Source organism: Arvicanthis niloticus, chromosome 1, assembly GCF_011762505.2.
Source record: "Arvicanthis niloticus isolate mArvNil1 chromosome 1, mArvNil1.pat.X, whole genome shotgun sequence".
In the NCBI taxonomy this organism is placed as follows: domain Eukaryota; kingdom Metazoa; phylum Chordata; class Mammalia; order Rodentia; family Muridae; genus Arvicanthis; species Arvicanthis niloticus.
The window spans coordinates 33640529-33784707 of NC_047658.1; the positions used below are offsets into that span (position 1 = coordinate 33640529).

General features: G+C 34.7%; 1 protein-coding gene across 2 annotated transcripts; it reads right to left on the reverse strand.

Annotated features, from left to right (window-relative positions):
* Window positions 1-17410: 17410 nt before the first annotated feature.
* On the reverse strand, window positions 17411-100566 carry LOC143442514 (uncharacterized). Of its 2 annotated transcripts, none has more exons than XM_076935206.1 (4): window positions 100200-100566; window positions 22473-22973; window positions 22158-22198; window positions 17411-17879 (listed from the first exon to the last, which is right to left on the reverse strand). In XM_076935206.1, exons 1-2 carry the CDS (start codon window positions 100230-100232, stop codon window positions 22518-22520), a joined length of 489 nt encoding a protein of 162 aa, XP_076791321.1. In that variant the 5' UTR covers window positions 100233-100566; the 3' UTR covers window positions 17411-17879; window positions 22158-22198; window positions 22473-22517. The 2 variants fall into 2 exon arrangements, with proteins under 2 accessions (XP_076791321.1, XP_076791322.1); XM_076935207.1 differs by lacking the exon at window positions 100200-100566 and adding an exon at window positions 46453-46606.
* Between the last annotated feature and the right edge of the window lie 43613 nt (window positions 100567-144179).

Sequence of the window (144179 nt, forward strand, 5' to 3'; positions counted from 1 at the left end):
ACTTAGTATTGGGATTTTTGCTTGCTACCTCTCTTCTAGGAAAACCCTGGTACCAGATGTTTATACTTTCCTCTGCCTTAGCTAGGCTAAGCAATTTACCCCATTGAGTATAATTACAACCCACTAAATATTAATCATTAACTCCTTCCTGCATACTGGAGACTGTATCCTGCAGTGACATTTTACTTCCTCTCATTCAGGAGAACAGTGTCTTGAGTAACTTCTCATTACTCTTAAAGATTCCTCCTAGAAAACCTACATCTGAAACCAATTTGAATGTCCTTAAGTTTATTTTTCACCTTTATTAACCTTTCCAATTAAATTCTAATTTTATTACAGACCATTAAAAATAATATAAGAAATTTTGAGAAAAGAAGAGAATGATTATCCCCTATTTTCCTTTTCTCCAAGCCCTGTTTCTTTCTGCCTGGTCTTCTTATAGTGTTTAATCATCTTGTCAATAAACTATAATACATAAGGGTAGTGCAGGTCCAGGAACTGCAACACATACACTTGATCCTGGTAATGGATGCTCTGAACCAAGTTGCTTATCTAATCACTCTTGAGGTATGCATGATCATTTGTATGTGAATTTGTGCTATATTTTGGCCATTAAGACTATTTGTTGAGTTTCTATTTTAGCCAGGTCATGTTGCACTAAATTATGAGGTGGTGAGGCTTAATAACATCATGAAGTATGAGGTAAGGCAGATACTTGATTAGGCATGGGAACAGAGTTGAGGACTCAGGTTTTCAATGGGAAGAGCTCATGGTCAACAATAAGAGCAGTGGTGCTACATTACCTAGGTAAGGGAGTAGAGAAAAGTAAGTGTTACACCAAGAATCTCAATCTGAGGTATTCCCCAAGTAGACTGGACACTTATTAAAGAGAAAAATTTAAAAACACAGAGAAAAAATATTCCTTGTTTTTGTGATGGGAGAACAATGGGACTATAGGTGTTTGCTGGCACACCAGAGTGGCTTTTGTAGTAATAGTAGACAAAGTAGGGATTTCCAGGTTGACACTTAACCAACAGATGTTTGGTTAGATAAGTAGATAAGAAAAGACATGGACAGGTACACTGGGAGACACTTTTTGGAAAATGGATAAGTAAACGGAGAGTAAAGTGTCTAAAGTATCTAGAGATGCCCAGAGAGGCATGGCACACTAGAGGATCAAGAGGTACACTGAGTAGTTGAGGAGAGTTAGATGGTTAGAGAAGGTTGAGTAAGAGCAGCTGGACTCCAGAATTGGACTCTGGAATTTGGAGCCATATTTTGTAGGTGGCAGAAACACTTTGGTCAAGCAATCTGTACCCAATAGGGCAAAATGGGTTAGTTAAACTAGGAGAAACTTATCCTCTTGAAGAGGGGATCATTTATGCCTCTTCTTGCTTCTAGGCACCAGAAAAATGCAATATGCAAAGCAAAGAATTCAAAAATAGCAGCTCTGTTAGTAAAAGGGGGAAAGTTTATTCCAAAGTGCTATGCCCATTTCCCAGGAAATCAGAAAGAATCAAAGGGCATGAGCAGTGTAAGAAAGACAGTTACTGAACAAAGTACATTTAAAGTGACTGAGAACTTTGAATGTATAACTGATTCTTGTGAATAGTGACTGAAGAAGTACAGAAGCTGTAGAACTTGACATGCTATTAGGCTTCACAGGCATATGCTAATGAAAGATCCTGAACTATTCCCTTATGCCAGTGATAAGTAGAATGCTTATTCTTTTCCTCCTACTCTTCATCTCTCCTTCCTCTTTCTCTTCTTCTTCTTTCTCTTAATTTTTATTTTATTATGAACTCAGCTCTCATGCCCTTGGGCCAGGGCTGGCTCAACCACACCCATGATTCAAGAGCCAGCTATACTCTGATGCCCTGCCTAGTCAAGTCTCAATGCACACTGTCCCAAATGCTGTAGTCTGTGAGAGGTATGGCCAGCTCTTCCATGCTCATGACTAGGTCAGGTCAGCCTTCCCACATTAATGTACCTCACCGAACCCCCACTAACATTCCAGCTCCAATGTGGTAGCATCGCAAGGTAGAGAGCCCAATCTCCCAAGTTCTACAGCAGGTGAGATGTGGGGCCTGATTTCAGAAGCACTAGTGCAGGAAAGCCAGTGAGTGGCAAGACCAGGTCAACAGAGCACCTGGACATGCACATGTCCCCTGTTGATGTCGAGATCACAACTATACCATGTTTTCCAGTGGTAGTATGAGCTACAGACATTGACAATGACCACTTGCACAGCATAGCCACAGACCCAGACATGACCTTCAGAGGCAGCTTGGGTGGGCACTTCACCATGGTCTCAGGTAGAGGGGCTGGCTTCTCAAAACAGGCTCTTCTACTCCATTCTGGTATATCGAGTTCCACATTGCTTAAAAGTGCTCAAACTGTCCTACTTCTCTTTCTTTCCCCTATGTATAGCACATGTTTTAACAGTGTAGTGGTTTGACATCTATGTGTAAATTCTTTGGTCATGTTAAAGTACTTCTAATTGCTCATATGAAACAGTGCATCAGGGGATGATTCCATTTGCACTGCTTAAGGTTTTAAACCATTTGTCACAGCATGACTGTTGTGGTTGTATTGCTCACTTTCTTTAATTCTGAAACATTCAGAATATTCATTTCTCTCCCATTTCCTGAAATTAAAGAGTTAGTCTTTATGAAATGCTTTGTTTCTTAGTTGAAGATCTTTTATTTCTATTTATAGGTTCAGTTGTCTTATACTGTATTTTTCTCTGAAACCTGATTATAACTGTAACTTATATTTACATAGTGACTTCCTGAATCCCATTGCTCTATGTCAAAAAAGAACATAAGGCGCATCTCTTGTTTTGTCAAAATGCACTTAGAATTTAAACAAATAAAACAAACAACAGTAACTAAAAAGAACCAGCAACTCAATTTCTCTCTTTTTTTTTAATCCAACTTACCAAGTATGTTAGAGGTAAATGCCAAAGATGTAAGCCTAGCATCCTTTTCTCACTCAATTCCAAATTTATTCCAGCAGTCTCTTTCACGTCGGTCTCCTGGCCTACAAACAGAACTATCATTACACACAGAAGGAGTTGTCTTGCCTTTCTAGCTATTCAGTGATATAATTCCCCTGATGTATTACATCTAGTGCATAAGCCAAACATTTGCCCATAAATCAGGAATGCCAATGCATACCACATGCTGTCCTTTGATTTAACTAGATGTATGCCCTGTCCCAGTTGCCTCAAATAAGAGAAATATCTCAATGTCCATTAAAATCATCATGCCCCCCAGACACTGTTCACACCTCAATGGAATGGGGAAAAAGTAGTATGTAAAATTTCCTTTGTAAAATTCACTCCCATATTCAATAATGTTTCAGTTGCCTATAGAATTTCCTATCTCAAATAATTTATCACTAATCTTCTCAAAGTTTTTCTCAGTTTTGTTATAACCTACCATCAACCAAAAGATCTACTATTTTTCCATTGGCAAGAGATGTAAACATTGTCTAAAACTCCCCCAGTATTTTCCAAGAGCAAACCAATAGAAAATGGCTACCAATATTTACTCCTAGAAAAAAAATTAGCCCCCTGGACACATTTGCAAATCACAGGTTATGGGCACCTCTATGAGGTATAGCATTTAGAGAGGAGTTGGCTGTAAGAGGTGGGGAGGTAAGGCTAAATGAATAAGTAAGTGTATTTTGAATCAGTTTTCCCTTCTATGTGTGTATGGAAATAGTTATTAAGCTAGGATGATATTTCAAAGGCTGACACAACTTAATTCTTCCAAAAGATATCAGTTTTACTGCATAGAAGATATTCCTGTTTTAGAGAACAATTTGGAGAAATCTCAGAAGAAAAAATGAATATTGCCAGCAATAGCTGACAGTCAATTTTGTTCATCACTCAAAGATTTGAATTTGGTGTTCATTGTTTATCTGTTAGATGAAGAGGGTGTAGTTATTTCTTGGAAATGGGTGCTACCTCTTAGAGATTCAGACCTTTATCTCAGCATAAATTATAAAAACAGTTAACAGAAACTAGTTATATGCAGCTCACTATTTGTTTCACAAATGGTCAGCAACTTATAAAAACACATGGTTGTCATGCATTTGGGCATCCGCTATTTGCTCATGCCTGTCAACTCTAAAAACTAAAATATGTATCAGTGTCCACCTTCCTTATTATTTTTTATTCCTCAACCACACATCTAAGTTTACAAGATTAGATTAAGTACCATCTGCACAAAAAATGACAGAGACTGTGCAACTTCAATTCAGAAAGATATAAGTCATACAGGAAAGGGTTATCTAAATGAGGGTGAAAGCTATAATAGTTCTAAGGATCATCATGGTACAGTGATTCATGATATAACATGTAGACACTTGAAACAAAACTGTTTACCAGTACAATAACAGTAATTTCTTACCTTTATAAAAATCCTAACTATATAAAGCAGAAGAGTTGTACACTAATTGATAGTGTTAAAGGTAGAAATGTAATGTGAGGAATAGGATAAAGTAAAACTTGATATACTTCATACTCTCAAACATAGGGGTCCAGAATTTAGAAAGGAATAACACAAACTCAGAACAGACTGAATTGAATACAGAGCTTCGATTGAATTGAATACAGAGCTTTCGTGTTTTACCTCTTCTGGATCTTCTGACCATGCTTGACTAAGTATTTGTTTTTACCCTTGAGGCACATACTCTTTGGCTTATATAGGAAGCACTGAAAATTATTATTTTATTGAATCCCAGTAACCTTATATAATTTCTAATCTTGTATTTCCTATATAGGAACTATAATTTGAAAAAAAAATCTTTTAATGGCTAAAGACTTTGAGATATTGCCTCATTTCTGCAGGTGGAAGTACCACAAGAACACAAAGCTAGACAACCAAAATGTCTATACAGAAGATCTAACTCAGATCCAGACAGCATCTATTGTAGTCTCTTCAGTCTCTGTGAGATACTATTAGCACTATTAAGTAATTTCTGTGGGCTGTGTTCTCACAGTATCCTTGTCCACACAGGTTCCTATATGTTTTCTATCCCCTTTTCTGTGGGTTTACCTTGACTCTGCCTGTTTTAGCAATGCTTTTTCTTCTTCCTACTAGGTTACCTAGTCCAGAATTAATATGAGGGTTTGTGCCCTCATATCATTGTAATTAGTTCTCCCAGGTTTGATTTAGGTTTGCTTTTTTTCTGAAGAGAAATGGAAGAAGAGTGAATTTGGCTGAGAGAGAATTTTGGGGCAAGGGACAGCAAGGTGTAGAAAGATGGGAATTTGCTTATGGGAATAAGTATTTCTATTTACTAATTTTTATCAAATTCACAAAATGTAAGCAAGCAAATACTCAATGGGTCAATAATTTACTGCATAAATCTAGATTTTATTGGGAGTGGAATGCTTAACTTGTTGATGTCAGAATAACTAAAACAAGGAAGAAGGGCAAGCAGCTAGCATAAAGAAAGAATTTTCCATGCCATTTAGATTTTAAAACAATGAAGTCTGATGTTGTTAAAGAATAAATGTATGTATATTACCCAGTGAAACGCTACCATTTCTAACCTTCCACCAATGTAGGCTGAACATATTTTTTTTTCTTTTTATCATTTCATTGTTATTGGCAGGACTTGTGTAGGACCTAACTTGGGACTACTGTAAATTTGTCCATGTTTTAGCCATCTTGGTGCCATAGTCACAAAAATTAAGAAAATTGTTGTCTCCTTAAGTTGAAGTTAAATTATATTACCCAAGTACTCAGTATTTTAAGGCTCCTCAGAGGACACAGGCTTTGTATATTTAGTCACACTTTCTTAATGAGTCACATGATTACTTATTGTTTAATATTTTCTTACTAATATCTTTACTAAGGCCAGGAGATTTGAGAAGTATATAATCAGAACAAATGGAGAGTGGAGGGGAAAAGGGGCTGATGTTTAGATGGATATCTGCAATTTCTCAGACAGTCCAGCCAAACAATCCCTGTTCCTGTTCCAATTAGTTCCTTTAGAGTTGTTGCATTTTATCCCATATGTGGCCCTTAGAAACTTAAAGGCACGGGTTTCTAAATGTGCATCATCCCTGTGGTGCTAAATGTTTGATGCAGCTGATTACTGCCTTCCTTCCTGAGGCCTCTATGGAAGCACAAGAAATAGCTACTTGTAGCCCTGTGATTTTGTACAAAGAAATCTCCCAAAGGCAGACATCCCAAAACAATTTTTTTTCTATACTGAAACAAAATTGTTCCTCTTAACTCACACAAGTCACCTCTTTTTGATTGTTAGACCCTGCCAACCTTAAACTGATTTCAACTAGATAGTATTTATTATTAACCCATAAGAAAACTTTAAGACTACTGCAAGCTGAGGGTATTGAAAAATTTCTGGGCATATACCCAGAAAATCCTCCAACATATAACAAAGATATATGCTCCACTATGTTTATAACAGCCTTATTTATAATATCCAGAAGCTGGAAAGAACCCAGATGCCCTTCAACAGAGGAATGGCTACAAAAAATGTGGTACATTTACACAATGGAATATTACTCAGCTATTAAAAATAATGAATTTGAGAAAAAAGAAGTGGAGTTAGAACCAACATCTTTAATAAAATGTCAGCCCTCTTAAAAAATTATCTTGATACTAAAATTTGTTTTGAGAATTGTATATTGCAGAATACACCGCCTTGGTGTATCTACTCATCAAGCAAGCTGAGAAGACCTGCTCAAACCTCTGAGGTCCTGGAATTCCATCTGGATGCAGTGAAGACACAGCATCAGAGGCTTATCAATTTACTCTTCCCCCCACCTCTCTTCTAATATCTCAATGCCCGTAATCAGCTTCAAGAAGTTACTAAAGAGTCAATGACCCTATTCTCTGGACTTGAGGACTAAGGTGGTTAATATTGGGCTGTCTTTCTAGGGAAAAGTAGCAGTTTGTGGGAATAGAGAGAATTAGCTAGGATTTATTGCATAGCCATAACCTGTTGGTAGAAATCTGTATAATTATTATCAAGATGAAGTTATAATTTCTTAAATGACACAAATTTATTTTGATTTCAGATTAAAGGTTTTCATTGGTATGAGCTTCTTATTGATATAAAAGTGAGATGAATATTGATAGTCTCATAGGCATTGTGCCTGTATAACACATTTAGGAATACCAGGCTTAGACCCAGTCCTTCTTTAACTTTTTAAACTGATTTGAGATGGTTAGCCTGTGAGTTAAGGGACTATAGCAAATTAATGGCTTGGAGTTTATTGTTAGGGTGTTTTCGATGTTTTATTTAGAAATAGCTGAGAGGAGTTAACAGACAACAGTCCAGATTGCCTTACATGGATAGTTGGTTTTCTGGGTTTTTTTGTTTTTTGTTGTTTTTGTTTTTGTTGTTTTTGTTTTTGTTGTTTTTGTTTTTTCGAGACAGGGTTTCTCTGTGTAGCCCTGGCTGTCCTGGAACTCACTCTGTAGACCAGGCTGGCCTTGAACTCAGAAATCCACCTGCCTCTGCCTCCCAAGTGCTGGGATTAAAGGCACGCGAGATAGTTGGTTTTCAAAACGTCAGAAGTCCACAGAATTGATGTTACAAACATTTCTGCAGTAATGTTAAATTTGATTAGAGACTTGTCTGCTCCTGACAGCTTCCTTTATTGGATTCTAAGAAGAAATTGAGTATCTTTGGAGTTACTCCAGTTGTGGTGAGACAGCCACTAGGCAAGATTTGCCTCTTTCCATCTACAGACAAATTACTGTCCAGAAAAGGACACACTTGCAGAATAGTTGACTGATTATATCTGCCTAGATAGAATAATCAGCCCTTAATAATTCTGCAGCACTAAGGTCTGTCAGATGATCCTGGGCCAGAAGGCTGAAGATTAGATGCTCCAACATTTGTAGTATAGGGAGTGTCCAGTTGTTCAGAGGTCTCTGGTTGAAAACTTATAGTCTCATAGCCAATCCTGGCTATTTACCTTAAGAGAAGAGATTTGAGTGGATGGTTTTCAGCTGACATTCATTCTAAAGCCAAGGAAAAAGCCAGGTTCAGAACTAAGTGTTTTATTTAGGAGAGATGAGAGAGGTTCTGGTTAGTCAACAAAATGATGGACTGGGTATTAGGACTATCTTGTACCTCACTGGTACAACTTGGCATAATTATGCTCTAATTGTATTTTGAGAGAAAAGTTTTATTTTAACAGGAAGGGTGATATGTAGGAGGAGCTAAGGTGGGAGGAGTAACAAGAGAAAGAGAAGGAGTAAGGAGAGGAGGAGAAAAAGGAGAGAAGAAGCAAGGTGATGAGAGAGAGAAAGAGAGAGGGATTTGAGGTAGATATTCACGTGTCTCCACCAGTAAAAGATAGTTGATATATCTAGGTTGGGTATTGGGTTACACTTCTGATTGAGCATTACCAAACTTATAAAGCCTTTGATTAACATTTTTAAAAAGTATATAAAAGCAAAAAGGGAAAGGGGGCATGGGATTGTGGTTTTCTGGAGGAGGGGTGGGATGTGGAAAGGGGATGTTATCTGAAATGTAAATAAAATATCCAATAAAAAAGAATTAAAAAAAAACAAAAAAACAAAAAAAAATTGAACATTTCTTTTCACCAAACAGCTTTGACTCATATGGCTTCATCTAGCTATTCACAGGTAATTATACTAAAATCTGAGTGTGGGATAATAAAAAATAAAGCAAAAGAGTGACTGTCCATATCAGCTATTCTCAGATGTATCTAAGGGACTCTATCTTATATCACCCATACCAAGAAAGTTAGTTCCTTGAGCTTCTTTTCTAGGTGTATGCTTTTTCCCTGTACTATTCAGGAGAAATTATTGCACAGCTATAAAAAATCCAAGCATACATCTCCATGGTTAAAGAATTTTTGTATTCTCTTTATTTTTTGCTAGAGGTAAAAACTGACTGTGAATTCAAAATATACTAGTAATTGTTAACTCTCTCCTCTAAAGCTCTGAAGCATCTTTGACAATTCATTACAATTATGCCTTTCTCCATGATTATCAATCATGTATTTTAACTTGAGTAGAATTCTTCTAAAATCCTAAATATGAGTCTCCAAGAAAAATAATACTGTGAATTCTGATCATCTTGACAATACCTGAGCTTTATGGAAAGACAAAAGACTGGGCCTTAGCCACAGCCAAACTAACAAGGTTTTTTATTATCATTTAAAGACAGACTGACCTAACTCTAGGATTCTGCTGAGTAAGATTTGGTTAAATGACTGAAAAAATCCCTGGGGGTCCTCTTTTTTTTGTTGTTGTTCCTATTAAGAAATGTGTATCAGGGCTTTGTTATTATTGTACCTAAAAATGTCTTTCAGGAATAAGGAATCCTTCATGTCATTGAGATTTACCTGTTACCTATGCCTCTTCCAATATTCTGACTTCTGTTCCTCATGAAATAGCTACATCAATCTGTTGAAAAGAAGAATGAAAGTAGGAATGGGTATATAATTTGAATATAAGATCAGGAAAATGTAGAGGGTAGTTGGGAAATATTTTCTTTCTTAACTTGGAAAGTCTATTGCTCATTGAACTCACAGAAAATCCTGTATAAGACATGTAGAGCCATTTACAGAAATGCTAATGAGATCACATGATACAGTTACAGCTCTAATAATATTTTGTGACAAAGTCCCATCTTTCAGCAGTGAGTTGTCTGGCTTATGCTGTTTTGAATAAAATTATCGATAAAATTATTTTTGTTGTTCACTATTTGCTTTTGCCTTTGTTAATATTAAAATCCTTGGTGTTCTACCATGGACTGTGGGATAGGTATAGAACTGGACAAAATAATCTGGGTCAAAAAAATGGTTAGTTAATAAAATCACCAACATAATGTTGACCCCAGAATCTGGGTCAGAGGCCCAAGCAGTGGATATGTACAAAACCCCACAAATATAATGGGGAAATATTTCCTGTTTTTCTCTAGTGATATCAGTCTGAGTAAATTTTTAAAAAGAAACAATATCTAAAGAGTTCAAGATGCCAAGAAGCAGAGAACCAAGGTTAATCATGAAAATTCCTCTTGCATTTTACAGAAGAATATTGAAACAATAAAGTCATTAATATTGTAGGGTCTAGGATTTGAAACTCTTCTCACATTGTGGTAAAATGAAAAGAAAGAGCATGTTAGAGAGACATTTTTAAGAAATAGAAAGGGAAATAGGAATAATAAGTCTTGAAATAGGAAATAATTCAGCTTAAGTTTTGTGTGCTTGTTATAATCACATGCAAAAGATTAATTTTTCCAAACTTCTCACTTTCTAGTATCTGTAACTCCAAGGCTCTGTTAGGGAGGAAAGCAAGATCTGTGATTCCTGCTCAGCTAAACTTTGTCTAAGATAGCACAAGAGATGGGATTACTGAACCTTACAATATAATATTTTTTAAAAAAATTTCTTTCATTCTCCTTGCATATTTATGTCTTACAACGTTCTTTGAAATGTAAATAAGAAATATGTAGTTGCTGCTGTAGGAAATATAAATTAATGCTGTGTCCCTTTGGAAACATTGCTTCATCTTCTGTGTGCAGACACAAACAAAATATCCTCAGTGGGTCAGGGAAAATCAAGCTGCTCTCCCACTGCAATTGATCTCCATGTCACCTGATATATTTATCTTTCTCAGGCCTTATCCACTCTTGGAACTGGTCTCCAGCATAAAACCTATATAAAATCAAGTGAAATAAAAATTTGAGCACTGAGGGACTAGGTAAATGGAGTTTCTGTTATATGCTTTCAGAATATTTGCACTAGATGAATGTTGGACAGAGATAAATACTTCTTGGGGTCTGCAACACTGTTTCTAGGATGAGAATGTATTGGTCAATGACTGCATACTTATGTACTTATGATCAGAACTGGTTGAACTCAAATGGTTGAAAAGAAACAAATAGCTGATTGAAAGATAGATATATAACATACAGATAGATTGATGATATAATAGAAAGATAGATAGATAGATAGATAGATAGATAGATAGATAGATAGATAGATAACAAAATGGATGGAGCCACAGTGTTGTGTTTCCACAGGCATCTCCATTGTTCTGGAGAAATCCAATTTTCTCTACTGATGTAGGAAATAGAAGAAGAAGAAAAGGCATGGATAATAACTAACTGCTTGAGCTTTTTAGTACCTTTGAGAAATAAGTCTTTATAATATTTTAGAGAACAAATTGAATGATTTAATGATGGGAGAAATGCAAAAAAAGAACATTGCAGAAACCCTTGACAATTTCTTGGGTTTTACCTCCTCAAAATACATCAAACTCATCCATTCAGGCACCACTCACCTGGAGCATATCCTCAGTATTATGCTTCTACTGAAATTAGTTCCAAGATTTGAGTTGCTAAGGTAGCTTAGTTCCTCCTTTATTTATGAAGAACAGTATAGCAACTCCCACTAAGACAACATGAAAACTCCTTATGTAAACTTTCCTTGTGTAAAGTAATAGCTTTATGCAAGGAAAACATGTGCTTTCCTTGTGTAAAGCTATTACAAACTTAACATTGTAAGGCTGTGTAAAATAATAAATCATATCTTCTTCAATTCTCCTTTTTCTTCCTTCTTTATTTATTTCTCTTCCTTCTCTATATTTTCAACAACATGCATTTACTAATGCCATTTTTATATCAATGTGATGTTCTGTGAGATATTCAAATGTATTACTTTGATATTTATTTTTAATGTAGTATTGCATTGCTGCTTGTGTTTATAGAGTTCTTTGTACTGTATATCAATTGAAGATTAATTTTTATGTTAAATTCTTTCATTTTCAGATATTCCATAAGAAAAAAAAAACTTGGACAGAATAAAATTTCAGATGACCATAGAGAACATTAGATAATATGTGATATACAGAATTGAAAAAGAGTTTTGTAATTGCCATGAGCAATTCAGACAAAGATATAAAACTACATAAATGAATATGATATAGAAATAATTTATGTGAACAAAATGCTAATAAAGGGACAGTGATCTTTCGTTGGAAGATTGATTTGCACAAATGTCAAGGAAATCTGGTGAGTAAATTTATTTCAATGGAAGTATGAAATACAAATTTTATACCATGGAGAGTCATTTGATTTTCCAATACTCCCATTACTGGCCTGACCTCATAGCAAAGGGTAGACAGACAAAGAGTAGGGAAAAACTATAAAAACTAATATTTGCCAAAGTGCAATGACAATTCATCCAGGACTATATAACAGATTTAAAAAAAAACTGAATCTCTGAGACCCTTGTTGGCACTAGAATAATTGCAAATAAGACTGCAAAGTGTTATTTTTCTTTGTTCTGATAGGACTTTATGCAGCAAGTATGATGATTTGTGAATATCCTACAACTCAAAGAGATGATAGTATCAGTGGGCCAGGTAGAAACTCTACCTGCCTTTGCAAATATTACAGCTCTTGGGGAGAACGTATCCTGGCATATGAGAGCCAAAGCATAAAAGAAAATCACAGCACATACCCAGTTTCTCACAAGTGACTTATTGAAAGTAAAAGACACAGGAGAAGGTGCTTCTTCTGGCAAGAAAAACAGAGAACTGAGCAGAAAACAGGGATTATGTAACCTTTCTTGGGGACAGATCTTTCTGAAGATTTTCAGAATGTGAATTATTGGTTTTTCAAATTCAGAGCTTAGGCTTTTTCCTCTGTAATGCATTTCTAAGGTCTGGCTCTTAGGGTAGGTTCAGTGTTCTGTGTGTGGAACATGGTGGTTTGAGGTCATTCGGGATAGAGGTTAGACACTTGTGTGCCCCAAGCAGTTTATGATTTTTTTCTTGTTTATTATTAATAAACAATAATGGGTAGGAAGGGGTGACTGCTATCATTTAACTATTTCCTGCTAAATTCTTCTCCTCTGAAACCTTTTGTGCCATGGCCTCACATTTATTCTAAGGGAAAGACCAACAGGGTGACTCCCTGTGTTGTCTAGAGGAAGCAAGAACTGAATAGAATAGAATAGAATAGAATAGAATAGAATAGAATAGAATAGAATAGAATAGAATAGAATAGAATAGAATAGAATAGAATTGAATAGAATTGAATACACAGTTTATACTAAGTTATTTATAGTCAGAGTTTTATAGAAAATTTTAACTTTACAAGCTCAGAGCTTTTTTTTTTTTCTCAGTTGAGCAGGGGACTGGATCTTACTGTTAATGCAATTAAAGTGTTCTATGTATTCAGCCTGGTGGTTAGAGTTAATCAGAGACAGGGCCTGGACAGTTGTGTGCCTCCTAGGGCTTAGAGCTATAGCTGTTCTTCACAGTGGAATGTAACAAGCAGCAAATTCTTTTTCTCTTTCAGAAATATATTCTGAAAGTGAATCATATTCATTGAAGATGATACAGGACTACAAGACTCACAAAACTCTTGCCATATTTTAAAGCAGAAGCAGTGGCTTCAGATACACACACACACACACACACACACACACACATTTCTTTCACAGAAGACAGGATTTAGTAACTCAGAAACGCAATCCTGTGAATCAAAGAAACTATTTCTACTTCCTATTGTCTCTATATCTGTAGATTTCAGTAACTGTCTTCCTTCTCTTGAGCATCTCATAGATAGGCTTTGGTTATAACTTGAACCAGTTGAATCCTGTTCTATAGCCAGGAGTTTGACTAGTAAAAACTCCCACTACAGATAATTTTATTGGTTCTTCTTGTATTTGACTGGAGGAATTTTTGCATCCCAAAATGAATTGATCACAAACCAGTGAGGAAAGAGCTCTCAATTAGGAAGAGAAAGCAAAATCTTAGAGATCACGATCTGAACAGGTGATTTCATCTATTCTCCCTCCCCCTGAGGAAATAGAAAGTAGAAGACAGGACAAATTGCTATTTATCTTGAGATCACTTTTCAGTTAGCAGCAGAGCAAAAACAGTCATTAGTGCCTGATTGCTGATTATGTGTCTGGAATCTGAAATTGAATAGATCCTGGGTATCTATAGGGAAAGCCTTTAATTCTATCTGTAATTTTCCTATTGTGACTCTGGGTACCCACGTGAAACTTGCTTTTGATTTATTGTCATGTGATTATATCAGTTTTCACAAGTTTCAGGATTATAAGACTAAATTATGCCCATATATAACACATTTGTCTCTGTTATAAAGGTCTCCAAAAAGTTGCTTGTATTGTAAAAAGAAATGGTGGGTCCAATCACTTTGACATTAATATATCCAATTAACACAGAATATTCCTGAGTTTTATAATGGTAAATAAATAATTTAAGACAATTATTTATTTTAGAAAACAAATATATATATATGTGTATATTTATACATATATATTTATAAATATATATGTATATATAAAAATATATACATATATATGTATATATAAAATATATACATATATATGTACATATATTTATATATACACATATATATGTATACATGCACATTTTCAACAATTTTTTATGTGTGTATGTGGTTTCATGTTGCATACACTGTGTGCATCCTTGGGCCAATTTATATTATTATTTATTAGTAACAATTTATTTTGATAAAATAGTTTATGCCATATTATTTAAATAGTTTGTTATTGAAAAAACATACTCAGTTCCCGATCCCTAAATATCTTCCCCATGACACTGGTATCATTATTTCATCTACCTTCATATACTTTCTCACTCTTTAATAACAACTATTTATTAAGGCATGAGTACAGGGATATGAGACCACCTATATCCACTAGTTTTGGAGTACTATTTCCTCACTGGGATGTGTTCACCAGACTTCACCCCGGTGATAGGTATAGGTAGTCAAGAGACTATAGCAGCACACACAGGGTCAGCACAGGTTCAAAACAGACAGAATTACTAGTACTAAGAGGGGAAAGTAGATACAAAGTACCATCCTTAACAAAGACACTATTTGTAAATGATTCCTGCTGTGTAGAAAGGCAAAACTCATTTTCTTTTTCCAATGGAGTCCTACTGGTTATATCAACAACATCTAGGGCAGGACCTAAGGATGGGAACACCAGACACACACCTACTTTTCTTTCATTGCTCTCTTGTGGGTATTTTATTCATTTTATTTTTGTACTTTTTTACTTTGTTGGGTGTTTAATATGGTGATTTTTGGATGTCTTGTTTTTAGCATTGGGGGAGGATGAGACAGACACAGAGATAGTTACCTTTTACACAGCCAAGGGTGGATAAATTTTATTGGTAGGGAGACAAGAAGATCTGGGAGTACTTGGAAATGTGGAAAGACAATAATTAAAATATCTTGTATTGAAAACAACAAATAATAATACAGAATGAAGATATACACTAGCAAGTACAATACAAACCATCCAACAGCTAGAAAACGTTTATATTATTATATTGTAAATATGACCTAAATATATAGGAATAGCTTAACATTTATGAAGAGCTCATGTAAACTACTACATTAATACAAGTAATGACAAAGGACTACATGGTCATTTTAATGTTCAGTAAGAGAAAATAAAAATCTTTGAAAATCCCTAGACACTTTCATGATTTGAAAAAAAATAATTCAAATTATAGTTACAGAATGAAATTCCAAAACACAAGTGGAAATCTAATATATACAGATAATAAGTACATCAGTATATCTGCCATTTTTAAAATCAGCTGTTACACATTGATGCCACCTCTTCTGGACATTGTCCCAGAAACTGTGTTCAGGATAATCATTAGTTAAAGTAAATACTATGCTTTTTTCTCAAATATTGGATAATTTACAAGTTTCATAAAACATGCTCTGACAAAATTAGGAGTAGACAAAACCAATGGACTAGAAATGGGGCAGGAATCAAGTGGGGAATGGGAGAAGAGAGGAATCAGTGGAAGAAAAAACGGAGACACAGCTAGGGTGAGAGAGTGAATTGTAGAAAGAAATTCAGGAGGAATAGATAAAAATAGGAGGCACTAGAGGGGTACAGGACAGGTAGTATGTTGTGTGTGTGTGTGTGTGTGTGTGTGTGTGTGTGTGTGTGTGTGCTGGCACACGTGTGTGTGTGAATGTGTGATATAAATGAAATCACCAAGCAATGGTTTTCAACAAGCCATCACTTGTCACCAAACAAAGCTTCTAAAACTGGAAGTGATTTACATTCAACTGAGTTATGAGCCAAAGGCCTATCATAAATAGAACCGAAATTTTCATACAACCCAAGATGTGGCCAAAACTATAGGGTCTTCTTACAAACTGACATCAAGACCCTGTTACTGATGACAGTACTTAGCAATTTCATTAAAATAAAAATGTCAAGTCAGTGGCCACATAGTATTTAAGCTGCTAAATTCCATGGTCTTTGGAAATGTACTAGGTAGTATCTTACATACACTATGACTTCCAATTAAGCAATTTTATGTGATGTTTAAGTGTACAAATATGTAAGTCTCTTATTATTTTGTTTTCCTTTGGCTCATGTCTTTCTGTGGATTTTTCCTGCCCAATGTAATTATCATAGTTGTAGTATTAATTTTTAAACTAATCTCTCATTGGTGACAACTTGCTTCAATGGTTCATGTTTCTGAATGAAAAATGCACAGCCATTATATTTAACATGACTTAAGCAGCACAGTACATGAACAACTGCCTAACCTCTGTGCTGATAGAATCTACCTCCTACAGATAACTCTGGGTTACTACTTACTATTTCTTTTTTCTGTTTTGGTTGCTCTTGACTTAATTGAGCAGCCTTCTGGGGCACATTTCCCTGGCCCCTTTACATGGTGCCTCTGCTTTTCACCCCTGCAAACTCCTCAGGCACTGCATCTGTCTGTTCTTCCTCATGTTTCCAAACCCGGGAATCTTAAATCCTGCAGCTGTCTTTTCCTCCCAAACTATTAGCTGCTGGCATTTTTATTTGCCATTCAGAATTAAATGAGGGCATGTTCCTAGTAGCTACTTGCAGATCCTCTCCTGCATACAGGTGTTAGGAAACAATTAACATTAAAGTACAGTTACACTGAGGCAAGTAGCAACTCCATGCCCGTATTGTTTAGTATAGTAATACTGTAGATCATTTTTTGTTTTATTTTATTATATTTAGTAAGTGAATGAATGGATGAGTAAATAAAAAAATAAACATAAAATAGTTAAAAAGTGGAAATAAAAGAAGTGAAGTTTAACAACTGAGTTCTCACGTGTAACAATTTAGAAAGTAAAATTTAGTTTTCCAGAAAGAGCGAATCTAGGTACATCAACTAGGACAAGTTTCAGGTTCAGCAGTAGTTGATCAACAAATAATTTGACTCCACAGATTTCTGAGATTTTGATTGTTCTTTTACATTGTTAGCATTTGCTGTTTTTTTTTTTTTTTTTTTTTTTGTTTTTTGCTTTTTGTTGTTTCCTTTATTGTTGGTTATTTTTGTTTTTCTTAGTTTGTTTTGAATCTGGTTTTATTTTCCTGTATTTGAGGGTTTTTTTAATTGAAATTTTATATCTTTTTTTGCCAAAAAGCTTAAAGTTTGGTGAAATATGGGAGAGGATCTGAAGAACTTGGGGGAGTGGTATAACAAAATTTGAATGAAAATATTGTTTTAAATAAGGAAAAATAAAATATTGCAAAATATATTTCAGTGTTTAAATATCTTGCTGTAAACTAAAAAAAAAGGCAAGTAATAAAAATATGGTTAGCTTTAAAGGTGATTTAAACAAACCAGTAGTAAGTGAGATAATATAAACCTTAGATTCAATTTTATACACAAGCAAGCAAAAATGAAAGTCAGTAATGAAGATTTTACAATACCACTAGCTAAGTGTAGTGATCTGGATCTGTAGTAATCTTCTCATGATGTTGAGAGGAAGCATGGTTTCAGTAATGAACTTGAAGTTTCAGATGACAGCACAGTGAGACTCTGTATCAGACATATATAATATGCATTAATAACAACACTAAGATAAATATAATATACTCATACTTTAAACTACAAACTAAAGTATATGTAGATAAATATTTCACAATCAAACTTAAAGTAATGCAGAAAGGTTTTGTAAAAGAAGTGTACAGATTATAGAAATGTTCAACATCTTTAGTAATCAGGGAAATGTAAATCAAAATGACTCTGAAATTCAACATTATACCCATCAAAATGCCTAAGATCAAAATCTCATGTTATAGCATATGCTGGAAAGGATGAAGAGTAAAGAGAATATTTCTTCATGTTGGTCTAAGTGCAAACTTATACAACCACTTTGGAAATCAATTTGATTGTCTCTCAGGAAACTGGAAATAGTTTTCTGCTAGATTCAGCTATACTACTCCTGGGCATATACCAAAAACTTTCTACAGAGTACCATAGGGACACTTCTCACTTATGTTTATACCAACTTTGTTCATTGTAACCAGAAACTGGAAATAACTTAGATGTTCCCCAAATGAAGAATAAATTAAGAAAATATGGTACATATAAACAATGGAATAATATTCAGCTATTCAAAACAAAAACATTGCAAATTTTGCTGCATAATGGATAAAACTTGAAAATAACAACCTGAGTTGGGTAACCTAGAGACAGAAGGCCATATTATGTACACATTTATGAGTGGACATTAGCCATAAAATGCAGTACAAATATGGTACAGAGATCCAAAGAAACTGGGTAAAATAAAAGTTCAAATGCAATATGCACAAATCTTACTTATAACTAGATAGTTAGCAGAGGTAGATAGAGAAAAAGAACAGGGTAGATGAGTAGGCGAAGAGTGGCTTAGGAATGATGATCAGGTTTTGGAAGATGTGAAGCGGGATAGGGCTGGAAATGAGAATGGAAATATGTGGAGGAACATCTTGGGTTGCTAGCAGGAGGTCCGGGATGGTAGAGGATACAGGAAGTGTAGAAGAATGACATGAGCTGAGATTTCTAGCGAAGGGTGTTATAGAGAATAAATTGTCCCCCTCCTGTAGCAAGGCAGGACTTTTGAGGAGAGAGAGTAACATCAATTCACCCACAAAAACTTTTATGCAAAATTTGTTTTGCCTACAAAATCTGCCCGGACAAAGACAGGAGCAGAGAATGAGGGAATAATCATGACTGCCCCAACTTGAGATCAATTTCATATGAAAGAGCCATTTTTACATTGTTAATGATACTCTGCTATGCTTGCAGACAAGAAACTAGCATAATTGTTTCCTGAGAGATTTCATAGAGCAGTTGATGGAGACTGACACTGAAACTCACCGTCAAACATCAGGCACAACATGCAGGGAATGTTGTAGAAGAGTTGGAGATAGAAGTGAGCAAGATGGGTCAAGTACACCAAAATGAGACCCATAGAGTTAACTAACATGGGACTGTGGGGACTAACAGAGCATGAGATACTAATCAGGGAGCGAGCAGGCTTAACAAAATGTGTGTATGGCAGGAGTGAGGGATTTTAAAGGTGGAAGTATGAACAGTGAAGTGATGGGGCTGACATCAGAGATGTAAGGTGAATAGTAAAATTTAAATTAAAAAAAGGAATAATATGCAGTTCTTCCAAGAAAGATACCATGTGAACATGAAAGAACAGGGGACTGCAATAATCCAAATGAAAATAAACTAGTGAATGAAGTTTTTCCCTATACTTTAAGAATAAATACAATAAAATTGCACACAAAATCTTAGCAATTGACATTATATATGTAATCATATCTGATCTATTATTAAAGTATTCACTTTCAAATATTTTCTACTTAATTTTCTTTGTTTTTTGTAAAATTGCCTTAAGCTAAGAGCTTCAGTTTTTTTTTTTTTCAATCTGTGTTCTGATATCTCTGTCTATAACTAGGGTTGTATTATTTATGTGGAACGTTAGAAGAGTATGTAATGATTTGATGATATGGCTCTTGTGCAGGTAATCCATGTAAACCCCTCTGCTATTAAAATAGGAAATCATTTTAACTTCATATACTAACTTCATTCATACACTAGAGACAGGTTTATAATTCTGTGGTATAAAAACAAGTTTTCGTTACTGTCAACACTAAATTGAATTAGGACTTTATAAAAGTATTTAAAGTAGCTTGCCATTTATTAAACTATACTTGGCATAATATTAGTCATTCCTTTTAAATGCTTTCATTATGAAATCTCTGCATGCATAAGAAACTGTTAAGAGAACAAATTCCAATAATTTAAAGTTGATCACGAATACATTTTTAAAACAATTAAAAATACCCACATACACCTTAAATGTTCCAATTCACTAGAATCTTTAGATTATAACTGAGTCCCAAATTCAAAAACCTATTTAGAGAGAGGTTATGACTATACTCCTCCAAAGCACAGATAATTTTTATTTGGCTCTATGGAAAACATTTTAGACTTGATAAGGAAATCAATGATAATATGCTTTAAAAGAACATTCTGAAATCACAACTGAATTGAGAGCTTGATACACACTTTGTTTATTTGAAATAATTGTAACTATGATGTTCTCTATTATTATATGTTTAAATATATACTTCAATAGGATAAAATTTACTTCTCAAAAACCTACAACTAAGACAAGAGTAGGGGTCTGTGACTTTTAAATCCCAGTATATAGTGGGTTAAAAATCATGTGGAACTTTGTGAGTTTGAAGACAGCTCAAGGTACATATGGAGCGTTATGTCCTAGGCAACATGGTAGTGGTTTTCAAAAAAGAAAGTCAAATTACATATCATATGTGTGGAAGCATATGTGCATGTATTTGTTAATGTGTGATCACAGCAATGTAGAGGAAAGAGGTCAGGGTTACATATCATTCCGCTCAATTTCCTCCATATATTTTAAGACAGAGTCTATCAATAAAATTTGATCACTATTACCTTAGATCAGTAAACTTAATAGACTAACTAGCCCAAGCTGGGATTACAGATAGACGATGTCCTGTCATTTTTTTTGCTTATTTATACATATGAATATTCAAAGGAACCAAACACAATTCTTTCTTTCAAATGCATGCATATTATAGATTAAGTCAACTCCCCATTTTTCATCACAAAAATAAGTTAAATTAAAACACACTAAATAGTTAGACAACAACAGCTGCACTTATACAATGATAAACTGTGTATATATCATATATTAATATATACATATGTATTAATTTATTAATATATCAATATATACATATATATGCATATATATGTATATATAAAGGAAGTACCACCCTAATTACATAAAATGCAATCCTATTATAAATGTAAGAAAAAGTGTCATACCTACATGAGTAAGATTTGAGTACACATTTCTCCAAAGAAGATCAAATATATGTAAATATATATATATATACACATATATTTGTGCATATATATGTGAATTATATATACATATATGTATATGTGTATACCTATACCTACACCTATACCTCCATCTATGTATGTATGTATGTATGTATGTATGTATGTATGTATCTATCTATCTATCTATCTATCCATCCATTTCTTTCTCTTTCTCTATCTATATCTATATATTGTATATATTGAAGCGAATAACAAATGAAAATTGGTTTTCCCACATTAACAGTAAAACAATTAAAAATTATTTTTATAAACTGAAGCTAAACGTAGAAAAAATTTTCAAATTACAAAATATCTTTTAAGCTAATTTTTAATTTCCTCATGTAAAACAATAATTGGTGATATATATAGCCACAGAAGTAATGATTGAACAACATATTCCAATAAAGACAATTAAACAACTTTGAAATATGAATTATACACTACAAAGGTTAGTATGGGCCAAATAAAATGCTCAATTTTGTTTGACAATGTTTACTTATGAAAAGTAGGATATAAAGAGAAAATCCTGAACACAGGAGTAGTTAGCTTTCATACATCTCACAGGAGAGGTGGTACACTTAGCATATCTGTTTTTCCAAAGTTTTTCTATGCTGCTTCAGTTTTTCTCATTCTCTCTCTTTCATACATTATAAATTCATTGAGTAATTAAACTCAATGCAATAAAAACTACAAAAATGATGGTCAAAGAAAACTAATAATAATTCTAATAATACAACAGAATTATGAGCTCAGTGTTACTAAATGTAGATATCTGAAACAATCAAATAACAGATTTTAAAAAGCAAATTAGAAAAAAATATTACCCTAGGTATATTACATGCAAACATACTATAAATGTTAAAAAAAAAACAAAACAAAATATCTTACCTACATGAGTAATTCTTTGAGTACACATTTCTCCAAAGAAGCTATCCAAGGATACAAATAGAAAATAAAAAAAAAAAAAACACATCAACATGATAAGCCTTATGAAGCACATATCTAAACAGACTTAACATAGACTGCATGACTTTAAGAGCCATACTGTTAAGTGGAAAAGAACAGGTTTGAAATAGTTTTCAAATGAGCAATAGGTCAAAAGGACAGTATTAACAATGTAATTTACTGTTTGCAGGACTTTGAAGGCTTTTTGATATCTTTCACTAATTTTATTAGAATTTCATGTTTGGGAATTATATTTACCAACATTTCTACCCCATCAAACTCTTTCCATAAATGTAGACGAAATCACTCATTATTTCGTCTTCTCCTTCTCCTGGTGTTCCTGGTTCTCCTGGTTCTCTTGGTCCTCTTGCTCTTCGTGCTTCTCCTGCTCCTCCTGTTTTTTCTCCTCCTCCTCCGCTGCTGCTGCTGCTGCTGCTGCTGCTGCTGCTGCTGCTGCTGCTGCTGCTGCTGTTGTTGCTGCTGTGCCTGCTGGCACTGCAACTGCTGCTGCTGTGCCTGCTGGCACTGCTGCATTTGTGCCTGCTGGCACTGCTGCAACTGTGCCTGCTGGCACTGCTGCTGCTGCTGCTGCTGCTGCTGCGGCTGTGGCTGCTGCTGCTGCTGCCTCTGCTGCTGTGGCTGCTGCTGCCTCTGCTGCTGCTGCTGCCTCTGCTGCTCCTGCTGCCTCTGCTGCTCCTGCTGCCTCTGCTGCTCCTGCTGCCTCTGCTGCTGCCGCCGCCGCTGCCTCCTCCGCTGCTTCTGTAATTTAAATGTGAAATATAGTTAATAGAAAATTCAGATTTTAAACCTCAAATATTACACTATGCCACCAATACTTTTTTCTCTGTTCAGGTTTACAGATGGAGATCTGTGAAGAAGTTTTCTAGAAAATCAGATTGTCATGTCTCTATTCAGATCCATATGTTAGTTTATAGATTTGAGCCCATGGTATGTTAACTCCAAAATAATATTTTTTCTTTTAGGAAATGTAACAGTAATTTTAAGAAATATGAAACTAAAAATGTATTCCACAGGTATGTAAGACACGACTTTAAATTTCACTACAAAAGAAAACAATTTGTCACAATATACAAATGAAAAAATTGTAAGAGGTTACCTGTCAGGAGGTACAGAAAGTTTTCCATAAATCCAAAAGTGATTCATAATAATATTAGTCATAACTTATTCTCATTCTCTCTTTCTCTCTGTCTCTGACTCTGTCTCTGTCTCTGTTTCTCTATTTCTCTGTCACACACACACACACACACACACACACACACACACACACACACACACAATATAGCCATGCTCTTGACAATTATTACAACTTGTTGAAGGTAAACTGAACACCAATGATTGAAGGACCAAATTTTTATCAGTGTAAATACAGCACATTATTTAAAACACTGTAAGTCATTATGTTATCCTTCAAGACAAAGAAGTATCTCAGAAGAGGCTTATATATCTTCAAGCAAAATCTTTAAAGTCTTGTGGATATCTGGATACTTGTTCTTACAGGACCAACAATAAAGATAAAAATCAAGACTAAAAATGTTTTAATGAGCAGTTTCTAGGATATACATGTCTAGGAGAATGATTTTTAAACTTCCTAATTCTTTGGGACATTAATATAGTTTCTCATGTTCAGGTGACCTATAACCATGAAAATATATTGTCACTACTTCATGAATATCTTGAATCATAATGTAAGTATCTGATATGAAACTCACCAAAGAGGCTGTAAACACAGTCCTAGGAATGTTGATCCCAGAAATTGGGGACTCTCGAGGGCTGCAATTTGAGATACTTTAAGAGGTTTTTATTAAAATAACTAAGGAGCTTTCATGTGGTCCATTCAGAATCAGAATTTAGGCTGTCCAGTTTCTCATTCAGTATAAGCCAAAAGTTTATAATTCATTGTTGGAATAGTTAGGCTTATTCATATTATCCTATCTATATAATATTCCAAGATGCAGAGGGACTCAGGTACTATATTGATTTTGTCTTCAGATATCTCATGGTGTAAAATATTCCATAAGAATTTTATGGGTGCTTCATTAATGCAGAGGTCCTAAGCTATATGTACTACATTAATGAGGATAATTCTAAATGCCTAATGGCTGATTACAAATTAAATATTGGATAAATTTATAATCACTGAAGAATGGTCATTTTAGTTCTACAGATTCATGTAGCAAGAATTTGATTGAATGCATTTTGATAACTGCTGGAGTACCTAGAATCTGAGTTTTATGTCTCTGTAGATGGCTTGTATGAGGAAAAAATCATGGTGTGCTGTGATACTGGTGAAATGGCATGACACACTGTTAAGTAGTTTACATCTGAGGTTTTGCACACGTCAAACAACAAACGGAGCATGATATTTCTCTTACATTCAGTACTGAACCTTAGATGTAAAAAGATAAACTGAAATAATTACAGGGTATAGAATAGTTGATGGCTCACTGGCCAGAGGAAATTTTGTAGAACACAGCTAAAATGCTATAAATGGAAAACATGATATGGAAGTTTATGTTTCTGGTAAAGAAGAAGACAATACTGAGGTTAAAAGGAAGGCAAAAAAAAAAAAAAAAAAAAAAAAAAGGAATACAGTGCATAACTGTAAAAACCATAGGTAAACCTTAATTTATTTTTATTTAAATTATACATCTCATACATGCATATATATGTGCATATACATGTAAATAATCTAAAATATCTTGTGTTAATTGTTAATATAAGGTATTCCACCAATAGAATAATCTAAAAAACTGTTTTTGCTAATAGGTAAAGCCTTCTTTGTAAGTAGATGATAGTAATAGGACTGCAAGAATTTTGGAAAATAAAATAGTGTACAATTTTGTTGTCTTCATGATCTTAAAGGCAGAATCCAATTTCTGAATACGGTATACACTGGGGATTTCCTATTTGAAGGATTTGAACTGAAAATGATTGGACATCTGCTATATGAGCATTCCCTCATTTAAAAACCAAAGATGCTATGAATGGTTCAAATGGAGAAAAAAAACTATATTCCTACCCCACTGAAAACTCAGTGAGCCACAATCTTAATAAAGTTAATATATTTCAATGATTGGCACAATATCCAGGGTGTGAGAGACCACTATATAAATCGACATTAGGTCTACAAAATATTCATGTCTGCACAGTAAAAATAAAAACCTTTCCATGCATGTGGGGGTCATGAATTAAATAATAATAAAAATACATTTCTAGTATAATATTCATAAAGCAGAATATTTCCCAACAAGTCTTGTGAATTATTATCCATGGGTAAGGATAGACATAACACCTAATCAAAGAGCTCTTTTATTTTAGTTATGTCATAAAATACAGAGAAAAATTAACTGATTAGTGTCAACAGAGTCCTACACCACACTCTAAGTGTGGAAGAATAATTCAAGAGCCAAGTAAACAAAGCCTGTTCTATGAGATATTTTCTATAATATATGGCATATATTTAGGGAAACAATTTTTTACATGTTGCTCATCTAAAAACATGTGGAAATGACAATACCATGACAAAGTAGAGTAAAATCTCCAAGTATCCCAGCCATAGATTAACAAGGGAAATGGAATACATATTCTTCAAAAATGTGCTGTTCACAGGTTATCCAACTGATGTAGGATACCATTATAAAGAATTCTAAGATGATGTTTTAGTGTAAATTAATAAGTAGGTCTCTAACTTTCTTTATTTGTGTCTGTCTCCCTTTCACACATACACACACACAAACATACACACAAATATACTTTTATATAGATGTCATAAGTATGACTGGGTAATGAGAATGGACAATTTTGGAGGGGGATGAAATTTGGATGGAAATGATAGTAGTACTGTATTTACTTTTGAAATAAAGTAAATAAATAATAATAAAATTACCTCTGCTACTCTCTGTGTTCTTAAGCTTTCATGTAAAAATATATCTAAAGCAAAGGCAGCCTGTATATATAAATTAATTTGATTTTACTCTTGAGCAACTATAAGTAGTAGATGAGAAATATGTGATGCATAAACTTTCTCCTTACTTTATTTTTAATTTTTATGTTTACTCTTATTATTTAAGAGTTATTTACTCTTCTCCCCTACAACTCATCTCTAGCCCATCTATCTTCCTTCCATTCCTCCAAGACTCTTCAACATCCCCACTACCCCAAAACTCTGCTTCTCCATTTTAATTTAGAAAAGTACAATCATCTAAAAGATATTATTTGACTCCAGCAAATCAAGAAACAACATGACTAGGCATAAGCCCCTATATTCAGGCTAGATGAGGCAACATAGTAGGAACAAAAGTGTTTCAAGAGTAGGCAAATGAGTGTGATATACCCAAACTACCACTTTCAGGAGTAGCAAAAAATTGTAGCAAAACAACTACAACATGCATGCAGAGAACCTAGCAAAGATACACATTGGCTCCAGGACTGATACTCTGTTCCTTGAACTTATATCAGCCATACTTATTTGATGTTTTAGAACATATGCGACTCCCTCCCCCATTTCCATAGGTTCCCCAAGCTCATTATAATATTTGATTATTTTCGTCTGCTCCCATTAGCTTGTGGAAGAAGCATATATGATAAAAATTGGGTTAGGCACTGATCTGTGGAGACAGTCACACCACAGTCCACAGACTCAGAGAGAATACAAAACCGGGATATATATATATATATATCAGGAGAAGGGGAGCTATATTCAACATTTAAAGTGAATAAATACATAAGTACATAAATACATAAATACATAAATAAATAATAAAATATATTTACCATATATTTCAGCTATGTTTCTCCTTGTACTATTCCTAAATGACTCAATATTCTACTCTACAGATACTTTCTAGGCCATACTACCTAGATACTTTACCTCTATCTTCATAATTACTAGGAAATGGAAACAATTGAACTGTGATTTAACATATGACTATAACATATAACATATAACATATAACATTTAACATTTAACATTTAACATTTAACATTTAACATATAACAGAAATTGGTAGATATATAATATATAATGTATAATGTACAAAAACTTAAATTTTCAATTAAACAAATAGAAATAGAATAATAAAATGTATAGAAAGATGTAACAGACATCCAAAAATGCAAGTGTCAAAAATTTTCTCACATTAATCTTTTAGGAACAACAGGTCATACTGAGTACATATTCTAGAGATAAATGGAGGGCCTGGGAAGGAATAAGGAAACATTGTGTATATGAATGGCAGGGAGAGAAATACCTTGGACAATACTGGTTTACAAGCAATCTGATGAGGAGAATGAGAAGAGCAGGGCTTTAATTAGAGAAGGTGAAAGGGTAAATACAGAAAAAATGAGTAAAGTTATAGAAGGATGTCTGCAAACATCAACAGTAATCATATTAAGCATATTCCTAAAAATACTTATAAGAAATAGAAGTCATAGTATAGATCAGCATATAGATTTCAATCTTTTTTTAAATCTTGGCTTAAAATGCTCCATTAAACACTCATACTATCCAAAACAAAAACAAACAAACAAAAACCAAAAACAAAACCAGAAAAAAAATCCTAAATGAAATCTGGAACCCAGTCAATGATTACTTCTACAAAATATTTTCTGCACTAAAACTCAGGTACATTGTAAAAGAGGCATAAGCAATAGCAAGTAAATATGTAAGGGAAGAATGGAGGGAGGCAGGGTAAGACAAAAATAGAAGTATATTAATATTTAAAGAAGAAATAGTAAACATTACATATTTAAATTATATTGTGATGGAACTAGTATTTACACTTCCATCTAATGTCTCAACATGTAGAAACAACATGCCATGCAAGTTCTCTCTAAGAATGATTTTTATTGTGTTAACTCAAAGAGCACTTGTACCTGTTTCATTACTGTGGTATGTGAGTTCTGATCAAAAGGCTACACTAACAGTCTTTCACAAGCAAAGATGATGGATCTGTTGAGACTCTTCTGATAGAGTCACTCCTCCTCCCATACTCCCTTATGTCATATATATTCCAGTATCTTCCAAGACCACATTCAGGAAGTCTAGGACTGCATACATCAAGTTGTCTCAAAGTTTGTATTTTGTTGTTTTACTGATTTGTTGCCATGTGCCATGACTTCCAGCTGTGTTTCTTCTTTCCATCTGTTCAAAAGCCAGAAATGACTGTCTGGAGGAGATTTGTTTCTTGGGCAAAGCTTTTCTATGTTTTAAGCAGTACCTATGTTCATTTATTTAAATCTAATAATCTCTGTAATATAACAATAATTATCAATAATATATACACACTGGCTTGCTAATTTCTTCTCTCTTAGAATTTATTTTGGACTTAAGTGATATTTTCTGATTTTTTTTAGGTCACTCTCTTTCATACAGATACATGATACATTTTTTTTTTTAGCTTCCATGTTTAAGGAAAAATGCTGTGAACATTCTGTTGTAATAATTAAATAAATCCTATCCATGGGATTCTATCTGGCCTTTTGATTAATGAGTTATCAGATTAAAAACATACACACAGCCTTTATATTTTTAATTTGCCTTAAGCAGCAAAAAAGCTGGAAAGATACCTAGCCTACATGCTATTAGAATCGACTTTGCTGTCGATAACTCCAAGTTATTATTATTTACTTTGTTTCATCTGAGTTGCTCTTAACTCCAATCAGCCAGTCCTCAGTGCCAAGATTTTATGACTCACCTAATCCAAGGTGGCTTCTCTTTCCTCCTCCTAACCTATAGCTGCCTTCTTTATCCTTCATCTAACTTTCTATTTTTTCTTCTCTGACTCCAAACACAAAAACTAAACCCCACCCCTGACTCTCCTGCCCAGCTATTGGCTCTTAAAATCTTTATCAATCTGAAATAACTTGGATGCAGAGTCACTCAGCATCTACCTGTAGACTCTCTCCTCTCTGGGACAACTGGTCTTGGGGACCAAAAATTGCCATTAGAATACAAGCAGCATTATGAGCACTCTCTACAACTTTCCCACTTTTTTCTAATCTTGGTCTACTTCTATAATTGTCCACCTAGATGTGATAGTAAACATTACTTTTTTCTTGACTTTTATCTTTTCTAGTGGCAAATCTTTTTTTTTCTTTATAAGCAGTAGAAGTCATGTTGTCTCAGGTACCAATGATGTGGAAGTGTGAGTTCTGATGGTAAACATGCATCAGTGAATTCTGCAACTGCACACAATATGGTAAAAGACTGCCTAACTGTAATTTAATGTATAGACATCCTCTGCCCTGGTCATCACATTAGTGACATGTTTTATTTTACATATTATTTATGCTCCTGCCAATATTAATCTTAACTAAAATTTGAGTAGTAATCATGTAAACATGTTCTAATCAAATTGAACTACCTCATTTCTCATGGCTTCAGTTGCCTGTCTTATGATCCATCTCAAGGATATCATCAGTTCTCTTTGAAAACTTATTCTTGGTTTTGTAATTATCACAAAAATACGCTAAGTGTTGTTAAATAAAATTATTTTTTTCTGGGGAAAGACATAAATCATGTCTTATACTACACTTAATGTCAAACCAATTAAAATTTCAACAAAATTTGATCTGAGGAATGAGTGAAGTTCTTGGGCTTATTTACAACGCAAATGTAATGGGCTATTTGCTGGATAATTACAGCTCCAACACAAAGAATGCACCAGAGCACATTTTCTTAGAGATAACAGCTTTCAAGGAGTTGTATTTATGGAAACTTTATTTACTGTAATTTTCTGACAAGTATATGCTACACCTCTTGGAGTTGATGTTATTTTAGGGAATAATTTCATATAGCAGGAGGGAATGTAAAGTTGGGCATTCAGATTACCAATTATTAACACTGAATGATCTTTTATGTAAACATAAAACTAGTAAAAATTCTAGTCTTTCAAGATCTTTCATAACATGACACAGATAAACTCTCCAAGAAGTTAGTGTTATGGCTTAGGCAAAAGGCTGAACAGTTGTAACTACAACCTGATAAAACCACCTTTTGCTTTCAGGAGATGCTCTGAAAAGTATTTTTTATTCAATTTTCAAAATTTTAAATATTTTCTTATCTTTCATTGGCTGTATAACAGCTACCATTTAAAGAACAGGAAGAAAGCAAGTAAACAAAAATAAATAAATAAATGAGGACTATGTGTTCATTTGACCCAATATTCTAAAAATATGCAGTAATAACATAAGTTCCTTCATTTATCAAGATTTTATCTATATTGGAATGATGAACTTGTTTATTACAAAGAAACTGGAAATTGAAAACAAAAGGTTAAATAGTGTATTAAAGGACAAATCAAGTCACACAACACAGAGTAAATGAGCATTCTATGCCACAGTGTTAGCACAAAAATGCTGGGCAAAAGATTAAGGCTACTTTAGAAAAAGTAAGTTTATATTTCCATGGACTGACTGTTCTTTTCCTGCCAAAGAACCTAGAATTTAGTATATCTAGTCAAGTTTTCCACCACTGAGCTACCTCCATAATATCTACAGTTACTTTTCTTACCATTTCCTTCACTTCTACAAAATTATTGTGAGGAATTCTAAAACATAGTTCTTTGGCAAGACAAGTAGAATTCTTTTTACATACAGTAATGGAGGAGAAAAGCTGCTACAGAAAATTAGTTCTTGTAAGTTTCAGGACATCTACATGGACATTGCTTTTATCAACTAGGTTGTCTAGCTAAACATTTTCTCCCTCAGAGGATAAGCTTTACTTCCCCTATTGAATCTATAGCAAGGTAAAGTCACAACTTTCCACAATGCACTAGGAGTGCTGCAGTGTCAATGCTTTTAGGTACTATGATCATGTTTTGTTTTCTGAGCTCTTGAAGAACACAAGGTAGCTACTAGTTACCCTGTGATTTCTCAGCAAAGATTAAAATTTCCTCAGGCATGTATATACTCATTAAAGTCTTTTCCTCCTAATGCACTCAAGCCAACTCTTCCTGAATTTTAGGCATTACCCACCTTGAAAATCAGAGCACATTTTTTACCAATAATTTTCAGTACATCAGAAACACTCAAGACTGTCTTTGCTTGAAAAAAAACAATATATGATAATTTTTTTTGGTCAGACATCCTAAATATGAAGACATGTACTTAGCTATTCATAGTACATGTACCAGTAGTTGAATGTGGGATAAGAGGGGATTAAGAAGAAGAGTGACTGACCACATTGACAATTCTCTGATGTATCAAAGAATAATCTGCTGTTACCAGGAAATGTATTGCTCTGTGGCCTATATTACCAGACATATGGCTTCTTTCTATTTTATACAGGAGAAATATCTAATAGACATAAAAGATAAAACCTCACAATATCATGGGAACACAATCCTGCTATTCTCTTTAGTATTGCAGGAGGTGAAAACAGACTGTGAATTCCAGCTCTACTTGTCATGATAATCTTGGTCACCTCACTCAAGAACTGCTCTCAAGTATATGGGACAGTCATTTTTACATCAATGTATTTCTCTACAATTGCTATTCAGGTACATTACCTTGAATAGGAGATTCTAAATTCATGGAAGAAAATACCGAAGAAATGTTGTTAGGGAGAGTAGTCATTTAGATGAAATCTGAAATAATTTCTTCGGAAGGATCAAAGACTAAGCATTGAATAAAAAGTAATTTAAAATGTTTTCTATTAATAGATGGAACTAGAAAATATCATCCTGATTGATGTAAACTAGTTACAAAAGAAAACACATGGTATTTACTCACTGATAAGTGGATTTTAGGGAAAATATAAAACCTGAGAATACTGAATGATACAACTCACAGACCATATGAAGTTCAAAAAGAAGGAAGACCTAAGTGGGAATTCTTTAGAAGGGGGAACAAAATAATCATGGCAGGTAGAGGGAGTGGGGGACTTGGGAGAGGGAAAGGAAGGCAAGGGGGAAAGGGAGGGCAGGATCAGGTGTGGGAAGAGTTAAGGAAAATGTTCAGAGGGTAAAGAAACTGAAAAAAAGTATGTAGCAGTGGGCTATGGGGAAATGGTGGCAGCCACCAGAAAATGCCAGGAAAGCAAAAGGCTCCTAGGACACAACAAAGATTATATTAGCCGAAATCCCCAACAAAGTGGAAAGTGAACCTATTAAGATCATATTGAGAGGTTAGGCATGGCCTGTGGTTGAGGGATGGAGCTAACACCCCATCTCAAAATTTTTATCCCATAATTGCCCTTGTTTAAAAAAAAAAAAAAACATGCAGGGACAAAGAGTGGAGCAGAGACTGAAGGTTAGGCCTTCCAGAGACTTTTCCACCTGGTAATCCCATACACAGTCAACAAATCCACTCTATTGATGATTCCAAGAAGTTCTTGCTGAGAGGAGCATGATATAGCTGTCTTCTGAGAGTCTCTTGCCTGAGTCTGGCAATACCAATTCAGAAGATAGCATTCAACTATCAGACTGAGCATGGGGACCCCAATGTTGAAGTTAGTTGAAGGACTAAAGAGACTGAACTTGATTGCAACCCCATAGAAAGAACAATATTATCAACCAGCCTGAAGCCCCAGAGCTCCCAAACCACCAACCAAAGAGTACACATAAAGGGACCTATGGCTTCAGGAGCATATGTATCAGAGGATTGCCTTGTATATACTCAGTGAGAGGAGAGGCCCTTGGTCCTGTGAAAGCTGGATGCCCCATTGTAGTGTATTGCTGTGGTATTAAGGTGGAAGTTGGTGGGTAGGTGGGGGAGGACCCTCATAAAAGCAGATTGGGGAGGCAATAGAGATGTTGTGTGGCAGAAACTGAGAAGGAGTTAATATTTGAAAGGTAATCAAATAAAATAACCAATAAAATCTTTAAAAATAATGGAAGAAAATCTTCAAAAAATTTGATTTAGGGAGATTAGTCATCTGGATCAATCTTGAAATAATTTTGTGTAAAGGACAAAAAACTAAGCATTGAGTAAAATTAATTTTAAAAGTTTTCGATAATTGATTAGAGATGTAATGGCAGTAAACTAGGATTCTGTGACTTTTGACTTAGATGTGAAAAAGGTCCCTAGGTTGTCTAATGTTTCCTTTGTTCCTGTTTACACACATGTTTATGATCCTTTTCTTTATTTTTCTTCAAAATATAGTCCAAGAATAAAATTCTCCAAAGTCAATAAGTTCTCTTCTGACTCAACTCTATCTCTATGTCTCTACAACTCTCCTTAATTCTGCAATTGCTGAAGTATCCAAACCAATCATCAGGATAACAAGAATAAAAGTAGGAACAGGAACTCAGTGAAGATATAAGATCAGGAATATGTAGATGGGATGTAGCCATTTTTTGACATTGCTATTGCACATTGAATTTAAAACACACTTTGTAAGAACTTCATAAAATCCAGTGAGTTAAGAATCCCAGCAAGGACATGGAGTCCCTCTTACATCTTTATAAATATTTACCATGGCTACATGTAGCAGAGAAAGTCAAATTCCTTCAGCCCACTGTATAATGCCAATGTTCAAGGGAAAAATATACATATATGTATTTATGTGGACCATTTATTGGACTTAGTGGGTTTCAAATAAACAAAAACAAAAAAATAATAAGTAAATGTAAGTTTGAAATTTGAGAAAATAATTTTAATGGTGTCTCCACGTTTTCTTAGGGCCAGACAGCCAGTATATTTTTAGGGAAGCCAGGTATACATGACAAAATATATAATGCAAATATGAAATTTTAAAAATTTAATGAAGATTATAGAAGTAAATCTTATGATGCACATTCTTTTATTTTTCTTCCATGTGGAGAACCATCTCAAAAACAAAGTGAATATTTGAGAAAATTTTGGACAGTCTTTTAAAATTACATGTAAAATCACATAAATGTAACTACTTTCCTCTAGTGGGTATTAGCCACAAAGTACAGAATAACTACAAAATACACCACAGACACAAAGAATTAAATTAAAAGAAAGGTCAAAGGGAGGATGCTTGAATCCCAATTAGAATGAAGAATAAAATAGTCATGGGAAGCAGATGAAATGAGAGGACTGTGTGGGAGAGGGGAGATGGAGGGCAAGAAGGTAACAGGATCAGGTATGGGAAAGACAGGAAATAGATCCAGAGGAGCAGAAAAATAAATTGAAATATGAAGATGACAGGGGCAGGAAATGAGGAATTTCTAAGTTCAATAGGCCTAATAGGCAGAAGCTCCCAGGGGTCAATACCATATAACCCCCATGGAAAATGTAAGGGGAAGTATTGAAGGCCAAGTAAGGGATGAAAACCCCCAGGAAGACCAACATTGTTAACTAACCTGAACCACTTGGAACTCACAATAGCATACACAGGCTGGGCTGAGGTTCTTGCCACATGCACAGTAGAGAGCTACTTTAGGCCACACTATCAGAGGCAGAGGAGAGCAGAAATAATGGAGAGAACACTATAAGAAGGCATTACCTAGAGTGGCAAAGCATATGAGATGTAAAGTTGTAAGTAAACTTTAAAAAATTCCACTAGTATAATCATTTTTATAGGATGGTTTTGAAGCAGAGACCAAATTAAATATACTCTTGTTGTTATAAAATCTTGGCTGCTATATTAAATTTATCATGTTGGTTTGCATTTCAATGCATAACACATTGACTCACAGTTTTTCGGTCAAGGAAATTAGATGTCAATCATAAACAGGATGATGTGAAAATTTAAGCATTAGCGGGATAAAGTCATCTTCCAAATAAATGTGGTTGCTATTTAGTTTCTATCCCAGGCCATTTAGAAAGAGTTCATTGGTAACTAAATGAAACCATTTGAGAATTAATACAAATAATTTACTGTAAAAATACATAAAATAAGTTTAAAACTTTTTTGATTCTTTTAAATATAGTAATATACACTCAATCCCAGTTATTTTATCTGTCCCCTTGGACCCATCCTCTGCCCTTGCATTCTTGATCCAAAAATAAAATCAAACACACCCATCCTGGAAGCTGGAGTATGTCACAGTATATCCTTCAGTTTTTCCAGTTCTATTTGCTTGTAAATGTTCACTGCAAAGGGCCATTCATCTGAATCAAGGCTACAATATCAATACAGGAACATCAGTGGGAGTTTTTTCAAATATCCTTTTGTTGACCAGTGCCATGGAAATCCTGGAACTCTGGCTCTGTAGGCCTAGCCTAGTCACATGCTCCAGCACTTCATTCAGACTATGTTGTATATATATATTCATATATGTATATATGTATATATATGTATATATATATGTATATATGTATGTATATGTATGTACGTATATATGTATATATGTATATATGTATATATGTATATATGTATATATGTATATATGCATATATGCATATATGCATATATGTATATATGTATATGTGTATATGTATATGTATATGTATATATGTATATGTATATATGTATATGTGTATATATGTATGTATATGTATGTATATGTGTATATATGTATATATGTATATATATTCAGTACATGCCAACTTAAATTCCTGAATCTGGGTTTGATGGCAATCTGAGTTGGTCAATTTGTCGGCTCTTCTGAAATATTTCATCCAATCCTACTGCTGGCAAGGAGCACAGAGAACAATCAGCTCTCCTGTTCTCATGCCCTCATGTCTAGCTCATTTGTAACCATACCATGTGATAGCTCTACTGTACTGCCCAGGTAAGTTGAAAGGACTCCTAGGTGTCTGTGTTCATTTCATGAACAGTCCTTGGAGTGCTATACCCTGCCTGAAGTGTCACATAGAGCATGGGTCATCTCAGTTTTGGTCTTCCCACATTGGTCTGTGTAGTGACTGATTGGTGATGCTAAGTCCCTATATGAGCTGCTTGGCACCAGAGTTCTGGTCATCTTGGCTTGCTTTCTGCTTGGCCCATGATGCATCAATCAGGTGGAGATGCAGCTATTGTGTATCTTTAAATAGTATTTTTAGATAATTTTATAAAATACTTTGATAATATATCTTATCAAAATGGCAAAAAGAAATGCATGTCTCCATAACAATATAAATAAAATGTAAGAAACACATAAAGAGGGTGCAGAGAAAATATAATCTCAAATTTGTCTGTCTAGAGCAAGACTATACTTTAACATTGTGAAGAATTTAAGAGTGTCTTTGATGGTTAGTTCATTGTTAGTATAAACAAAGTAATTAACTAAAATTTATTAACAAACTCAAACCCAGAATATTAGTATGGAGAGCCATGTTGTGAGGCAGCTGTTATGGACTTGTAATATTCAGACCCATGCTCATACCTTTTCACAAACCCCAGCTTGTCTACTCCACTGAGGAAACCAAAGGCTGAAGGCCTCCTTGGAATTACTCTGTGTACAGGGTAACTCACCCAACACTCTGAAAGACTACCTGGTGTTATGCTACACACAGTGCAACAGACAACATAGTCTGAATGTTTCCACAGAGAATAGCTACACACATGATGATAGATGGTTGACCCAATAGTCTGAATGACCTCCAAGAGATCTTCAGCAGCCAGGGCAAGAGATTCAGGGTGTCTGCCTCCTGAAAATCACACAGCCTGATTCTTCCAATAAAAGCCACTGCAGTCAAGGCAATAGGTCAGGAGTGTACATGACCCTCTGAAGACCAAAGAGATTGAAAGTCTCACAAGAAGTCTGCTACAGCCAGGGCCACAGGCCTCCCAGAAAACTGGATTCATCTCAGAGATACAGAAGGCAGGCTCTAGACAGAGACAACCAGACCAGCTTACACCAGGGATAACCAAATGGGGAGAGGCAAGCACAAGAACATAATCAACAAAAGCCAATGTCATCAGAACAAAGATCTGCCAGTACAGAAAGCCCTGAATTAACCAACACACCTGAAAATCAGGAAGCTGACCTAAAATCCAATCTCATGAAGATAATAGAGTTCTGAAGGAGCATATAAATAACTCAGTAAAAAATACAGCAAAACAGGTATGCAGGTAGAAGATTTTAAAGATATCACAAATACATCCATTAAAGAAGAATAGAAAAACCCAGTCAAAAAGGTGAAGGACCAGAACAAATCTGTCTGAGATAAAAAAGTTGAAGTAGAAACAATAAGGAAACACATAAGAAAACACAAATACAAGCCTGGAAATAGAAAACACAGGAACAGACTCAGGAATTATAGATGTAAGCATAACCAACAAAATACAAGTCATAGAAAAGATATCATATGTAGAATATATTTTAGAATATGTTGACAAAACAGTCAATGAAAATTCAAAACATAAAAACCCCTATCCCCAAACATCTAGGAAATCCACTATACCATAAAAAGACCAAATCTAAGAATAATAGAAATAGAAGAGAGCTAATATTCCAAGATCAAAAGACCCCAAAACATCTTCAACAAAATCTTAGTATAAAACCTCCACAGTTAAAAGAAAGTGATGGCCATAAATATACAAAAAGCCTAGAGAACACCAAATAGTTTGGACCTGAAAATAATCTTGTCACATAATAGTCAAAACACTAAATGCACATAATAAAAAAGAATATTAAAGCCTACAAAGAAAATGGTCGGTAACATATAAGGCAGACCTAACAGAATTATAACAGACATCTTAACAGAGACAATAAAAGCCAGAAGAGCCTGGATGGAGATTATGCACACCTTAAGAGAACACAAATGCCAGTTCAGGCTACTGTACCCTAAAATACTCTCAACATAGATAAAGAAACCTTAAGATTCTAGGAGTAAAATAACCTCAAGCAATATTTACATACCAATTCAGTCCTACTTAGGATTCTAGAAGAAAAACTCCAATATAAGGAGGGAACCTACACCAATAAAAAACAAAATATTAGTCATTTCACAACAAAGCCAAAAGGAGAGAATCACGTGCCCATAACAACAGGCATTATATAAACAACAATCATCTGTCTTTATTATTTTTCTTTTTATTTTCAGTTCCTTTGGTCTTCTCTGTAACTCCTCTATTGGGAAACCTATGATCAGTTAAATTGTTAGCTGTGAGCATCAGTCTCTGTATATGCCAGGCTCTGGCAGACCTCTAAGGAGACAGCTATATCAGGCTCCAGTCAGCAGCATGCAATTCCTGGCAACCACATTAGGGTCTGCCTTTGGTGACTTCACATGGGATGGATACCCAGGTGGAGCAGTCTCTTGATGGCCCCTCCATTTAGTTTCTTTCCTACACGTTGTCTCCATATTTGCTCCTATAATATTTCTCAAAATCAACATACACAATTCTCCAATAAAAAGACATAGCTAGAAGACTGGATATGTAAACAGGATCTAACATTTTGCTTCATCAAAGAAACTCACATCAATAACAAACACAGACACTACCTCGGAGTAAATGACTGGAAAAAAGATATCAAACCAAATATTCCTAAGAAAAAAGCTGGAGCTGAATCTTAACATTCAATAAAATAGACTTTCAACTAAAATGTATCAAGTGAAATGGGGAAGGACATTTTACATTTGATAAAAAAATATACCAAGAAAAATTTCAGTTTTGAACATCTATGTCCCAAATGCAAGAGCACCCACATCCATAAAATAAATTTTACTAAAGCTTAAAACACACTTTGAAACCCACACAATAATGGTGGGAGACTGTAACTCCCCGCTCTCCATAATAAATAGGTCTTTGAAACAGAAAATAATCAGAGAAACACTAAAAATAATAGCGGTTAAGACTCAAATATGTTTAAAAGATATCAACAAAACATTTCCCCCTTAAACAAAAGAATATTCTTTTCAGCATACCCGAGATCTACAGTACAAAAATAAGCAAACTTACATAAGTGAAGTAGAAAGCGGAAAATAGTCGAACTCCAGGCCAAATTCAAACCAATAGAAACAAAGACAAGTATACAAAGAATCAAGAACACAAAAAGCTGATTCTTTGAGAAAATTAACAAGATAACAGGATAGTTAAACTTCTAGCTAAACTAACTAAAGTGCCCAGATACAGTAACCAAATGAGAAATGAAAAGAAACAACAGAAAATTAGGAAATTAAAAAAAAAAAATCATATATGACGCTACTAAAAAAGCCTATACTCAAGAAAACTGAAAAATCTAGATGAAATGGATGAATTTCTAGATAGGTGACCAGCATCAAAGTTAATCAAGATCAGATGAACTGTATCCTGTGGCCTTTAGGTAACTCATGAATATAGAGATGTCTTGAGGCTCTGAGGCCTGTAGTAGTGCCCTCTACCCTTGCTACATGACTGAAGGCCACAAACCTTTCTTTGGGAGGGACTGAAGCTAAGTGAAAGGAACAATTAACCAGTCAATAACAGATGCTTCTTCACTGGAGACTATAACTTCTTTTTTCACAACTATTAGTGTAAGCTACCAGTAAAAACAGATACTTCCCTCCATAAGAATAAGCATTTAAGGCAAGAAGAAATTTGGTTCTATATAAAATTCAAATAGTTTTATTAAACTTGGTGACAAATACATATTGAATGTCACTTATTACTGTGAAACATGCAAGATTCACAAGTCAGTAAGTTTTTAATTTATTTGACCTTTAATCATTAATTTAATTTATTTTAATTTAATTTAATTTAAATTAATTTAATTTAATCATTCATGGTACCTATAGGCCATAGGTGAGCTATCTTACAATGAGGGTATATTTCTAACAGGGCCTATATTTATATATCTAAGCTCCTCATTGAAAACATTCAGTATCATGAGAAAGAGTGCCTTCCTTTTTCAGTCCAGAAATGGAACCAATAAATTTAATAATAGATTTTTTTATTAATTTAGAAACCTTCCTCCAAGGAATCTGAAAGAACATTACTATGAAGGCACCCCATTACTATCATGGATATTCATAATTTAAAACATTAGGTCCTAAGCAATAATTTGCTTTTATATATGTGTACATTCTACAGTGACAAGGAAGAGGGTATTGTAATCATTCTCAGTCAAGTTGTTAGCCATCACTTGTGCAATACACAATACAACTTCCAAAATTCTACTACAACTTGCTTTTAACCATTTTCGACTAATATTGCCTGCATTGTTATTCAGATGCATATTCATTTCTATTGATTGAGCCCAAAATCTGATAACTCCTCAAAGTTTAGTATTATGCTAGATACATAAAAAAAGAATACAGATTATGGACAGAAAAATAAGACAAATTATTGAGCCACAACCCTATAGCTAACTATAGAGTTACCAAGATAATAGAGGTGATAAACTTGGTAAAGACATTTATAATAACCCATTATGTTCTAAACAAATGTTAATAAGTTTAAAACTAATGATATACCAACATTAAATATAATCCTATTCTGATACTGCATGATAGATTCAATGTATTTTCAGCAATTGATTATTCCACACATCAATATTGATAAAATTAAATGTAATTGAGGATCTGAAATTGTGTGCATGAACAAAAACTTGAATTTTATAAAATTACTTCAGAACGAACAAGAGTTGTAGGATGATATCCAATAAATACAATTGACAAAAATGTTCAGTAATAATAAACAGTGATTAAGAGAAAGCAATACAATGAAACTAACATATAGACTTTGAAACATGAACACTAGGTGGTGGATGGAAACATTAGTACATTAAGATTCAAAGTAAAAACCACAAAAAGTAAACGAAAAGAAATTTTGTTATGTTAAGCTTTTTCATTGGAGTATATGTCAAATCTTTGGTTTTACTGTTCTTAAAGAATGATGTATACAGATGCGTAAATATGGACATGGAACTATGTTTGCTCCCAACTGAAAAGCGTAAACATGATGTTAGAGTTTGTATTGAAATGTAATGTAAAATATCTGAAACCTATGAGGGTAGCAATATGATAACAAGGGGAATTGAAGTGTTAGGATTGTTGTACTCTCAGAGGGCATTGGAAAAATAGGTAAGGTGATGTCAGAGGATATTCCAGAAAGTCTCATGGTGTCAAGTGAGAACTGGTGTTATAAAAATATTTACAGATCTGTTCCCCCAAAGCACATTAAGGAGCAATAGGTCTGTCTCTGTAGATACTGAAGGCTGACCTAATACACCATCATTGCAGATGAAGCAGAACTCCAAAGCTGAGTCCTGAATGATGGGTCAAAAAACCTGAAGCGTTGACCAGAAGCAATAATAAATACGTTCCACAGCAAATTGGAGCAGTTACATTCAGAGCAGAGATGTGAAGAATCATAGCAAATTACCTGACCATACTGATGTTTTCTTTTCATGTCCATCTACAGGTTTTCAGAGTACTCCTACATCTCAAAAAAGCAGCTTGTCAATAATCTCTGCCAAGGGCCTCATATTAGTTGACAGCTATACAACTGCAAAGAGCTGTACTGGAAAAATTTTTATGTGAATATATTTCTTTAGCTGTGGTTGACTCTGACTGGCTGAGTATACATAGGAAAATAGAGAAAAGGTTTGAGGCCAATCATGAGAGAGATTATAAAATTATAAAGAAGGCAAAAGCCTGTTGTTACCATGGAGATTTTTCAATGAAAGCTCCTCCATCTTTTCTCTCCTCTCCATTCCTGTTGTGTCAAGAATAAAAATGATGATGAAATAGAAGAAAGACCTCACAATTATGTAGTTATTCTCTGGTTTCTGGGTCTAATTAAAGCCTACGAAAACTGTCAAGTAATGCCTGTGTATTTGAGTATGCATGTGTCTCATGGTACCTATAATACCGCTTCCATTTGTGTCTAGAAACTGCTACTTGTAATCAAGTACCCCACATGCAATTCATTGCTTAACAGTTTTAATCTTTCTCTTGCAATATCCTGAGGAGCCATGCATATTTGGAAATTTATCACACTAATTCATATATTTATGTTTATTACAACTTACAAAAATGCACTTGAATTAGCTAAAGGCAGACTTGTTCTTAGTTTCATCAAGCAATTTACCATATAATACACTGTGTGTTAAATTATAATAATGGTAAAGAAATATGAAGAGGAGTTTATTTTAGAAAATAAATATCCAAAATCTAAACATGCTACATTTTTTGTGTGTGCCTACATGTGTTTTTTAATGCAGAGATGTATATTGTCTATATGAGTATGTTGTTTATTTGAGAACTTACAGAATTTTTATTAAGATGCCGTCATTTTGTAAACATTTAACTTAATATAGCATATGTCAAATAATGTGTTAATAATACAACTAGTTCATACATTAGAATTACACAAAATATCTATAACTAATAATCCATTCGCATTTAATTTGACCTCTTTCTAATACACAGTCACTCAGCTGATTTAACACTATTGATGTGCTCAGATGCAGAGACATCTACAGGAGTATAGATATGGTTTGATGCTAATCTTCCCTGAATAGTATTACTTTCCATTTGCAACCAGTTTATCAATTGCCAATAACTACTGAAAAGTTTTTACGCCCCAAATCTGATGCCTTTCTGTAAAGTTATCCTCATTTTTAACTTTAAATTTTGTATACATGTCTGAAATTTTAAGAGTTGTATCTGTCTTTATGCTCTTCCCCTGTGAACAGCATATGTGTGGTAGAAGACAAAAAGGAAGAAAAACTCGTTTATACCCTTGATATCACAAGTGAATCAACCTTCTGGCAAAATACACCCCTGCACTGAATATACTTTAAAATTATCTTTAACTTTCTTTGCTTTGAGAAACAGTAATTTGTACTGACAGGTTCAAATATATACTATGGTTTTCATTTTGCATTGCACATGGTTTGTTAAAGTTAATGTCTGAAATTTTATTATGCTTTGAAGTAACTTACACTCCCAAATAATAATAATATAATACAGTCAATCAATTATTACTAAAAGAATAACACGTGATAATAGTAAGACTTATTTAACTCCTGTCTACAATTTTCCTCATCCTTTTGTGGTTCTGATGGCTCAGGTCCTTTACAACACAAATCCCTTTGTGATATGTAAATCTGAAGTTTATTCAGTGGCATAGGCTGGATCAGGTATCTGTGCACCTTATATTCAGTATAAATATTACATAACTTTTTTTGTCTTTGGTCCATGCCTTGAGAAATTAATAAACATGAAACAGAAAAGAGGGAGCTGAGAATGAAAGAAGAGATATAGGAATAAATCAAATATTGTCTAGTCTTCTATTTCTATATCTAATATATATATATATGATTATACAAATAAAAGGGGTTGTATTTATGTAGTTTAAAAATAGACTTGTACATGTTTTCAGATTTATGCATGTAATATTAATTAAATGACAATAAGCAATGCATATGAAAAGGAACACATAATAGTATATTAGAGGGTAGGGGAGAGAAAGGGGATATAAAACTGTATAATGATCTCACACAAAAAAATAGAAAACTCGTTTCCAAGTCATAGTGGTGAAATCAATGTCTACTCCTTGCCCATCTATTGGGATGCATGGAGTCAGACATTGGAATGAAAACATCGAAAGCAATAAGACATTAGGGCAAGGACTGAAGGAGCTGAATGGGTTCCCCCCCCCATGCAATTCCATAGGAGGAACATTTTTAAAAACCAGACACCCTATTGCTTCCAGGGAGTTAACCACCAAACGAAGAATCCACATCGAAGGACACATGGTTTCAACTAAATATGTATCATAAGATAGTCTTATTGGGCATCACTGGGAGGGGTGCACCTCCATCCTGTAGGGGCTCAAGGACCCAGGGTATGGGAATGCTATGGAGCTGAAGAAGGAGTGGGCAGATGGATGGGGGAACAAACTCATAAAAGGAGTGAGAGGGGATGGGATAAGGAGTTTGTGGAGGGTAAACTGGGAAGAGGGATAACATTTGAAAGGTAAATTAATAAAACAAAAAAGTGAAAAAAGAGCAATCCTTCAAGATTTACCCTAGGTAACTGGTGAATTTATTGGGAAAACTTAATTTATTGTGTGTGCTCAGAAAAAGGCTGCCCAGGAAATCATTACCCAGCAAGGATGATGACTTTCTTATAAATTAAATGACAGTGCCAAACTCCAATACTGGCCCTTGACCTGCATTTTCTAGATTCTTAAAATGCTACATTCTGTAAGTGCAGATTTCCCTACAATAAATTTTCTGAGCATGTGGATACTAGAATGAGGGTCTTCTACTTTTTTTCATTTAATGAGGGCATGTAAACAAACTTCAAGCCATGCTAAGCTATCTATTTACCTGGTCACACAGATGACTGATAAAATGGCTGCTGTTTGACTAGAAATAGAAGACTAGACAATACTTGATCTATTCCTATATCTCTTCTTTCCTTTTCAGCTTCCTCTTTTCTCAAGATTCACTAAGCATCACAGAGTGTTAAATAAATGACACATGATTTTCACACTACAGTAATTTACTAAATGCTGAAGCACTTATTGAAAATCTGTTGGATTTTATTTTTAGTAGAAAAGCAAAGGTGAGGAAAATGGTAAAAATTAAGAAAGGGACCCTTAAATTAATAGACATGTTATATAGTAATATCATATGAGCATAAACACAAATATAGGGGATTTCACCTGCTATTACATTTAACCAAACAGTACCAGATAATTCTTCATTGGAGCATATGACTTCTTTATTCACAAGTATTTGTATATTCACAACAGCAGACCGGGCAGAGGTCTGATCCAGGCCTCAGATCCAGGAGAGGGGGTGTATATGTGAACCATAGAAAAAAGCATCACTTCTAACATGCAAAGTATAGAAATTTGAGCCAATAAGTACTTAATTCCTATCAAACACTCCTACATTTATTGAACTTGATGAGAAATACACATTGATTTTTCATATCTGACTGTGAAATAAATATGCTAGATTCCAAATGACAAGGATTTAAGCTCAGTGGCGTCTTAGTGGTATCTATGGAGGACACATGAGCTATCTCCCAATGAAGATATATTTTGACTAGTTTAATATTAATATTAATATTTCCAAACCCCTTATTCAAAACCATCAGAATCCTAAGAAACAGAAATTTCTTTTCTTTCAGACCAGAAATGGTATCAAGAATTTGATAATAGATTTTATTTATTTAGAAATATTCCTCCAAGGAATCTGAGAAGAATAGTACTATGAAGTCACCAGATTACTAACAAGGCCTTTTACAATTTACAACACTACGGCCTAAGCAATAATGTGCATATATAATTTTTGAATGAGCCTCACAACCTGATAAATCCTCAAAATTTAGCATTATGTTTGGTACATAAAAGCAAAAGGAATACAGATTTTGGACAGAACAAAAAGACAAATTATAGAGCCAAAACCCCATAGTTAACTATAGAGTTGCCAGAACAGTAGAAGTGATAAATTGGTAAAGACTTTTGATAAGAACATGTCATGTTCTAAACAAATGTAAATAAGTTCAAAACTAATGAGATACCAATATTAAATATAATCAAGGTAATATAACATGATAGATTTAACTGATTAGCTGTGATTAATTGTCCACATATCAATATTTAGATAAAATTAAATGTAACAGAGGCTCTTAGATTATGCACAAGAAAGAAACTTGAATTTTATATTACCACAGAACACACAAGATTCACAGGATGATATCTAATAAACAAACCATAAAATGTTCAGTGATAGTAAGTAGTGATTATGACAAAGCAATACAAGTAAACTAACATACACAGTATAATTCATGTACAGTAGGTGGTGGCTGAAAACCTTAGTATGTTGAGATTAAAAGTCAAAAACACAGAAAGAGAAAATAATTTTTTATGTTAAGCTTTTCATTACAGTATATGCAGTATCTTTGATTTTACTGTCCTTAAAGAAAGATGTATGCATATATGTACGTATGAACATAGAACAATGCTTGTCTCCAACAGTAACAACATAAACCTGACATTAGAATTTGGGTTGAAATGTAATGTAAAACATCTGATACGTTTGATAGTAGCAAGATGATAACAAAGAGAATTGCAGTGTTTGGGTTTTAGTATTCTCCGGGGCTATTGGCAAACTAGGTAAGGTGATGCCAGTGAATGTTCCAGAAAGTCTCATTGTGCCAAAACAGACCTGCTGTCCTGATATAAAAATCCTTTACAGATCCGATGCCCCAAAGCAAATTAAGGAGCAACAGGTCTCCTATCTCTGTCAGATCCCGAAAACTGACATAATACACCATCTTTGCAGATGAAGCAGAATTCCAAGGCTGAGTCCTGAATGATAGATCTTAAAAATGAAGCAATAGCAAATATATTGCATAGCAAACAAGAACAGTTTTATGTAGAGCAGAAATGTGAATAATCACAGCAAGTTACCTGACCACGCTGACGTTTTCTTTTCATTTTCATCTACAGGTTTCCAGAGCACTCCTTCTCCAAATAAACAGCTTGTCATCAATCCCCAGCCAGATCCTGGTACTAGCTTAGAGCTAGACAACAACCAGTAACGTTACTGGAAAAATTTTTATGTGAATAGATTTCTTTAGCTGTGGATGTCTCTGACTGGCTGATTATACGTAGGAAAATAGAAGAAAGGATTTGCACCAATCAGGAGAGAGAATTCAAAATTATAAGAAGGCAAAAGCCTGTTGTTACCATGGAGATTTTTTCACCAAAGCTCCTCCATCTTCCCCCACCCCCCTTCCCTGCCTGTTGCGTCAGGAATAAAAATGAAGATGAAATAGGAGAAAGACCACAATATTATGTATTTATTCTTTGGTTTCTGACTCTAATTAAAACTAGATAACACTGTCAATTAATGCCTGTGCCTTCGATCCTGTATGTCCCTAATGGATCCGCTAATAAAGCTTCAACTTGTGTCTAGGGACTGCTGCTTGTAATCAAAGCCTGTCAAGTGCACTCCAGAGCTGAACTGTTTTAATCTTCCTGTGACAATATCCTCAGGAGCTATGCTTATTTGGAAATTTATCACACTGCTTCCTATATTTATTCACAGTACTATTTATGCACTTGAATTATCAAAAGGCAGACTCGTGTCCAGGTTCATCAAGTATTTACATATAATACACCGTGTGTTAAATTATAGTATTGCTAAACAAATATGAAAAGGATTTTGTATTAGAATAAAAATATCCAAAATCTAAATATACAATAATCTTTTCTAGTGTGTGCATATATGTGTGTTTCTATGCAGAGATACACGTTGTGTATATTAATATGTTTTATATTTGAAAACGTATAGAATTGTTATTAAAATGATATTATTTTGCAAATGTTTCATTAATATTTATATATCATATAGTGTGTTAAAAATTCAACCATTACATATAATTCATTAGGATTACCTACAATATCTATAACTAATAATCCATTGCCACTTAATTTGATCTCTTTTTAAAACACACAGCCGATTTAGCACTGTTGATATGAGCTCAGAAACAGAGATCTACCGGACCATAAGCAACCTCTGATGCTAATCTTCCCTGAAAAAAACTAATTTCCCTCTGCAAACACTTCATTCGTTGACAAAAGCTACTGAATGTTTCTTCCACCCCAAGTTTGATGCCTGCCATCTAAAGTTATCCTCATTTTTAACTTATATTTTCCATATTTGTCTGAAATTTTATGAATTCTGCTGTGTTTATGCTGTTCCTCTGTGAGCAGCATATGTATAACTGAAATCAAGAAGCACCAAAGACTCCTTTACACCCTTGATATCACAAGTGAACCAGTCTTTTGACAAAGTATAGTCCTGAACTTTATATACTTTCCAATAATCCCAACTTTCTTTTATTTGTGAGATAGTAATTTGTATTTACAGGTTCAAATGCATACCATAATTTTAATTTCGCATTGCACATTATTATTATTATTATTGCACTAATTGCTGAAAATTTATTATGGTTTGAAGTAATATGCTCCCCAAAATAATGATAGAATACAGTTATTCAATTATTAGTAAAAGTATAATACATGCTAATAGTAAGGATTATTATATTTCCTGTACATACTCCCTCATCATGTTGTGATTCTGATAATTCAGGTCCTTTCCAACACAACCTTCTTAGTGGTATATCCCTCATTTTCTTCCATTCCTTCAACTTTTGTTGTGAATGCTTTCTTTGTTTTTGTTTGTTTGTGTTGTTTTCTTTTTTTTTGTATTAGTGACATAGTGCTCCCATCTCAATTTTTACTACATGACTGCTGTGTAATATTTCATATATCACAGAATGTGAGATATTTTATGCCCAATAAAGTAAACCTACATTATTTCACATGTGAGCTCATGTTATGAACTGTTGTGGAAAATTCTACCTCCTAACTCTGTTAAACAGTATAATATCTAACTGTTTTTATACCCATGAACAAATTTTAAATGTAACCTTACTGCACAGGTTAAAATTCAGAGAATTTACAGTGGTCTGTCTAATTCTGACTGATGAATTCACAAAACATACCATTATCCCCAGACTTAAACAATATTGTATAATGCCTGCCAAAATATATTATCCAGCAGAATAGGACAATGGCAGTTTGCAAACTGTCTTTGGTATAACATACACAATCTGCACACATAAAATATTCAAAACTTATGTGCCTAGAAAGATGAACATAACATCACTACAATCCACATATTAATGTGTATCTAGTATCCCTTAGATACTCCATATTCAGTACAGTATTTCAGACACCTAAAGAAATATCAGATCAGTGCTATAAGAAATAACAATCCAGTTTGTTTTCTAACTCTTAATGGTCATGACTAAAAGCACACATTCACAACTAAGAACATATACTGATCACATTTAATTATGTCTCAAACTGAAATTATGTATACATTTTCATCTGTATATAACAACAATTAATGAAAGTGGAATGATCTTTAAAGAGATCCAATGAACTATGTGGGAGGGATAGAAGAAAGAAAATTATAAGAAAAATAATTATATTAAAATCCCCAAAACTATAAGAAATAATTCTAAAACAATTTTACAGTAGAAGAGAAATAAAGCATATCTGACTCTCTACTTAACATTTGCAAAATACACTATGAAAAATTTCTTGTTCTCTCTGGATAACAAATGAGTTTATTGTGCTAACTTATAAAACATAGGCAATGGGCTATTAACTGTACTGTGTATTTTGTGACCCACCAAATACTCCACCAAAAAGTCATTATATAGCATGAAGTGTGACACACCCATAGGTACTCTGATGAGCTCACATTTCTGGTCTTCCTTGGCTAACATGCTCGACCCTTTTCATAAGGTGACATGAAGATAGATTTGAGATGCACAGAAATGGTAGAAATATATTACTGCTCAAGTTCTGTCATTTATTGAGAGCTAAGAATAATCAGAAATCCACCATTATCATCAGCATATGAAACTAGAGGGAGAAAGTTCCTAAAGTCCTCACACATAAATAAAAAAGAACAGACACATTTTTTTTCTATTAAGGAAAGGGGAATAAATTTTTTTTTAGGAATTTATCCCAAGAGATATTACTAATCAGGGACTATTACTATATAGTATACACACACACACACACACACACACACACACACACACACACAGAGAGAGAGAGAGACAGAGAGACAGAGAGACAGAGAGACAGAGAGACAGAGACAGAGACAGAGACAGAGACAGAGACAGAGACAGACAGACCCATAAATCCATACAGAAACCACTGTGTATGTAGAGGTGATGAGTTGATCAGTATGTGCAATGGGCATGAGATGAACTGCAATGGTATAGTAACACTGATATAAACAAACTAGAGTATTCATATATGAAATAAAGGAAATACATAATAAAATTACTTGTGTTACTCTATGTGTATTAAACTCCCACATAATATATATGCACACAAAAGGTAATCTTTACGTTAAACATAGAGTGATGTAAATGTGATTTTACATTTTAGTGAATTTAATAAGCACATAGAGGATATAATGAATTTTGTAAGTTATAAATATTTTTTTGCATTTTTGTAGATTAGAAAAATAAGAGTCATAATACCTTTAATCTTTGCATGGTACATTGTTAAGCTTCATAATATTATATAGTAGTAGGACATTCTTACTAAAAAAATAAAACAACATTTACAGAGGACATTTTAAAATATCTGTGTAAAACTAAAGTGGGAGGAAATGTAGATGTAGCTTTATTCTGAGGTCAATCAGAATTAAACAGTTTGGTATATACATTAAAGGTACTCATTTCTTTATAAAGTTGATCCTGCAGGTTTATCTGCACAGTAAATTTGCAGTTTATTCAGTGGCGACTGCTGGATCATAGGTATCATGCCACTTTATGTTCAGTATAAATATCAACCAAAGTTTTTTTCCTTTTGGGCCATGCCTTTGAACAGAGATAAACATGACACAGAAATCCACCTTTACTCTTTCTGATTTTTTTATATTTCTATACAAGTTTCTAAGTCATGTGAGAAGCATATCAGATGCACATATGTCTAAGAAATAATGATGAAAGACGTAGCAATTTTTACAGAGAAGTTAAATAAACTCTCCTGGAAATACTTGTGGACACCCATTGCTTGGAAAACTGCAAAAGTTATTAGATTCCATATGCTAGCAAATGAAAGCAGACATATATATTCTCCTTTATTTTCTCTTTTTAAGAATATTCTGTCTACTTACAGATAGTACTGTATATTCTCATGTTCTAACACAAAAGAAACAAGTCAGAGATTATTAGGACATTGCGTGAACACATTCTCTTTTATATCTGAGTTTTAAATTTGTCTTCTTCCTACAATATCTGTTCATGAATATATTATGACCTATCTACAAAGAGGTGGGGAAAGAAAGAGGAACAATTCAGGGTACAATGGCCTATTTTCTTGCTCTATATCTTAGTCTACATGTAATCTGATAACTGTCCATTCAACAGGGTATAGCCATTATGACCGTATTTGTCCTGTGATGTGGTCAGAAGGAAGAGTTGAATTTCAATATTTACATGTGATACAAAAAACTACATTATTTAAATTAACAACAGTATTCTTTTTTGGGCCCTTTAAACTCTTTGTACTTTTGTGTGGGGTCCTTGTATCCAGGCACACATAGCTCAATGCCAACAATTTTATTTTATAATAGCTTTCCTTGAAACATTAGTTGAGCCATTTAAACCACAGGAACACAGAACTAAAACTCATTTAATAGCTATTTTAGTTCATGCTAATTGAAGATGTTGTTATACTTTAACCACACCTAATTCCAAATTCCATGGCTAATAGATTTCTAGTGATCAATAATTCATTCTACTTCACAGAGTCAAACCTCAGTTAAAAATGTGGCACCTAGGTTCCACCACATTGGTGGATTGTTCATATACTCATGGTATGACCTGGTATAATCTGTCAAAAGATTCATCTTGTGTTACTATTAAGAAATTCATACGTTGTGATCTGCATTTCTCTTGGTTATAAACAACTACTCATTCAAATTTTTGCTGTGATAGTCTGCTGTGAGAATAATTTCACCTAGAAATTTAATTCCACAGAAGTTTGAATTTTCATATCATCTCAGGAATAATTAAGAAACATGAACAAAAACTGACAGCAAATGCTTTGGCATAAGTGAGAAAAAGAAATACTCACTGTTGTGGTAGAAATGTTGATCAATATAGTTAGAAATAATAGCCAGAGATATAAAAAAGCTAAAGATAAATACCATATGCTACAGTTACAATCACTCCTTGTTATATGTTCAAATGTAGTGAACTTGGTTACATACTTGAGTATGTTTACTAGTCATATATTCACAATACACAGGAAATGGAAACAACCTAACTATGTCTCAGTGGGAGAAATTATGATGAAAAAAATTAAGTATAAAATATGAACAGTAGTAGAAAGTAATGTTTTTAAAATACACAGACAAAACTAGGAAAGTTTACAGTGAGTTTGATAATCTAAACCATCTGTGACAGAGGCCAAATAGTTTGTCTCATTGGAGGCTCCTAGGTCCAACCATTTATTTCAGCACACCTAAACAAGAGTAACTGAAAGAACAAAAAATTTAAAAGGGGCAGTTATCTGAGTGAAGAATAGAAACAGTAATAGGGCAGAGCATACTAGTTTTCATGTGATATGATGAATTAAATGGAGAGGGAAATGAGAATTTATTTTAAAATATAAGAGTAAATATATAAGAACAAAACAAGCAAAATACCACGAGAATATCAACTTTCTACTTAAAAAATATTATAAATAAATATGATTGTTTAGATATCCACATATTCTTCAAATGGAAATTCCATATTTGTTCTGCAAAATGTTTCTTAGAATGCACACAGATAATCTAATAAATATATGCAGAAAACCATAACAAGTCAAAACACAGAGTAAGAGTGGAACATTATCAAAAGATCATTAGGAAAAACAACTTTTGCACTTAAATCTCAGGGAGCATTTTGGAAGTGAGACATAAAAGATAATAAAATCTATGATATGAGGACTTTTTGTATAATTATGTCTTCTAGATATGCTAGTAATTATACTATCCAAGTTGATTTTCAAAATATTTCAAGAACTTAAATAATGCTTAAAGAAAGAGATACAGTTTTCTGGAAAGAAAACAACCAATTGGTTATCCATCAGAAAATGATCAGCACTAAAATCTTACATACATAATATTATTCAAAGTGAAAGGTTATATTAATGGTTTTTAAAAACAAACTTGTACACTTATACAGACATATGCATGTAATAATAATTAAATGTAAACAAACAATGTATATGAAAATGACCAAAGAATAGTGTTTTATAATTTAGGAGAGAGAAAGATGAAAACTGTATCAAGATCTCATAAACCAAGGAAAAATTAGAAAATTAATTTTTACCACATATAGGTGAAATCGCCATCAACCCCTCACCATCTATACGGTTGCATGCATCTAGACATTGGATTGAGTGCATGGACAAGAATAGATCACTTAGGGCAAGGCCTGTAAGAGCAAAAGAGATTTGTAATTCCATAGGAAAAACAACAATATCAAACAAGCAGACCGCCAAAAACACCCTGGTACTGAATTACCAAGAAATGGTACACTTTGGAGAATCATGGTTTCAGATGGATAAGTAGCAGAAGATTGTTTTTTTTTTTTTCAGGAATCACTGGGATGTGAGTGCTTCAGTCCTGTAGAGGCTCGAGGATGTTGGGTAGGGGAATGCTCCGGAGCTGAGGAAGGAATTGTCTAATGGATGAGAAGCAGTCTCATAGAGGCAGTGGGAGGGAAGAGAGGATAAAGGATTTTTGAAAGGAAAATTGGGGACGATGATAAAATTTGAAAGGTAAATAAATAGCGTAATAAATAAAAGAAGGAAAAGAAGAAAACTTCCAAGGTAATTGGCAAGTTTATTGGGAAAACTTAGAGTAATTTTAGTTTGCTACTTTCAACGCTGTATGTGCTCAGAAAAAGGCTTCCCAGAAAATCATTATAGAGCAAGGGTGATGAATTTCTTATAGATTACATGACAGAGACAAGCTCCAATACTCATCCTTTCTCTGTGTGTTCTAGCCTCTTTGTCAGGGGCATCTCTGACTATACACTAAAGGCCTAGAATCAGCCATAGACCCGAAGACAGTGGCAGGCCTAACATGCATACCTGCTAGCACAAAATCTTCGGTCTCTGTGGAAAAACACTAGAACAGATGGCTAGAAGCTATTGTAAACAAACAGCTTTGATAGACAGTTGCCAGACTACTCATAGACCTTGTAAATAAGCAACCTTGGGTAAATAGTACCAACTTAGATTAGGACAAATGAATCATAGGTAGAGTCATAGTGGCCTGTCCTCTGAACCTTCACTCAGCTGACACACTGTTCTGGAAGATATCTGAACTCCCCCTGAACACCTACACTCCTGTGTCATCCCCTTTCCAACATCCTGATTTTGTGTATATAACCTGAGTGTGAAAAAGTAGAAATTACTGTTTGATCAGCCTATAGACAAGCCATCTTCTTTGTGTTCGCCTGCCCCCCATCTTCTCTTTCAAGTGACCTCCCCAGATTCCCTGCTGGCCAGGACACCTTTTAAAGTGCTATTCTCAGTAATTACAAATTTTCCTACAATAAATTGTCAGAGCAGGTGAATACTAGAGTGATGATCTCTTACCATTTCTTATCATTTAATGAGGGGATTAAAATTAACTTCAGGCCTAGCTAGGATGTCTATTTACCAGGAGACACAGATGACTGACATAGATGGCTGTAGTTTGTCTTGGAATACAGGACTAGACAATATTTGATCTATTCCTATATCTCCTTTATCCTTTTCAGCTCACTCTTTTCTCAAGATTATCTAAGTATTAGATAGTGTTAAATTATTGACACATGATTTTCATGCTACAGTGATTTACTCAATGCTGAATCACATTTTTCATTGTCTCTGGAGAATCTGTATTGAAAATCAGTTGGATAGGTTTTTTTTAAGTAGAAAAGCAAAGGTGAGGCAAATGATGAACATTAAGTAATGGACAACTGAATTAAAAGACATGGAATATAGTAATAGCTTATTAGAATAAACACGAATGTGGAGAATTTTATCTCATACTTCATTTAACTAACCAATAGCAGGCATTAATACACTGCAAAGTTTGCCTTCTTTATTCACAGGTGTTTGATAAGTGAACTGTAAAACTAAACATCAGTTCTTACATCTTACAAAATAAACATTTAATCCAATAAGTACTTTATTTTTATGTAAAATCTTTAGACCTTGATTGAACATTACATCAGATGCATATTGACTTGCAACTTCTAACACTGAAACATGCTAGATTCCAAATGACTATGATTTGAGCTTAGTGTTATCTTAGTGGTACCTATAGAGGATATATGAGCTATCTCCCAATGACGATATACTTTTGACTAGTCCAATAATACATTTAAGCACCCTCATACAAAACAATCAAAATCCAAAGAAACAAAGCTTTCCTTTTGATTCATTCCAGGAATGGAAGAAATTTATTTGATAACAGATTTTATTGATATAGAATCACTCTAATTAATCTGAGAAGAAAACTACTATGAAGGCACCCTATTACTATGACAGCCGTTCACCATTTAAAACATTAGTGCCTATATGAGCATGTATGTATCTAATGTTACCTATAATAAAGCTTCCATTTGTGCCTAGGGACTGCTGCTTGGAATCAAGGGCTGGCAAATGCACTCCAGGGATGAACACTCATAATCTTCCTATGCGAACATCCTGAGGAGCTATGCATATTTGGAAAATTTTTACACTAGATCATATATTATACACATTACAACTTAAAATAACTACACTTGAATTATATAAAAGTATACTTGTTTCCAGTTTCATCAAGTTATTTACCACATTAAACCCTGCATGTCAAATTATAGTAATAGTAAACAAATATGAAGAAGAGTTTATTTTTGAAAACGTTCAGTGGCTGGGAGAACACTCTCATAGAAGAAGGGGAGGAAGGTGGTATAGGGGGTTTCAGAAGGCAACCAGGAATGGAGATAACATTTTAAATAAAAATTAAAAAATGACCAATAAAAAATAAAACAACACCGGTATCCAAAATGTAGATGTACTATAATCATCTTTTCTTTGTGCAAACATGAATATTATTTTTTATTCAGAGATGCACATTGTACACATGAGTATGTTGTCTATTTGAGACTTATAGAATTTTTATGAAGATGTCATTATTTTTTAAACATTTATCTTAGTATTCATATGTCATATAATGTGTTAAACTACAATCATTATATACAATATATCATGTTTATCCCCAGTATTTATAACTAATAATCTTTCTAATACACACTCATCTGATTTAGCACTGTTGGTATGTGCTTAGATGCACAGAAATCTAGAGGAGAATGAATACTCTCTGATGCTAATCTTCCCTGAAAAATATTACTTTCCCTCTGCAAACAGCTCATCAATTGACAAAAAAACTACTGAAAATATCTTCCATCCCAAATCTGATGCCTCCCTGTAAAGTTATCCTATTTTTTTAACTTTAGATTTTACATACTTGTCTGAAATTTTAGATCATGCTTGTAGTTATGCTGTTCCACTGTTAGCAGCACATGTTACCTGAAGACAAGATGCATCAAAGACTCTCTTATACCCTCAATGTCACAATTGAACCAAAATTGTGATAAATTACACTCCTGCACTGAATATACATTCCAATTATCCCTAACTTTCTTTCCATTGAGAAGCAGTAATTTGTATTAATAGGTTCAAATGTATAACGTGGTTTTCATTTTCATTGCACATGGTTTGTTAATGGCTGAAAATTTATTATATTTTGAAGTAACATAGAGAGGATTAGCTAGGGTTTATTGCATAGCCATAACCTATTAGTAGAAATCTGTATAATTAATATCAAGATGAAGATATAAATTCTTAAATGGCACCAATTTACTTTGTTTACAAATTTTAAGGTTTTCATTGGCATGAGCTTCTTAGTGATATAAGAGTGAGATGAATATTGTTACTCTCATAGGCATTGTACCAGTATAACACACTTAGGAATACAAAGCTTAGACCCAGTCCTTCTTCAACTTTTTTAACTGATTTGAGATGGTCAGCCTGTGAGTTAAGGGACTATAGCAAATTCATGACTTGGAGTTTATTATAAGGGTGTTCTCTATGTTTTATTTAGAAATAGCTGAGTGGAGTTAACAGGCAACAGTCCAGATTACCTTACATGGATAGCTGGTTTTCAAAACATCAGAAATCCTTAGAATTGACATGACAAACATTTCAGTATTAATGTTCATTTTCATTAGAGACCTGTCTGCTCCGGACAGCTTCCTATGTTAAATTCTAAGAAGAAATTGAGCATCCTTGGAGTTACTCCAGTTGTGGTGAGACAGCCACTAGGCAAGAATTGCCACTTTCCTTCTACAGACAAATTACTGTCCAGAAAAGGACACACTTGCAGAATAGTCGACGGATTATATCTGCCTAGACAGAGTAATCAGCCCTTAATAATTCTGCAGCACTAAGGTCTGTCAGATGATCCTGGGCCAGAAGGGAGAAGAACAGATGCTCCAACGTTTTGAAGTAGAGCGAGTGTCCAGGTGGTCAGAGGTCTCTATAAATTGGCTAAGTTTTAGAAGCTATGCTTTGTGCTTCCCACAATTATAGTCAACTCAGTCATTCTGGATTTCTGATGGGGTTGAAAACTTATAGCTATTTACTTTGAGAGAAAAGATCTGAGTGTATGGTCATCAGCTGACATTCATCCTAAAGCCAAGGAAAAAGCCAGGTTCAGAACTAAGTGTTTTAGTTAGGATAGATGACAGAGGTGCTGGTTAGTCAACAAAAGGATGGACTGGGTATTAGGACTATCTTGTACCTCACTGGTACAAATAGGCATAATTATGCTCTAATTGTATTTTGAGAGAAAAGTTTCCTTTTAACAGGAAGGGTGATGTGTAGGAGGAGCTAAGGTGGGAGGAGTACTGAGAGGAAGAAAAGGAGTAAGAAGAGGAGAAGAAGAAGGAGAGGAGAAGCTAGGTGATGAAAGAGAGATAGAGGGGGGAGACAGGGAAGCAGATGTTCATGTATCTCCACCAGTCAAAGATAGTTGATATATCTAGGTTGGGTAGTGGGTTACACCTCTGATTGAACAATACCAAACTTATAAAGCCTATGATTAACATTTCTTAAAAAAATGTATAAATGCAAAAAGGAAAAGGGGGCATGGGATAGGGGTTTTCTAAGGGGGGGGGAATGGGGAAACGGGATGGTATCTGAAGTGTAAATGAAAGATCTAATAAAAAAAAAAATTCTGACCCAGAAATGTTCCTGTTTAGAAGAACTTCAAGGACAAAAATAGAGAAGAGACTAAGGGAAAGGTGGTCTAGTGTTTGGCCCAACTTGGGATCCATCTCAAGTGGAGACTCCAAGGCCTGACACTGTTACTAATATTATGATGTGCTTACAGACAAAGGCCTAGCATCTGAGACACCCAACAAGCAGCTGACTGAGATAGACTCAGATACTAACACTCAACCATTTGACTGAAGTTGGGGACTTCTGTTGTTGAGTTGTGTAAAGGCTGGAAGAAGCTGAGGAAAAGAGAAACCCCATAGGAAGACCAACAGTCTCAACTAATCCAGAGTCCTGATATCTCTCAGACACTGAGCCACCAACCAGGTAGCATACAAGAACTTATGTGAGGCCCCCAACACATATACAGAAGAAGACTTCCAGGTCTGGCCACAGTAAAGATGTGCCTAACCCTGGAGAGACTTGGGGCCCCAAGAAGTGGGGAGGCCTGGTGGCAGGGACATCTTCTTGAGGACAGTGTGGAAGAGGAATGTGATATGAAACTATGTGAGGGCAGTATAGAAAAACAGAAACAACAACTGGACTCCAGAAAAGAAGTAATAAAAAATGGGGTATAGAGACTGGCCAGGCAGTGGTGTAGCAAATCTTTAATACCAGCACTTGCTGGCAGAAGCAGACAGATCTCTGAATTTGAGGCCTGACTGGTCTATAGAGCAATTTCAAAACAGCAATGTCTACACAGGGCAACTTTTTCTTGAAAAACAAACAAAATGTATGGAGTATAAATGTAAGCAGAGAGTTCTTTAAAAATAAAATACAAAGAGCTGAAGAATACTTTTTTTTTTAATGTTCAACATTCTTTGTTATCAGAATATGTAACTTAAAACTATTTTGATATTTTATTTTCTCACAGTAAGAGTCATTAAGATTAATAAAACAAGTGATGGATGATGCTGTCAAGGGTTTAGGGAAATGGGAATACTTATTGATTGCTGGTGGAAGTGTAAACAACTACATCCACTATGGAAACTAGTGTGTCAATTCCTTAAGAAGCTGAGAATTTATCTACCTCAAGATCAAGCTATACTAGTCTTAAGCCTTGTATTCTTGATATTGCTATAGAAATATGGTTATCCATATTCATTGATTTGTATTCATAATATTCAGAAATTGGAAATAGCATAGATGTCTATCAACTAAGGAAGAGTATATGAAAAAGTAGTACATTTACACAATGGAACAATATCCAGCTGTGAAGAAAATGAAATTAGAAAATGGCCAAACATATTAATGGTGATAGAAATATTATCTTGACTGAGGTTTCATAGAAATATAGAAAGACAAACTGTATGTTTTCTCTCATAATCAACTCTAAAACTTTGGATTTCTATGGACATATTTGAAAATTGCTTGGAAATCAGGAGAACAAATTATTGATGGAATAATTGTGAATTATAATTGGCCAGCACTAATTTAGTAACTTGTTCTTGGAATTCCAGGGAGATGTGTGCACATGAGTCAAATAAAATTTGTCATAACATAAAAAAAAAAGAAGTAACATATGCTCTCCAGTAGCAATGATAGAATACTGATATTTAATTATTACTAAAAGATTAACACATGATAATAATAAGAATTATTTTACTCCCTTCTATAATGCCCCTCATCCAATTGTGGTTCTGATGTTTCAGGCCATTTGCAAAACAACCCTCTTAGTGATATGTCTCTCATTTTCTTCCATTCCTTTAACATTTGCTTTGCAATTTTTGCCTTTTTGTTTATTTACTTGTTTGTATGTCTCTTCTGTTGTTCTATTAGTGACAAGGTGCTCATATTTCTATTTTTATTCCATGTCTGTGTGTAATGTATATTGTATCGCAGAGTGTGAAAGAATTTATGACCAAGAAAGAAAACCTCCATTACTTCAGATTTCAGCTAATGTTATGAACTGTTAAGGAAAAGCTCTACCTGCTAACTCTGTTAAACTGTATAATATAACAGTTTATATGTATAACATTTTTTATACCCACAAACAAATTGTAACTGTCATCTAGAGTAGAATTGGTAATTTTGCAGCAGTAAGGGTGAATTACTGCACAGTTTTAAATGCAGAGAATTTACAGTGGTCTGTCTAACCTTGACTAATGAATTCACAAAATATATCATTATTCCAAGACTTAAACAATGTTGCAGAATGTGTACCAAAAGATTATAATATTCATTAGAATAGGACATTGGCAATTTGCAAACTGTCTTTTGTGCAACAAAATATCAAAACCATATTTACCTAGAAAGTTGAATATAATGTCACCATAATCCATGTATTAATATATCTGGAATACCTAAGAAACTCCAAATTTAGTACAGTAATTCAGATACCTAAAGAAATATTAGATTATGATATAAATTTTTATAAGGAAGAACACTCCAGTTTGTTATGTAACACTTAATGCCCATGACAAAAAACACACATTCATTCAACTAACACTATATACTGATTACATTTAGTTTATATCCCAAAGATGAAATCACATTTAAATGTACATTTGTATATAACAACAATTAATGAAAATGGCATGAATTTTAAAGAGGTCTAATAATTTATTTTGAAGGAATAGAAGAAAGAAAATTGTATAAAAATAATTATATTAAAATCCCCAAAACTACAGGAAATAATTTAAAAATGTTTTCCAGTGGTAGAGATATAAAGAATATTTGACTGTCTACTTAACATTTTCAAAAAAAGTACCTATGTAGAATTTCACAAATATTCTCTATGGGTAACAAATGAGTATATTGTGCTAACTTATAAAACAGTCAGTGTGCTATTTACTGTACTATGTATCTTGTGACTTAAAGGTTGCACCAAATGTCGTTTTACACACACAAAGTATGACACACACATAGTGTATATGTATGTGTATGCATGTGTATGCATATGCATATGTATATGATGTAGATGTGTATATAATATATACATACATATACATATAGGTAGATACGTGTAGACATATGTTATATGTGTGTGTCTGTGTGTGTGTGTATATATACATATATATATATATATATAACTCTAAGATTATTCATATGAGAATATTATATATAGTATAGACACAACACATAGAGATATTCACACACACACGCACACACACACACACACACACACACACACATAAACGTGTCAAAAAAAACCCACTGTGTTCGTAGAGGTAATTATTGTGAAACTAGATGTAATGGGCATGATATGTACTGGAAAGGAATACTAGACTTGATATAAGTAAACTAGAGTGTTCATTTATGCAATAAAAAAAGGCATAGTAAAATTTCTTGTTTCAATCTATGTGTATTTTTAAACTCTCACATAAAACATATGCACACAAAAAGGCCATCCTCCCATACATATTCAGATGGAGTCATGATTCCCTCCCTATGTGCTCCCAGACTGGTGGTTTAGACCCTGGGGAGCTCTGCTTGTTTGGTATTGTTGCTCTCTTCATGTGGCCACAAACCCTTTCAGCTCCTTCAGTCTTCTCTCTAAGTCTTAGGTGGGAGATAAAACCTGAAATGTAAATATAATATCCAATAAAATAATAGAAAAAATTTTAAAAAAATTTAAAAAAGAAAAATGTGTGTAAATCTGAAGTCTAAGCAAATTTTACTATTTCTAGTTGCAGCGTCCTTCTGAGATCATTCAGGATAAGAAAATTTGATATATGATAAAAAGCACTGGTTTCTCTATAAAACTGATACTGGTAGATGACTCAGCACAGTAAATTTGCATTTTATGGCAACTGATGGATCATATGTATCTGCCCACCTTATATTCAGTGAAAATATTACCCAATTTTTTCTGCTTTGTGCCATGTTTTGGAACAGAGATAAACATGACACAGAAATCATTCTTCATTCTTTTCTGATAACTTTATGTTTATATAAATGTTTCCAAGTCATGTGAGAAGCATGACAGTTGCACACTGTTCAAAGAAATAATAATGAAAGTAGTACTCTTTACCTAGAAGTAAAATTAAACCCTCCAGGAAATATTTGGGGACACCCAGTGCTTGGAAAACTGCAAAAATTATTAGATTTTCTCTGCCTGGAAATAAAAATAGTCGTACACTCTCACCTTTATTTTCCCTTTAAATTAATATAAATATTTTAAGATTATTTTGTCTGCCTATAGGTAGTACTGTATTTACTCGTTTTCTTACAAAAAAAGATACAACTCAGAGAATATTAGGAGATAGTTATGTACATATGTGCTTGTATTTCAGAGTTTTACATTTTTCTTATTTTTATAATAACTTTATGAAAATATTTTGACATATCTACAAAGTGGTGGAGAAACTAAGAGGAACCACACAGGTTATGGTGGCCCATTTCCTTCTCATATATCTTAAATACAATAATTCTGGTAGTTATCCAGTCAAGAGAAGTGTTTGTGATCTCATCTGTCCTGACATGTGATCAGAGAAAAGAATGTAATATCTGCATGACACAAAACACTACCACATTCACATTCACTACAGTAATTTTTCTTTGGTCATTTAAACTGTTTGTATTTTCACATGGTGTCTTTGCTCCCGGGCCCCTGTAGCTCAAACTAAACAATGGTATTTAATAATACCCTTCCTTGAAACATTAGTTTACCCATTTAAAACTTAGGAACTCAAAAATAAAACCCATTTAAAAAATTTTTAGTTCATGCTAATTAAAGATGTATTACACTTTAATTACACCTAATTCCAAGTACCATGGTTAATAAATTTATCACTGATTAGTAACTCATTCCACTTCAAATAGTCAAGCTCAGATAAAAATTGTGGCACTTAGGTTCCACCTCATTGGAGGATTTTTCATATATCTATGGGATGATCTGGTATAATCTGACAAAAGACTCATCTTGTGTTACTATTAAAAATCCACACTTCATGTTCTGGCTTCATCTTGGTTCAAAACAAATACACATTCAAAATTTCCCCATGTTAGTCATTTGTGAAAATAGTTTTACCTAGAGATTTAAATCCATGGAAGTTTAAAATTTCATATAATCCAAGCAAGAATTAAGAAATATGAACAAAGAACTGACAACAAATGATTTGGCATAAGTGAGAAAAAGAAATACTCACTGTTGTTGTGATAGTAAAGTAGTTCAATATAGTCAGAAATCAGTAGACAGATATATTAAAAAGCTAAAGATAAATACCATATACTTCAGTTACATTACTCCTTGTTATATATCCAAATGTAGTCAACAGCCTTATGCATGGTTATTTCCATGAATATGTTTACTAGTTATGTATACACAATACACAGGAAATGACAACAACCTAACTATGACTCTGTTAGAGAAAGTATGGTGAAAATAAGAGTAAAAGTAAGTATTCAATGTGAACAGTGGTAGAAAATAATGTTTTATAATAGACAAAAGTAGAAAAATTCATAGTGAGTGTTGTAATCTAAACCATCTGTGACAGAGGAAAAAATAGGTTGTCTCATTAAAGGCTCCTGGGTCCAACCCTTTATTTCAGCACACCTAAACAAGGGTAACTGAAAGAACAATAGAATTTAAAAGGAAAGTTATCTTGGTGAAGAATAAAAAGAGTAATAGGGCAGAGCATACTAGTTTTCATGTGATCTGATGGATTACATAAGGAGGGAAAGGGAAATTTATTTAGAACTAATGTTTAGTAAATATAGAAGAAAAACAGTCAAAATATCAGAATATCAACATTCTACCTAAAAATACCTATAATAAATAAACATGATTGTAACCACATATTCTTCAATTGAAATTTCCATATTTGTTCTGAAAAATGTTTCTTAAAAGGTACATAGAATATCTAACAAATAAATATAGAAAACCACAACAAATCAAACACAGAGGCACAGTGGAACACAGTCAAGAGATCATTTGATTTAACATCATTTGCATCTAAATCTCAGTAGTCATTGTGGAAAAGGGACAAGAAAGATGATAAAATATATGATATAAGGATATTCTCTGTAAGATTATGTCTTATACAAATGCACGTAATTATATTAAACAAGCTGATTTTCAAAATATTTCAAGCACTTAAATAATGCTGACAGTAGGAGATACAGTTTTCGGGAATGACGAATAATAACCAGTTGGTTAACCAACAAAAAAATGATCAGTCCTAACTCATACATACATAACGTTATACAAATTAAAATGTCTGAATTTATGTTTTTAAAAATGATCTTATATATATATATATATATATATATATATATATATATATATATCATAACATATAATAATGAGCAATTTGACAACACATCTGAAATCTCTAAAACAAAAAAGATCATATATACCCAGGAGGAATAGAGAGAATGAAATAATTTAAATCAGCCCTAAAATCAACCAAGTAGAAACAAAAAGAAATATAAAACAAATAAAACCAGGATCTGGTTCTTTGAGAAAATCAACAATATAGAAAAACCCTTAGCCAGACTAACCCGAGAGCACAGAGAGATTATCCAAATTAATAAAATCAGAACTGAAAAGAGAGATATAAAAACAGAAATTGAAGAAATACAAAAAATCATCAGATACTACTTCAAAAGACTATACTCAACAAAACTAGAAAATCTCTATGAAATGAACAATTTTCCAGACAGATATCAGGTACCAAAGTTAAATCAGCATCAGATAAACCATATAAACAGTCCCATAATCCTTAAAGAAATAGAAACAGTCATTAAAAGTCTCCTAATCAAAAAATGGCCATGACCATATAGTTTTGGTGCATAATTATATCAGACCTTAAACCAATTCTCCTCAAACTGATCCACAAAATAGAAACAGAAAGAACACTACCCAATTTGTTCCATGAAGCCACAATTTCTTTTTTTTATTTATTAGATATTTTATTTACACTTCAGATGCCATCCCCTTTCCCCATTCCCCCCTTAGAAAACCCCTATCCCATGCCCCCTTTTCCTTTTTGCATTTATACATTTTTTAAAAAATGTTAATCATAGGCTTTATAAGTTTGGTATTGTTCAATCAGAGGTGTAACCCACTACCCAACCTAGATATAACAACTATCTTTGACTGGTGGAGATACATGAACATCTGCCTCCCTGTCTCCCCCCCTCTTTCTCTCTTTCATCACCTAGCTTCTCCTCTCCTTCTTCTTCTCCTCTTCTTACTCCTTTTCTTTCTCTCAGTACTCCTCCCACCTTAGCTCCTCCTACACATCACACTTCCTGTTAAAATGAAACTTTTCTCTCAAAATACAATTAGAGCATAATTATGCCAATTTGTACCAGTGAGGTAAAAGATAGTCCTAATACCCAGTCCATCCTTTTGTTGACTAACCAGCACCTCTGTCATCTATCCTAACTAAAACATTTAGTTCTGAACCTGGCTTTAGGATGAATGTCAGCTGCCGACCATCCACTCAAATCTTTTCTCTCAAGGTAAATAGCTATAAGTTTTCAACCCCATCAGAAATCCAGAATGACTGAGTTAACTATAATTGTGGCAAGCACAAAGCATAGTTAATAAAACTTAGCCAATTTATAGAGACCTCTGAACACCTGGACACAGGCTCTACTTCAAAACGTTGGAGCACCTTGTCTTCTGCCTTCTGGCCCAGGATCATCTGACAGACCTTAGTGCACCCCGGATCCTGCCGGAGACATTCTGGAGGCCCCACGAATCCCACAGCCAGCGTTAGGTAGGAAAACCCACATACTGCCCTGAGCACATAGCTGGGTGCTGTGAGTGCTCAGATTCCAGCAGATACCCCCCCTCCCTGCCCCTGCAGGCTAGCACTCCCTTTCTGTCCCTCATCCCTCTTCTGGATCTGAGGGCTGGACCAGACCTCTCCCTGGCCAGCCTGCTGGTGTCTGCACCCCAGATCCTGCCAGAGACATTCTGGAGGCTCCAGGGATCCCACAGCCAGCATTAGCTAGCACCCCCTTCTGCCCATCTCCCAGATCTGAGGCCTGGACCAGACCTGTGCCAGGTCTGCTGTTGTGTGGACCCCGGATTCCGCCTAAGACATAATGGAAGGTCCACTCAACCCAGAGCCACAGAGGAACAACTGAACTCAGAGCGTCAGACAACATATCCTGAGATATCCAAGAGGAGACACTGCACCCAGAACAGCAGACACCTAGCTGGACTGCCACCTTGGAGGCACCATATCCTGAGGCATCCTAGAGATACCACTGTAATCAGTGCAGCTGGGAAAAATCACAAAGAAATCTGGACCCCTAGAAGACCAGACACAATCGAGATAATTGGAAAGGCAGGCTTCAATCAGAGACAGAAGTACAGGTAGAACTAGTGTTAACCAGATGGCAAAAGGCAGGCGCAAGAATGTAAGCAACAGAAACCAAAGTTACATGGCATCATCAGAACCCAGTTCTCCCATCATAGCAAGCCCTGTACACCCCATCACACCAGAAAAGCAGGATTCAGAATTAAAATCACTTCTCATGATGATGATAGAGGACTTTAAGAAAGACATAAATAACACTCTCAAAGAACAGATAGAAACCCTTAAAGAGGAAACACAAAAATCCCTTAAGGAATTGCAAGAAAATGCAACCAAACAGGAGAAGGAATTAAACAAAACCATGCAGGATCTAAAAATGGAAGTAGAAACAATAAAGAAATTACAAAGGGAGAATACCCTGGAGATAGAAAACTTTAAAAAAAAAAAAAAAACAATCAGGAGTCATAGACACAAGTATTACCAACAGAATACAAGAGATGGAAGAGAGAATCTCATGTTCAGAAGATACCATGGAAAACATTGACACAACTGTCAAAGAAAATGCAAAATACCAAAAGCTACTAACCCAAAATATACAAGAAATCCAAGAAACAATGAGAAGGCCAAACCTAAGGATAATAGGAATAGGTGAGGAGGAAGACTCCCAACTTAAAGGACCAGTAAATATCCTCAACAAAATTATAGAGGAAAACTTCCCTAACCTAAAGAAAGAGATGTCCACAAATATACAAGAAACCTACAGAACTCCAAATAGTTTAGACCAGAAAAGAACTACTTCCCACCACATAATATTCAAAACATCAAATGTACAAAACAAAACAAATAAAAACTTAAAACAGTAAGGGAAAAAGGCAAAGTAACATATAAAGGCAGACCTATAAGAATTACACCAGACTTCTCACCAGAGACCATAAAAGCCAGAACATCCTGGACCAATATCATACAGACCCTAAAAGAACACAAATGCCAGCCCAGACTACTATACCCAACAAAACTGTCAATCATTATTGATGGAGAAACCAAAATATTCCATGACAAATCCAAATTTACACAGTATCTCAACACAAACCCAGCACTTCAAAGGATAATTGGTGGAAAACTCCATCACAAGGAGGGAAACTACAACCTAGAAAAAGCAGGAAAGTAATCTTCCAAAAACCATAAAAGAAGGTAGCTACACAATTTCTCTCAGACTTAAACCACACAAATACTCAACAAAGAAAGCAAAGTTCAGACCAATCTCCCTCAAGAATATCAATGCAAAAACAATCAATAAAATTCTCACAAACTGAATCCAAAAATAATCGAAAAATTATCCATCATGATCAAGTAGGCTTTATTCCAGGAATGCAGGGATGGTTCAATATAGTGAAATTCATCAATGTAATCCACTATATAAACAAACTCAAAGAAAAAAAATACATGATCATCTCAGTACGTGCTAAGAAAGAATTTGACAAAATTCAACACCCCTTCATGGTAAAAGTCCTGAAAAGATCTGGAATTCAAGGCCCATGGCTAAACATAGTAAATGCAATATACAGAAAACCAGTAGCCAAAATCAAACTAAATGGAGAGAAACTTGAATCAATCCAACTAAAATCAGGGACAAAACAAGGCTGCTTACTCTTTCCTACCTATTCTCTATATTACTCAACCTCCTAGCCAGAGCAATTAGACATCAAAAACAAAAAAACAAAAAACAACAACAACAACAAAAAACAAAAAAAAAAACAAAAAACAGTCAAAAAGGAAGAACTCAAAATATCACTATTTGCACATGATATGATAGTATACTTAAGTGACTCCAAAGCTTCTACCAGAGACCTCTTAAGCCTGACAAACAACTTCAGCAAAGTGGCTGGATATAAAATTAACATAAAATAAAACATTAGCCTTCCTCTACTTAAAGGATAACCAGGCTAAGAAACAAATTAGGGAAATGATACCCTATATATTAGTCACCAATAATATAAAATATCTTGGTGTAACCATAACCAAGCAAGTGAAAGATATGTATGAGCAGATCTTCAATTCACTGAAAAAAATTCAAAGATATCAGAAAATGCAAAGATCTACCATGCTCATGAATTGGCAGGATTAATACTGTAAAAATGGAAATGTTGCCAAAAGCAATCTACAAATTCAACACAATCCCCATCAAAATTCCAATTCAATTCTTCATAGAGTTAAAAAAGTAAATTTGCATATTAATTTGGAATAACATAAAACCAAGGATAGAGAAAACTATCCTCAACAATAAAAGAAATTATGTTGGAATCCCCATAACTGGTCTCAAGCTGTATTACATACAGAGCAATAGTGATAAAACGTGCATGGTATTGGTACAAAGACAGGAAAGAAGATCAATGAAATAGAATTGAAGATGCAGAAATGAACCCACTATACTATGGTCACTTGATCTTTGACAAAGAAGCTAATCCCATCCAATTGAAACAGGACAGCATTTTCAAAAACTGGTGCTGGTTCAACTGGAGGTCAGGATGTAGAAGCAGTCAAATCAATCCATTATCAGCTCCTGTACAAACCTCAAATGCACATATATAATTGATCTCCACATAAAACCAGCTACACTGAAACTAATAGAATTGAAAGTGGGGAAGAACAAAGCAAAGGTGAAGCAAATGATAAATTAAGAAATGGACACCTAATTAATAAACATGGAATATCATAATAGATTATGAGAACACAACTGCATGGGATTTTACCTAGTTTTGCCTTTCATTTAACCAAAGAATACAAGGTGATTCCTCACTGGATAGTATGACTTCTTTTATCAGAAGTATTTGTATATGTGAACCATAAAAATAAACATCAATTCTTACATCCAAAAGTATGGAAATTTAATCCAATAAATATTTTAATCCTATGTTAAACACTCATACCTTGGGTGAACTTGATGGGAAATACACATTGACTTCTTACTTCTGACTGTAAAACATGCTAGATTCCAAATAACTAGGATTTGAGCTTAGAGGTATCTTAGTGGTATCGATAGAGAATATGTGATCTACCTCCAAATGAGGGTATAATTATGACTAGTTCAATATTAATATTCTCAAGTCCCATATCCAAAACAATCAGAATTCTAAGGAAGAGATTCTTCCTTTCCATTCAGTTTCAAAATTGGATCAATAAATTTGATAACAGATTTTATTCATTTAAAAAATTTTCTCCTAGGAATATGAGAAAAATACTATGAAGTCGCCCCAGTACTATTCACAATTTAAAACATTAGGGCCCAAGCAATTATCAGCTTTTATATATGTGTACATTCTACAATAACAGGCAAAGTTTATTGTAATCTTTCCCAGTCAACTTGTTAGGCATTCCTTATGCAATACACAATGAAGTTTCCAAAAATTCTATTACAATTTCTGCCTTTAACTATGTTCAACAAATATTCCATGCTTTGTTATTCAGATGCACATTCTTTTCTCTTGAATGAGCCTTAAAACCTGATAAATCCTCAACATTTAGCATAATTTTATATGCACAGAAACAAAAAGAATACAGATGTTGGACAGAAAAACAAGACAAATTACTGACCTACAACTTTATAGTTAACTAGAGAGTTACCAGAACAATAGAGATGATAAACTTGGTAAACACTCTGATAAGAACATGTTATGATCTAAATAAATATTAATAAATTCAAAACTAATGAGGTACCAACATTAAATATAATCTAAGTATGATATAGCATGATAGATTCAACCTACTAGAAGCAATTAATTCTTTCACATATAAATATTTAGAAAAAATAAATGCAGTGTAAGCTCCAAGATTATGCACAAAACAGAAACTTGAACTTTATAAAATTGCCAGAAAAGACACAAAATTTGCAGGATGATATCTAATAAACATAATTGAAAAATGTTCAGCAATACTAAATAGTCATTAATAGAAAGCAATGCAACTAAAGTAACATATATGCCATGACCCATGGACACTGGGTGGGAGCTGAAAACTTTAATACATTGAGATTGAAATTCAAAAACACACAAAAAAAGAGAAAAGAAATTTTGTTATGTTATGCTTTTTCATTGGAGTGTGTGAAAAATCTTTGGTTATACTCTTTTTAAATAATTATGTATAAAATATGTACATATGAACCTATTACTGTATTCCTAACAATAACAACATAAAGCTCATTTAAGAATTTGTATTGAAATATAATGTAAAATATCTGAGACTTTTGATAACAGCAAGATGATGATAAAGGATCATTGCAGTGTTAGGGTTATAGTACTTTCAGAGGCCATTGGCAAAGTAGGTAAGGTGATGCCACAGAATGTTCTAGAAAGTCTTATGGTGTGAAGTGAAAATTATTTCCCTGATATAAAAATCCTTTACAGATCTGATGCCCCAAAGCAAATTAAGGAGCAACAGGTCTCCTATCTCTGTCAGAAACAGAAGGTTGACCTAATACATTATCCCTGCAGATGAAGCAATGACCAGAAGAAATAATAAATACCTTCTATAGCAAACAGAAGTGGTATCATTCATACCATGTGAAGAATCATAGCAAGTTACATGACCATGCTGACATTTTTTTTTCACTTTCATCTGCAGATTTACAGAGCACTACTTCTCCAAAAAGCAGCTTGTTGTCAATCTCCAGCAAGAGGCAGGTACTGGCTGAGAGCTAGACAACAACAAGGAACATGACTGATTGTGTGTGTGTGTGTGTGTGTGTGTGTGTGTGTGTGTGTGTATTTCTTTAGCTCTGGCTGACTCTGACTGGTTGAGTATACATAGGAAAATAGAAGACAAGATTTGCACCAATCAGGAGACAGATCTCAAAACTATAGAGAAAGCAAAAGCCTGCTGTTACCATGGAGATTTTCCACCAAAAATCCTCCATCTTTTCTCCCCCCTCATTGCCTGTTGTGTCAGGAATAAAAGTGCAGATGAAATAGGAGAAAGACCACAGTATTATGTAATTATTCTTTGTTTTCTGGCTATAATTAAAACCAGAGTGAACTTTCCAATAATGTTTGTGCCTTTGAGCTTGTATGTGGCTAATGGTACCTATAATAAAGCCTCCATTTATGCCTAGCAACTGCTCCTGGTAATGAAGGGCTATTAAGCACACTCCAGACCTGAAGCATTTTAAGTTTCCTGTGGCAATATCCTCTAGGGGTATGCTTATTTGGAAATTTATCAAAGTGGTTCTTGTATTTAGGCACAGTACACTTAAAAATTCACTTGAATTATCTAAAGGGAGACTTGTATTCAGTTTCATGATGCTACTTACTGCATAATACAATGCATGTTACATGTTAGCAATAGTAAACTAATAGAAAGAGAAGTTTATTTTAGAAAAGTAATGTCCAAAAATATAGACATACAACAATCATTTCTATGTGTCTGCATACATGTGTGGTTTTATTCAGAGACTCAGTTTGTGTATATAAATATATTGTCTATTCAAGAACTTACAGAATTGTTAATAAGATGTCATTATTTTGTAAATATTTAAATTAATATTTTATGTCATATAATGTGTTAAAAATATAACTATTACATACAGTACATTAGAATTACCTATAATATCTATAACTTTCAATCAATTGCCACTTAATTTGAACTCTTTTTATACACACATAGCCAATTTTGCACTGTTTATATGTAGTCAGATGCAGAGAGATCTACAGGAGTATTAGTAGCTTCTGATGTTAAACTTCTCTGATAAATATTACTTTCCCTCTGAAACCAGTTCATCAATTGGCAACAACTACTGAAGGTTTTTTCCATCCCAAATCTGATGCCTTCCTGTAAAGTTATCCTCATATTTATCTTTAGATTTTGCACATGTATTTGAAAATTTAAGATTCCTGCCTGTTTTTATGCTGAACATCTGTGAGAAGCACATATATAACTGAAAACAAGAAGCTCCAAAGACTCTCATATACCCTCAATGTCACAAGTGAACCAACCTTCTGACAAAGTTCCCTCCTGTACATTATATACTTTCCAATTATTCCTAACTTTCTTTCCTTTGAGAAGCAGTAACTTTTATTTACATGTTTAAATGTATACCACGGTTTTCATTTTGCATTGCACATGTATTTTTAATGTTAATGACTGAAAATTTATTATAGTTTGAAATACCATATGCTAACAAATAACAGATAGAGTACAGTTATTCAATTATTACTAAAATATAACATATGATAATAGTAAGAATTATTTTACTTTATTCTACAATGTCCATCATTCTATTGTACTTCGGATTATCTAGGTCCTTTCTAACACAACCCTCTTAGTGGTATTTCCCTCATTTTCTTCCAATCCTTCAACTTGTATTTTGCATGCTTGTGTCTGTATTTGTTTGTTTTGTTTATTTTTTGTGTCTTCTTTTTGTATTAGTGGCATGGTGTTCACATCTTAATTTTTTTCTACATGTCTGCTGTGTAATTTCTATTATATAACTGGATGTGAGAGTATTTATAACCAATAAAGTAAACCTACATTACTTCACATGTCAGGTAATGTTATGAACTGTTAAGGAAAGCTTCTATGTGCTAACTCTCTGAAACAGTATAATACATAATAGTTTTTATATGCACCGAAATTTTCTACTGTTGCTTTCAGCAGAAATGTTAAATTTACAGCACCAAAAGGTGAGTTACTAAACTGGTTAAACTGCATAAAATTTACAGTGGTCTGTCTAACCATGACTGATGAATACACAAAATACAACATTATTTTCAGAGTTAGACAATATTGCAGAATGTGTGCCAAGAGATTATAAAATAAACCAGAATAGGACAATGGCACTTTGCAAATTGTCTTTTGTGTAACATATATAATCTGTATATGTAAAATATCAAAACCATAGTTATCTAGAAAGCTTAACATAATGTTACCACAATTCATGTATTAATGTGCATCTGGACAGCACAGGAAGCTCCAAATTCAGTACAGTAATTTCAGACACCTTTCAAAGAATTGTGAAATCAGTTTACTTCTATAAGTATGAGCACTCCAGTTTGTTATCTAACACATAAAAGTAATTACAAAAAGCACACATTCACACAACTAACACTATCTACTGATCACACTTAATTTATGTCTCAAAACTATGAAATATATGTTCAAAACTGAATATATATGTGTATATATATACATATATTTGCATATAGCAACAATTAATGAAAATGGCGTGAACTTTAAAGAGATACAATAAACTGTGTGGGAAGTATAGCAGAAAGAAAATTAAAATTAAAATAATTATATTAAAATCCCTAAAACTACAAGAAATAATTCAAAAATATTTCCAGTAATATAGATATAAAGAACATCTGATACCCTACTTAACATTTGCAAATTCAAACCTATATAGAATTTCACGAATATTCTTTCGGGGAAACAAATGAATTTATTTGGATAATTTATAATACACAAGCAATGGGTTATTTACTATACTGTGTATCTTGTGACTAAAGTTTGCACCACAAAGGCATTATACAACACAAAGTATGGCATAGCAATAGGTACACTTGAGAGCTCACTTTTAGCATCTTTCTTGGCTAACATACTCAACTCTTTTCCTAAGGTCACATAAAGATAGATTTGAGTTGCTTAGAAATTGTAGGGACATATTGATGCTCAAGTTCTGTCATTTATTGGGTGACTGTGAATAATTAAAAATCCAACATTAACATCAATATGTGAAACTAAGGGGGAAAAGTTCCTAAAGTCCTCACTCATAGATAAAATTGTTTAGACAAATATTCTCTACTAAGGAGAGGGGAATAAATATTTTAGGAACTTATCCCAAGAAAGATTATTCTAGGATATATTACTATTTAGAATTGGTACACACACACATACACACACACACACACACACACACACACACAGAGAGAGAGAGAGAGAGAGAGAGAGAGAGAGAGAGAGAGAGAGAGAGAGAGAGATTGATTGATTCCAGGTTCACCCTAAGTAACTGAAGAGTATATTGAGCAAACTTACAGAACATTGTTAATTTGTTATTTTCATGGCTGTGTGTGTTCAAAAAAATGCTGCCCAGGAAACCATTACCTCACAGGGATGATGACTTTATTATAGATAAAACAACAGCACCAAGATCCAATACTTGTCCTTGGGCTATATTTTATAGCCTCTTAAAATCCTATACTCATTAATTATAGATTTCTCTACAATAAATAATATGAGTATGTGGACACTAGAGTGAGGATCTCATGGCATTTCTTGTCATTTAATGAGGGGATGAAAACAAACTTCAAGCTTAGCTAAAGTATCTATTTACCCGGTGACACAGTTGAATGACAAAGATGGCTTTTGTTTGCCTTGGAATAGAGGACTAGACACTGCTTGATCTGTTCCTATATTTTTCTTGCCTTTTCAGCTCCCTCTTTTTTCATGATTCTCTGAGCATTAGATCGTGTTAAATAAATGACTCGTGATTTTCACACACTGCAGTGGTTTACTGAACACTGAAAAATATTTTTGATACCATTGTCTCTGGATATATGAGCTATCTTACAATGAGAATATACTAATTCATTATTTCATCCAAGCCCCTCTTCTAAAACAATCAGAAACCTAAGAAACAGAACAATTCTTTTGACTCAGTCCAGGAATGGAACCAATAAATTTGATAACAGAATTTATTAATTTAAAATCCTTCCTCCAAGGAAGCTGAGAAAAAAATGACTATTAAGGCAACCCAATTACTATGCTGGACATTTTCAATTTGAAGCATTAGGGCTTAAGTAATTATCTGTTTTTAAATATGTACAATTTCTACAAAAACAGGCAAAAGGAATTACGTTTCCCATTCAAGTTGTTAGGAATGATTACATAATAAATTTTCAAAAATTCTAATACTATTTCTGCATTTAAGCATATTCAACGAATACTCTCTGCTTGTTTATTCAGATGCACATTCCTCTTTAATGAGCCCTAAAATCTGATAAATCCTCAAGGTTTAGTATCATGTTAGATACATAAAAGCAAAAAGAATACAGATGTTATACAGAAAAAAAAACAAATTACTAAGCCATACCCCTATAGTTAATATAGTTAATATAGTTAATATGCTTAACCATAGAGTTACCAGGACAATACAGATGGTAAATTTGGTAAAGACATTGATAAGGACATATTATGTCCTAAACAAATGTTAATAAATTCAGTAATAATGAGATAACAACATTAAATATAGTTCACATTTGATATTGTATGATAGGTTCAACCAATTAGCAGAACCTGATTCTTTCACATATTAATTTTTAGATGAAATTAAATGCAACAGATTGCCCCTAGGTTATGTACAAGAAAAGAAACTCAAATTTTATAAAATTACCTCAGAACTCACAAGATTTACAGGATGATATCTACTAAACACAATTGAAAGAAATGGTCAGTGATACTAAATAGTGATTAAGACATAACAATACAATTAAACTAACATACATCCTATGACTCATGGACACTGGGTGATGGTTGAAAACATTAGTGTGTTAAGATTCAAAGTCAGAAACACAGACTAAAAGAAAAAATGTGTTGTATTAAGATTTGGAGTATATGCCGAATATTGCGTTTTACTGATCTTAAAGAATGATGTATGCAGATATGTAAGTTTGAACAGAGAATTCTCTCAGTGGGAGAAATTATGATGAAAAAAATTAAGTATAAAATATGAACAGTAGTAGAAAGTAATGTTTTTAAAATACACAGACAAAACTAGGAAAGTTTACAGTGAGTTTGATAATCTAAACCATCTGTGACAGAGGCCAAATAGTTTGTCTCATTGGAGGCTCCTAGGTCCAACCATTTATTTCAGCACACCTAAACAAGAGTAACTGAAAGAACAAAAAATTTAAAAGGGGCAGTTATCTGAGTGAAGAATAGAAACAGTAATAGGGCAGAGCATACTAGTTTTCATGTGATATGATGAATTAAATGGAGAGGGAAATGAGAATTTATTTTAAAATATAAGAGTAAATATATAAGAACAAAACAAGCAAAATACCACGAGAATATCAACTTTCTACTTAAAAAATATTATAAATAAATATGATTGTTTAGATATCCACATATTCTTCAAATGGAAATTCCATATTTGTTCTGCAAAATGTTTCTTAGAATGCACACAGATAATCTAATAAATATATGCAGAAAACCATAACAAGTCAAAACACAGAGTAAGAGTGGAACATTATCAAAAGATCATTAGGAAAAACAACTTTTGCACTTAAATCTCAGGGAGCATTTTGGAAGTGAGACATAAAAGATAATAAAATCTATGATATGAGGACTTTTTGTATAATTATGTCTTCTAGATATGCTAGTAATTATACTATCCAAGTTGATTTTCAAAATATTTCAAGAACTTAAATAATGCTTAAAGAAAGAGATACAGTTTTCTGGAAAGAAAACAACCAATTGGTTATCCATCAGAAAATGATCAGCACTAAAATCTTACATACATAATATTATTCAAAGTGAAAGGTTATATTAATGGTTTTTAAAAACAAACTTGTACACTTATACAGACATATGCATGTAATAATAATTAAATGTAAACAATGTATATGAAAATGGCCAAAGAATAGTGTTTTATAATTTAGGAGAGAGAAAGATGAAAACTGTATCAAGATCTCATAAACCAAGGAAAAATTAGAAAATTAATTTTTACCACATATAGGTGAAATCGCCATCAACCCCTCACCATCTATACGGTTGCATGCATCTAGACATTGGATTGAGTGCATGGACAAGAATAGATCACTTAGGGCAAGGCCTGTAAGAGCAAAAGAGATTTGTAATTCCATAGGAAAAACAACAATATCAAACAAGCAGACCGCCAAAAACACCCTGGTACTGAATTACCAAGAAATGGTACACTTTGGAGAATCATGGTTTCAGATGGATAAGTAGCAGAAGATTGTTTTTTTTTTTTCAGGAATCACTGGGATGTGAGTGCTTCAGTCCTGTAGAGGCTCGAGGATGTTGGGTAGGGGAATGCTCCGGAGCTGAGGAAGGAATTGTCTAATGGATGAGAAGCAGTCTCATAGAGGCAGTGGGAGGGAAGAGAGGATAAAGGATTTTTGAAAGGAAAACTGGGGACGATGATAAAATTTGAAAGGTAAATAAATAGCGTAATAAATAAAAGAAGGAAAAGAAGAAAACTTCCAAGGTAATTGGCAAGTTTATTGGGAAAACTTAGAGTAATTTTAGTTTGCTACTTTCAACGCTGTATGTGCTCAGAAAAAGGCTTCCCAGAAAATCATTATAGAGCAAGGGTGATGAATTTCTTATAGATTACATGACAGAGACAAGCTCCAATACTCATCCTTTCTCTGTGTGTTCTAGCCTCTTTGTCAGGGGCATCTCTGACTATACACTAAAGGCCTAGAATCAGCCATAGACCCGAAGACAGTGGCAGGCCTAACATGCATACCTGCTAGCACAAAATCTTCGGTCTCTGTGGAAAAACACTAGAACAGATGGCTAGAAGCTATTGTAAACAAACAGCTTTGATAGACAGTTGCCAGACTACTCATAGACCTTGTAAATAAGCAACCTTGGGTAAATAGTACCAACTTAGATTAGGACAAATGAATCATAGGTGGAGTCATAGTGGCCTGTCCTCTGAACCTTCACTCAGCTGACACACTGTTCTGGAAGATATCTGAACTCCCCCTGAACACCTACACTCCTGTGTCATCCCCTTTCCAACATCCTGATTTTGTGTATATAACCTGAGTGTGAAAAAGTAGAAATTACTGTTTGATCAGCCTATAGACAAGCCATCTTCTTTGTGTTCGCCTGCCCCCCATCTTCTCTTTCAAGTGACCTCCCCAGATTCCCTGCTGGCCAGGACACCTTTTAAAGTGCTATTCTCAGTAATTACAAATTTTCCTACAATAAATTGTCAGAGCAGGTGAATACTAGAGTGATGATCTCTTACCATTTCTTATCATTTAATGAGGGGATTAAAATTAACTTCAGGCCTAGCTAGGATGTCTATTTACCAGGAGACACAGATGACTGACATAGATGGCTGTAGTTTGTCTTGGAATACAGGACTAGACAATATTTGATCTATTCCTATATCTCCTTTATCCTTTTCAGCTCACTCTTTTCTCAAGATTATCTAAGTATTAGATAGTGTTAAATTATTGACACATGATTTTCATGCTACAGTGATTTACTCAATGCTGAATCACATTTTTCATTGTCTCTGGAGAATCTGTATTGAAAATCAGTTGGATAGGTTTTTTTTAAGTAGAAAAGCAAAGGTGAGGCAAATGATGAACATTAAGTAATGGACAACTGAATTAAAAGACATGGAATATAGTAATAGCTTATTAGAATAAACACGAATGTGGAGAATTTTATCTCATACTTCATTTAACTAACCAATAGCAGGCATTAATACACTGCAAAGTTTGCCTTCTTTATTCACAGGTGTTTGATAAGTGAACTGTAAAACTAAACATCAGTTCTTACATCTTACAAAATAAACATTTAATCCAATAAGTACTTTATTTTTATGTAAAATCTTTAGACCTTGATTGAACATTACATCAGATGCATATTGACTTGCAACTTCTAACACTGAAACATGCTAGATTCCAAATGACTATGATTTGAGCTTAGTGTTATCTTAGTGGTACCTATAGAGGATATATGAGCTATCTCCCAATGACGATATACTTTTGACTAGTCCAATAATACATTTAAGCACCCTCATACAAAACAATCAAAATCCAAAGAAACAAAGCTTTCCTTTTGATTCATTCCAGGAATGGAAGAAATTTATTTGATAACAGATTTTATTGATATAGAATCACTCTAATTAATCTGAGAAGAAAACTACTATGAAGGCACCCTATTACTATGACAGCCGTTCACCATTTAAAACATTAGTGCCTATATGAGCATGTATGTATCTAATGTTACCTATAATAAAGCTTCCATTTGTGCCTAGGGACTGCTGCTTGGAATCAAGGGCTGGCAAATGCACTCCAGGGATGAACACTCATAATCTTCCTATGCGAACATCCTGAGGAGCTATGCATATTTGGAAAATTTTTACACTAGATCATATATTATACACATTACAACTTAAAATAACTACACTTGAATTATATAAAAGTATACTTGTTTCCAGTTTCATCAAGTTATTTACCACATTAAACCCTGCATGTCAAATTATAGTAATAGTAAACAAATATGAAGAAGAGTTTATTTTTGAAAACGTTCAGTGGCTGGGAGAACACTCTCATAGAAGAAGGGGAGGAAGGTGGTATAGGGGGTTTCAGAAGGCAACCAGGAATGGAGATAACATTTTAAATAAAAATTAAAAAATGACCAATAAAAAATAAAACAACACCGGTATCCAAAATGTAGATGTACTATAATCATCTTTTCTTTGTGCAAACATGAATATTATTTTTTATTCAGAGATGCACATTGTACACATGAGTATGTTGTCTATTTGAGACTTATAGAATTTTTATGAAGATGTCATTATTTTTTAAACATTTATCTTAGTATTCATATGTCATATAATGTGTTAAACTACAATCATTATATACAATATATCATGTTTATCCCCAGTATTTATAACTAATAATCTTTCTAATACACACTCATCTGATTTAGCACTGTTGGTATGTGCTTAGATGCACAGAAATCTAGAGGAGAATGAATACTCTCTGATGCTAATCTTCCCTGAAAAATATTACTTTCCCTCTGCAAACAGCTCATCAATTGACAAAAAAACTACTGAAAATATCTTCCATCCCAAATCTGATGCCTCCCTGTAAAGTTATCCTATTTTTTTAACTTTAGATTTTACATACTTGTCTGAAATTTTAGATCATGCTTGTAGTTATGCTGTTCCACTGTTAGCAGCACATGTTACCTGAAGACAAGATGCATCAAAGACTCTCTTATACCCTCAATGTCACAATTGAACCAAAATTGTGATAAATTACACTCCTGCACTGAATATACATTCCAATTATCCCTAACTTTCTTTCCATTGAGAAGCAGTAATTTGTATTAATAGGTTCAAATGTATAACGTGGTTTTCATTTTCATTGCACATGGTTTGTTAATGGCTGAAAATTTATTATATTTTGAAGTAACATAGAGAGGATTAGCTAGGGTTTATTGCATAGCCATAACCTATTAGTAGAAATCTGTATAATTAATATCAAGATGAAGATATAAATTCTTAAATGGCACCAATTTACTTTGTTTACAAATTTTAAGGTTTTCATTGGCATGAGCTTCTTAGTGATATAAGAGTGAGATGAATATTGTTACTCTCATAGGCATTGTACCAGTATAACACACTTAGGAATACAAAGCTTAGACCCAGTCCTTCTTCAACTTTTTTAACTGATTTGAGATGGTCAGCCTGTGAGTTAAGGGACTATAGCAAATTCATGACTTGGAGTTTATTATAAGGGTGTTCTCTATGTTTTATTTAGAAATAGCTGAGTGGAGTTAACAGGCAACAGTCCAGATTACCTTACATGGATAGCTGGTTTTCAAAACATCAGAAATCCTTAGAATTGACATGACAAACATTTCAGTATTAATGTTCATTTTCATTAGAGACCTGTCTGCTCCGGACAGCTTCCTATGTTAAATTCTAAGAAGAAATTGAGCATCCTTGGAGTTACTCCAGTTGTGGTGAGACAGCCACTAGGCAAGAATTGCCACTTTCCTTCTACAGACAAATTACTGTCCAGAAAAGGACACACTTGCAGAATAGTCGACGGATTATATCTGCCTAGACAGAGTAATCAGCCCTTAATAATTCTGCAGCACTAAGGTCTGTCAGATGATCCTGGGCCAGAAGGGAGAAGAACAGATGCTCCAACGTTTTGAAGTAGAGCGAGTGTCCAGGTGGTCAGAGGTCTCTATAAATTGGCTAAGTTTTAGAAGCTATGCTTTGTGCTTCCCACAATTATAGTCAACTCAGTCATTCTGGATTTCTGATGGGGTTGAAAACTTATAGCTATTTACTTTGAGAGAAAAGATCTGAGTGTATGGTCATCAGCTGACATTCATCCTAAAGCCAAGGAAAAAGCCAGGTTCAGAACTAAGTGTTTTAGTTAGGATAGATGACAGAGGTGCTGGTTAGTCAACAAAAGGATGGACTGGGTATTAGGACTATCTTGTACCTCACTGGTACAAATAGGCATAATTATGCTCTAATTGTATTTTGAGAGAAAAGTTTCCTTTTAACAGGAAGGGTGATGTGTAGGAGGAGCTAAGGTGGGAGGAGTACTGAGAGGAAGAAAAGGAGTAAGAAGAGGAGAAGAAGAAGGAGAGGAGAAGCTAGGTGATGAAAGAGAGATAGAGGGGGGAGACAGGGAAGCAGATGTTCATGTATCTCCACCAGTCAAAGATAGTTGATATATCTAGGTTGGGTAGTGGGTTACACCTCTGATTGAACAATACCAAACTTATAAAGCCTATGATTAACATTTCTTAAAAAAATGTATAAATGCAAAAAGGAAAAGGGGGCATGGGATAGGGGTTTTCTAAGGGGGGGGGATGGGGAAACGGGATGGTATCTGAAGTGTAAATGAAAGATCTAATAAAAAAAAAATTCTGACCCAGAAATGTTCCTGTTTAGAAGAACTTCAAGGACAAAAATAGAGAAGAGACTAAGGGAAAGGTGGTCTAGTGTTTGGCCCAACTTGGGATCCATCTCAAGTGGAGACTCCAAGGCCTGACACTGTTACTAATATTATGATGTGCTTACAGACAAAGGCCTAGCATCTGAGACACCCAACAAGCAGCTGACTGAGATAGACTCAGATACTAACACTCAACCATTTGATTGAAGTTGGGGACTTCTGTTGTTGAGTTGTGTAAAGGCTGGAAGAAGCTGAGGAAAAGAGAAACCCCATAGGAAGACCAACGGTCTCAACTAATCCAGAGTCCTGATATCTCTCAGACACTGAGCCACCAACCAGGTAGCATACAAGAACTTATGTGAGGCCCCCAACACATATACAGAAGAAGACTTCCAGGTCTGGCCACAGTAAAGATGTGCCTAACCCTGGAGAGACTTGGGGCCCCAAGAAGTGGGGAGGCCTGGTGGCAGGGACATCTTCTTGAGGACAGTGTGGAAGAGGAATGTGATATGAAACTATGTGAGGGCAGTATAGAAAAACAGAAACAACAACTGGACTCCAGAAAAGAAGTAATAAAAAATGGGGTATAGAGACTGGCCAGGCAGTGGTGTAGCAAATCTTTAATACCAGCACTTGCTGGCAGAAGCAGACAGATCTCTGAATTTGAGGCCTGACTGGTCTATAGAGCAATTTCAAAACAGCAATGTCTACACAGGGCAACTTTTTCTTGAAAAACAAACAAAATGTATGGAGTATAAATGTAAGCAGAGAGTTCTTTAAAAATAAAATACAAAGAGCTGAAGAATACTTTTTTTTTTAATGTTCAACATTCTTTGTTATCAGAATATGTAACTTAAAACTATTTTGATATTTTATTTTCTCACAGTAAGAGTCATTAAGATTAATAAAACAAGTGATGGATGATGCTGTCAAGGGTTTAGGGAAATGGGAATACTTATTGATTGCTGGTGGAAGTGTAAACAACTACATCCACTATGGAAACTAGTGTGTCAATTCCTTAAGAAGCTGAGAATTTATCTACCTCAAGATCAAGCTATACTAGTCTTAAGCCTTGTATTCTTGATATTGCTATAGAAATATGGTTATCCATATTCATTGATTTGTATTCATAATATTCAGAAATTGGAAATAGCATAGATGTCTATCAACTAAGGAAGAGTATATGAAAAAGTAGTACATTTACACAATGGAACAATATCCAGCTGTGAAGAAAATGAAATTGGAAAATGGCCAAACATATTAATGGTGATAGAAATATTATCTTGACTGAGGTTTCATAGAAATATAGAAAGACAAACTGTATGTTTTCTCTCATAATCAACTCTAAAACTTTGGATTTCTATGGACATATTTGAAAATTGCTTGGAAATCAGGAGAACAAATTATTGATGGAATAATTGTGAATTATAATTGGCCAGCACTAATTTAGTAACTTGTTCTTGGAATTCCAGGGAGATGTGTGCACATGAGTCAAATAAAATTTGTCATAACATAAAAAAAAAAGAAGTAACATATGCTCTCCAGTAGCAATGATAGAATACTGATATTTAATTATTACTAAAAGAATAACACATGATAATAATAAGAATTATTTTACTCCCTTCTATAATGCCCCTCATCCAATTGTGGTTCTGATGTTTCAGGCCATTTGCAAAACAACCCTCTTAGTGATATGTCTCTCATTTTCTTCCATTCCTTTAACATTTGCTTTGCAATTTTTGCCTTTTTGTTTATTTACTTGTTTGTATGTCTCTTCTGTTGTTCTATTAGTGACAAGGTGCTCATATTTCTATTTTTATTCCATGTCTGTGTGTAATGTATATTGTATCGCAGAGTGTGAAAGAATTTATGACCAAGAAAGAAAACCTCCATTACTTCAGATATCAGCTAATGTTATGAACTGTTAAGGAAAAGCTCTACCTGCTAACTCTGTTAAACTGTATAATATAACAGTTTATATGTATAACATTTTTTATACCCACAAACAAATTGTAACTGTCATCTAGAGTAGAATTGGTAATTTTGCAGCAGTAAGGGTGAATTACTGCACAGTTTTAAATGCAGAGAATTTACAGTGGTCTGTCTAACCTTGACTAATGAATTCACAAAATATACCATTATTCCAAGACTTAAACAATGTTGCAGAATGTGTACCAAAAGATTATAATATTCATCAGAATAGGACATTGGCAATTTGCAAACTGTCTTTTGTGCAACAAAATATCAAAACCATATTTACCTAGAAAGTTGAATATAATGTCACCATAATCCATGTATTAATATATCTGGAATACCTAAGAAACTCCAAATTTAGTACAGTAATTCAGATACCTAAAGAAATATTAGATTATGATATAAATTTTTATAAGGAAGAACACTCCAGTTTGTTATGTAACACTTAATGCCCATGACAAAAAACACACATTCATTCAACTAACACTATATACTGATTACATTTAGTTTATATCCCAAAGATGAAATCACATTTAAATGTACATTTGTATATAACAACAATTAATGAAAATGGCATGAATTTTAAAGAGGTCTAATAATTTATTTTGAAGGAATAGAAGAAAGAAAATTGTATAAAAATAATTATATTAAAATCCCCAAAACTACAGGAAATAATTTAAAAATGTTTTCCAGTGGTAGAGATATAAAGAATATTTGACTGTCTACTTAACATTTTCAAAAAAAGTACCTATGTAGAATTTCACAAATATTCTCTATGGGTAACAAATGAGTATATTGTGCTAACTTATAAAACAGTCAGTGTGCTATTTACTGTACTATGTATCTTGTGACTTAAAGGTTGCACCAAATGTCGTTTTACACACACAAAGTATGACACACACATAGTGTATATGTATGTGTATGCATGTGTATGCATATGTATATGATGTAGATGTGTATATAATATATACATACATATACATATAGGTAGATACGTGTAGACATATGTTATATGTGTGTGTCTGTGTGTGTGTGTATATATACATATATATATATATATATATAACTCTAAGATTATTCATCTGAGAATATTATATATAGTATAGACACAACACATAGAGATATTCACACACACACACGCACACACACACACACACATAAACGCGTCAAAAAAACCCCACTGTGTTTGTAGAGGTAATTATTGTGAAACTAGATGTAATGGGCATGATATGTACTGGAAAGGAATACTAGACTTGATATAAGTAAACTAGAGTGTTCATTTATGCAATAAAAAAAGGCATAGTAAAATTTCTTGTTTCAATCTATGTGTATTTTTAAACTCTCACATAAAACATATGCACACAAAAAGGCCATCCTCCCATACATATTCAGATGGAGTCATGATTCCCTCCCTATGTGCTCCCAGACTGGTGGTTTAGACCCTGGGAGCTCTGCTTGTTTGGTATTGTTGCTCTCTTCATGTGGCCACAAACCCTTTCAGCTCCTTCAGTCTTCTCTCTAAGTCTTAGGTGGGAGATAAAACCTGAAATGTAAATATGATATCCAATAAAATAATAGAAAAAATTTAAAAAAAATTTAAAAAAGAAAAATGTGTGTAAATCTGAAGTCTAAGCAAATTTTACTATTTCTAGTTGCAGCGTCCTTCTGAGATCATTCAGGATAAGAAAATTTGATATATGATAAAAAGCACTGGTTTCTCTATAAAACTGATACTGGTAGATGACTCAGCACAGTAAATTTGCATTTTATGGCAACTGATGGATCATATGTATCTGCCCACCTTATATTCAGTGAAAATATTACCCAATTTTTTCTGCTTTGTGCCATGTTTTGGAACAGAGATAAACATGACACAGAAATCATTCTTCATTCTTTTCTGATAACTTTATGTTTATATAAATGTTTCCAAGTCATGTGAGAAGCATGACAGTTGCACACTGTTCAAAGAAATAATAATGAAAGTAGTACTCTTTACCTAGAAGTAAAATTAAACCCTCCAGGAAATATTTGGGGACACCCAGTGCTTGGAAAACTGCAAAAATTATTAGATTTTCTCTGCCTGGAAATAAAAATAGTCGTACACTCTCACCTTTATTTTCCCTTTAAATTAATATAAATATTTTAAGATTATTTTGTCTGCCTATAGGTAGTACTGTATTTACTCGTTTTCTTACAAAAAAAGATACAACTCAGAGAATATTAGGAGATAGTTATGTACATATGTGCTTGTATTTCAGAGTTTTACATTTTTCTTATTTTTATAATAACTTTATGAAAATATTTTGACATATCTACAAAGTGGTGGAGAAACTAAGAGGAACCACACAGGTTATGGTGGCCCATTTCCTTCTCATATATCTTAAATACAATAATTCTGGTAGTTATCCAGTCAAGAGAAGTGTTTGTGATCTCATCTGTCCTGACATGTGATCAGAGAAAAGAATGTAATATCTGCATGACACAAAACACTACCACATTCACATTCACTACAGTAATTTTTCTTTGGTCATTTAAACTGTTTGTATTTTCACATGGTGTCTTTGCTCCCGGGCCCCTGTAGCTCAAACTAAACAATGGTATTTAATAATACCCTTCCTTGAAACATTAGTTTACCCATTTAAAACTTAGGAACTCAAAAATAAAACCCATTTAAAAAAATTTTAGTTCATGCTAATTAAAGATGTATTACACTTTAATTACACCTAATTCCAAGTACCATGGTTAATAAATTTATCACTGATTAGTAACTCATTCCACTTCAAATAGTCAAGCTCAGATAAAAATTGTGGCACTTAGGTTCCACCTCATTGGAGGATTTTTCATATATCTATGGGATGATCTGGTATAATCTGACAAAAGACTCATCTTGTGTTACTATTAAAAATCCACACTTCATGTTCTGGCTTCATCTTGGTTCAAAACAAATACACATTCAAAATTTCCCCATGTTAGTCATTTGTGAAAATAGTTTTACCTAGAGATTTAAATCCATGGAAGTTTAAAATTTCATATAATCCAAGCAAGAATTAAGAAATATGAACAAAGAACTGACAACAAATGATTTGGCATAAGTGAGAAAAAGAAATACTCACTGTTGTTGTGATAGTAAAGTAGTTCAATATAGTCAGAAATCAGTAGACAGATATATTAAAAAGCTAAAGATAAATACCATATACTTCAGTTACATTACTCCTTGTTATATATCCAAATGTAGTCAACAGCCTTATGCATGGTTATTTCCATGAATATGTTTACTAGTTATGTATACACAATACACAGGAAATGACAACAACCTAACTATGACTCTGTTAGAGAAAGTATGGTGAAAATAAGAGTAAAAGTAAGTGTTCAATGTGAACAGTGGTAGAAAATAATGTTTTATAATAGACAAAAGTAGAAAAATTCATAGTGAGTGTTGTAATCTAAACCATCTGTGACAGAGGAAAAAATAGGTTGTCTCATTAAAGGCTCCTGGGTCCAACCCTTTATTTCAGCACACCTAAACAAGGGTAACTGAAAGAACAATAGAATTTAAAAGGAAAGTTATCTTGGTGAAGAATAAAAAGAGTAATAGGGCAGAGCATACTAGTTTTCATGTGATCTGATGGATTACATAAGGAGGGAAAGGGAAATTTATTTAGAACTAATGTTTAGTAAATATAGAAGAAAAACAGTCAAAATATCAGAATATCAACATTCTACCTAAAAAATACCTATAATAAATAAACATGATTGTAACCACATATTCTTCAATTGAAATTTCCATATTTGTTCTGAAAAATGTTTCTTAAAAGGTACATAGAATATCTAACAAATAAATATAGAAAACCACAACAAATCAAACACAGAGGCACAGTGGAACACAGTCAAGAGATCATTTGATTTAACATCATTTGCATCTAAATCTCAGTAGTCATTGTGGAAAAGGGACAAGAAAGATGATAAAATATATGATATAAGGATATTCTCTGTAAGATTATGTCTTATACAAATGCACGTAATTATATTAAACAAGCTAATTTTCAAAATATTTCAAGCACTTAAATAATGCTGACAGTAGGAGATACAGTTTTCGGGAATGACAAATAATAACCAGTTGGTTAACCAACAAAAAAATGATCAGTCCTAACTCATACATACATAACGTTATACAAATTAAAATGTCTGAATTTATGTTTTTAAAAATGAACTTGTATATATATATATATATATATATATATATATATATATATCATAACATATAATAATGAGCAATTTGACAACACATCTGAAATCTCTAAAACAAAAATGATCATATATACCCAGGAGGAATAGAGAGAATGAAATAATTAAAATCAGCCCTAAAATCAACCAAGTAGAAACAAAAAGAAATATAAAACAAATAAAACCAGGATCTGGTTCTTTGAGAAAATCAACAATATAGAAAAACCCTTAGCCAGACTAACCCGAGAGCACAGAGAGATTATCCAAATTAATAAAATCAGAACTGAAAAGAGAGATATAAAAACAGAAATTGAAGAAATACAAAAAATCATCAGATACTACTTCAAAAGACTATACTCAACAAAACTAGAAAATCTCTATGAAATGAACAATTTTCCAGACAGATATCAGGTACCAAAGTTAAATCAGCATCAGATAAACCATATAAACAGTCCCATAATCCTTAAAGAAATAGAAACAGTCATTAAAAGTCTCCTAATCAAAAAATGGCCATGACCATATAGTTTTGGTGCATAATTATATCAGACCTTAAACCAATTCTCCTCAAACTGATCCACAAAATAGAAACAGAAAGAACACTACCCAATTTGTTCCATGAAGCCACAATTTCTTTTTTTTATTTATTAGATATTTTATTTACACTTCAGATGCCATCCCCTTTCCCCATTCCCCCCTTAGAAAACCCCTATCCCATGCCCCCTTTTCCTTTTTGCATTTATACATTTTTTAAAAAATGTTAATCATAGGCTTTATAAGTTTGGTATTGTTCAATCAGAGGTGTAACCCACTACCCAACCTAGATATAACAACTATCTTTGACTGGTGGAGATACATGAACATCTGCCTCCCTGTCTCCCCCCCTCTTTCTCTCTTTCATCACCTAGCTTCTCCTCTCCTTCTTCTTCTCCTCTTCTTACTCCTTTTCTTTCTCTCAGTACTCCTCCCACCTTAGCTCCTCCTACACATCACACTTCCTGTTAAAATGAAACTTTTCTCTCAAAATACAATTAGAGCATAATTATGCCAATTTGTACCAGTGAGGTAAAAGATAGTCCTAATACCCAGTCCATCCTTTTGTTGACTAACCAGCACCTCTGTCATCTATCCTAACTAAAACATTTAGTTCTGAACCTGGCTTTAGGATGAATGTCAGCTGCCGACCATCCACTCAAATCTTTTCTCTCAAGGTAAATAGCTATAAGTTTTCAACCCCATCAGAAATCCAGAATGACTGAGTTAACTATAATTGTGGCAAGCACAAAGCATAGTTAATAAAACTTAGCCAATTTATAGAGACCTCTGAACACCTGGACACAGGCTCTACTTCAAAACGTTGGAGCACCTTGTCTTCTGCCTTCTGGCCCAGGATCATCTGACAGACCTTAGTGCACCCCGGATCCTGCCGGAGACATTCTGGAGGCCCCACGAATCCCACAGCCAGCGTTAGGTAGGAAAACCCACATACTGCCCTGAGCACATAGCTGGGTGCTGTGAGTGCTCAGATTCCAGCAGATACCCCCCCTCCCTGCCCCTGCAGGCTAGCACTCCCTTTCTGTCCCTCATCCCTCTTCTGGATCTGAGGGCTGGACCAGACCTCTCCCTGGCCAGCCTGCTGGTGTCTGCACCCCAGATCCTGCCAGAGACATTCTGGAGGCTCCAGGGATCCCACAGCCAGCATTAGCTAGCACCCCCTTCTGCCCATCTCCCAGATCTGAGGCCTGGACCAGACCTGTGCCAGGTCTGCTGTTGTGTGGACCCCGGATTCCGCCTAAGACATAATGGAAGGTCCACTCAACCCAGAGCCACAGAGGAACAACTGAACTCAGAGCGTCAGACAACATATCCTGAGATATCCAAGAGGAGACACTGCACCCAGAACAGCAGACACCTAGCTGGACTGTCACCTTGGAGGCACCATATCCTGAGGCATCCTAGAGATACCACTGTAATCAGTGCAGCTGGGAAAAATCACAAAGAAATCTGGACCCCTAGAAGACCAGACACAATCGAGATAATTGGAAAGGCAGGCTTCAATCAGAGACAGAAGTACAGGTAGAACTAGTGTTAACCAGATGGCAAAAGGCAGGCGCAAGAATGTAAGCAACAGAAACCAAAGTTACATGGCATCATCAGAACCCAGTTCTCCCATCATAGCAAGCCCTGTACACCCCATCACACCAGAAAAGCAGGATTCAGAATTAAAATCACGTCTCATGATGATGATAGAGGACTTTAAGAAAGACATAAATAACACTCTCAAAGAACAGATAGAAACCCTTAAAGAGGAAACACAAAAATCCCTTAAGGAATTGCAAGAAAATGCAACCAAACAGGAGAAGGAATTAAACAAAACCATGCAGGATCTAAAAATGGAAGTAGAAACAATAAAGAAATTACAAAGGGAGAATACCCTGGAGATAGAAAACTTAAAAAAAAAAAAAAAACAATCAGGAGTCATAGACACAAGTATTACCAACAGAATACAAGAGATGGAAGAGAGAATCTCATGTTCAGAAGATACCATGGAAAACATTGACACAACTGTCAAAGAAAATGCAAAATACCAAAAGCTACTAACCCAAAATATACAAGAAATCCAAGAAACAATGAGAAGGCCAAACCTAAGGATAATAGGAATAGGTGAGGAGGAAGACTCCCAACTTAAAGGACCAGTAAATATCCTCAACAAAATTATAGAGGAAAACTTCCCTAACCTAAAGAAAGAGATGTCCACAAATATACAAGAAACCTACAGAACTCCAAATAGTTTAGACCAGAAAAGAACTACTTCCCACCACATAATATTCAAAACATCAAATGTACAAAACAAAACAAATAAAAACTTAAAACAGTAAGGGAAAAAGGCAAAGTAACATATAAAGGCAGACCTATAAGAATTACACCAGACTTCTCACCAGAGACCATAAAAGCCAGAACATCCTGGACCAATATCATACAGACCCTAAAAGAACACAAATGCCAGCCCAGACTACTATACCCAACAAAACTGTCAATCATTATTGATGGAGAAACCAAAATATTCCATGACAAATCCAAATTTACACAGTATCTCAACACAAACCCAGCACTTCAAAGGATAATTGGTGGAAAACTCCATCACAAGGAGGGAAACTACAACCTAGAAAAAGCAGGAAAGTAATCTTCCAAAAACCATAAAAGAAGGTAGCTACACAATTTCTCTCAGACTTAAACCACACAAATACTCAACAAAGAAAGCAAAGTTCAGACCAATCTCCCTCAAGAATATCAATGCAAAAACAATCAATAAAATTCTCACAAACTGAATCCAAAAATAATCAAAAAATTATCCATCATGATCAAGTAGGCTTTATTCCAGGAATGCAGGGATGGTTCAATATAGTGAAATTCATCAATGTAATCCACTATATAAACAAACTCAAAGAAAAAAAATACATGATCATCTCAGTACGTGCTAAGAAAGAATTTGACAAAATTCAACACCCCTTCATGGTAAAAGTCCTGAAAAGATCTGGAATTCAAGGCCCATGGCTAAACATAGTAAATGCAATATACAGAAAACCAGTAGCCAAAATCAAACTAAATGGAGAGAAACTTGAATCAATCCAACTAAAATCAGGGACAAAACAAGGCTGCTTACTCTTTCCTACCTATTCTCTATATTACTCAACCTCCTAGCCAGAGCAATTAGACATCAAAAACAAAAAAACAAAAAACAACAACAACAACAAAAAACAAAAAAAAAAAAACAAAAAACAGTCAAAAAGGAAGAACTCAAAATATCACTATTTGCACATGATATGATAGTATACTTAAGTGACTCCAAAGCTTCTACCAGAGACCTCTTAAGCCTGACAAACAACTTCAGCAAAGTGGCTGGATATAAAATTAACATAAAATAAAACATTAGCCTTCCTCTACTTAAAGGATAACCAGGCTAAGAAACAAATTAGGGAAATGATACCCTATATATTAGTCACCAATAATATAAAATATCTTGGTGTAACCATAACCAAGCAAGTGAAAGATATGTATGAGCAGATCTTCAATTCACTGAAAAAAATTCAAAGATATCAGAAAATGCAAAGATCTACCATGCTCATGAATTGGCAGGATTAATACTGTAAAAATGGAAATGTTGCCAAAAGCAATCTACAAATTCAACACAATCCCCATCAAAATTCCAATTCAATTCTTCATAGAGTTAAAAAAGTAAATTTGCATATTAATTTGGAATAACATAAAACCAAGGATAGAGAAAACTATCCTCAACAATAAAAGAAATTATGTTGGAATCCCCATAACTGGTCTCAAGCTGTATTACATACAGAGCAATAGTGATAAAACGTGCATGGTATTGGTACAAAGACAGGAAAGAAGATCAATGAAATAGAATTGAAGATGCAGAAATGAACCCACATACTATGGTCACTTGATCTTTGACAAAGAAGCTAATCCCATCCAATTGAAACAGGACAGCATTTTCAAAAACTGGTGCTGGTTCAACTGGAGGTCAGGATGTAGAAGCAGTCAAATCAATCCATTATCAGCTCCTGTACAAACCTCAAATGCACATATATAATTGATCTCCACATAAAACCAGCTACACTGAAACTAATAGAATTGAAAGTGGGGAAGAACAAAGCAAAGGTGAAGCAAATGATAAATTAAGAAATGGACACCTAATTAATAAACATGGAATATCATAATAGATTATGAGAACACAACTGCATGGGATTTTACCTAGTTTTGCCTTTCATTTAACCAAAGAATACAAGGTGATTCCTCACTGGATAGTATGACTTCTTTTATCAGAAGTATTTGTATATGTGAACCATAAAAATAAACATCAATTCTTACATCCAAAAGTATGGAAATTTAATCCAATAAATATTTTAATCCTATGTTAAACACTCATACCTTGGGTGAACTTGATGGGAAATACACATTGACTTCTTACTTCTGACTGTAAAACATGCTAGATTCCAAATAACTAGGATTTGAGCTTAGAGGTATCTTAGTGGTATCGATAGAGAATATGTGATCTACCTCCAAATGAGGGTATAATTATGACTAGTTCAATATTAATATTCTCAAGTCCCATATCCAAAACAATCAGAATTCTAAGGAAGAGATTCTTCCTTTCCATTCAGTTTCAAAATTGGATCAATAAATTTGATAACAGATTTTATTCATTTAAAAAATTTTCTCCTAGGAATATGAGAAAAATACTATGAAGTCGCCCCAGTACTATTCACAATTTAAAACATTAGGGCCCAAGCAATTATCAGCTTTTATATATGTGTACATTCTACAATAACAGGCAAAGTTTATTGTAATCTTTCCCAGTCAACTTGTTAGGCATTCCTTATGCAATACACAATGAAGTTTCCAAAAATTCTATTACAATTTCTGCCTTTAACTATGTTCAACAAATATTCCATGCTTTGTTATTCAGATGCACATTCTTTTCTCTTGAATGAGCCTTAAAACCTGATAAATCCTCAACATTTAGCATAATTTTATATGCACAGAAACAAAAAGAATACAGATGTTGGACAGAAAAACAAGACAAATTACTGACCTACAACTTTATAGTTAACTAGAGAGTTACCAGAACAATAGAGATGATAAACTTGGTAAACACTCTGATAAGAACATGTTATGATCTAAATAAATATTAATAAATTCAAAACTAATGAGGTACCAACATTAAATATAATCTAAGTATGATATAGCATGATAGATTCAACCTACTAGAAGCAATTAATTCTTTCACATATAAATATTTAGAAAAAATAAATGCAGTGTAAGCTCCAAGATTATGCACAAAACAGAAACTTGAATTTTATAAAATTGCCAGAAAAGACACAAAATTTGCAGGATGATATCTAATAAACATAATTGAAAAATGTTCAGCAATACTAAATAGTCATTAATAGAAAGCAATGCAACTAAAGTAACATACATGCCATGACCCATGGACATTGGGTGGGAGCTGAAAACTTTAATACATTGAGATTGAAATTCAAAAACACACAAAAAAAGAGAAAAGAAATTTTGTTATGTTATGCTTTTTCATTGGAGTGTGTGAAAAATCTTTGGTTATACTCTTTTTAAATAATTATGTATAAAATATGTACATATGAACCTATTACTGTATTCCTAACAATAACAACATAAAGCTCATTTAAGAATTTGTATTGAAATATAATGTTTAATATCTGAGACTTTTGATAACAGCAAGATGATGATAAAGGATCATTGCAGTGTTAGGGTTATAGTACTTTCAGAGGCCATTGGCAGAGTAGGTAAGGTGATGCCACAGAATGTTCTAGAAAGTCTTATGGTGTGAAGTGAAAATTATTTCCCTGATATAAAAATCCTTTACAGATCTGATGCCCCAAAGCAAATTAAGGAGCAACAGGTCTCCTATCTCTGTCAGAAACAGAAGGTTGACCTAATACATTATCCCTGCAGATGAAGCAATGACCAGAAGAAATAATAAATACCTTCTATAGCAAACAGAAGTGGTATCATTCATACCATGTGAAGAATCATAGCAAGTTACCTGACCATGCTGACATTTTTTTTTCACTTTCATCTGCAGATTTACAGAGCACTACTTCTCCAAAAAGCAGCTTGTTGTCAATCTCCAGCAAGAGGCAGGTACTGGCTGAGAGCTAGACAACAACAAGGAACATGACTGATTGTGTGTGTGTGTGTGTGTGTGTGTGTGTGTGTGTGTGTGTGTGTGTGTGTATTTCTTTAGCTCTGGCTGACTCTGACTGGTTGAGTATACATAGGAAAATAGAAGACAAGATTTGCACCAATCAGGAGGCAGATCTCAAAACTATAGAGAAAGCAAAAGCCTGCTGTTACCATGGAGATTTTTCCACCAAAAATCCTCCATCTTTTCTCCCCCCTCATTGCCTGTTGTGTCAGGAATAAAAGTGCAGATGAAATAGGAGAAAGACCACAGTATTATGTAATTATTCTTTGTTTTCTGGCTATAATTAAAACCAGAGTGAACTTTCCAATAATGTTTGTGCCTTTGAGCTTGTATGTGGCTAATGGTACCTATAATAAAACCTCCATTTATGCCTAGCAACTGCTCCTGGTAATGAAGGGCTATTAGGCACACTCCAGACCTGAAGCATTTTAAGTTTCCTGTGGCAATATCCTCTAGGGGTATGCTTATTTGGAAATTTATCAAAGTGGTTCTTGTATTTAGGCACAGTACACTTAAAAATTCACTTGAATTATCTAAAGGGAGACTTGTGTTCAGTTTCATGATGCTACTTACTGCATAATACAATGCATGTTACATGTTAGCAATAGTAAACTAATAGAAAGAGGAGTTTATTTTAGAAAAGTAATGTCCAAAAATATAGACATACAACAATCATTTCTATGTGTCTGCATACATGTGTGGTTTTATTCAGAGACTCAGTTTGTGTATATAAATATATTGTCTATTCAAGAACTTACAGAATTGTTAATAAGATGTCATTATTTTGTAAATATTTAAATTAATATTTTATGTCATATAATGTGTTAAAAATATAACTATTACATACAGTACATTAGAATTACCTATAATATCTATAACTTTCAATCAATTGCCACTTAATTTGAACTCTTTTTATACACACATAGCCAATTTTGCACTGTTTATATGTAGTCAGATGCAGAGAGATCTACAGGAGTATTAGTAGCTTCTGATGTTAAACTTCTCTGATAAATATTACTTTCCCTCTGAAACCAGTTCATCAATTGGCAACAACTACTGAAGGTTTTTTCCATCCCAAATCTGATGCCTTCCTGTAAAGTTATCCTCATATTTATCTTTAGATTTTGCACATGTATTTGAAAATTTAAGATTCCTGCCTGTTTTTATGCTGAACATCTGTGAGAAGCACATATATAACTGAAAACAAGAAGCTCCAAAGACTCTCATATACCCTCAATGTCACAAGTGAACCAACCTTCTGACAAAGTTCCCTCCTGTACATTATATACTTTCCAATTATTCCTAACTTTCTTTCCTTTGAGAAGCAGTAACTTTTATTTACATGTTTAAATGTATACCACGGTTTTCATTTTGCATTGCACATGTATTTTTAATGTTAATGACTGAAAATTTATTATAGTTTGAAATACAATATGCTAACAAATAACAGATAGAATACAGTTATTCAATTATTACTAAAATATAACACATGATAATAGTAAGAATTATTTTACTTTATTCTACAATGTCCATCATTCTATTGTACTTCGGATTATCTAAGTCCTTTCTAACACAACCCTCTTAGTGGTATTTCCCTCATTTTCTTCCAATCCTTCAACTTGTATTTTGCATGCTTGTGTCTGTATTTGTTTGTTTTGTTTATTTTTTGTGTCTTCTTTTTGTATTAGTGGCATGGTGTTCACATCTTAATTTTTTTCTACATGTCTGCTGTGTAATTTCTATTATATAACTGGATGTGAGAGTATTTATAACCAATAAAGTAAACCTACATTACTTCACATGTCAGGTAATGTTATGAACTGTTAAGGAAAGCTTCTATGTGCTAACTCTCTGAAACAGTATAATACATAATAGTTTTTATATGCACCAAAATTTTCTACTGTTGCTTTCAGCAGAAATGTTAAATTTACAGCACCAAAAGGTGAGTTACTAAACTGGTTAAACTGCATAAAATTTACAGTGGTCTGTCTAACCATGACTGATGAATACACAAAATACAACATTATTTTCAGAGTTAGACAATATTGCAGAATGTGTGCCAAGAGATTATAAAATAAACCAGAATAGGACAATGGCACTTTGCAAATTGTCTTTTGTGTAACATATATAATCTGTATATGTAAAATATCAAAACCATAGTTATCTAGAAAGCTTAACATAATGTTACCACAATTCATATATTAATGTGCATCTGGACAGCACAGGAAGCTCCAAATTCAGTACAGTAATTTCAGACACCTAAAGAATTGTGAAATCAGTTTACTTCTATAAGTATGAGCACTCCAGTTTGTTATCTAACACATAAAAGTAATTACAAAAAGCACACATTCACACAACTAACACTATCTACTGATCACACTTAATTTATGTCTCAAAACTATGAAATATATGTTCAAAACTGAATATATATGTGTATATATATACATATATTTGCATATAGCAACAATTAATGAAAATGGCGTGAACTTTAAAGAGATACAATAAACTGTGTGGGAAGTATAGCAGAAAGAAAATTAAAATTAAAATAATTATATTAAAATCCCTAAAACTACAAGAAATAATTCAAAAATATTTCCAGTAATATAGATATAAAGAACATCTGATACCCTACTTAACATTTGCAAATTCAAACCTATATAGAATTTCACGAATATTCTTTCGGGGAAACAAATGAATTTATTTGGATAATTTATAAAACACAAGCAATGGGTTATTTACTATACTGTGTATCTTGTGACTAAAGTTTGCACCCCAAAGGCATTATACAACACAAAGTATGGCATAGCAATAGGTACACTTGAGAGCTCACTTTTAGCATCTTTCTTGGCTAACATACTCAACTCTTTTCCTAAGGTCACATAAAGATAGATTTGAGTTGCTTAGAAATTGTAGGGACATATTGATGCTCAAGTTCTGTCATTTATTGGGTGACTGTGAATAATTAAAAATCCAACATTAACATCAATATGTGAAACTAAGGGGGAAAAGTTCCTAAAGTCCTCACTCATAGATAAAATTGTTTAGACAAATATTCTCTACTAAGGAGAGGGGAATAAATATTTTAGGAACTTATCCCAAGAAAGATTATTCTAGGATATATTACTATTTAGAATTGGTACACACACACATACACACACACACACACACACACAGAGAGAGAGAGAGAGAGAGAGAGAGAGAGAGAGAGAGAGAGAGAGAGAGAGAGAGAGATTGATTCCAGGTTCACCCTAAGTAACTGAAGAGTATATTGGGCAAACTTACAGAACATTGTTAATTTGTTATTTTCATGGCTGTGTGTGTTCAAAAAAATGCTGCCCAGGAAACCATTACCTCACAGGGATGATGACTTTATTATAGATAAAACAACAGCACCAAGATTCAATACTTGTCCTTGGGCTATATTTTATAGCCTCTTAAAATCCTATACGCATTAATTATAGATTTCTCTACAATAAATAATATGAGTATGTGGACACTAGAGTGAGGATCTCATGGCATTTCTTGTCATTTAATGAGGGGATGAAAACAAACTTCAAGCTTAGCTAAAGTATCTATTTACCCGGTGACACAGTTGAATGACATAGATGGCTTTTGTTTGCCTTGGAATAGAGGACTAGACACTGCTTGATCTGTTCCTATATTTTTCTTGCCTTTTCAGCTCCCTCTTTTTTCATGATTCTCTGAGCATTAGATCGTGTTAAATAAATGACTCGTGATTTTCACACACTGCAGTGGTTTACTGAATACTGAAAAATATTTTTGATACCATTGTCTCTGGATATATGAGCTATCTTACAATGAGAATATACTAATTCATTATTTCATCCAAGCCCCTCTTCTAAAACAATCAGAAACCTAAGAAACAGAACAATTCTTTTGACTCAGTCCAGGAATGGAACCAATAAATTTAATAACAGAATTTATTAATTTAAAATCCTTCCTCCAAGGAAGCTGAGAAAAAAATGACTATTAAGGCAACCCAATTACGATGCTGGACATTTTCAATTTGAAGCGTTAGGGCTTAAGTAATTATCTGTTTTTAAATATGTACAATTTCTACAAAAACAGGCAAAAGGAATTACATTTCCCATTCAAGTTGTTAGGAATGATTACATAATAAATTTTCAAAAATTCTAATACTATTTCTGCATTTAAGCATATTCAACGAATACTCTCTGCTTGTTTATTCAGATGCACATTCCTCTTTAATGAGCCCTAAAATCTGATAAATCCTCAAGGTTTAGTATCATGTTAGATACATAAAAGCAAAAAGAATACAGATGTTATACAGAAAAAAAAAACAAATTACTAAGCCATACCCCTATAGTTAATATAGTTAATATAGTTAATATGCTTAACCATAGAGTTACCAGGACAATACAGATGGTAAATTTGGTAAAGACATTGATAAGGACATATTATGTCCTAAACAAATGTTAATAAATTCAGTAATAATGAGATAACAACATTAAATATAGTTCACATCTGATATTGTATGATAGATTCAACCAATTAGCAGAACCTGATTCTTTCACATATTAATTTTTAGATGAAATTAAATGCAACAGATTGCCCCTAGGTTATGTACAAGAAAAGAAACTCAAATTTTATAAAATTACCTCAGAACTCACAAGATTTACAGGATGATATCTACTAAACACAATTGAAAGAAATGGTCAGTGATACTAAATAGTGATTAAGACATAACAATACAATTAAACTAACATACATCCTATGACTCATGGATACTGGGTGATGGTTGAAAACATTAGTGTGTTAAGATTCAAAGTCAGAAACACAGGCTAAAAGAAAAAAATGTGTTGTATTAAGATTTGGAGTATATGCCGAATATTGGGTTTTACTGATCTTAAAGAATGATGTATGCAGATATGTAAGTTTGAACAGAGAATTGTATTTGTTCCCAGCAAAAACAACATAAAACTAATGTTTGAATTTGGATTGAAATATAATGTAAAACATCTGAGACCTTTGATGATAGCAAATGATAACAAAGGAGAAATGTGGTGTTAGGGTTATAGTACTCTCAGAGGGTACTGGAAAATCAGGTAAAGTGATGTCAGAGAATGTTCTAGAAAGTCTCATCATATCAAGTGAGACCTGATGTCCTGATATAAAATTACTTTACAAATCTGATCCCCCAAAGCATATTAAGGAGCAACAGATCTCCTGTATTTGTCAGAAACTGAACGCTGACTTAATACATCATCCTTGCAGATGAAGCAGTACTCCAAGGCTGAGTCCTTTATGCTAGATCTTAAAACTGAAGCAATGACTAGAAGCAATAGCAAATACCATCCATATCAAACAGAAGCAGTATCATTCATAGCATATGAAGAATCAATAGCAAGTTACCTGACCATGCTGACGTTTTCTTTTCACTTTCATCTGCAGATTTCCAGAGCACTACTCCTTCTCTGAAAAGCAGCTTGTTGTCAATCTCCAGCAAGAGACAGGTACTGGATGATAGCTAGACAACAACCAGGAACATGACTGGTGTGTGTCTGTGTGTGTGTGTGTGTGTGTGTGTGTGTGTGTGTGTGTGTGTGTATAGATTTCTTTAGCTCAGACTCTGACTGGTTGTGTATATGTAGGAAAATAGAAGAAAGGATTCGTACCAATCAGGAGAGAGATCTTAAAATTATAAAGAAGGCAAAAGCCCGTTGTTACCATGGAGATTTTTCCACCAAAGCTCTGCCATTATTTCTCTCCCTCCCTTCCTGTTGTGTCAGGAATAGAAATGAAGATAAAATAGGAGAAAGACCACAAAATTTTGTAGTTATTCTCTGGTTTCTGATTCTAATTAAAAACAGTGATCTGTCCAGTACTGCTTTTGCCTTTGAGCCTTTATGTGCCTATTGGTACATATAATAAAGCTTCCATTTCTGTCTAGGGACAGCTGCTTTTAATGAAGTCCTGATAAGTATACTCCAGAGCTGAATCATTGAAATCTACTGTGCCAATATCCTGCAGAGCTATGCTTATTTGAAAATCTATCACACTAGTATTTATGTATTTATGTATTATGTATTTATGCACATTTTGACTTACAAAAAATTCTCCTGAATCATCTAAAGGCAAACTTGTTTCCAGTATCATCAAGCTATTTATTTACTACATAATACCCTTCATGTTAAATTATTGTAATGGTGAATACATATAAAGAAGATTTTATTTTAGAAAAGAAATATACAAAATCTGGATATATTACAATAATTTATTTGTGTGTGCATATATGTCTTTTTGATGCAGAGAGGCACATTGTGTATATGAGTATGTTGTCTATTTTAGAACTTATAGAATTGTTATTAAGATGTCATCAATTTGTAAACATTATTTATACATCATATAATGTGATAAATATAGAATCATTACATTCGATACATTAGGGTTATCCACAATATCTATAACTAATAATCTATTGCCTCTTAATTTGAACTCTTTTTAATACACACTCAGCTTATTTAATGCTGTTGATATATACTCAGATGCAGAGACATCTTCAGGAGCATAAGTACCCTCTGATGCTAGTTTTCCATAAAAAATATTACTATCCCTCTGCAACCAGTTCCTCAATTGCCAACAACTACTGAAAGTTTCTTCCACCCCAAATCTGATGCCTTCCTGAAAAGTTATCTTCATTTATAACTTTAAATCTTGCATACATGTCTAAAATTTTAAGAGTCCTACCTGCTTTATGCTGTTCCCCTGTGAGCAACACTATGTGACTGAAGACAATAAGGAACAAACAATCTCTTATACCCTCAATGTCACAAGTGAACCAACATTCTGACAAAGTACAATCCCACACCGAATATACTTTCCAATTATCCCTAACTGTCTTTCCTTTGTGAAGCAAAGGTTAGAATATATACCATGGTTTTTATTTTTCATTACACATGGTTTGTTAATGTTAATGGCTGAATATTTATTATAGTTTGAAATAACTTACATTCCCAAATAATGACAGAATACAGTTATCCAATTATTACTAAAAGAATAACCCATGATAACAGTAAGAAATATTTTACTCCCTACTACACTGTCCCTCATACTATTGTAGTTCTGATGGTTCAGGTACTTTCCAACACAACTCTCTTAGTGTAATGACCCACATTTTCTTCCATTCCTTCACCTTCTTTTTTGCATATATGTTTGTTTTGTTTTTGTATTAGTGGCAAGGTGCTCACATTTTAATGTTCACTATATGTCTGCTGTGTAATGTCTATTATATCACAGAATATGAGAGAATAAGTAAACATATATTACTTCACAAGTCAGCTAATATTATGAACAGTTAAGGAAATGCTCTACCTGCTAACTCTCTGAAAAAGTACAATTTCTAACTGTCTTTATACTCACAAATAAATTTTAATTGTCACCTTCAGCAAAATTATTAATTTAAAGAACTAAGAGGCCCACGACTGCACAGGTTAACTACAGAGAATTTACAGTGGTCTGTCTAACCCTGATGAATGAATCCACAAATACACCATTATTCCAGGACTTACACAATATTGCAGAATGTGGGCAGAAAGATTTTAATATTCAGCAGGATAGGACATTGGCTATTTGCAAACTGCCTTTTGTGTATTATATACCATCTGCACACATAAAATATCAAAACCATATGTACCTAGAAAGATTAAGATAATGTCAACATAATCCATGTATTTGTGTGCATTTGGAAAGCCCAGGAACCTCCAAATTCAGTACAGTATTTCAGACATCTAAAGAAATATGAAGTCAAGAGATAAACTTCTATATGAAAGAGCACTCCATTTTGTTATCTAATACAAAACTGTTATGGCTGAAAACATATATTCACACAACTAACACTATTTAATGATCACATTTTATTATTGTCTTAAAAATGAAATTATGCATATTTATACATTTGTATATAACAACAATTAGTGAAAATGACTTGAACTATAAAGAGATTTAGTAATCTATGTTGGAGGGATAGAAAGAAGAAAATTATATGAAAAATAATTATACTAAAATCCCCCAAAATACACAAAATAATTTTAGAAAATTTTATTAGTAGCAGAGGTATTAAAGAATATCTGACCCTCTACTTAACATTTCCAAAATAAACCTATGTACAATTTCATATATATTCTCTCTGGGTGACAAATGAGTTCATTGTGCTAACTTATAAAACACAGGCAGTGGACTTTTTACTGTAATGTGTATGTGGTGAATCAAACATTGTACCACCAAGTTGTTATACAGCACAAAGCACAACACTCCCATAGATACACTGATGAGCTTAGAAACTTCCTTGACTAAAACACCTAACACTTTTCCTAAGTTGACATGAATGTAGATTTCAATTGAGTAGAAATTGTAGGAATATATTGATGCTCAATTTCTGTCATTAATTGAAAAGTTGTGAATAATTAAAAACCCCAAATTAAAATCACAATGGCAAACTAAAAGGAGAAAGTTCCTAAATTTCTCACTCATAGATAAGAAAGAACAGGCAAATATTCTAATATATATATATATATATATATATATATATATATATATATATATATATCAAAGATTACTCATCAAATTACATTACTATATAGAGTAGACACACACATACACATAAGTTCATACACACTCACAGACACACACATAAACCAATACATAAATCACTGTGTTTGTAGAGGTAATGATTTTGACAGTTTGTGGAATGGGCATGAGATGAACTGAAAAGGAGTACTAAAATTGATTTAAAGAAACTATAATGTTCATTTTTTGTAATAAAGTAATTGCATAATACAATTACTTGTGCTAATTTTTGTGTTTTTTAACTCCAACATAAAACATACACACACACAAAAAGCAAGTCTTATGTTAAACAGAGTGATATAAATGTGATTTTATTTTTTAATGAATTCAGTTATCACACAGAATACAAAATGAATGTTATAAGTTATACTTTACTTGCATTTCTCTATATTATAGAATAATAATAGTCACAAGAATCAATGACCCAGTGTAGAGGAATGATCGGGCACTGAGTCAGGAGTGGGCATATGGATGGGGGAAGCAGCCTCATAGAGGCAGAGGAGGGGACTGGGGTGGGGGATTTGTGGAGGAAAAACAGGAAAAAGGATAACATTTGAAAGGTAAATAAAATGACAATTAAAAATAAAAAAAAAAATCTTCCAGTGTTCACCTTAGGTAACTGCTGAGTTTATTTGGAAAACTTACAGAGCATTTTTAGTTTATTTTTCCAGGGCTTTGTATGTTCATAAAACAATTGCGCAGAAACTTATTGTCCGGCAAGAATGATGACTTTCTTACAGATTACATGACAGAGCCAAGCTCCAAAACTTATCCTTGTCCTGTGTGTTTTAGCCTCTTAAAAGGCTACACTCAGTAAGTGTTTGATTTCCCTACAATAAATTATGTGAGCACAGAGTTACTAGATTGATGATCTTCTGTCTTTTCATCTAATTAGGTGATGAAAACAAACTTCAAGCCTAGCTAGGTTATCTATTTATCACAGAGAAGATAGTCACAGATGGCTACCCTTTGCCATGAATAGAGGACTAGGCAGTACCTTGATCTATTCCATTATCTCTTTCTTCCTTTTTAGCTCCCTCTTTTCTCAAGATTCTCTTAGTATTAAATAGTGTTAAATAAATGACACATTATTTTTCACACTACAGTGGTTTAGTGAATGCTGAGCATATTTTTGATAGCATTGTCTCAAGAAACTTCTTATTCAAAATCTTTTGGATTTTTTTAGTACAAAGCAAAGGTGATATTAGGCCAAAATATGTACAGAATTACCATGATACAGTCCACAGAAGTAAAAAATTTAACAGGCCGAAGGGCACAAGTGAGTTTTCATCAATCTCACTTCAGAGGGAGAAGAAAACAATTGCAGAATAGCTAAGGGAGGGAGGGTACTTGGTGTGAACATGGAGGAGAAGAGAACATGATTAGGTATTGAGTGGGAGAAAATGTCTGAAGACCTGATGATCAAAAGAAAAAAAAAGAAAACAGACAACCTCAGAGGTAAGAGATGGGAGGCTCTTCCAGAAAGTACTATGGGCCTGGGAGGTGAAAGGATATTAGTACCCAAAGGGATGGACCTTAGATGAAATGCCCTACAGTAGGGAGAGAGAACTTGTAGAGCATCCCTCCAGCAGAAAGACAGGTTATCAAGTGAGTGATAGAATTGCCATCCCAGAGTCAAAAACTCTGACTCATAATTCTTCCTGTCTGAAAGAACTGCAAGAACAAAAATAAAGAGGATCCTGAGGTAAAGGAGGTTCAGTGATAGGCACAAAGTGGAATCCAGCTCAAAGGGTGGTAGCAAGGCCTGACACTATTACTGAGGTTATGCTGTGCTCATGTAAAGTGGCCTATCATGACATCCTCTGAAACACCCACCCAGCTGAAAGAATCAGGTGCAGACATTTACACCCAACTAATGGACAGAAGCTGCTGGACCCTGTGGATGAATTAGGGTAAGCCTAGAAAAAGCTGAGAAGGAGGGTGACCCTGTAGGAGAACCAGCAGTCTCAATTAACCTGGACCCAAGAGATCTCTCAGACACTGCACCCCCAATCTGACAGCATATACCAGCTGATATGAAGCCCCAAACACATATACAACAGAGGACTCCTGGGTCTGGGTTCAATCCAGAAAGATAAACCTAACCCTTAAGAGACTGGAGGCCCCAGGGAGTGGGGAGGTCTGATGGAATAGATGGTGGGGGGTGGGAGCTGGGACATTCTTGTGTAGATGGCAGGTGGGGAGGAGGTATGGGATGTAGAGTAGTCAGAGGGTGGACCAGGAAAAGAATAAAATCTGGAGTGTAAAAAAAAAAAAAGATTAAAAGATTAAATAAAGGAGGGGCCTTCCAAACTTCCAGAGACTGCTCCACCTGAGTATTCATCCCTTGTGCAGTTACCAAAGTTAGACATTGATATCAATGGCAGGAAGTTCATGCTTATAGGAGCCTGATATAGCTGTCTCCTTAGAGGTCTGCCAGAGCCTGAAATATACAGACTCAGAATGTCACAGATAACCACTGAGCTGACCATGGGGTTCCCAATGGGGGAGTGAGAGAGAAGACTAAAGGAGCTGAAAGGGTTTGTGGCCTCATGAGGAGAGCAACAATACCAACCAGAGCTTCCAGAGTCTAAACCACCAGCCTGAGAGCACATAGAGAGAAACCCATGGTTCCAGCTGTATGTGTAGGGGAGGATGACAGTATCAGGCAACGGTGGGTCCTTGGTCCACTGAAGGCTGGATGCCCCAGTGTGGGGGAAATAGTGGGTGGGGAGGTGGGAGGGTGAGTGGGGGCATATCCTCTTAGAAGTTGAAGGGGGGATAGAATAGGGGGCTCATGGGTGGGGGGAAAGGGGATTACATCTGAAATGTAAACAAAATATCCAATAAAAAATTTAAAAAGATTAAATAAAATTAAATCAAAGCAAGTGTGAAAAAATGATGAAAATTAAGAAAGTGAGACCTAAATTAATAGACATGGAATATAGTAATAGCTTATGAGAATTAACACAAATGTAGAGGATTTTACCTGGTACTATATTTCACCAATCAACACCATGTGTTTCTTCACTGAAGAGTATGATAATTTTAACAAAGATTTGTATATGTGACTCATAAAAATAAACATAAAATTTTACCTCCACCTCAATGGACATTTAATCCAATAAAATCTTTATTTCAATGTAAAACCATCATACCTTTTTTGAACTTTTTGACAGATATTCATTGACTGGCACTTCTAACTGTGAAACACAAAATTCAAAAGTGACTAGGATTCGAGGTTAGTGGTATCTTAGTGGTACATATAGAGGAATATGATATATCTACAAATGTATATTTTTGACTATTCCTATATTTATGTAAGAAACAGAACCTTCCTTTTCATTCAATCCAGGAATGAAACCAGTAAATTTGATAATAGAATTTGTTCATTTAGAATCCTTTCTCCAATGATTCTGAGAAGAAAAGTTCTATGAATGCACCCATTACTATTATGGTCATTCACAATTTAAAACATTAGGGTCTAAGTAATTATCTGCTTTAATACATGTATACTTTCTACAATAACCAGCAAAATTTATCATAATCTTTCCTAGTCAACTTCATAGGTATCACAAGTGCAATACACAATAAAGCTTCCAATATTTCTACTACAAACTCTGTCTTTAACCGTATTCATCTAATATTCTCTGTTTGGTTATCCAGAGGAACAGTCATTTCTCATCTGATAAATCCTCAAGGTTTAGCATTATGTAGATACACAAAAGCAAAAAGAATACAAATGATAGACAGAACAGAAAGACACTTTACAGAGCCACAATCTTATAGTAACTATATTCTTATCAGAAAAATAGAGATGATAAAATTGATAAAGACTTTGAGAAGAATAAGTTATGTTCTACACAAATATTAATAAGTTCAAAACTAATGAGACAACAACATTAAATATAATCTTATTCTGATATTGCATGATAGATTCAACCTACTAGCATCAATTTATTCTTCCACTTATCGATATTTAGATAAAATTAAATGCAAATGATGGTCCTAGATTATGCACAAAAACAGAAACTTGAATTTTTTTTAAAATTACCAAAGAACACACAAGATTTACAGGATAATATCTAATAAACACAATTGAAAAAACTTCAGTGATACTATATAATGATTAAGACAAAGCAATACAAATATATATATATATATATATATATATATATATATATATATATATATATATAGTGACTCTTGGACACTGGGTGGTGGATGGAATCATTAGTACGATGCATCAAAAACAAAAAAAAGAAAAGAAATTTTCTAATGTTATTATTTTTCATTGGATTATATATAAAATCTTTGGTTTGACATTTATTTAAGAATGAAGTATGCAGGTATGCAAGTATGAATATATAACTATGTTTGTTCCACAGAATAAGAATGTAAACCTGATATTAGAATTTGGATTGAAATGTAATGTAAAATATCTGAGACCTTTGATGGTAGCAAGATGATAACAAAAGAGAATTGTAGTGTTTGGATTTTAGTGGCAAACTAGATAATGTGATATCAAAAAATATTACAGAAAGTTTCATGGTGTCATGTGAGAAGTGCTGTCCTGATATAAAAACCTTTACAGATCTGATGCCCCCCAAAAGATTAAAGAGAAACAGATCTACTGTCTCTGTCAGATACTGAAGGCTGACCCAATTCACCATCCTTGCAGATGAAGCAGATCTCCAAGGGTGAGTCCTGTATGATATATCTTGAAAGTGAAGCAATGACCAGAAGCAATAACAAATATCTTGCACAGCAAACAGGAGCAGTTTTACTTAGATCATATGAAGAATCATAGCAAGTTACCTGACCATGTTGACTTTCTTTTCATTTTCTTCTGCAGATTTCCAGAGCACTCCTCCTTCTCCAAGAAGCTGCTTGTTGTCAATCTCTAGCAAGATCCTGGTACTAGCTGAGAGCTAGAAATCAAGCAGGAGCATTACTGAAAAAAATTTATGTCAATGCATTTATTTAGCTGTGGTTGACTCTAACTGGCTGAGTATATGTAGAAAAATAGAAAAAAAATTTGGGACCAATCAGGAGAGAGATCTCAAAAATGATAAAGAAGGCAAAATTCTGTTGTTACCAGGGAGATTTTCTACCAAATCTCCTCCATATTTTCTCCCTCCTCCCTGCCTGTTGCATCAGGAATAAAAATACAGATGAAATAGAAGGAGAAATATCAAAATATTATGTAGTTATGCTTTTGTTTCTGACTCTAATTAAAAACAGAAATCTGTCCATTAATGCCTGTGCCTTTGAGCCTCCATCTGCCTTATTGTACCTATAATAAAGCCTCCATATTTATCTAGGGACTGCTCTCTGTAATCAAGGGCTTTTAATTTCATTCCAGTGCTGAATATTTTTAAATCTTCCTGAGCCAGTATCCTGAGGAGCTATGTTTATTTAGAAATGTATCACACTTGTTTATATATTTGAGCACTTTACAACTTATAAATAATGCACTTGAGAAATCTAATGTCTTGGAAAGTGAATAACATTTTAAATGTAAATAAAGAAAATGTCCATTAAAAAAAAATATCTGAAGTCATTATTGTGTCCAGTTGTTTGAAACTATTTACCATATAATACACTTTGTCTTAATTTATAATAATGGTAACAAAATATTAAGATGAGTTTAATTTATAAAAGAAATATTTAAAATCTGGACCTATTACAATCATTTCCTTGTGTGTGTATACATTTATGTGTTTTTTATACAGAAAAACAGAATGTTTATATGAGTACAGTATCTATATGAGAACTTACAGAATTGTTATTAAAATGTATATTTTATAAACATTTAACTTAATATTCACATATTATATAGTATGGTAAAAAATCCAGAACATTCCATACATTTGGGTTATCCACAGTATCTATATTTAATAATTCATGCACACTTTATTTGATCTCTTTTTAATACAAACTCAGCTGAATTAGCAATGTTGATATGGGATATAATGCATAGATATCTTCAGGAGCATCAGCACCCTCTTATGCTAATCTTCCCTGAAAAATCTCACTTTTCCTCTGAAACAAATTCATCAAATGCCAACAACTACTGCAAGTGTCTTCCATTCAAATTCTGATGCCTTCTTATATAGTTATCCTCAAATTTCAACTTTACATTTGCATACTTAACTAAAATTTTAGGAGATATAACTGTGTTAATGTTGTTCCGCCATGAACAACACATGAGCTTTAAAAAAGCAAATCAGAGACTCTATTATATTCTATATGTCATAAATGATCAAACCTTCTGACATAGTGCACACCAACACTGAATATACTTTCCAATTATCTCCAATTTTCATTCTTTTGAGAAGCAACAATTTGTATGAACAGGTTCAAATATACTCCATGGTTTTCATTTTTCATTGCACAGGATTTGGTAGTGTAAATGCCTGAAAAATTACAGTAGTTTGAAGTAATATGTGCTTCCAAATAATAAGAATATAGTACAATAATTTAATTGTTATTAAAAGAACAGCACATCTTAATAATAGGAATTATTTTACTCTTTTCCTCAGTGTCACTCATCCTACTGTCCTGAAGGTTTAAGTCTTTTCAAACACAAGCCATGTGTCCATCATTTTCTCTCATTCAATCAACTTTTGTTCTGTTTACTTTATGTTGTTGTTGTTTTTGTTCTCTTCTCTCTATTTTTCTTTTTTGTTTATTTTTCAGCATATAATAATGTAGATTCCACAAACTGATGATGGCTAAGTAAGGAAGAGATCTACAAGTATATAATACCTAAGTCTGTGTCCTATCTATTTTCTGGTTCTTCTTCACCAAACCACTGTGAGTTAAGGGTTCTGGCTATGTGTACATTAAGGTAAATATGATGGTAGGTAGTTACTTCCATAAGATTAGTGCTATATTTGCACTAGATATTTTGCATGCCAGTCACAAATATAGATCAAAGATTTTGATATTGCATTGAGACTTACATTTCCCTTTTAGTAGCCTACAGATAACATCCTCCACAAAAGACACTAATATATAGGAATGAATGTTCAATGTTAAGCACCTATTCAAACTCTCTGTTTTAAATGAGTTCTATTAGTGCTGTCTTTAGCAATGGCATTTTTGAAGCTCCTCTTTTTAGGATATTAAAACAAATACAGAGACACAAACCAAATATTAAGCAAAGAAAGTAGTGAAGGAGAGAAATAGAGACAGAGAAATAGAAAGAGAAACAGAGAAAGACAGAGAAGACAGAGAGAGACAGAGTCAGAGAGAGACAGAACAGAGGGAGAGAAGAAGAGAAGGGAAGGGAAGGGAGGAGAAGGGAAGGGAAGAAAGGAGAGGAAAGGGAAGAGAGGGAACTTAAAAAATACTTCTCTGAATTTTGTATCTCCATCAAGTTTCTCCTCTCAGAGCTCAGGGACCTTCATGAAAAACAAGGCAGAAGGAATGAAAAAGCCGAAAGTGATTTACAGCACCAAGAGATCTAGGCTCACTAAATCAAATATGGAATGTTCTTCTGAACTCAGAGACACAGGAACAGTAACCAGAGAGGTTATATACGTCTGCCATAGTTGTACTAAATATACTATATATATATATATATATATATATATATATATATATATAGATATATATATATATATACACAAAATATTGACCTCTCAAAGTACTTTCTCAGTGTTCTTTCTCTTACATTCCCTGTTTCCCTCTGAGAGGCAACTCTGCTTCTATCACCCTACTCTGGTGCACCAAGTCTCTGCAGGATAAGGTACATCCTATCCCTCTGACGACATATGTAGGAGCACTCTGCTACATATATGACTGGAGCCAGTCCATGAATGCTCATTGATTGGTAGCTCAGTCTCTGAGAGCTCTCAGTGGTCCTGGTTAATTGAAACTGTTAGTCTTTCTCTGGTGTGGCCATCTCTTTGAGGGTCTTCAATTCTTCCCCTAACTCTTCCACAGATCTCTGTCCAATGTGTGTTTCTGGGTATTCACATTTTCTCAGTTCCCTGGAGGGTAGAGTCTCTGAGAAGCTTTCTATTTTAGGCTCCTCTCTACAAGCACAATATATCATCATTAATAATATGAGGGATCTCTGTGATGTACTGGCAATTTAGCCAGGTGCTCCCAAGAACTCAAGTCTTTCTATAGTCATGTATAGACTGTTCCTAAGTTAACGCATCCCATGGGTTCTAGTTATTTGTGGGTATCAAGGGGGATCTCACCTGTAAAGTAACATGGGCAAGAGAAAGGATGAGACCAAGAGAATACATACTCATCAAGGTCTCATTTAATGTGAAAGCAACTCTCAAATAATACAAGAAAATGGGAAGGGAGTTACAATATGAGGAAGAAGAGCAGTCCATATCAAAGTCAGCCATCTGGGGAGACATACTGATGGGACATCCTTGTGGTCCTTCTCATATCGAAGTCAGTCACCTGGAGGGAAGTCCTGTGGTTTTATCTCATTCTGGTAAGCTGCTGTTCTGATATCAGGAGCAGACAAGCTGCACTTCCTTGTGGAAGCTGTACTTCCTCAAGCTTAGGCAAATCATGGGAAGAAGATTTCAACTGGTCTCCAGCACTAAGTAACCTACCACCCTGCTCTAATGTATCATCTGCCTAACATTTTCTGATTCTGTGTCTTGATCTGTAGCTACACAGGTTAATTATTGTACACAGAATTCTCTCTCTTCCCATGAGTGTCCCACCTCCTATTTTCTGCCTCAGCTCATTTGTCATCACCTTATATATTGTGAATACTTTAAAGAATTCAAAAACCATATTTTTGTACATCTGTGTATGTGTGTTCTCAGAACATCAGAATGGTTCATGTTTCCCAGTATTTCCATTCTTTCAACAATGTGCTGGGTGTTCATCTTTCTGAATCCGTATTTCTATGAAGGAATTCTATTCATGTCTTGTCCAATTCCTTCTTGCTTTCCCTTATTCACACCTCAGTAGAAGCAAACAAGAGGATTTTTCTCAATCATCAATAGTTGTCTTTGTTTCTTAACCTTCTAAAGTAAACATGTATCAATTATATATAGCCATAGGCTTCATAGAGACATTTTTATACTACTAAATTGTGATCATTGAGCATGTTTACCTCCATATCAATGGATTTTCTTTCTAACCTACACTCTCTTAACAGTTTCCTTGGCTACTACAAACTTAGCTCTTTGTTCTTTTCATATAGTTGATGAATCAGATCCTTGCTAACTTTGATCATGTTTGTGGCCCTCACTGTGCTGCATGTCTGTACACTTACTCTTAGTGATCTTTTCACCCCTTTTATCTTGATTTTTTTTATTTTATTAATTTACATGTAAATGTCATCCTCTTTCCTGGTTTACCCTCCCCAAACCTACTACCACCTGCTTCTATGAATATGCTCCCCACCCACCCACTCTCATCTCACTGCCCTAACATTCCCCTACACTGGAGCACCAAGCCTTCACAGGATCAAAGACCTCTCTTCCTCATGATGCCAGATGGGTCCCTCCATGTGTATGCTTTGGTTGACTGTTTTGTGCCTGGGAGCTCTGGGGGGTCTTGTTGGTTGATACTGTTCTTTCTATGGAGTTGCCGAACAAAACTATCCTCTGCTACATATGCAGCTGAAGCCATGTGTTCCTCCATGTGTACCCTTTAGTTTGTGGTTTAGTACCTGGGAGTTCTGGGGAGTCTGTTTGGTTGATATTGTTGTTCTTCCTAGGGGTTGAAAACCCCTTCAGCTCCTTCAGTTCTTTCTCTAACTTCTCAATTGGGGACTCTGTGCTTAGTCTAAAGGTTGGCTGCAAGCATCCACCTCTGTAATTGTCAGGCTCTAGCAGAGCCTCTCAGGAGACAGCTATATCAGGCACCTGTCAACTTGTACTTCTTGGCATCTGAAATAGTGTGTGCTTTTGGTGACTGTATATGGGATAGTTCCCCAGGTGGGGGAGTCTCTCAATAGCCTGTCCTTCAGTCTCTGTCCACACTTGGTCTCCATGTTTACTCCTGTGATTATTTTGTTCCCCCATCTTAGCACCCACACTTTGGTCTTCCTTCTTCTTGAGCTTCATGTGGTCTGTAAAATACATCTTGGGTATTGAGAGCTTTTGGGCTAATATCCACTTATCAGTGAGTACATACAGTGTGTGTTCTTTAGTGATTGGGTAACCACAGTCAGGATGAGTTCCATCCTAAGAAATTCATAAATTTATTGTTTTTAATACCTGAGTAATACTCCATTGTGTAAATATACCACATTTTCTGTATCCATTCCTCTGTTAAAGGACATCTGTGTCCTTTCAAGGTTCTGGTTATTACAAATAAGGCTGCTGTGAACATGCTGGAGCATGTATCCTTGTTATATGTTAGATCATATTTTGGGTATATGCCCAGGAGTGATATAACTGAGTCCTCAGGTAATACTATGTCCAATTTTCTGAGGAACCATTAAACTGATTTCCAGAGTGGTTGTAGAGCAAAGTGGCAAAAACTGCATGCTATTGGAACAGAGGCAGGCAGAAGATCAATGAAATAGAGTTGAAGACCCAAAAATGAACTCAATCCACCACTGGATACTTGATCTTTGACAAAGGAGTTAAAATCATGCAGTAGAAAAAAGACAGCATTTTCAACAAATGCTGCTTGTTAAACTGCAAGTCAGCATGTAAAAGACTGCAAAATGACTCATTCTTATCTCTTGTACAAAGCTCAAGTCCAAGTGGATCAAGGACCTTCACATAAAACCAGATTCTTTGAAACTAATAGAGGATAAAGTGGGGGAAGAGCTAGAACAAATGGTCATAGGGGAAATTTTCCTCAACAGAAAACCAATGGCTTATGCCCTGAGATCAAGAATCAAAAAAATTGAACCTCCTGGACCAGACCTCTCCCGGGTCTGCTGTTGTGTGGACCCCAGATTCCGCTGGAGACATTCTGGAGGCTCCACGGATCCCACAGCCAGCATTAGGTAGGAAGACCCACATACTGCCCAAAGCCATAGCTAGGTATTATGAGCACTCAGATTCCAGCAGATACACCCCTCCCCGCCCCTGCAGAGTAGCAGTCCCCTTCTGCCCCTCTCCCAGATCTGAGGCCTGGACCAGACCTCCACCCGGTCTGCTGTTGTGTGAACCCCGGATTCTGCCTGAGACATACTGGAAGGTCCTCCACTCAACCCAGAGCCACAGAGGAACAACTTAACTCAAATGTCAGACAACATATCCTGAGATATCCTAGAGGAGACACTGCACCCAGAACAGCAGACACCTAGCTGGACGGCTACCTTGGAGGCACCAAATCCTGAGACATCCTAGAGGTACCACTGTAATCAGTATAGCTGGAAAAGATCACAGAGATATCTGGACCCCTAGGAGATCAGACACAAGCAGGATAATTGGAAAGGCAGGCTTCAGTCAGAGACAGCAAGTACAGGCAGCCCTAGAGTTAACCAGATGGCAAAAGGCAAGCACAGGAACACAAGCAACAGAAACCAAAGTTACATGACACCATCAGAACCCAGTTCCCCCATCATAGCAAGCCCTGAACACCCATTCACACCAGAAAAGAAGGATTCAGAATTAAAATCACTTCTCATGACAATGATAGAGGACTTTAAGAAAGACATAAATAACACTCTCAGAGAACTTAAGGAGAACAATGGTAGACAGATAGAAACCCTTAAAGAGGAAACACAAAAATCCCTTAAGGAATTGCAAGAAAATGCAACCAAACAGGAAAAGGAATTAAACAAAACCATGCAGGATCTAAAAATGGAAGTAGAAACAATAAAGAAATCACAAAGGGAGACTACCCTGGAGATAGAAAACCTAAAAAAAAAGATCAGGAGTCATAGACACAAGTATCACCAACAGAATACATTGAAAAATTAATATAATATAGAAATGTTTGTCATGTCAATTCTAAGGATGTCTGATGTTTTGAAAACCAACTATCCATGTAAGGTAATCTGGACTGTTGCCTGTTAACTCCACTCAGCTATTTCTAAATAAAACATAGAGTACACCCTTATAATAAACTCCAAGTCATGAATTTGCTATAGTCCCTTAACTCACAGGCTGACCATCTCAAATCAGTTTAAAAAAAAAGTTAAAGAAGGACTGGGTCTAAGCTTTGTATTCCTAAATGTGTTATACTGGTACAATGCCTATGAGAGTAACAATATTCATCTCACTCTTATATCACTAAGAAGCTCATATCAATGAAAATCTTAAAATTTGTAATCAAAGTAAATTAGTGCCATTTAAGAATTTATATCTTCATCTTGATACTAATTATACAGATTTCTACTAATAGGTATGGCTATGCAATTAACCCCTAGCTAACCCTCTCTATTCCCACAAAACCACTACTTTTCCCTAGAAAGACAGTCCAACATTTACCACCTTAGTCCCCAAGCCTAGGGAATAGGGGCTCTGACTCTTCATTAGCTTCTTCAAGCTGATTATGGGCATTGAGATATTAGAAGAGGAGTGGGGGGAAGAGCAAATTGACAATCCTCTGATGCTGTGTCTTCACTGCCTCCAGATGGAATTCCCAGACCTCAGAGGTTTGAGCAGGTCTGCCGAGCTTGCTTGTTGAGTAGATACACCAAGGCTGATCATTCTGCAATATACAATTCTCAAAACAAATTTTAGTATCATGATAGTTTTTTTTTTTTTTTTTAAAGAGGGCTGACATTTTATTAAGAATGTTGGTTCTACCCGCTTTTCTATTTTTCCCCTCTTTTATTGGATATAATATTTACATTTCAAATTTTATCTCCTTACGGCCTTTCCCCCACCACCCAGGAACCCCTTATCCCATCCCCCCTCCTCCTGCTTCTATGAAGGTGTTTATCCACCTACACCCAGCCCCCCTCCCCACCCTCAGATTTCTCCCCCACCCCAGTGCTCAGCCTTCAGGGTACCATTGACCTTGCCTCCCACCTATGCCCAACAAGGCCATCCTCCCCTACATATACTGAGGGAGTCATGTGTCTCTCTATATGTGATCCTAGGCTGGTGGTTTAGACCCTGGGGAGCTCTGGCTGGTTGGTATTTTTGCTCTCCTCATGGGGCCACCAGCCCTAAAGGCTCCTTCAGTTTACTCTCTAACTCCTCCATTGGGAACCTTTGATCAGATTAATGGATAGCTGTGGGTATCTGTCTCTGGGTATGTCCGACTCTGGGGGACCTCTAAGGAGACAGCCTTATCAGGCTGCTGTCAGCTTTCCCATCCTGACATCCATATCAGCGTCTATTTTTCGTGACTGCCCATGGAATGAATACCCAGGTGGAATGGTCTCCATACAACCCCCCCTTCAGATTCTGTCACACACTTTGTGTCCATATTTGCTCCATTGGGTATTTAGTTACTCCTACTAAGAAAGACCTAGACATCATCACTTGTTCTTTCTTCTTCATGAGCTTAATGTCTTCTGGTAGTTGAATCTTTGTTGTTTCAAAATTTGGGCTAATCTCCGTTTATCAGTGAGTAAATACCATGTGTGTTCTTTTGTGATTGGGTTACCTCACTCAGGATGATATTTTCTAGTTCCATCCATTTACCTAAGAATTTTCCAAATTCATTATTTTTAATAGCTGAGTAATATTCCATTGTGTAAATGTACCATAATTTTTGTATCCATTCCTCTGTTGAAGGGCATCTGGGATCTTTCCAGCTTCTGGCTATTATAAATAGTGATGCTATGAACATAGTGGAGCATATGTCTTTGTTATTTGTTGGGGCATTTTCTGGGTATATGCCCAGGATTGGTATAGCTGGGTGCTCAGGTAGTGCTATGTCCAATTTTCTGAGGAACCGCCACACTGACTTCCAGAGTGGTTATACCAGGTTGCAACCCCACCAACAATGAAGGAGTGTTCCTCTTTCTTCACATCCTCACCAGCATCTATTATCACCTCAGTTTTTTATCTTAGCCATTCTGACTGTTTTGAGGTGGTATCTCAGTGTTGTTTTGATTTGCAATTCCCTGATGACTAAGGATGTTGAGCATTTCTTAAGGTGCTTCTCAGCCATTCGAGTTTCCTCAGTTGAGAATTCTTTGTTTAGCTCTGTACCCCATTTTTAATGGGGTTATTTTGTTGTTTGGTTTCTAATTTCTTGAGTTCTTTGTATATATTTGATATTGGCCCTCTATAAGATGTAGGATTGGTAATGATCTTTTTCCAATCTGTTGGTTGCCGTTTTGTCTTGTTGACAGTGTCCTTTGCCTTACAGAAGCTTTGCAATTTGATGAGGTCCCATTTGTCGATTCTTGATCTTAGAGCATAAGCCAATGGTGTCCTGTTCAGAAACTTTTCCCCTGTGCCTAGGTATTCGAGGGTCTTCCCCAAATTCTCTTCTATTAGTTTCAGTGTATCTGGCCTTATGTGAAGGTCCTTTATCCACTTGGAGTTGAGCTTTGTGCAAGGGGATATGAATGGATTAATTTGCATTCTTCTACATGTTGATGTCCAGTTGAGCCAGCACCACTTGTTGAAAATGCTGTCCTTTTTCCACTGGATGGATTTAGCTCCCTTGTCAAAGATCAAGTGGCCTTAGGTGTACAGGTTCATTTCTGGGTCTTCAATTCTATTCCATTGACCATCCTGTCTGTCTCTGTACCAATACCAAGCAGTTTTTATCACTACTGCTCTGTAGTACAGTTTGAGGTCCGGAATGGTGATTCCCCCAGAAGTTCTTTTATTGTTGAGAATAGTTGTCACTATCCTAGGTTTTTTGTTATTCCAAATGAATTTGTAAATTGCTCTTTCTATCTCTATGAAGAATTGATTTGGAATTTTGATGGGAATTGCACTGAATCTGTAGATTGCTTTTGGCAGGATAGCCATTTTTACAAAGTTAATCCTGCCAATCCAGGAGCATGGGAGATCTTTCCATCTTCTGAGATCTTCTTCTATTTCTTTCTTCAGAGACTTGAAGTTCTTGTCATACAGATCTTTCACTTGCTTGGTTAAATTTACTCCAAGATATTTTATTTTATTCGTGGCTATTGTGAAGGGTGTCATTTCCCTAATTTCTTTCTCTGCCTGTTTATCCTTTGAATAGAGGAAGGCTACTAATTTGTTTGAGTTGATTTTATATCCAGCCACATTGCTAAAGGTGTTTATCAGGTTTAGGACCCATAGCACTGGCTATGGGTTCGATGGATCCCCCAGAATGTTTCTGGCAGTATCCGGGGTGCACTCACCCGCAGGCCTCAGACCTGAAGATGGGCAAGCAGAGGAAGGGGAGTGCTAGCGCTGGCTATCTCATTACTAGTTTTATAATTTAAGACAACAGGCATTATGTGGTAAATAGCTTGATGAAACTGGACACAAGTCTGCCTTCAGATAATTCAAGTGCATTTTTGTAAGTTGTAAGTTAGAAGTGCCATTTAATGTGTATCTGCCAAAAAGTTCAAAAAAGATATGGCAGTTTTAAATTGAAATAAAGTTCTTACTGTATTAAATATCCATTCTGGTGGAGCCAAGAATCAATTTTTCATGGGTCCCATACAAATAGTTGAGAAACAATAATCATAAATTCCTGTGGAGGCACAGTTGGTATTGATTGGTTAAATGTAAGACCAGGTAAAAACCTCTATATTTGTGTTTATTATTATAAGCTATTACATACTATATTCCATGTCTATGAATTCAGGTGTCCATTCCTTAATTTTCATGATTATCCTTACCTTTGTTTTGTTCTAAAAAAAAAAATGCAACAGATTTTCAATAAGGATATTCCAGAGACAACGGTATGAAAAATGTGATTCAAGATTCAGTTAACCAGTGTAGTGAGATAATCGTAAGTCATTTATTTGACACTATCTAATGCTCAGAGAATGTTAAAAAAGAGGGAGCTGAAAAGGAAAAAAGTGACATAGGAATAGATCAAGGTACTGTCTAATCCTCTATTCCAAGGCCAGTAGGTATCTAGGCCAATCATCTGTGCCACCTGATAAATAGATACCTTAAGTTGGCTTGAAGTTTGTTTACATGCCCTCATTAAATGACAAGAAAAGTCAGGAGATCCTCACTCTAGTATCCAAATTCTCAGACAGTTTATATTAGGGAAATCTACAGTTACTGAGTGTTGCCATTTAAGAAGCTAGAAAATACAGGTCAAATATGAATATTGGAGCTTGATTTTGTCATTAAATCTATAAGAAAGTCATCATGCTTACTGGGTAATGATTTTCTGGGCAGCCTTTTTCTGAGTACACAAAGCCCAACCTGAAAATAATTAATTAAAATTCTCTGTAAGTTTTCTAGACTAATTCAAAAGTTAACTAGGGCTAACCTTGGTATATTTCTGTATTGACATATTATTTGATGATAGAAGGGCATGCAGTCATGCATGATCTCATCTTTATTTGGTGGAAATGAGTTTTTAAAATTTTTTTCTTTGTTTTTGAGATTATAATACAGTCTCTCCTTTCTGTCTCTTACCTTCACATATAATATTTTCTTTGCTCCTTTTCAAATACATTGTTTTCATTGAATTATGTTTACATGTATATATTTGTATATGTATATATATTTTATTTTAAAGACAAAATAATACAGCCCTTTTAGTTTGTTATGAATATATATTTTTGGGGCTGATTATTTTCTGTTGGATAACCAATTGGTTGTTTTTCTTTCCAGAAAACTGTATCTCTTGCTGTCAGTATTTTTTATGTACTTGAAGTATTTTAAAATTAACTTTCACAATGAAATTACTGTCAATTCTAAAAGACATAATCTTATAGCATTTGCCTCATATTTTAGATTTTAACTAGTTCCTTGTCACTTTTCACAATGATCCTTGTGATTTAGATACATGAGTTGATTGATCACACTATTTGCTGACTGTGTTCCACACAGTGTTTTGATTGTGTGTGTGTGTGTGTGTTTCTGCATTTATTTGTTTTATGCTCTCTCTGCTGTTTTAGAAGCACGTTTCAGATCAGATATGGAATTTTTATTTGAAGAGTATGTGGTTATCTACACATTCACATTTATTTACCATAGGAATTTATAGGTATAAAGTTGCTATTATGGTGTTATTTTGCCAGTTTTGTTAATCTATATTTACTATATTTTAAATTTCTAAATAAAGTCTCTTTTCCATATAAATTTACTTTACCAGATCTCTTGAAATCTAGTATGTTCCATCTATTACTTTTTGTATTCTTTGTATTCTTCAACCAGCTAACTGCCCCTTTTTAATTTTATTGTTCCTGACATTATTCTTGTATAGGAGTTTTAATATAAAAGGTTGTACCTGGGAGCCTCCAATTAAACAACACATTTGGGATCTAACACTGATAGTCTAGATTACCACAGTCTCTGTGAATCTTTCTAGTTTTGTGTGTCTATTATAAACTATTATTTTCCATTACTGTTCACATTTTACACTTACTCTATTTTCATCATACTTTCACCCACTTAGGCACAATTAGGTTGATTCCATTTCCAGTGTATTGTGAATATATAACTAGTAGACATACTCAAGGAAGGAACTATGCAGAAGGCTGTTGAGTACCTTTGGACATATAACAAGGAGTGATATAATTGTAGCATATGATATTTTTATATCTTTGGCTACTGATTTCTAACTATATTTAACCACTTTATTATCACAACAATAGTGAGTGTTCCCTTTTTCCACGTATGCCAAAGCATCAGTTTTTTGTTTATATTTCATAATTCTTCCTTGGATGCTATGAAACTTCAAACTTCTGTGGATATAGATATCTAGGTCAAACTTTTTTCATAGCTGATTAACAGGGAAAATTTGAATAGGTAGTTGTTTACAACCAAGATTAAGGTAGGACACAAAGTATGTGTCTGTTAAAAGAAACTCAAGGTGAATATATTTGCTAGATTATACCAGGTCCTCTCATGGATATTTCAGCAATCACAAACAAGGTGGAATGTAACTGCCATCTTTTTATCTGTGCTTTGACTTTGTGGAGTAGATGAGTTACTGATTACTAGAAATCTATTAACCATGAAATTTGGTATTTGGTAGGGTTAAAATGTAACAGCATCTTCAATTAGCATGACCTAAAAAAGTTATTAAATGGGTTTTAGTTCTGAATTCCTGTGGTTAATGAACCAACTAATATTTTAAGGAAAGCTGTTATAAAATAGTTCAATTTAGTGAGAGCTACAGGGTCCTGGAAATAAGGACCCCTTAGAATGTTCCTACAGTTTAAATGGCCAATGAAAAATTATAATAATGAAAGAAAATATGGTAGTGTTTTGTGTCATAGGTAAGTATAAAACTTCCACTCTTTCCTCTGAACACTTCACAGGACAAATAAGAAAACAATGACTATACACTGTTGACAGGATAGATATCAGATTGCATGTAGACTAAAATATAGTGAAAAGAAATCATTTCACCATAACCTTAATTGTTCCCCTTTATTCCTTCAGCTTTTTGCAGATAGAACAAATATTTTCATGAACAGTTATTTTAGGAAGAAGAAATCTGAACTTCTGATACACAAGTAAATATGTCCATTCCTATGTCATAATATTCTCTGAATGTTTTCTCTTGTGTAAGAATATGAGAATATACAGAACTACCTATAAGCAGAAAGAACTTTCTTATGAAAAGAAAATAAAGGGGAAGGTATACGTCTGTTTTCATTTCCAGGCATACAGAAACTAATAATTTTCGCAGTTTTCCAGGAAATGGGTGTCCTCAAATATTTCTAGGAGTGTTTCAGTTTACTTCTTGGTAGAGGTCACTACCTCTATGTCTGTCTTCATTTTTTCTTTGAACATGTGTGTAACTCATGTGCTTCACACCTGACTTTGAGACCTGTTTAGAATCATAAGGTAATCAAAAAGGAAGGAAGAATGATTTCTGTGTCATGTTTATCTCTGTTAAAAGGCATGACCAAAACAGAAAAATTTTGAGTGAAAGTTATACTGAATAAAACCTAGACAAATACCTCCAATCCAGCAGTTGCCAATAAATTAACTGCAAATTTACGTGCAGAATAAACTACTGAGATCAGTTTTACAGAGGAACAAGTGCCATTTTTTAATTTTTTTATTCTTTAATCTTTTTTACAGTCCTGATTTTATACCCCTCCCTGTCCACTCTCTGTTCCACATCCTACCCTTTCTCCCCCCATCTCCAAGAGGATACCCCCACTCCCCCACCCCACCAGATCTCACCACTCTCTGAGGCCCCAAGTCTCTCTAGGATTAGGTGCACATTCTCTGACTGAGTTAAGACCTGGAAGTCGTTTGCAATATATGTGTTGGGGGCCTCATTTAGGCTGTTGTATGCTGCCTGGTTGGTGGTTTAATATCTGACAGATACTTGGGGTCCTCTTTAGATGAGATTGTTGGTCTTCTCATAGGTTTGTCCTCCTTCTCAGCTTCTTCTACCTTTTCCCAAATTCAACTATGTGTTTCCCTGTCTTTTTGGCATCTATTTGGGTAAATGTCTACATATGATACTTTCAGTTGATTATTGGGTTTTTCAGAGGGCAGTCATCATAAGCCCCTGTTTGCAAGCACACAATAACATCAGTAGAAGTGTCAGGCCTTGGAGGCTCCCACTAAGCTGGATCAAAATTTGGGCCTGTCACTGGACCATTTTTTCCTCAGGATCTTCTCCATTTTTGTTTCTACAGTTCTTTTAGACAGGAACATCTGGGTCTGAATTTTTCATTGTGGAGTGGCAACCCCATCCCTTGACTTGATGCCTTGTCTTTCTACTGAGCCAATTCAACAAGTTTCCTCTCCACACTGTAGGATATTTCATTTAAGGTCCCTCCCTTTGAATCTTGACCATTTCCCACCTCTCAGATATCTAGTAAATTCTAGAGGGTTCCTTCACCTCCTACCTCACAAGGTTGCTTGTTTTCATTCTTTTGCAGGCCCTCAGGTCTTCAGTCTTGTGCCCTTTCAAAACTGGATCATGCTATACTCATACATCTTTCCCCCCCTGTTCCTTTTCTCATCCAGGACCCTTCTTCCCTCTGCACACTATGATTTCTTTCTTCTCCCTTCCAAGTGGGATTGGTTGCATCTTCATTTGGGCCCTTTTGCTTGTTAGCCTTCTCATGTTCTGTGGACTCTATCCTGAGTATTCTGTACTTTTTTGGCCAATATCCACTTTGTAGTGAGAACCTGTTATGCATATCCTTTTGGGCCTGAGTTACCTCATTCAGGATATTTTCTAATTCTATTCATTTGCTTGCAAAACTCATGATGTTCTTTTTCTTAATAGCTAATTAGTATTCCACTGTGTAAAAGGACCACATTTTCTTTATCCATTCTTCTACTGTGGGACATCTGGGTTGTTCCCAGCTTCTGGATATGACAAATAAGGCTGCTATAAACATAGCAGAACATGTGTCCTTGTGGGATGGTGGCATATATTTGGGGTATATTCCCAAGACTAGTATAGCTGGGTCTTCAGGTAGATCTATTACCAATGTTTTGAGGAATATCTAGATTAATATCCAGAATGGCTGTACCAGTTTGCAATCACACCATCATTGGAGGAATATTTCTCTTTCTCCATATCCTCACTAACATGGACTATCACTTGAGATTTTGATCTTAGCCATTCTAGTTAGATATCCTCACACAAATAAATAATTATAGTAGACTAGATTTTCAATATTTCTTTTTAAAAAATCGTCTTAATATTTCTTCACCATTATAATTTGTGATGTGGTGTATTAAGTGGTAAATACTTTTACAAAACTGGACACAGGAATGTCTTTAGATATTTCTAGTGCATTGTTTATAAGTTGTAATGTGAATAAATATATGAACTAGTGTGATTAAATTCCAAATAATTGTATTCTATCACTCCCTCATATTTTATTTGATCTCCTTAAAGTTCATGTCATTTTCACTAATTTTTGCTATCTACAAATATGTACATATATACATAAATTTATTTTAGAGACATAAATTAAATGTGACATAGCGCCTCAGGATATTGAACAGGATGATTACAATGCTTCAGATTTGGAGTGCATTTGACAGCCTATGATTACAAACAGCAGTCTCTATGTGCAAATGGAGTCTTTATTATAGGTACCGTTAGCCAGATACAGGCTCAAAGGCACAGGCATTACTGGAAAGTTTCTCTGATTTAATTAGAGCCAGAAAAAAAAAATAGAATAACTACAAAATATTTTGGTTTTCTCCTTTTATATTTTCATTTCTCATGCAACATACAGGGAGGTGGAAGAATATATGGAGAAGCTTTAATGAAAAAAATCTCCATGGTAACAACAGGCTTTTGTGTTTTTTATCGTTTTTTAGATCTCTCTCCTGATTGGTCCCAAACCTCTTCTATATTTTCCTACATATACTCAGCTTGTCTGAGTCAACCACAAATAAAGAAATCTATCTATTCACATAAAAATATTCTTGTAATGCTCCTGGTTGATGTCTAGGTCTCATCTCGTACCAGGCTCTTGCGGTAGATTGACAACAAGATGCTTTTCCCAAGACACAGGAGTGCTCTGTAAACTGGCAGATGAAAATGAAAAGAAAATGTCAGCATCATCAGGTAACTAGCTATTTCTCATAACATTTGTGCTTTGAATGCAACTGCTCCTGTTTGATGTGCCAGGTTTTGATTCTGGCCATTGCTTCAGTTTTAAGATCTAACATTCAGCACTCAGCCTTGGAGCTCTGCTTCCTCTGTAAGAATGGTGTATTAGGTCATCTTCAGTATTTGACAGCAACAGGAGACATGTTACTTCTTAATCTGCTTTGGCAGATCAGATATGTAAAGTATTCTTATATCAGGATATCAGTTCTCACTTGTCACTATGATATTTTTTCGGGAATATATCTGACATCACCTTACCTAATGTGCCACTGTCCTCTGAGAGTACTAAAACCCAAACAATGCAATTCCCCTCTTGTTATCATCTTGCTATCTTCAAAGGTCTTAGATGTTTTACATTACATTTCAATCTAAATTATTTTTTCTATTAAAATTCTATCATCAGATTTATGTCATTATTTTGGGAATAAACATTTCTGTGTTCATACTTACATATCTGCATACTTCCTTTTTTAAGAACAGTCAAAGCACAGAGTTTGTATATAATCCAATGAGTAAGTTTAACTTACAATTTTTTTCTTTTTGACTTTGAATCTTAAAATAATAAGGATTACAGCACTACCTAGTTTCCATTATTCAAAATGCATATGATAGTTTAAGTTGTATTGCTCTGTCTTAATTAGTATTTAGTATCACTGAACAGTTTTTACTTATTATTAGATATCATCCTGTGATTCTCACATGTTCTGTGGTAATTATGAAAAAATCACATTTTTGTTCTTGTGTATAATATAGGAGTCCTGGCTGTATTTAATTTTATGTAAATAATTTTATGTAAATAATTTTATGTGGAAGAATCAGTTGATTTTGTTAGGATGAATCTGTTATACTATATCACATCTGACTTATATTTAACATTAGTATATCTTTAGTTTTGAACTTGGTAACATTTGTTTGAAACAGAAAATGTTATTATTAAAGTTATTACCAAGTTTATCATCTCTATTGTCCTGGTAAATATATAGTTAATTATAATGTTGTGGCTCACTAATTTGTCTTAATATTTTGTCCTTTATTTGTATTAATTTTCTCTCTATGTATCTATCATAATACTAAACTTTGAGGGCTTAACTGATTTTGGGACTCATTCAAAAGAACTGAATGTGTATTTGAATAACCAAGTATGGACTATTAGTTGAAATTGTGTGCAAGACAGAAGTTAAAGTAGAATCCTTGGAATATTTATTTTGTATTGCTCCAGTGATGCCAAACTTGTTGACTGGAAAGATTTCAAAAGCCTTTATTTATAGTTGCAGAAAGTACACACATATAAAATCAGATAATTGTTGACACCCTAAGGTTTATAATTATGAATGGCAGTGAGAGAAATGGGTTGTCTTCATATTAGGTTAGACTGAAGATTTCATGAAGAAAGTATTCTAAATGAATATAATCTATTATCAAATTTATTGGTTACATTCTTAGACTGAATGAAAAGGAAGGTTTTGTTTAGCAGGATGCTGAATGTTTTATATGAGTGGCTTGAATATATAAATATAGGAATACTCACACATATACTAGCCTTAGAAAATAGGGCATGTATCCTCTATAGGTACCAGTAAGATCAAGTATTACTAACTTCTGAATCTTTTTTTTTTCACATAATTACCAGTCAGTATGTATCTATCATTAAGTTCAATAAAGGTATGAGGGTTGGGTCTCTGTGGAAAAACACTGAAACAGATGGCTATAAGCTACTGTAAACAGGCAGCTGTGGTGGAAATATACCAGCCTGAGTAGTCATAGACCTTGTAAATAGGCAGCCTTGGTGGATAGTACCAACTTAGATAAGGACAAGTGAATCATAGACAGAGTCGTTGTGACCTGTCCTCTGAACCTTTACCTAGGTGATACCCTGTTCTGAACGATATCTGTACTCCCCCTGAACACCTATGCTCCTGTGTCATTCCCTTCCCCACATCCTGCATTTTTGTGTTTATAACCCCTGTGTTAAAAAGTAAAAATTATGATCTGATAATAAAAAAGGAAAAAGTCCTTATTATATTAAATGTCAATTCTGTTGGAAGCAAGAATCAATGTTTATTTTTAAATGGCTCAAGTAGCAAACACTTGTGAATAAAAAAGGAAGTCGTAGTCTCCATTGAAGAAACACCTAGTATTTATTGGTTAAATGTAGTGCCAGGTAAATTATTCTACATTTGTGTTTATTCTCATAAGTTATTACTTTATTGCATGTCTATTAATTCAGATGTCCATTTCTTAATTTTCAATATTTGCTTAACTTTTGTCATGTATTCAAAAAGAAAGTCCAAAAAATTTTCAGTAACAATTGTCTAGAGACAATGCTATGAAAATTGTGTTTCACAGTTCAGTAAAGCACTGTAGTGTGAAAATTGCAAGGCATTTATTTAACACTATCTAAAGCTCAGAGAATCTTCAAAAAGATTGAGCTGAAAAGAAAGAAAGAGATATGGTAATAGATCATGATACTGTCTAGTCTTCTATTTTAAATCAGACAGCAGCCATCTATGCCAATCATCTGTGCCACTTGTTAAATACATACTATAGCTGGGTTTGAAGTTTGTTTATATCTCTCATTAAAGACAAGAAAAGGCAGAGGATCCTCACTCCAGTATCCACATGATTAGACAATTTATTGTTGAGAAATCTACATTTACTTAGTGTAGCCATTTAAGAGGTAAGAAAATATAGGTCCAAGATAAGTATTGGAGCTTGGATTTGAAATTTAATACATAAGAAATTCATCATGATTACTGGGCAATGATTTTTCTGGGCAGCATTTTTCTGAGCACACAGAGACCAGAAAATAACCAATTAAAAATGCACATTAAGATTTTCCAATAAAGTAACCAGTTACCTAGTATGGATCTTGGAAGATTTCTATATTGACTTGCTCTTTGAATGTTAGGTGAATGAGTGGAGGACAATGATTTTACATCTATTTGGTGAAAATGAGTTTTTGAATTTTTTTTTTGAGATTATAATACAGTTTTATTTCCCCTTTCTCTTCTACCATCCAATATTATATTCTTTGTTCCTTTTCAAACATATTTCTTGTTTTCATTTATTATTACATACATATATGTGCATGTATATACACATTTATACATAAATAAAATAACAGCCCTTTTAGTTCATATAATGTCATGTATGTATGTATTTAGGACTTATTTTGTCTTGGATAAGCAATTGTTTTTGTTTTTGTTTTTTTGTAAAAGTCTATCTCTTTTTGTCACCATTTTTTAAGCACATATTTTGAAACATTTTGAAAATCAACTTTGTAAGTATAATTACTGGCACATCTAGAAGACACTACGTTACAGCAAACAACCTCATATCCTAAATTTTACCATGTTTCCTGACCCTTTTCCACAATGACCCCTGAAATTTTGATTATAGGAGATTATTTTAGGAAACTATTACCATGACTGTGTACCACACTGTGTTCTGATTATTGTGGTTTTCTACATTTATTTGATACATGATCTATGGGCCTTTTAAGAAACATTTTTCAGATCAGATATGGAATTTTCATTTGAAGAGTATGTGGTCATCTCTACAATCACATATTTATAGTATTTGTAGGCAGAAACTTGGTATTCTGATGATATTTTCCCTGTTTAGTTAATCTATATTTACTATCTTTTATATTTCTAAATAAAGTCTCTTTTCTTCCACCTTTTACTTCATCAGATCATTTGTAACCCAGAATGCTCTACCCTATTATTTTTTCTATTACTTACCCAGGTAATTGTACTTTTTCTAATTTTATTTTTTCTGCACTTACATTTGTATAGATGTCCTGATATAAAAGGTTAGACCTTGGAGCCACAAATAATAGGAGCCTCCAATGGAGCCTCCAATTTGGCATCTGTAACTGCTGACCTAGATTACCACACTCATTATGAACTTTTATAGGTCAGTCTGTCTATAATAAAATATTGCTTTTTATTACTTTTCACATTGTATTCTTTCTCCATTTTTATCACACTTTCACCAACTGAGGCATAGTTAGGCTGTTTCCATTTCCTGTGAATTGTGACTATATAAGTAGTAAACATACTCAAGAAAGTGACCATGAAGAAGGCTGTTGACTACCTTTGGACATATAACAAGGAATGATACAATTGTAGCTTATGATATTTATATTTAGCTTTTTGATATCTCTGGCTACTGATTTCTCATGAAATTGAAACCTTTTCATATCCCAACAACAGTGAGTGTTCACTTTTTCCATATAAGCCAAAGCATTTGTTGTCAGGTTTTTTTTTGTTGTTGTTGTTCATGTTTTTTAATTTTTGCTTGAGTGTTATGAAATTTCAAACTTTTGTGTATTTGAATCTCTAGGTGAAACTATTTTCATAGCTAACAGAGTAAAAATTTGAATGATTAGGTTTTTAGAACCAAGAAGAAGACAGAGCACAAAATGTGCATTTCAAAAAAAAAAAAAAAAAAAACAAAACCTCAAGATAAACCTTTTTGCCAAATTATACCAGGTCCAGGTCCTCTCATGGATATTTGAACATTCCACAAACAAGGTGGAACATAACTTGTATTTTTTTAACTTAGCTATGACTTTGTTATGTGGAATGATTTATTGATCACTGGAAATCTATTAGCCATGGAATTTGGAATTAGGTGTGGTTAAAGTTTAACAGCATTTTCAGTTAGCATGAATTAAAATAGTTATTAAATGGGTTGTGGCTCTAATTTCTTGTGACTTAACTGAACAAATTAATGTTTTTAAAAAATCTATTATAAAAAAAGATCTTGTGACTCTCTTTATTCTATAATATATAGAAATCAAGTGCTGGATAAAGACTTTGTGGTACAACCTTTGGGTTACAAGATACACAGTACAGTAAATTGTTCATTTCCTGGGCTTCATAAGTTAGCACAATAAACCCATTAGTCCCACAGAGAGACTGTGAAATTCTATATATGTTTGTTTTGCAAATGTTAAGTGAAGGGTGCAGTATTCTTTATATCTCTGCTACTGGAACAATACTTTTAAATTATTTCATGTATTTGGGGGGATTTTATTAGAATTATTTTATCTATAATATTCTTTCTTTTATCACTCCCCCATATTTTATTGGATCTCTTAAAATTTTATGCCATTTTCACTAATTATTGTTATTTGCAAATGTACATATACATATAACTTCATTTTTTCTTTTTTTCTTAGATATAATATGTATTTATGTTTTAAATGTCATCCCCTTTCTCATTTCCCCTCCAGACACCCCCTTTCCCATCTTCCTTCTCCCTGCTTTTATGAGGATGGTCATCCAACTGACCACTCACTAACAACTTCATGCCCTGGTATTCCCCTTCACTAGGACATCAGGCTTTCTCAAGACCAAGAGACCCTCCTCCCATTTATAGTATATTAATCCTGCCAATCCATGAGCACAGGAAATATTTTCATCTTTGGATGTCTTTTTTGTTGGTCAAAAAAGCTTGGTTCCTGGTCAAGCACAGGCCTTGAACTCTGGACCCTAATAGGACGACAGTAGAGGTTTGGTTACTCCCCCAAACTCCAGGCTCCTGACATGAGGCCTCATTTCCCCAAAGACCTCCATTGATCTGCACCTTTTAGTAACATAGGAAAGATCCTCCCAAAGAGAGGTTTGTATAACCTAGCACAGATAGAGGGCGTGACTACAGGCTTCAGCCTCAAGAGATTTCCATATCAATGAGATACCTGGAGTCCAGAAAGCATAGCCAATTAAGTATTCCTTTTCAGACCCTCCTTCCTCCCTATTTAAGTCAAACCTTCCCTGACAAACGTGGGTGTGCAGTCACATTCATCTACTTTCTGCCATGACAATAAATCTTGTAAAACCATGGACTTCCTCATGTTTTGGGGGCCTGCCATGGAGAATCATAAATGGGACTTCTGAGTATAGAGCCACCATCTAATCTCCTGTGGAGGACTTCTCTTAATTCCAGCTATAGAATTGCCAACTCAACCAAGCTATCTGACCCAGCCAAGCATGTGCAGTAACAAAGCGTCTCTACCTGCTGGGAACTGTTGAGGCCTTCTTTCCTCCTTGTCATGCCTTAGTTCTGCTGAAACTTCCAGCAGCATCTGGGAGCCCCAGGACAGAGACAAGGGGCCCTGCCCTCTTTGGAACTTCAGGCTGAGATCCCTCTACTCCCAGGCAGAGCCCTGAGAGCCTCCTCAGACCAGCATTTGCCCTTTGCCTTGTGGAGGTAACTCAGCTAAATTTCTGCTCTTCCACTCTGGAAGCCATGTCCAGCGGCCTGGGGCAGCAGACACATGGGAATAACAACTCCACCTAACAGGATCCATGCTGGCACCCATGCATGTGACCAATCTGCCCCGCAGGAGGCTCTGAGAGTACCCCCCGTTGGTGCCCACATTTCATAAGGCTGGGGTGATAGTAAGAGATGCACAAGAGCCACATGTTTTTATTATCCTTTGGAGCTGAGCAAGGGGGATGTGAGGGAAGTGAGCATGAAGCCCCTTTATATTTGTGTGTGTGTGTGTGTGTGTGTGTGTGTGAGAGAGAGAGAGAGAGAGAGAGAGAGAGAGAGAGAGAGAGAGAGAGAGAGAATGAAATTGATCTGCTTGCTCAGTGGAGGCTATGAATGTCCCTGTTGAGGCAGTTTTGTCAGTGTGTGTATTTCCCTCAGATATAGGACCTGGCAGGTGACTGTGAGATCAGTTGTGCTGGATATAGATGAGGGAGGCTCTCTTCTGTGGGAGGGCAGAGACCTGTATGAGTAGAGGGAAAAGTGAGTTGACATCTAGTTTGACAAATGTTCTTAGCAAGCAAGGGAGCAAATTGACAGCATATACACTTTCTTAAAAGAGGTTAAGGGGGCCCTTGACTTCTTTTAGAGCTAGGTAAAATGTCATATAGTTCTTTATATTGGGGGGAGTTATGGTAAAGCTCTTTGAACTGGAGAATAGAGGGTTCATTCTCAGAAAAGTAGTATATTACAGCTGCAGCTCCCCTTTTTCCCCATTGGTAAATATTGAGGGGGCTCCTGCTATGGGCTCTCTAGAAAATAGTTTGGGGGGTAGCCATTGCAAAAGAGGGAGGGCAGATGCCCATTTTTTGTCAGGATAATGGTTGTCAATTTGTCCTGGGAATCCTATTAAGCTGATAATGAAGTGGGAATGACTTTTGATTAGCCACTGAACATTGGAGAGATAGAAAAAGGTAAAAAGAATGTTGGGTTTTTTTCCTAGGGTTTGCAGGGCTCTATCCCTGTCATTTTTAATCATGTTAGCCAGTGCATTTACTTCATTTAAAATTTGGGCTGCACCACCCATTGGGTATGAAACCATTCTAGTACCCCCTGATGTTGGTAAAGGGCTTTAAAAAGTGTAGGGGAAGAGTTAAAGATAAGTAGATATACAGGTATGATTGGGTTATACCTAGCAAGAGCCATATATTCTACAGCTGAATTGACAGAATTTGGTGCTTGGACTGCTTCTGGGGATAGTGTTCTTGGGGAGGAGGGACTTTTACCTCATTTCAGAAAGTTGAAGAGGGGTTGAAGGGTGCTTGTGGGAAGATGGAGCCAGGATCAAAGACAATTGAGATTGCCCAAAAAGCTCTGGAGTGAGGCGAGAGTTAATTTTTGAGGGAAGGAAGGAGTGGGCTTGAGGGGGCATATTGAAGAAAGGGAGATCTCTGTTTCTAAAAATGCAATGGGGAGAATAAGTTGGATTTTGTGAGGGGCTATTTTGAATCCTAGGGCAGACAGGGAAAGTATTGGCTGGTTTTTAAGTTGGGAGGGGAGGTAGAAGTATCTCCCCATAGAAAGATGTCATCCATGTAATGATAGACATTGAGTTCTTTGTCTAAATAGGGTTTTATTGCAGTGGCTACAGCTTCCTGACATATGGTAGGACTGTTAGCAAATCCCTAGGAAAGAACACTCCATTCACACCATGAGGCTAAGCATTCACAGTCCTGGGGGTAGATAGGGATGGGAAAAAGCAGTCTTTTATGTCTACTGCTAATAGGGGAACATTGGCAGGAATGGCAGAGATGTGGGGTAGCCCTCTTTTTTGGGGAGGGAGCCAGACTCACATGATTCTGTTAATTGGCCTTAAATATTGCAATAGTCTCCATCCCTCTGAGCTCTTTTTTATAGCAAACACAGGGATGTTCCAGGGACTGTGGGAGGGTCAGATGTGTTGTAGAGACAGCTGTTCCTCTACCAATTCTCTGAGGGCTCCAAGCTTCTCCCTTGATAGAGGCCACTGTGGAACCCAGATGGCTTTGTTAGAGAGCCAATCAAGTCAGGGAGTATTAAATCTAACAGTGGCCCCTAGATTTGAGAGTGATCTAGAGGACTGTTTTTTAGGTCTCCTTTGGAACTATTTTCTTCATAAGTAGTGTCCTCTATCTTAATGTGGTCTCTTTATGGTTGGGGGTGGGTGAATACCATGTCTAAGGCTTGTAAGATAACTTTTCCTAAAAATTAGTGACTCCTTGAGCCACCAGGTAGTGTATGAGGCCTGTTGCTCCATCCAGGTCTTCTCACCTGTAGGTCTTTTTGGTGATGAATGCATGAGAGGTATGCCCAATGCCTAGAAGCTGGGTCCCAAGGATCAGTTGCCAGTCTTGTGGGACCTCTTGCTGTCTTGAAATTGTCCTATTCAAGTATAAACATAACACTTGAATGGTTTATCATCTATTTTAATGGTTAACTTTGAGTGGGAGCCTTCTAAGAGGCTGGACACTCATAAAACTTCTATGGGAGTAGTTGTCCCTCTTACTGTCAGTGCTGAGGGTTGCCCCATTTGAAGTTTAAAGGCTCTAGTGGCTTACCATTATTATCATACAGAGCATTACAGTTCTTCATCCAGTGGAAACCTTTACTGCAGCAGGGACAGATTGCCTTAGTGGGATTAGAATCTGTTATAGTTTTGTGGGAATTCATTTCTCCAATGTCTTGCCGCTCCATATTTGAAGATTTCTTCTGTTTTTACTACTGCCACAAATGCTTGAGCCAGAGATGCAACCTGGTGTGATGGAGTTCCTATTTCTCGGGTTGCCAAAATCCACCTATCATGATACTCTTCTGGGAGATTCTGACAAGTCATGCCTTCCCAAAAAATGGTTTTAAGAAGAAGGTTTCTGGCTGTGGGTTTGGAGATTTTTCATCCTAAGTTCATTTTAGTTTCAAGAATAAAATCAGATAGGGATTCTCCAGGCTTCTGATGAAGAGAGGGGAGTAGGAGGGGTCTTGTGACCCCTGAGGGTAGAGTAAGCCTATCCCAAGCCTGGGTTGAGCAGAGGTGGACCTGTTCATAGTACCCTGCTGACAGAGTTGCCTGATGTGCTCCAGTAGAGAAATCTTCCTGGTTAAAAAGGTCATTAATACCCCATGGGGTGTTATTGCCTCTTTCTTGGTTTTTCCTGACTTGTTGATGACATTCATCATGAAAAAAAGGCTTCCTACTCTAGAAATATTGGGCCAGGAATAACTGAATAGCAAATATCTCTCCAATCTTGGGGACTATTTAAGTTAGCAATATGGCTCTGTAGGAGGAATTTTATCCACGGTGCATGAATGCTATCTTCCTTCACTGCTTGTCTGAGTTCTTTTAGATCTGAGACTTGGAGGGGTGCCAGTTGGTTTAGCTCAAGTGGGGTTGATATTAACTGGGAATGCTTTGAGCAGTTTGGGTTTCAAGTTTTATGGAATTTGGCAGGTTTTTATCTACAAGTTTTGAAGGTCTCTCACTTTTGTGGCTTAGAGAAGGGGGAGGGGATTTATCTCTCTGGTTAGATGAAAGTTGGTGGACTGAGGGGAGAGGTGGGGGACAGTTTGTTTGGTATTTTAATAGAGTCTTGCCTTTGGGTGGGTAAGGGAGGGACAGGAGGAGCAGATAGGTTTTTTGGACATTTCCTCCAAGGCATAAGGGAGGAGGGGTGGGTAGTTGGATCTTATATCTCTTATTAGTTTTGTAAGGGCTTGAGGTCTGAAATAGGGTGGTTGTTGGAACCTTAATCTTTGTGTTCATTTGACCGAGGGTGGTCAGTCTGTCCTATTTTAGATGGCCCTATACATTGCCAAGTTGCAGCTAAGATAGACAAAAAATCATGAGGGGTTTCTTTTCTTCTTGGGAATCACTGTTTTTGATGAGAGAAGCTACTCTGCTTCATAAGTCTGAAGTTTAGCTCTTGTCATCAGCCATGCATGGCGCTATCTGAAGGACTTTCTCCCAAAACAAGGAGGCTTGTTTGGGGCTATTTTTATTCCATGGGATTTTAGTAGGTCATATATTTGGCTGGCCTGGGGTGATTTTTTTTTTAATGTGATGTTGAGTTTCCCATGACAGAAAAGAGGAGAAACGCTTTTTTTCCATGGGAACGTTCCCTTGGCCTATTGGCTTTGTGGGATTCTACAAAGGTCCAAAATTCTAAGCGTTCCCACAGATTCTTAAATCTGTGGCTGGCAGCCAGCTCTGTGGCTTTTAAGTGGCTGCTGCATTACCAGGATTTTCTTTTTGTTTTAAAGAGAGTCTAGATAGAGAGTCTTTCCCAATGCCCGTTGTGGGCTGTCAGGATTTAAACAGAGGCCAGAGGGACCTTCAGCCAGCATCATAGAGTAGCTCTGGCAAGAAGGCTTCAGTTTTTTCTTTGGCTTATCTAAATTCATGTGATGGCTCCTACTGAAAGCACAGCAGGAAAGAACAAGTTGTTTGTCTTCAGAGTTGGGGGCTCACCTTCCTGTGGTATCAGTTCCTGAAGTTGTGTTGATGTTTGAGCCAGACAGCTGTGGGTTGCTGTGCTGTTCTGGAGGGCATCCCATGATGATCTCCAGCTAGGCCTGGTGCAGGGGGAGAGGGGATCCTGGCAATAGGAACTAATTGTGACCAGGAAGAGGAGGTCAGCTCTGCTGCTGCCTCTGCTTTTGTCTCCTCTGTCACTGCCCAGTCACTCCAAGATGCTTTACAAGTCCCTCTGCACTGAGCTGGTCTGGGCTGAGCCAGTGAGGTGCTAGCTAGCTGGGGAGGAGTAGAGGGTCATGTAAGCACTTTGGGAGAGAAGATTTCTTCCCCAGTGTTACAGCTCTTTTGACAGAAATTCTAGGACAACAGGATGGTTCTTGCACACATTCACTTCTCCTGAATAGGGCCCTTATATACAGTTTTGGGGTGGGTTAGTGTCTGGCAGCAGATAACTCCTATTGGCTTGGTCTGAGGGCTTGGAGGTAAGTCATCTACAAGTGGGAGAGCCTGAGGCATTGTTCCAGTGTGACTGATGGCAATAGACCTTTGTGTGAGAGGGGCTGTGTAGGACTGAAGCTGAGTGAAAGGAGCCAGGAGCTAGGAACCATGCTGAAAGCCTTCCATTTCATTAACGTCAGGGGTTCAAGCCTGTGCTTGATCAGGTGCCCAGCTGCCTTTCACAGCCCACCATCTAATATTCTTTAGACATGTTGAATATAGATTACTTTCTTTGTCTAGGGTATCGTTTGCCTCCTTGAATTGGAGGTTTTTATCTATTAGTCCCTGTAGGGTTGGATTTGTGGAAAGATACTGTGTAAATTTGGTTTTGTCATAGAATACCTTGGTTTCTCCATATATTTTTAATTGAGAGTTTTCCTGGGTATAGTGGCCTGGGCTGGCATTTGTGCTCACTTAGTGTCTATATGACATCTGCCCAGAATATTCTAGATTTTATAGTCTCTGTTTAGAATTGTGGTGTAATTCTGATAGGCTTAACTTTATATGTTACTTGACCTTTTTCCTTTAAGGCTTTTTAATATTCTTTCTTTGTTTTGTGCATTTAGTGTTTTGATTATTATGTGATGAGAGGAATTTTTGTCTAGTCCAATATCTTTGGAGTTTTGTAGCTTTTTGTATGTTTATAAGCTTCTCTTTCTTTAGATTAGGGAACTTTTCTTTTATAATTTTGTTGAAGATGTTTACTGGCACTTAAATGTTGGAATCTTTAGTCATTTATACTATTATCCTTAGGTTTCATCTTCTAATTGGGTCCTAAATTTCCTAGATGTTTTGGGTTAGGAGCTTTTTTTGTGTTTCACATTTTCTTTGACTGTTGTGTTAATGTTTTATGGTATCTTTTGCACCTTAAATTCTCTCTTCTATCTCTTGTATTCTGATGGTGATGCTTGTATCTATCTATGACTCTGATCTCTTTCCAAGGTTTTCTATCTGCAGAGTTGTCTCCCTTTATGACTTGTTTATTGTTTCTATTTGCATTTTACATCATCCTATATCATTTTGTTCAATTCCTTCACATGTTTGATTGCGTTTTTCTGTAATTGTCTAAGGGATTTTTTTGTTTACTCTTTAAGGTCTTCTACCTGTTTACATGTGTTCTCCTGTATTTCTTTAATGGAGTGATTTGTGTCCTTCTTAACATCCTCTATTGTTCTCATCAGATGTGATTTTAAATCAGAATCTTGATTTTCCTTTGTGTTGGGGTATCCAGTACTTGCTGTGGTGAGAGAACTGGGTTCCAATGATGCCAAGTAGCCTTAGTTTTTGTTTCTTATGTTCTTATGCTTCTTTCTCCTCATCTGGTTATTTCTAGTGTTAGTTGGTCATGTGCCTGTGAGCCTGTGATGTTAGGTATTTCAGCATTCCTGGGGAGACCAGCTCTCTTCTCCATGGGATTTGTGTGTTGAGGACTGTGTGACAGCATTATCTCTGGAGTGCAAAGAGAGATGGGAGGGATCCTCTCCCTAGCTGCTCCTCTGTTTCTGTGCCTTGTGTGCTCCTGGTGATTCTTACTTTGGACAGTTGCTTTGGCAAAAGTGGTGATCTCACTTCTGAGTTTAGAAGTGGGAGCACTCCTGGAAAACCAACTCTCTCCAGGCAGGATTTGTGTGCAGAGGGCTGTGGGACAACCCGAGGTCCAGGCTGCAGATGGAGACCACCATAATTTTATTTTTAAGAAAAAAATTAAATATGATCAGTATATTGTGTGAGTTGTATAGATGTGTGCTTTTAGTGATGACCGTTTGTGTTAGGTAACTAACTGGGCTGCTCTTTCTTAAAGCAGTTTATCTCCTGATCTCATATTTCTTCAGGTTTATAAAATACTGTACTATTGTGGTGACATTCTATTAGTGTTTTCAGCATTTGATGAACTGGTTGCAGAGTGAAAGTAATATTTTTCAGGGAAGATTAGCATCAGAGGGTACTCATGGCCATGTAGATCTCTTAGCATCTGAGCACATATCAACAGCGCTAAATGAGATGAGTGTATATTAAGTAAATATCAAATTAAATCCTGGAGAAGAAACAAAAGTGATTTTAACATGACAATTAAAAGAGCCTTAACACATTCACTAACACTTATTTAAAATCCAAATCCTGTCCCAACTTTATCTCTTGCTAAGATAAAATCATAGAGAACTGCAGCTAACTTCCAAATATGTCTCTGAAAATGTTCAGAACCAGCCTTCCAAATGAAAACTGCTATTTTCAATATTGGATTGATTTCTAGACCAGTCCATGATTGAGTCCAAATAACTGGTCACATTCAGGAAATAATAAAAGAGACATTATAACTTCTCTTTTTGATTCTCTGACTCGCAAGTTCTAAAAACTTAGGGCAAGGCAATTTGTCCCATCTCTTATATAGGCAAACAAATCTGGGTCAGGAAACTATGTCCAGTACAGCTTCCAGTCACCATTATTAGGGCATTCAGCAAGCTCAAAGATCAGCATCATTCTTTGTCCAAACATCAGCATGTCTCACCAACCACTGGCAGCCACCATGCTCCTTCAGCATCTTGCAGAAAAGACACAAGCATGCCCTCTTCCCCATATTAAATACCTGATTGGTATCATGCCATATGCCAGTAAGTAGATCCTTCCTTTTCACCTAGGCATAAATATGCTTAGTTGTTGGGTGCCAAAGACACTCAGCAAAAAACTCTTTGGCATCCAATTTTTTAAAAATTTAAAATAAAAAGAAAATGATTTAAATAAATTTGTGGTGTGTGGGGATATACCACCCCCCTTTTTATTTTATTTGAAGGTATTGTTTTAAAGTTCTATAGGCCTATTCAACAATACCTTGTCATTGAGGACTATACAAATCCCAGTAATATGAGTAATATTAAATTGTTAACAAAAAGTCTCAAATGCTCGACTGCAATAGCCAGTTCCATCATCTGTTTTAATCTGATTTGGAGCAACCACCATAGAAAAACAGTATAGGCAATAACTAATTACATTTTAGTTGCTTCTCCTATTAAAACAGTTGTAACTAGGAAGCCTGAGAGGCTGTCAATAGTCTCGTGTACATGTTTTAATTGTACAATATCAGAAATATGAGTAATATCCATTTGATATAATGGATTAGGTATGAGTCTTCCAGGATTATCACCATTATGTGGTACAGGTATAAATAGAGGACATTCAGGACAAGTCCTTACCATTTGAAGTGCACATTGTTTAGAAATGCCAACTTGTTATTTCAAGCTATTATTATTTTGATGATCTAAAAAGTGAGATTGCTTGCTAATGGTTCCTTTGGAAGTCCTATTATCTGCCTAGTATACAGACATGCTGTGGCACTGCCCTAAGGGATCCAAGGTATCCAGTGTTAATTCCTAAATGTACGATAAAATTAAGAAACAGCACATTCTCTTAAATTGAGTTGTATTTATATAAGTAACTGCAAAATTTGAGAATTACTAGTATCAAAATACGAACAGTTTCAAGTAATTGTAAACCATGAGCTATATATTGGTTATTGATTGCACACTTTCTAATTGTGTTAGTTTGTTGAAAACTGAAATATCTTTAGAGGGGTCTATCACCCAGTTTTTGTTTTATTGCCCTGTGTATTACAGGACCTTGGAATTTGAAAATAAAAAGCTTGCCAGTACTTGAAGAACTGAGTCAGACTTTATACAGTAGCAAGATGGTAGTTGGCTTGATCATTGCTGGTCTAACAACTTTAATTACATTACTTGCTAGCAACACTACCTCTGCAATTGCTTTGAAAAAAATGTTTAAGACAGCTACTTTTGTTAATCATTTAGCAAAAAAGAAGTTACTAATGTGTTGAGAATACAGAAGGTTTAGATAGGCATTAGGAACAATGGATTGATGTTCTTTATCCTATTCAAATTATTGAAAGGAGGTTCAGAGTTTAAGAGTAAGGAGCCATCTTGAATGTCATGCCCAATACAAATAAAGTTGTGTTACTTCTAAAACTTTCAATGATAGTCATTATAATTATGTAAAAGTTTAAAGACACTTGCAGGGTATTTGACATAATTCTAACACCTCTCTGGATGTTTTAACTTTGCAAAGGTTGATTATGAATTTAAAGAATACTGCTCTGTTGGACTGTGTTGCTTCAGATACTGCAGATAAAATTATCCATGGCCTGATTCCCCATTTTGGCCAAGCTTCAAGAATGGCATATATAGCTTAATCATGCTAGCCCATTTTGTCCTGGGAATAGTTTTATTCCTGCCCAACATGCTAAAGCTTGTCTTCAACAACATCAACATGTTGGCAGCCAAAGTATATTGCTTGAAACTGAAAATACACTCCCAGACAGAGTTATTAATTTAACAGGCTGGCAAGCCAAGGACAGGTAAGATTCTGCTCAGAGCTTACCAAACTAAGACAGAAGTGCATTGCTATTGATAATGCATATTCCATGACAGTTAAGAAAGGCATTCTGGTCAGAATGACCTAAGACAGGCTCAGAATTGTTTATGTAATAAAAAAGGGGGTAATGTCGAGTGCTTTTCGGGCTTCTTTGCAGGAATCTGACATTGGCCAAGGATAAGGAAATAGGCTAGAACAAAGAAGTAATTTCAGGTAGGAATATAAACTTTAGGCTAGAACAAAAAAGTAATTTCAAGTAGGCATGAAAATAATTTTGGGCTAGAACAAGGAAGTAGGCTAAGATATTTTGGTTATCCTGATAAGCCCTTAGAAACAGTGATCATGGGAATGATCACAGAGTTTGTTTATTGCTGTGTTTATTCTTTGATTATTTGTGTTTATTGTCTTGCTTGTTTCTTGACTATTTGCATCTATTTTATTGCTAGTCCCTCAACCTAGAACTTACATTAAGACTTTCATGTAAGTAAAGTGGTATAAAAGCAGATTTGGATAAAAATAATGTATAATCCAGTGAAAGGTATACTGTATATGTTTTTATATGTGAATACATTTAATGTATATGCATTAAAAATAAAAATATCAAATTAAGTGGCAATGTATTATTAGTTATAAATATTGTGGAAAACCCTAATACATTGCATATAATGTTTGCATCTTTCACACATTATATGACATATGAATATTAAGTTCAATGTTTATAATATAGTGATATCTTAATAACAATTCTATATGTTCTCAAATAGACAATATACTACATAGTGTTCTACTTTGTCAAAATGAATATAAACACTCATATATGCACACACAAAAATGATTGTAGTTGGTCTATAATTTGGATATATTGTTTTAAAAATAAACTCCTTTTCATATTTGTGTACCATTATTACATTTTAACATGCAGTGCATTATGTGGTAAACAGCTTGATGAAGCTGGACACAAGTCTGCTTTTAGATGCTTAAATATATGAACTTGTGTGTTACAATTCCAAAAAATAGCTCCTCATGTTATTGTCACAGGAAGATTACAAAGGTTCAGCTCTGGAGTGCATTTGACAGCTTGGGATTTTAGGCAGCAGTCTCTAAACAAAATGGAGGCTTTATTATTGGTACTATTAGCAAAATACAGGCTCAAAGGCACAAGCATTGCTGGACCGTTTTCTCTGCATTTAATTACAGCCAGAAACAAAAGAATAACTACATAATATTTTGGTCTTTCTCCTCCTATTTCTTCTTCATTTTTATTCCTGATGCAGCAGAAAGGGAGGAGGAGAAAAGATGGGGGAGCTCTGGTGGAGAAATCTCCATGGTAACAACAGGCTTTTGCCTTTTTTTTTTTTTTTTTTTTATCATTTTTGAGATCTCTTTCCTGATTGGTCCCAACCTTTTCTCTATTTTTCTATGTATACTGAACCAGTTTGAGTTAATTGCAGCTAAAAAGTACATTATCTTAAAAACATCTAGTAATTCTCCTGGTTGAGATCTAGCTCTCAGCTTATACCAGGCTCTTGCTGTAGATTGATGACAAGCTGCTTCTTGGTGAAGAAGGAGTGCTCTGCAAACCTGCAGATGAAAATAAAAAGAAAACGTCAGTGTGGTCAGGTAATTGGCTATGATTCTTCACATTCTTTCTCTCAATGAAACTACTCCTGTTTGCTGTGCATGGTATTTGTTATTGTTTCTGGACATTGCTTCAGTTTCAAGATCTATCATGCAGGGCTCATTCTTGGTGATCTGCTTTATCTGCAATGATTGTGTATTATGTCAGCTTTCAGTATCTGGCAGAAAAAAGAAGCCTGTTGCTCCTTAATCTGCTTTGGGGGACCAAATCTGGAAAGGTCTTTTATATCAGAACAGCAGTTCTCACTTGTCACCATGAGACTTTCTGGAAAATGTTCTGACATCTCCTTACCTAGTATTCCACTGGTATCTGAGAGAAATAAAACCCCAAAACTGCAGTTCTCCTTTGTTATCATCTTGCTACCATCAAAGTTCTCAGATGTTTTACATTACATTTCAATCAAAATTCTAAAATCACATTTATGTTGCTATTGTTGTGTTCACACTTATATGTCTTCATACATAATTTTAAAAAAACCATCAAAGCAGAGTATTTGCATATACTCCAAAGAATATTTAACTAGGGAAATTTTCTTTTCCTTTTCTTTTGTTTTGACATTTATTCTCAACTTATTAAGGTTTCCAGCCACCACCCAGTGTCCATGATTTATGGTGTGTATGTTAGTTTAGTTTTATTGCTTTGTCTTTATCACAATTTAGAATCACTGAATATTTTTCAATTGTGTTTACTAGATATCATCCTGTGTCTCTTATGTGTTCTTTGGTAATTTTATAAAATTCATGTTTTTGTTCTTGTCCATAGTCTAGGAGCCTCAGTTGCATTTAATTTTATGTAAATATTGTTATTAGAAGAATCAATTGATGCTATTAGGTTGAATCTATTATACTATATTATATCTGGCTTTTACTTAATGTTGGTATCTCTTTAGTTTTGAACTTGCTAACATATTTTAGAACAGAAAATGTTCTTATCAAAGTCATAGCAGTTTTGTTTTCAGATTCCTTGGAAGAAGGATTCTATATTAATGAAGTTTGTTAACTAATTTGTTGATTACATTGCAGGAATGGCTGAAATGCAATGATCTGTTTCTGGGGATGCTGAGTATTTTGGATGTGGGGCTTAAATATATAAGTATACAACTAGTCAAATACATACCATCTTTGTGAGATCGCTCACATATCTCCTATAATTACCGAAGAAATTACTGGTAACAAATAAATTGGAATTCTAATCACTTGTGAATTTTGCATGTTTCATATTAAGAAGTGCCAATCAATGTGTATCTGTCACTAAGTTTAAAAAAGGTATGAGAGTTTTACATAGACCAAAGTTCTTATTGGGTTAAATGTTTACTCTCATGGAGGCAAGTATCATTTTTTTAAATGGGACACTTACATTAATACTTGTGAGAAAAAGAAGTCTTACTCTCCAGTGAAGAAACATCTGGTAATGATTGGTTATTACCATGGTAATATATTATTTACCATGGTAATATATTACCATGGTAAATAATCCCCTACATTTATTTCTGCTCTTATAAATTATTACTGTGTTATATGTGTATTAATTTAATGTTTCCATTTGTTAACTTTCACAATTTGTTTCTCTTTTGCATTGTACTCAGAAAAAAATTCATCAGATTTTCCTTTTTTCCTTCCTTTTTATTGGATATTTTATTTATTTACATTCCAAGTGCTATCCCCTTTCCAGGTTTTCCGTCCACCAATCCTTTATCCCCTCCTTCTTCCCCTGCTTCTATGAGGCTGCTCCCCCACCCACCAACCCATGCCCACCTCACTGCCCTGTCACTTCTCTACACTGGGGCATCAAGCTTCACAGGACTACTCCTCCGATTGATGCTAAATAAGGCAATCCTCTATTACATATGCAGCTGAAGCCATGGGTCCCTCCATGTGCACTCTTTGAATGGTAGTTTAGTCCCTGGGAGCTCTGGGCGTGTCTGGTTCTTTGATATTGT

Bases quoted from the DNA above. Each gene is read 5' to 3' on its own strand.
- LOC143442514 (XM_076935206.1), bottom strand. From the start codon at position 100,232: ATGAAAGTGAAAAGAAAACGTCAGCATGGTCAG. The intron at 22,974-100,199 runs GTAACTTGCTAT...TTTAAATTACAG, and splicing joins GAAAACGTCAGCATGGTCAG to AAGCAGCGGAGGAGGCAGCG.